General features: G+C 47.1%; 43 protein-coding genes across 43 annotated transcripts; 19 read left to right on the plus strand and 24 right to left on the minus strand.

Moving 5' to 3' along the window:
• Positions 1–65: 65 nt before the first annotated feature.
• On the plus strand, positions 66–4,719 carry HD556DRAFT_1471133 (uncharacterized protein; the record flags this gene model as incomplete). The annotated part of the gene is made up of 4 exons (XM_041308432.1): positions 66–336; positions 392–645; positions 704–3,313; positions 3,376–4,719. The coding sequence occupies 4 exons, from the start codon at positions 66–68 to the stop codon at positions 4,717–4,719; spliced, it is 4,479 nt and encodes a 1,492-aa protein (XP_041161573.1).
• Positions 4,720–9,107: 4,388 nt separating this feature from the next.
• HD556DRAFT_1441756 (uncharacterized protein) lies at positions 9,108–12,532 on the minus strand (the record flags this gene model as incomplete). The annotated part of the gene is made up of 9 exons (XM_041306345.1): positions 9,108–9,472; positions 9,521–9,809; positions 9,848–9,997; positions 10,063–10,791; positions 10,844–10,987; positions 11,042–11,581; positions 11,633–11,982; positions 12,194–12,431; positions 12,491–12,532. The coding sequence occupies 9 exons, from the start codon at positions 12,530–12,532 to the stop codon at positions 9,108–9,110; spliced, it is 2,847 nt and encodes a 948-aa protein (XP_041161574.1).
• A 196-nt stretch (positions 12,533–12,728) lies between these two features.
• On the minus strand, positions 12,729–15,909 carry HD556DRAFT_1431468 (uncharacterized protein; the record flags this gene model as incomplete). The annotated part of the gene is made up of 10 exons (XM_041305022.1): positions 12,729–12,994; positions 13,050–13,732; positions 13,784–13,922; positions 13,957–14,157; positions 14,209–14,609; positions 14,665–14,813; positions 14,862–15,027; positions 15,079–15,272; positions 15,324–15,689; positions 15,739–15,909. 10 exons carry the CDS (start codon positions 15,907–15,909, stop codon positions 12,729–12,731), a joined length of 2,736 nt encoding a protein of 911 aa, XP_041161575.1.
• A 569-nt stretch (positions 15,910–16,478) lies between these two features.
• HD556DRAFT_1441758 (uncharacterized protein) lies at positions 16,479–17,273 on the minus strand (the record flags this gene model as incomplete). Its single annotated transcript, XM_041306346.1, has 3 exons — positions 16,479–16,893; positions 16,948–17,127; positions 17,194–17,273. 3 exons carry the CDS (start codon positions 17,271–17,273, stop codon positions 16,479–16,481), a joined length of 675 nt encoding a protein of 224 aa, XP_041161576.1.
• Positions 17,274–17,818: 545 nt separating this feature from the next.
• On the minus strand, positions 17,819–18,345 carry HD556DRAFT_1441759 (uncharacterized protein; the record flags this gene model as incomplete). Its single annotated transcript, XM_041306347.1, has 3 exons — positions 17,819–18,033; positions 18,085–18,183; positions 18,234–18,345. The coding sequence occupies 3 exons, from the start codon at positions 18,343–18,345 to the stop codon at positions 17,819–17,821; spliced, it is 426 nt and encodes a 141-aa protein (XP_041161577.1).
• Positions 18,346–18,591: 246 nt separating this feature from the next.
• HD556DRAFT_1441760 (uncharacterized protein) lies at positions 18,592–20,772 on the plus strand (the record flags this gene model as incomplete). The annotated part of the gene is made up of 5 exons (XM_041306348.1): positions 18,592–18,822; positions 18,875–19,248; positions 19,305–19,433; positions 19,489–19,595; positions 19,658–20,772. The coding sequence occupies 5 exons, from the start codon at positions 18,592–18,594 to the stop codon at positions 20,770–20,772; spliced, it is 1,956 nt and encodes a 651-aa protein (XP_041161578.1).
• A 1,385-nt stretch (positions 20,773–22,157) lies between these two features.
• HD556DRAFT_1234941 (uncharacterized protein) lies at positions 22,158–22,397 on the minus strand (the record flags this gene model as incomplete). The annotated part of the gene is made up of 1 exon (XM_041297706.1): positions 22,158–22,397. A coding segment is annotated over one exon (240 nt), but the record flags the coding sequence as incomplete, so codon positions are not given.
• Positions 22,398–23,822, minus strand: HD556DRAFT_1441761 (RNA dependent RNA polymerase-domain-containing protein; the record flags this gene model as incomplete). Its single annotated transcript, XM_041306349.1, has 5 exons — positions 22,398–22,851; positions 22,901–23,213; positions 23,266–23,362; positions 23,514–23,620; positions 23,675–23,822. The coding sequence occupies 5 exons, from the start codon at positions 23,820–23,822 to the stop codon at positions 22,398–22,400; spliced, it is 1,119 nt and encodes a 372-aa protein (XP_041161580.1).
• A 1,163-nt stretch (positions 23,823–24,985) lies between these two features.
• HD556DRAFT_354164 (uncharacterized protein) lies at positions 24,986–25,834 on the minus strand (the record flags this gene model as incomplete). Its single annotated transcript, XM_041310359.1, has 3 exons — positions 25,600–25,834; positions 25,383–25,548; positions 24,986–25,333 (listed from the first exon to the last, which is right to left on the minus strand). Coding segments are annotated over exons 2-3 (471 nt in total), but the record flags the coding sequence as incomplete, so codon positions are not given.
• HD556DRAFT_354163 (uncharacterized protein) lies at positions 25,835–26,481 on the minus strand. Its single transcript, XM_041310358.1, has 3 exons — positions 26,371–26,481; positions 26,191–26,317; positions 25,835–26,132 (listed from the first exon to the last, which is right to left on the minus strand). Exons 2-3 carry the CDS (start codon positions 26,236–26,238, stop codon positions 25,872–25,874), a joined length of 309 nt encoding a protein of 102 aa, XP_041161582.1. The 5' UTR covers positions 26,239–26,317; positions 26,371–26,481; the 3' UTR covers positions 25,835–25,871.
• Positions 26,482–27,516: 1,035 nt separating this feature from the next.
• On the minus strand, positions 27,517–28,136 carry HD556DRAFT_1361760 (uncharacterized protein; the record flags this gene model as incomplete). Its single annotated transcript, XM_041302648.1, has 2 exons — positions 27,517–27,793; positions 27,854–28,136. Coding segments are annotated over 2 exons (282 nt in total), but the record flags the coding sequence as incomplete, so codon positions are not given.
• Positions 28,137–28,948: 812 nt separating this feature from the next.
• Positions 28,949–30,594, minus strand: HD556DRAFT_1361764 (uncharacterized protein). Its single transcript, XM_041302649.1, has 4 exons — positions 30,178–30,594; positions 30,052–30,127; positions 29,845–29,999; positions 28,949–29,789 (listed from the first exon to the last, which is right to left on the minus strand). The coding sequence occupies exons 1-4, from the start codon at positions 30,523–30,525 to the stop codon at positions 29,103–29,105; spliced, it is 1,266 nt and encodes a 421-aa protein (XP_041161584.1). The 5' UTR covers positions 30,526–30,594; the 3' UTR covers positions 28,949–29,102.
• Positions 30,595–31,305: 711 nt separating this feature from the next.
• Positions 31,306–32,331, plus strand: HD556DRAFT_354480 (uncharacterized protein). Its single transcript, XM_041310361.1, has 3 exons — positions 31,306–31,649; positions 31,696–31,961; positions 32,016–32,331. The coding sequence occupies exons 1-3, from the start codon at positions 31,533–31,535 to the stop codon at positions 32,095–32,097; spliced, it is 465 nt and encodes a 154-aa protein (XP_041161585.1). The 5' UTR covers positions 31,306–31,532; the 3' UTR covers positions 32,098–32,331.
• Positions 32,332–34,514: 2,183 nt separating this feature from the next.
• HD556DRAFT_354424 (uncharacterized protein) lies at positions 34,515–35,664 on the plus strand. The gene is made up of 4 exons (XM_041310360.1): positions 34,515–34,675; positions 34,731–34,898; positions 34,949–35,191; positions 35,249–35,664. Exons 2-4 carry the CDS (start codon positions 34,824–34,826, stop codon positions 35,423–35,425), a joined length of 495 nt encoding a protein of 164 aa, XP_041161586.1. The 5' UTR covers positions 34,515–34,675; positions 34,731–34,823; the 3' UTR covers positions 35,426–35,664.
• A 72-nt stretch (positions 35,665–35,736) lies between these two features.
• HD556DRAFT_1234947 (uncharacterized protein) lies at positions 35,737–36,119 on the plus strand (the record flags this gene model as incomplete). The annotated part of the gene is made up of 2 exons (XM_041297707.1): positions 35,737–35,787; positions 35,844–36,119. Coding segments are annotated over 2 exons (327 nt in total), but the record flags the coding sequence as incomplete, so codon positions are not given.
• Positions 36,120–36,606: 487 nt separating this feature from the next.
• On the plus strand, positions 36,607–36,932 carry HD556DRAFT_1361804 (uncharacterized protein). The gene has a single exon (XM_041302650.1). The coding sequence runs from the start codon at positions 36,628–36,630 to the stop codon at positions 36,883–36,885; it is 258 nt and encodes an 85-aa protein (XP_041161588.1). The 5' UTR covers positions 36,607–36,627; the 3' UTR covers positions 36,886–36,932.
• Positions 36,933–36,981: 49 nt separating this feature from the next.
• Positions 36,982–40,628, plus strand: HD556DRAFT_1441766 (uncharacterized protein; the record flags this gene model as incomplete). Its single annotated transcript, XM_041306350.1, has 16 exons — positions 36,982–37,065; positions 37,115–37,298; positions 37,445–37,602; positions 37,652–37,777; positions 37,822–37,927; positions 38,226–38,303; positions 38,362–38,572; positions 38,626–38,805; positions 38,852–38,924; positions 39,017–39,049; positions 39,097–39,311; positions 39,363–39,601; positions 39,648–39,670; positions 39,722–40,012; positions 40,121–40,558; positions 40,608–40,628. The coding sequence occupies 16 exons, from the start codon at positions 36,982–36,984 to the stop codon at positions 40,626–40,628; spliced, it is 2,460 nt and encodes an 819-aa protein (XP_041161589.1).
• Positions 40,474–42,354, plus strand: HD556DRAFT_354588 (uncharacterized protein). The gene is made up of 4 exons (XM_041310362.1): positions 40,474–40,716; positions 40,767–41,711; positions 41,771–42,082; positions 42,141–42,354. The coding sequence occupies exons 2-3, from the start codon at positions 40,868–40,870 to the stop codon at positions 42,010–42,012; spliced, it is 1,086 nt and encodes a 361-aa protein (XP_041161590.1). The 5' UTR covers positions 40,474–40,716; positions 40,767–40,867; the 3' UTR covers positions 42,013–42,082; positions 42,141–42,354.
• Positions 42,355–42,851: 497 nt separating this feature from the next.
• HD556DRAFT_354599 (uncharacterized protein) lies at positions 42,852–44,267 on the plus strand (the record flags this gene model as incomplete). The annotated part of the gene is made up of 5 exons (XM_041310363.1): positions 42,852–42,962; positions 43,010–43,071; positions 43,127–43,582; positions 43,634–44,158; positions 44,210–44,267. Coding segments are annotated over exons 1-5 (1,150 nt in total), but the record flags the coding sequence as incomplete, so codon positions are not given.
• A 1,292-nt stretch (positions 44,268–45,559) lies between these two features.
• On the plus strand, positions 45,560–47,667 carry HD556DRAFT_1361807 (uncharacterized protein; the record flags this gene model as incomplete). Its single annotated transcript, XM_041302651.1, has 3 exons — positions 45,560–46,194; positions 46,350–47,270; positions 47,302–47,667. Coding segments are annotated over 3 exons (1,659 nt in total), but the record flags the coding sequence as incomplete, so codon positions are not given.
• Positions 47,668–48,682: 1,015 nt separating this feature from the next.
• Positions 48,683–48,864, plus strand: HD556DRAFT_1471156 (uncharacterized protein; the record flags this gene model as incomplete). The annotated part of the gene is made up of 1 exon (XM_041308433.1): positions 48,683–48,864. A coding segment is annotated over exon 1 (171 nt), but the record flags the coding sequence as incomplete, so codon positions are not given.
• Positions 48,865–49,635: 771 nt separating this feature from the next.
• HD556DRAFT_1441770 (uncharacterized protein) lies at positions 49,636–51,267 on the plus strand (the record flags this gene model as incomplete). Its single annotated transcript, XM_041306351.1, has 4 exons — positions 49,636–49,971; positions 50,022–50,405; positions 50,463–50,852; positions 50,899–51,267. The coding sequence occupies 4 exons, from the start codon at positions 49,636–49,638 to the stop codon at positions 51,265–51,267; spliced, it is 1,479 nt and encodes a 492-aa protein (XP_041161594.1).
• A 593-nt stretch (positions 51,268–51,860) lies between these two features.
• On the plus strand, positions 51,861–56,567 carry HD556DRAFT_1441771 (uncharacterized protein; the record flags this gene model as incomplete). The annotated part of the gene is made up of 11 exons (XM_041306352.1): positions 51,861–52,059; positions 52,117–52,522; positions 52,568–52,681; positions 52,738–52,829; positions 52,882–53,043; positions 53,098–53,145; positions 53,204–53,570; positions 53,629–54,591; positions 54,641–55,288; positions 55,338–56,154; positions 56,211–56,567. 11 exons carry the CDS (start codon positions 51,861–51,863, stop codon positions 56,565–56,567), a joined length of 4,173 nt encoding a protein of 1,390 aa, XP_041161595.1.
• A 199-nt stretch (positions 56,568–56,766) lies between these two features.
• On the minus strand, positions 56,767–59,402 carry HD556DRAFT_1471161 (P-loop containing nucleoside triphosphate hydrolase protein; the record flags this gene model as incomplete). Its single annotated transcript, XM_041308434.1, has 11 exons — positions 59,147–59,402; positions 58,797–59,093; positions 58,500–58,733; positions 58,399–58,428; positions 58,132–58,326; positions 58,022–58,074; positions 57,759–57,959; positions 57,413–57,651; positions 57,242–57,361; positions 57,124–57,186; positions 56,767–57,074 (listed from the first exon to the last, which is right to left on the minus strand). The coding sequence occupies exons 1-11, from the start codon at positions 59,207–59,209 to the stop codon at positions 56,767–56,769; spliced, it is 1,803 nt and encodes a 600-aa protein (XP_041161596.1). The 5' UTR covers positions 59,210–59,402.
• A 397-nt stretch (positions 59,403–59,799) lies between these two features.
• HD556DRAFT_1471167 (glycoside hydrolase family 16 protein) lies at positions 59,800–61,585 on the plus strand (the record flags this gene model as incomplete). Its single annotated transcript, XM_041308435.1, has 7 exons — positions 59,800–60,152; positions 60,194–60,270; positions 60,319–60,671; positions 60,753–60,813; positions 61,029–61,262; positions 61,322–61,471; positions 61,524–61,585. 7 exons carry the CDS (start codon positions 59,800–59,802, stop codon positions 61,583–61,585), a joined length of 1,290 nt encoding a protein of 429 aa, XP_041161597.1.
• Positions 61,586–62,385: 800 nt separating this feature from the next.
• HD556DRAFT_1234849 (uncharacterized protein) lies at positions 62,386–63,704 on the minus strand (the record flags this gene model as incomplete). Its single annotated transcript, XM_041297694.1, has 2 exons — positions 62,386–62,962; positions 63,031–63,704. Coding segments are annotated over 2 exons (1,251 nt in total), but the record flags the coding sequence as incomplete, so codon positions are not given.
• Positions 63,705–65,849: 2,145 nt separating this feature from the next.
• Positions 65,850–66,602, plus strand: HD556DRAFT_1234879 (uncharacterized protein; the record flags this gene model as incomplete). Its single annotated transcript, XM_041297698.1, has 2 exons — positions 65,850–65,999; positions 66,054–66,602. The coding sequence occupies 2 exons, from the start codon at positions 65,850–65,852 to the stop codon at positions 66,600–66,602; spliced, it is 699 nt and encodes a 232-aa protein (XP_041161599.1).
• Positions 66,603–66,855: 253 nt separating this feature from the next.
• Positions 66,856–68,167, minus strand: HD556DRAFT_1441777 (ribosomal protein S5 domain 2-type protein; the record flags this gene model as incomplete). Its single annotated transcript, XM_041306353.1, has 7 exons — positions 66,856–67,070; positions 67,121–67,235; positions 67,290–67,361; positions 67,410–67,556; positions 67,735–67,799; positions 67,855–67,998; positions 68,056–68,167. 7 exons carry the CDS (start codon positions 68,165–68,167, stop codon positions 66,856–66,858), a joined length of 870 nt encoding a protein of 289 aa, XP_041161600.1.
• A 54-nt stretch (positions 68,168–68,221) lies between these two features.
• On the minus strand, positions 68,222–69,026 carry HD556DRAFT_1441778 (uncharacterized protein; the record flags this gene model as incomplete). Its single annotated transcript, XM_041306354.1, has 7 exons — positions 68,222–68,374; positions 68,424–68,512; positions 68,568–68,590; positions 68,646–68,656; positions 68,728–68,823; positions 68,891–68,926; positions 68,979–69,026. 7 exons carry the CDS (start codon positions 69,024–69,026, stop codon positions 68,222–68,224), a joined length of 456 nt encoding a protein of 151 aa, XP_041161601.1.
• Positions 69,027–69,237: 211 nt separating this feature from the next.
• HD556DRAFT_1361808 (uncharacterized protein) lies at positions 69,238–70,377 on the minus strand. The gene is made up of 5 exons (XM_041302652.1): positions 70,157–70,377; positions 70,007–70,094; positions 69,825–69,984; positions 69,441–69,690; positions 69,238–69,298 (listed from the first exon to the last, which is right to left on the minus strand). The coding sequence occupies exons 1-4, from the start codon at positions 70,334–70,336 to the stop codon at positions 69,489–69,491; spliced, it is 630 nt and encodes a 209-aa protein (XP_041161602.1). The 5' UTR covers positions 70,337–70,377; the 3' UTR covers positions 69,238–69,298; positions 69,441–69,488.
• Positions 70,378–70,551: 174 nt separating this feature from the next.
• On the plus strand, positions 70,552–71,747 carry HD556DRAFT_1441780 (uncharacterized protein; the record flags this gene model as incomplete). Its single annotated transcript, XM_041306355.1, has 7 exons — positions 70,552–70,614; positions 70,672–70,743; positions 70,799–71,003; positions 71,053–71,220; positions 71,274–71,344; positions 71,397–71,449; positions 71,504–71,747. 7 exons carry the CDS (start codon positions 70,552–70,554, stop codon positions 71,745–71,747), a joined length of 876 nt encoding a protein of 291 aa, XP_041161603.1.
• A 579-nt stretch (positions 71,748–72,326) lies between these two features.
• On the plus strand, positions 72,327–73,980 carry HD556DRAFT_1234822 (uncharacterized protein; the record flags this gene model as incomplete). Its single annotated transcript, XM_041297691.1, has 3 exons — positions 72,327–72,529; positions 72,588–72,687; positions 72,742–73,980. 3 exons carry the CDS (start codon positions 72,327–72,329, stop codon positions 73,978–73,980), a joined length of 1,542 nt encoding a protein of 513 aa, XP_041161604.1.
• Positions 73,981–74,770: 790 nt separating this feature from the next.
• HD556DRAFT_1361813 (cytochrome P450) lies at positions 74,771–76,349 on the minus strand. The gene is made up of 9 exons (XM_041302653.1): positions 76,236–76,349; positions 76,206–76,208; positions 76,071–76,184; positions 75,880–76,009; positions 75,808–75,812; positions 75,561–75,756; positions 75,447–75,503; positions 74,978–75,338; positions 74,771–74,927 (listed from the first exon to the last, which is right to left on the minus strand). Exons 3-9 carry the CDS (start codon positions 76,110–76,112, stop codon positions 74,849–74,851), a joined length of 870 nt encoding a protein of 289 aa, XP_041161605.1. The 5' UTR covers positions 76,113–76,184; positions 76,206–76,208; positions 76,236–76,349; the 3' UTR covers positions 74,771–74,848.
• Positions 76,350–76,727: 378 nt separating this feature from the next.
• Positions 76,728–78,226, minus strand: HD556DRAFT_1441783 (uncharacterized protein; the record flags this gene model as incomplete). The annotated part of the gene is made up of 6 exons (XM_041306356.1): positions 76,728–76,867; positions 76,919–77,009; positions 77,073–77,298; positions 77,347–77,416; positions 77,467–77,634; positions 78,187–78,226. 6 exons carry the CDS (start codon positions 78,224–78,226, stop codon positions 76,728–76,730), a joined length of 735 nt encoding a protein of 244 aa, XP_041161606.1.
• Positions 78,227–78,751: 525 nt separating this feature from the next.
• Positions 78,752–79,935, minus strand: HD556DRAFT_1441784 (uncharacterized protein; the record flags this gene model as incomplete). Its single annotated transcript, XM_041306357.1, has 6 exons — positions 78,752–79,135; positions 79,189–79,323; positions 79,400–79,505; positions 79,565–79,676; positions 79,724–79,769; positions 79,828–79,935. 6 exons carry the CDS (start codon positions 79,933–79,935, stop codon positions 78,752–78,754), a joined length of 891 nt encoding a protein of 296 aa, XP_041161607.1.
• Positions 79,936–80,210: 275 nt separating this feature from the next.
• HD556DRAFT_1471182 (uncharacterized protein) lies at positions 80,211–81,395 on the minus strand (the record flags this gene model as incomplete). Its single annotated transcript, XM_041308436.1, has 3 exons — positions 80,211–80,375; positions 80,404–80,562; positions 81,198–81,395. The coding sequence occupies 3 exons, from the start codon at positions 81,393–81,395 to the stop codon at positions 80,211–80,213; spliced, it is 522 nt and encodes a 173-aa protein (XP_041161608.1).
• Positions 81,396–83,291: 1,896 nt separating this feature from the next.
• HD556DRAFT_1213429 (glycosyl transferase) lies at positions 83,292–83,643 on the minus strand (the record flags this gene model as incomplete). Its single annotated transcript, XM_041296616.1, has 4 exons — positions 83,292–83,353; positions 83,403–83,476; positions 83,529–83,581; positions 83,617–83,643. Coding segments are annotated over 4 exons (216 nt in total), but the record flags the coding sequence as incomplete, so codon positions are not given.
• Positions 83,644–87,369: 3,726 nt separating this feature from the next.
• On the minus strand, positions 87,370–88,859 carry HD556DRAFT_1234771 (uncharacterized protein; the record flags this gene model as incomplete). Its single annotated transcript, XM_041297686.1, has 3 exons — positions 87,370–87,727; positions 87,775–88,154; positions 88,203–88,859. The coding sequence occupies 3 exons, from the start codon at positions 88,857–88,859 to the stop codon at positions 87,370–87,372; spliced, it is 1,395 nt and encodes a 464-aa protein (XP_041161610.1).
• Positions 88,860–92,906: 4,047 nt separating this feature from the next.
• On the minus strand, positions 92,907–95,715 carry HD556DRAFT_1307185 (uncharacterized protein; the record flags this gene model as incomplete). Its single annotated transcript, XM_041300002.1, has 9 exons — positions 92,907–93,204; positions 93,255–93,460; positions 93,545–93,880; positions 93,987–94,252; positions 94,382–94,864; positions 94,918–95,006; positions 95,040–95,203; positions 95,266–95,594; positions 95,646–95,715. 9 exons carry the CDS (start codon positions 95,713–95,715, stop codon positions 92,907–92,909), a joined length of 2,241 nt encoding a protein of 746 aa, XP_041161611.1.
• Positions 95,716–98,108: 2,393 nt separating this feature from the next.
• HD556DRAFT_1307186 (uncharacterized protein) lies at positions 98,109–99,564 on the plus strand (the record flags this gene model as incomplete). The annotated part of the gene is made up of 5 exons (XM_041300003.1): positions 98,109–98,201; positions 98,299–98,439; positions 98,798–98,842; positions 98,893–99,123; positions 99,169–99,564. 5 exons carry the CDS (start codon positions 98,109–98,111, stop codon positions 99,562–99,564), a joined length of 906 nt encoding a protein of 301 aa, XP_041161612.1.
• A 4,053-nt stretch (positions 99,565–103,617) lies between these two features.
• On the minus strand, positions 103,618–104,481 carry HD556DRAFT_1361847 (uncharacterized protein; the record flags this gene model as incomplete). Its single annotated transcript, XM_041302654.1, has 2 exons — positions 103,618–103,982; positions 104,032–104,481. Coding segments are annotated over 2 exons (624 nt in total), but the record flags the coding sequence as incomplete, so codon positions are not given.
• A 21-nt stretch (positions 104,482–104,502) lies between these two features.
• Positions 104,503–106,135, minus strand: HD556DRAFT_1307187 (uncharacterized protein; the record flags this gene model as incomplete). The annotated part of the gene is made up of 8 exons (XM_041300004.1): positions 104,503–104,759; positions 104,809–104,933; positions 104,977–105,053; positions 105,173–105,313; positions 105,365–105,497; positions 105,628–105,767; positions 105,839–105,959; positions 106,005–106,135. The coding sequence occupies 8 exons, from the start codon at positions 106,133–106,135 to the stop codon at positions 104,503–104,505; spliced, it is 1,125 nt and encodes a 374-aa protein (XP_041161614.1).
• Positions 106,136–107,539: 1,404 nt separating this feature from the next.
• On the plus strand, positions 107,540–107,958 carry HD556DRAFT_1471185 (uncharacterized protein; the record flags this gene model as incomplete). Its single annotated transcript, XM_041308437.1, has 2 exons — positions 107,540–107,746; positions 107,814–107,958. 2 exons carry the CDS (start codon positions 107,540–107,542, stop codon positions 107,955–107,957), a joined length of 351 nt encoding a protein of 116 aa, XP_041161615.1.
• Between the last annotated feature and the right edge of the window lie 8,572 nt (positions 107,959–116,530).

Consider the following 116,530-nt stretch of genomic DNA (forward strand, 5'->3'; position numbering starts at 1 on the left):
TATTCACTTTGTAGCATCGCAGAAAGATGTAACTCAAGAATTTATTCACAGTGTTGTTGAAATGCATGACGATGAAGAAGAAGAAGAAGAAGAAGAAGAAGAAGAAGAAGATCTCATTGAAAAATCTCAACGTAAGGATCTTCATTATGGTCTTCAGGATGCTTCAGGATATTAAACACATTTTTGTGCCAACAGGCAGTTCAGCACCCCTTGATGGAAACAAACTGGATCTTGACTATAGACCTACGCCACCACCACAAACTGACTTTCGGTCACCCTCACTTGAAGTACCGGCACTCGCTATGTTAGCTGAACCTACAGAGGAGGAAACATCTTGTGAGTTCACTGTGATACATAAATAAAGAGAGATGTTAATTCCATCAAATAACAGCTCGTGCAATGGCCCGACCAGTTGTGTGGACATCTGCTTGGCACAACTGGAGAACTCTTGAATCGAATGAGTGGCTTGATGCGACAGTGGCAAACTATTATTTGTGTCACATTTGGTATGAGGTCGTGGACAGGTCACAAATGAGATACGTGGACCTGTATGCAGCAATGGCGAATGACATGGTGGATGATGAAGTGAAGCTATTCAGGAAGAACCATTTCTTACCTCAAGAAGGAACATGCCCAGCGATCCCTGTTGGATTCATCGTCCATCATTCCGATCATTTTTTTTGCTGCTATTTTCGACTATCAGAGACACATAGCCCATGTTCTAGGTCGCCACATTTCAGACACCATAATGGAAGTGGATGATGTCGATCCACACGACTGGAGGGATTGGGGCGGACCTCAATACTGGAGGAGAATCGCATTCCTGCATGGCTGGAACCCAGGGGATGTCACCGATGTGTCTGTGATACCAAATGATTGGGAGCAAAACGGAGTCGACTGTGGTCCCATAGCTTGCTCTGTGCTGGAGCAATGTCTGCGCACAGGTTTAGACGAGTATGGAAACCTCCCAGCACTTAAATTTCAATGTGGCCACAGACTGCGCATCCACATGTTGCGAGTAATTGCTGGGCGTATCAAGCTGAGCTGTAGCGACTACCTGATGCTCCTCGACAGACCAATGGACGATCGGACAGAGGATGACATACCGGACGAGGATGTAATAAACGCGATTCAGAATGGGCAGCACCAGGCCGAATGCGTCAAGCTCTTGAAGAAATTGACTGTTGTCAGCGCCACCTGCTCAACGTGTCATCAATCCATATTCAACCAGAATGGCGAACACCCCTCACCTAATGATGACGATGGAGATCAAACCACAGTAGACCAGGATGGCTTAGAAGCAGAATGGAGTGAAGATGAGAATGCCATCGACATCCATCTGCCTAAAGAAAGGAGGGACAATCTCGCAAAGCTGATCAAAGAAAACCGACAATTGGCTGGTTCTCGGAATCGTAATGCTATAGTTCCTCGCGCTATTGGAACACACCTTGAATTGGAGCAAGAAACACCACCTGATTCCATAAATACAGGGGACTCACAGCGCTCTGCGGCTGCCTCAGTGTCTCGTAGGCGAGTGAAGAACTTGAATCTTGGAAGCAGTAAACGATTTCCACGTCCAACTGCACCACCACCACTAGCTGCATATCGGGGATCAACATGGCTCCAGGATAACCATCAATTCGATGATTATGAGGGCGGACCTACGATAGAGATGTTGATGACTCCCAGGGACATTAATCCAACCATGACATTCCAGGTTGGGGGAATCCAGCTGTCGACTGCATGGGTGGACTGGATCGATCATGGATACCGCATCACTCCTAGCTCATTCCATATATTCTATCAATGCGAGCCCATAGCTACCATGGACCACATCATGTGTGTTGGCACTACCAATTTCCATGACCCCTCGAATCAAGTTCCAGATCGAGTCACAGGTGCATACAGCCTGAATCGTCTGGGGTTGGCTAAGGAAGGTCAGAACACGCACATCTCTGACGTCGAGATTCTCTCTGCTTCAGAACTCATCGATGCCGCCCAATATGATCCCCCACTGCATGAGGAGTGTAGGTTCGGACACAATGCCTTTGTTCGTGGCCGGACCAGCCATCGCTTCGGAGACGGACCTGCATTATATGTTGACCTTGAACGGGATGCGGTTAAATTTTCAGAAGATGAGCTAGAGACATCAGTGGACATAGACAGTATAATTTGGACGACAAAGGTGTTCCGATGCAGGGGGTCAGTGGGCATATACATCACTCCACCATTCCAAACAAAACCTGGTATATTCAAGCACAATCACACGTATGTCAACATCACCATTCCACAGTCAGAAGAAGATGCGAATGCGCCTGGTGGAAGAAAGGAATGGCTGTCTAAAAGGTTTCCTATGGCTGCCATCCCTCATGCCTGTATGGGCCGCATATCATCCGCATCCTCGACACTCAATCTCTATATTGCATTTCCGAGGATGATCCACCAACACCCAGTGAATGGACGAAGAATCACACTGATGCCAAAGGAGGTCTTGGATATTTTCTGGGATAGGGTACTGCTTCCATCTATAGGAGATTGCACCGATGTCAGCTGGGCGCCTTATATGAAGCACACGTTAGAGGAGGCACGATACAAGGCAAGAGGTGTGGAAGGACGCAAAGGAGGATGGGGACCTCCAAAAACAATTCCCCTGTCAGATGATGACTTTAGGGATGTTCAGGAACGCATGGAAGCCTGCATACGCAATGGAGAGGGGGAGCTCAGCATGTATGGGTCGTTCTTCTTCATTTTGGAGGGGAAGGGAATCAAGCTCCTCACAAAGGATGGACAGCGAGGACGTTTCTCAGGACCGGAGGAAGCCTTGCGTCGCAACCTGTCAGACCTGGACTGGCCATATATGATGAACCACAGGCATGGCGAGCTTCTGGTGGATGTGGGTATCTCATTCACTCCACGCTCTCCAGAAGTTCCGGTTGTTGGTGTATGGAGATTAGATGCATTGGAGGCATCGTATGGCGCAGGAGGTTACAAGCGAGGCGAGATTCATCACCAGAACACACTCTCCAGATATGGTGCCCTCCAGGCAGAGATGCAGCAGCAGAGATCCCAGCAGACCCACATAGCATTCCGGAGCAGCTACAACCTATACTACGAATCCATCCGAACAAACAACAACCAGGTAAACTTTGCTTCGGACAGTGATGCCTACAAGCTTTCTCCATCGTACATGGCCGAATGCTTCGAAATAATGAAGGTTGTCGAAGGGTGCAAGGGGAAAACATATGGTGTCAGAGATGAGTATAGGGTGAGCGGACAAGCGGCTAGAACAATGTTGGATAACATAGAAAACAAGGTAAGTAATATACACTGCGTCGATCGTTGTAATGTAAGCTGAATGTCTCCATGTCAATGCAGGCTATAGACTATCTGCGCTCAGATCCTATACTGTGGATTCCATCCAATGTCTGGTTTGAGTTGATCAGGCGACGTGTGCGGGAGATTCAAAGGACCCAAATCTTCATTGTCAAAAAGAACCCTCCCAATCTTGGCACCCTAACTGGCTTGCTGAACCACATGCTTCGTTCAACCATATCAACGCCTATCGTCTACGACCGTCATGTCCGTGAATCACTCGCCCTCCTTGAATACAGAAATGTACTCGAAACAGCAGGGATGTTCTTCTTGCAGGAATTTGATCTATGCAGCGAAACCTGCCTGGAGGAAGTGCAGCAAATCGATGATGTGAATGTGTTGGCACTCATGGGTGTAAATGCGAAGGCTCAAAGAGACAAAGCAGTGGGAAAAGTGGAAGGATGGAAGATAACAGAGTCAGGAATGGAAGGCTATCCTCTTGGTCGGACACCAACATGGACTCAGCTAAAGACAGCAATTTCAAGCTCTCCTGCGACGATCATGAGACCATGGGTATGGTTATCCAGCTTTTCTAACATCGAACTCTCTGTTGAACGACTTGTGGTTGCATTCACGAGGCACATGTGGCTGATGCTGACGGATGAAGTCCTTAAGGGCATCAGACCCTACCCCAAATCGCTTAAGGAGTCCATGAAGTGCTGGACGATGACGAGCATCGACGATACCCTCGCTTTAGTTGCTTTTGAAGCATGCAATTCTGGGTTGCATGATCATACAGGCGTAACTCCAGGTCGCATGGGTCCCAAGTCGAGAGCGTTTGTGGACAGATGCTCCCTATTTTTTCCCGATCCTGATGCATCACATAAAAACAACGCTCAATGGTCCACACTATGGGAGGGAGATGGATACATCGCACAGTTTCACAGGATGATGAAGATGATGGAAGAAGAACAACGGGTATTGCTGAAGCAAGGTCTACGCGAGGTATTTTCAAACCTTCATTGTCTTCCTGCAAGTGGTGCACGAGTGTGGGTGCAGAAGAATGATGCCATAGTCTTCATAACAAATCCTGCATATTATAGGATAGACTGCATCGGAAGGGGGGGCGAGAGCCAGAGGAGAGCCCCAAGAGCACGTCGCACTATGAAGTTAATCAAGGGCAAGCGCATCTTTGCGGCTGACCTGATGGACTCACAACCATTTGATGCTGATGGAAATCTGAGAAGAAAGACAGAGAGGCAAAAGCGTCGAGAGATCCACAAAAAAATAACCATGGCCAAGAAAAACAAGAGGGTGCCTCCTCCTCCACATCCTCGTAAATCCAGATCATTTCCCATGGACACAGGAGAGACTATAGAAGAGGGTGATGCAATGGATGTTGATTAGTATATATACATGACATCGATGTATTAGTAAACACTATGAGGAGATCCATAGTGGATCTGGGTGCATCTGGTAGCATGACACTTGACATGGATAGATAAGCCTGCTAAAAACATATTCAAAATACTGCTACAAGGCTGCAAACAATGATTTCTGTGCTCATCAGCACATCTCATACAGTTTCACCACTCTGTGCTGTGGAAGGGTTTGGCGGAAGGGTTCAGTGTAACAAGCTTAAGGCTGAAGGTAGTGATCTAAAACGTAGTACTTACCTTCATGGTGGTTTTGATATCTGTCTATCTTCAAATATGTTTCAAAGGTGGCAAGACAGGCCAACAATTTGCTATTGAGTCGGCTGTGTCTGGCATGGAGGGTGGTAGGAGACGAAGCCAGCTCACAGCTGCGTCATGACTCGCATTAATCAAGTATTCCACATCGATGACACTCTTGCATCAGTGGCCTTTGAAGCAATCAATGCTGGACTGCAGGACCATACAGGTGTAACTCCAGGTCGCATGGGTCCTAGGTCAAGAGCATTTGCAAACCGGTCCTTGATGTTCTTTCCTGACCCTGAAGCCTCCTATAAGCTGACAGCCTTTTATTGTTGAAGTGAGAGCTCCAGCACTGACATGCCAAAAAAGCGACCAGGCTCATTATTTGCTGGACAATTTGGTCGCACAGATGGTCATATTAAAGAGATAGATAAGTTATGCCACACTGATGTTGGTTTTCATGAAGTCAGCAGTGAAGTCATGACGCACAATGGTGGTAGAAACAAGCCAGGAAATCACCAACCATAACAGCAATGATAGATGGGGAGTGGTCACTGCAAGGCAGAGTGGGGCAAGTTCCTCTCAATACCATGTATGTTGATCATTGTCTGCAGCGGACATGATTGGCAAGAGTGGCATGAGCGGTAAAGTTGATTCTTTCACTACATAAGATTTCGATTGCTGAGGAGATTTGCAGCCTGTACCTCTGTAGTCACCGAAATTTCATATCACACTGCACCCACAATCAATGCAGATGTGTTGTTCAACTGGAAACCAGCCGAACTCATCCTGGTGATTCAAGATGAAGCAGAGTCTGTGTTACCTGTTCTGACATATATTCTAGACATGCACCAGTCGTGAAATCACTACCTTCACCTTCTTCACCTCTCATCCAAACATGCAGCGAGTTCCTTGCTGTCTTATTTATCATGGAAGACAAAAAACTTGAGAGCTTGTCATATGCAAATTGAAACAGGTGAACCAATACTGGCGAGTCAAGATGAACCAGTTTGAACACTGAAATCATGGCAGGACAAGGATTCGAACCTGGTCCTTCCCAATGACCAGTGCTTGAGTGCCGGGTGCAATGCACCTGCCTACAACATGATATTTCATCCGCATGAAAAGCAATATTATGGGAAGCAGTGGTTGCAGACAAAGATGAAATATGAATGTCTGCAATGCGGCGTCATTCATAAAGCCATCCAATTTCGCCTGTTTTCCATTTCCACATAGTAAGCTCTTAAGTGTTGTCCTGCCATGATTTCAGCTACCAATATGTGAACCCTATTTCTGTTTTTCCCATATCAATGTAGATGTGTTGTTCCTTTCCGAGGCTGCATGGAGAGAGGAAATTGTCATTCTACTTGATGACATCAAGGCTGAAGGTAGTGATCTAAAACGTAGAACTTACCTTCATGGTGGTTTTGATATCTGTCTATCGCCAAATATGTGTCAAATGCGGCAAGACAGGCCAAACAATTTGCCATTGAGTCGGCTGTGTCTGGCATAGAGGGTGGTAGGAGACGAAGCCAGCTCACAGCTGCATCACGACTCACATAATCAAGTATTCCACCACCTGCTGGAGCTGATGTTATCTCCTACCATCCTCAATGACAGCCAAATCAGTGGCAAATTGGGCAAGAGAACTTTGCCTAGAGTCCAGAGCTTCCTGCCTCTCTGATCAGATGGAGGGAGATATGAGGTTGGGATGGGTGGACCATTATATAGCAACATTTATGGACACAATGTGCAGTGAAGACTCTATTTTGCTTGCAAACATCGGTCTGTTAAACTTTATTTGTTGGTTGGTTCAGTTCAGTTGACTGGCTTGCCTCTGTTTAAGTTTTATTTTTTGTGCGTTCATGTGATTGGTCAGACTTGAAGCAGAATTTGTTTTGAATATGATAGAACCTGCTTAATGCACTGGAAACATGAGTTTGTCCATGAAAAATAACCACCTCATTGTGCTGCCTCCGCATTTTTTCTGCTTATGTAAGCAGACCCACCTCGAGCAATGATTGATTTTTTCAACCTTCATATGACTTGCTTGGCTTCAAATAGACGTTTCACTTGGGGGTATTGAGCCCTCTGAACACGATTGTAATGCCCTTTTCATTCAAAAAAATCACATTTAAAAGTTATGAATGTCTGTAATGCTGTGTTGCTAACAGTACCAACTATTTTCGCTTTTTGACTTGGTGATTCTTGGGGCATTTGAGGTTGGTTGCCACCCCTCCATGAGGGTCAAACTGTTGTTAACAGTACCAACTATTTTCGCTTCTGGGGGTATTTTTGGTTGGTTGCCACCCCTTCATGAGGGTCAAACTGTTGCTAATAGTACCAACTATTTTCGCTTCTGAGGGCTTTTTGACTTGGTGATTCTGGAGGCATGTTTGGTTGGTTGCCACTCCTCCATGGGGGTCAAACTGTTGCTAACAGTACCAACTATTTTCGCTTCTGGGGGCTTTTTGACTTGGTGATTCTGGGGGCATTTGAGGTTGGTTGCCACCCCTTCATGGGGGTCAAACTATTGTCAACAGTACCAATATATCACTCGCATGGCTCGATCTCAGGCTCATTATGAAGGTAATTGATCCATATATATTGAGCAGCAATAGAAATACTTGATCTTGCAAAGTCTTGGTATAAGTGAGTCCAAGTCCACCGCTTTTGCTTATGTAAGCTGTGTCACCCCTGTCATGCTGCCTCACTCAATGATTGATTTTTTCAGCCTTCATGTGACTTGTCTGGCTTCGTGTTGAACTTGATCTAGAGGTTATTGACCAATCTGAATGAGATGGCAATGCTGATTTCATCTGAAAAAATCAGGTTTGAGAGTCATGCTACCCCCTCCCCCCACCTACTTCACCAAGAGGCATGACTTTATGTCAATAATGATGTGAAAAGGATGTTCCCAGTGTTTAAGGATCATATTAATAGATTGGAGATGGTTTCATAGTGTTCTGAACCAATATGGAATGTGATGTGCAAGTTTGCCTGATACCCCCCTCAAAGATCGATTTTTCTAGGCTTCCCATGTCTTGCCAGGACTCCACAAGTATGTTTCCTGGGGGTTCTTGATGCCTCTGAACACGATGGTAAAGCTATTTGTGTCAGGAAAAATCAAGCTGTTGAGATATGCAGGGTCCCCCTCCTCCCCTCAAACTCATATATCTTGATATTATGTAAATACCGGTATATAGAAGGATGTTCCTACTGTTTTATGATCATATAAATCGATTGAAGATGGTTCAAGAGTGTTTTGAATCCATCCTGAGACAAATATGGAAGTTTTCCTGGTACCCCCCCCAAAGATCGATTTTTACAGGCTTCCCATGTCTTGCCAGGACTACAAAAGTATTTTTCCTGAGAGTTCTTGATGCCTCTGAACACGATGGTAAAGCTAGTTTTGTCAGGAAAAATCAGGTTGTTGAGATATGCAGGGTCCCCCTCCCCCCCCAAACTCATATATCTTGATATTATGTAAATACCGGTATATAAAGAGATGTTCCTACTGTTTTATTATCATATAAATCGATTGGAAATGGTCCCAGAGTGATTTGAGTCCATCCTAATTAACATATGGGAGTTTTCCTGATACCCCCCTCAAAGGTCGATTTTTCTAGGCTTCCCATGACTTGCTTGTCCTCTAAAAGTATTTTTCCGGAGTGCTCCTGATGTCCCTAAACACGATGGTCAAGCCCGTTTTGTCAGGAAAAATCAGGTTGTTGAGATATAGAAGGTCCTCCTCCCCCCTCCTACCTCATATATCTTACTATGGTCACTTTTAGCTCAAAACCGATACTGTAAATAATGGTCCTGGTGCTTTTAAGACGTAGAAATCGATTGGTGATGGTCCCAGGGTCTCTGGAGGTCGAAAATATTGAGTTTGGTCACAGGTATGAAAAAGTCAGTATTTGGACTTTATCTCCACATCCCAACCGCCGTTTTCTTTCATTCCGGGCTCATATTGATCCTTGGGAATCCCTCTAACATATGTACCAGCCCAAGAAGAGAAAAAAGTTTTGAACTTTGTAACCTATTTCTGTTTTGACCATATAAGTCACTGTATCTTGTTCTTGAGAGGCAGTTTGTGTTCGAGCTGCTGAATGATGGTTAGCCTGAGTGAAATCTTCTAACAATCATTGGCGCACTACTTTGCTCAGTCTGATCGATAGTTGCCATACCCATGAAAGGAATAATGACGTCGGTATTAGTATTTTGACAAGGTTCTTTCCGCGGTGCTGCGACCGAGAACATCCCATTCGTGACATCTCCACTTGCGGCGTTGCCCCCATCCTCACCTGTCTCACCTTGTGTAGCCACGCCTGCTGCAGTTTCACTGGCGTCACAACTATCACCTGGATTGTCGTCAAACGCATGTTCGCCAATTTGAAGCTCGTGCTCTGCAGGTGCGCCTGCTGCCGTTTGACCAGCAGATACATTGCTCTCCCCAAACGCTTGAAAGCGATCACCATTAGCTGGAGATGCGTGAGCTACAGACCGAATGGTGTCTGGCGGATACTCACAAAATATTATCGCTCTTTCTTTTCCCTTGCTCTGTGGGCGCGGGGATGATCCAGTCAATTGGAAGGCATCAGTTATCATATCGTGTGAGTCAGTACGAGTGGTCGTGTTATTATTATTCTTGCAATGCGCTATGGGACGAGGTTTCGGCTGCCCAGATCCCGAAGACGTGTGGCTCCCGGGGTGTCCATCATTATTTTCGACCATGGTTACTGTCGTGTTCGAGGGTTGTTCATTGTGCTTCGGTTCGACCACAGGTGATTCATCTTCCTGTTCACCAGTGTGATCCCCCTTCAGTACGCATATTAGTAGTCACCTGGTGATGAAACAATTATATATGTACTTGCATTGGTATTCTCGTCTTCCAAACCTTGCATCAGAGCTATTTTGAGATCAACAGTATCCGTGATGTCATAAGTGAAACTATCGTCTTTCTCTAGTGCTCGCGTGCGGAGACGTGTACTATTGGTCTCCAATTCCTATAACAGATAGATAGTTAGTCATTCGACTCTTCTATGCTAAGCCAAAAAATATTAGCACGTACGCGTATAAGCTTCGCGAGCCCTCGAACGACATTCGCTGCTACCAGACTGTGGGTCGATGTCGCCTTTGCAATTGACATGCGTTCGACATAATCGACTAGCTTCATGATAGCAGCGCGATCATTCCCCTCCATGTCCTGGCAACTCTGCATGCGTGCGTGTATCGCGTGACAGTCCGCAGTGAGTACAGTCTCCACTGTAGGAGTGACGTTCGGCGGAATCTTGGCTCCATCGTACCATAACCACCTCTTACGCTTGACGATCTGGCCGCTCTCCTCATATGTATTAACTGCTCTCGTATGCTTGGCAATCACCCCCTCCAGGATTGTGCGAAGACCTGCAACCATCGGATCTTTGAATAGACCCTCGCGTCTTTTGCGAATTTTGACAAGATCAAGCAATAATACCTTGATCAGTGGCTCTGTGTCCCGCTTGCCATTTTTTGTTATGCGAGTATGCCAGTCCCAGCTCGTGACGTGCATGGCAAGGATTCCAGGGACATCCTGCAGCTCAGAAGTTAGATCCCGTCCTCGTCCCTTCCTTGCCAACATCAACGTATGCAACTTCTGCAGATTGTCCTGCGCATCGGACCCTAGCTGTGCGAACGCTTTGTCGACCTCCTTTCGGTCTTTAAACGGCTTGCTCTTCCTCTTGCGAGCTGACACTGTCGTCAAATTGTTCTGCAGCCGCAGGACCAGCGTCCCGCGGAGTGCCCACAAGCAAGTAAACACCTGTTCCGTCAATATGGGCGCGATCTACAGCATGATGCTCCATCACACATACCGCCTCTTCTATTATCTCGCGCTCGCTTATCCTGGATTCGTTGCGAAGGTTCGTGAACATTACTTGGGACTTGTCATCCATCGCATGGCCGTTGCGATGGAGTATTCGATAGTGCAGCAGCAGAGGCTCGAACCATCCGCTGATCTAACACAACATGTAAGTAAAACATCAGGTATCGTATGTGATTCGAATTCTCACCTCCTCAAATGCAGCGATGTTCGATATTAGACTACTCCATGCGATATCGAGGAGGTGACCACACAACAGCGGTAACGGGGCCTCTTGCACGAAATCTTCAGGGGTCAACCACACGGCAATCCTTGCCACAACCCTATCGTGAAACCGGGTAATGTCATTCCATTGTGAGGGCTTTGTTGTCGCAAGGCGCCACTTTGAGCGCAACTTGCTGACAAGGTAGTGCGAGTAATTGTCCAGGCTGTTAATGTACTGGGGGTCCTTGGTCCCGACATTCGTTAAAGGAATATTACGAAACTCCTCTTGAACGAAATCGGACACATCCTCGAACACATCGTTGAAAATGGTAACTTCAGTATTGGCCCTGCTGTCGTATATCTGCGTGCGCCACACTGCAAGTTGCTCGACCGAAGCGTTGCGGTCTGTCCCATCACTGGATGCTACCGAGATTATGTTGGTCACTGTTGCATAGTCCGGGAAGTCATCGCTCGATGCAAGCAAATTCAGAATGTGACTGTGGAACATAATAAATTGAATGAACATCTGTAATAATGCATAAGGACTGTGTGTGCAAATATAAATGTCGCTGCTTACCCCCATGACTACATCAATTGAGTTGGCGAGCCAGGTGATTTGGAACTCCTTGCGACGGCGAAAGTGTGGTCCCAACGGCAGGAGATGCAGCGCGAGCACTAAAACGAGCAGGTCGTAGCTCGTGACTTTCGTCAACCGTGCATTCTTGTGCCGCTCGGTATTATCGCGCTGAATCCACAGCTCACGCAGTGCTGCCGCGACTCGCTCATGCTCAGAAGCATCGTTGTGAGCTTTTCTCACCGATCGCAAGATCTTGCTCAACACTTCTTCTGCGGTCTCATTGTAGTCGTGCAAGAATTTGTTTCGACACAAGTGGTCTGCCAACATGTCGCCATCCGCCAACACGCTGTCTGTAGGTGTATACCGATCAGCGCTGGATGCCTATACCTCCACTAGGGACCCGTTGCAGCGAGAACCGATCCCAACAACAACTAGAATAGTTTCATCCAATGCCTGCGAACCCAAACATGCAGTCCCTTGAATGGCACATCAAATGCACGACTTGTTACCCAGCTGCTGCAACCGTTCCACTAGCATAATAAAGACAGCGATAGAGCTCACCTTCATCATATGCGATGATGCCCCATTTTCCCATTAGACTTATTATCTCCTGCAGCTCATCCAGTTGGTCGCGAAGCCTGTTGAACTCGGTGAGGTGGTCTGGGCTCAAATTATCCAGCGCAGCTATATCGTCGCAGCGTTGCTCGATACGCATCATCTCTCCAGTAACGATTTCAAAATATCTCTTCAACGCAGCAACGCGATGTTGTCCCGATGCTACGACAATGTCATTGACGTCCTTCAATTCACCTGTTCATGGCAGGGTGATACTTAACCATATCTAATTACACACAGTACCTTTTGTAAGTTCGTCTCTGAGCTACCAACGTGAAGCTTCATGAAGCTTCACGTCCTCAACAGCACATCCCCCATGTCACTCGAATGATACCAGGCACGATGCCTCAGTGGTTCCAAAGATCGGGATCTCTCTTGTGATCTCGATGCTACTGGAAATGTTGGTATTTTTAGGACCGGAGTGCGTCACCAATGAATTTGATTGCTTCGTCAGAACATTGTAAATAGATCACTGTGTAAATTAAAAAATGCCATTCACGGCACCCCACTTTGAGAGGAATGTATCATGGAGATCCCGCCGCACGGCTGCCTGACGCTTTGCATATCCTCTGATACCTTCAACCTCTGCAAGCGCGAGCCCTGTGCGACGATCTGCTTGCGCATCCCACCACGCAGCATGCCACAAGAGGTATGCCGCGACACGCCTCATCTCCTCTCGAAGAAGTTGCACCTCCTCGACCCAACGCGTAGCTCGTGCGCGAGACTTGCACCATTCAATTCTTAATGCTAGTAATAATTCGGTATCAGCAATTGTAAAATAATAAAAGAAAACATAACCTACATTCGTTGAGGACCGTCTCCCCTTCAGGAGCGTCACTAGCGATGCCACGTGCCTTCCATATCCAGGACAATGTACGGTTGCCAGACGATTGGCCTGGCTTGCCTTGAGACATGCCGCGGATGTCGTCATTCTCCAGTTTCGGGAACTCCTCCTTCCATGTAGTGCGAGACAGAGCAAAGGAGAGATGTTCGAGTGCAGACCATGCTCTGCGATATCTTGCAGCAGCGACGGACACATTCGACTCGACTTTGTCAATGATAGCTGACGCGCGTGTGTTAGCCCGCTGGCCACGAATATGGGCGTCTTTGAATTTGTAAAGATGGGCGCGTAGTCGCAGGTGACGTCGGAGCTCATCCAGCGCATCATATGCCTGGGCCCTGCGAAGCTCCCATTCATACTGACACAGCGTGGCATCACATTGATGCACTGGGTCTGCTGCATCTCCGTAGATCTTGGAGGGAAGCCACAGTTCGATCTCGTGAACCTTCTCCTCAGTCGAATGGGTCCTGCTGGTTGGAATATCTGATGCGCGAAGGCGAGCAACGACCGGCATGTACAAAAGTTGGACCTTGCTCCATTGTTCTATTTTGCGTCGTAAAATGTTGCTCCGTTCTTGAAGCTTCGTGCGCTGTAAGTCCGTTGGGTGCCCTCCCAGAAGCTCGATATCTCTCGCAAGCCGACACCTGCAAAATAGCCTCAGCATGTATATGAAACTTCGACAATTGAAGACTTACTGCTGATCCTCGATCTCCATTCCTGAGGAGATTAACACACTGCGCGAGACTTCCTCGTGCAGTGAGTCATCCATACCATGCTCGAGGTTGTCAGCTTCTTGCTGAGAGAGACTGAGTCGTACAGCTGCTTGCGTTAGTGCTAGACGATAGTGAGTATTTCGAATTCCTCGGACAATCTAGTGACATATGTTTGCCTGTAAGTGCGAACGGATTCTCTTGCGACGAATCTGATTCCCATTTTTCCACTGCCAGCCTCCATTCCGCCACCTGTTCGGGTCTCTCGTGTTGAAGTGCGTTGTCGAAGTCTTCAAAATCGCGTACATGCTGGTCGCGTTCAGGAACAGCGGCTTTGAGCTTTCGTGATAGACTGACACCTAAATAACGAGTCAGATGTAGTTAACTAAGACATATTGAATGATACTTACCCATATTCGTGACCTTCTTCCAATTAAAATCACCGAAGTGGTCGTCCAGAGTATCGCGGCGTGATCCTGGACCCATCTCGCGAGTGCTCGTAGCAACCGGATTGATGTTGGCCCATCCACGCTCAGGTGCCTCTCCATCTGTCCGGCCCATGCCTTTGAGGAGGTTGTGAGAGTAAGTTATCTGGCAAATATCGATGTGCGCAGGAAGATGGAATTTTGGCACAAGAAACGTGATGGTCTTGTTGTCGTGGTGGCGGAGATGAATCGTCGATGGGTATCGATGCATGCGCTGCCAAAGATTCGTGCTCCATTGACAAGCGATGTCATAAGATATGTTGAGGACCGCAATATCCCCCGTGTATTGCATGGTCGAAAAGAAGAGATAATCCATGTTCACGTACCTATAAAAAAGCAAGCATCAGTAACAGAGTTAAATCAGGCATGTCATTGACGTACTTTTCTCCTTTTTGCAAGTCACCGACACCACAGGGTCGTTTGAAATTGTGTCGCGAGCAGTCAACGGTTCCTGCTCCAGTGGCTGCCAGGCCCCGAGAGTTTTTCGTTTCTGCTAAATTGACTGCGTTATGGCTTGCGCATGTGCTTTTCTAAGTTGCTGTCAGACATGATTCGAGTTTGAAATTGAATGACCTTACCTCCTGCGGACATCTCCCGACATCAGTAAGAAATGTCTTGTATTGTCGTTCCTCCACGAAGTACGCCCAGCCACGGTTGAGCCCAGGGTCCATTTGATCTGATGAAACATTCTTGCGTGCCAGACGGAAGTTCGCGTCAATCGCGAGAAACAAGGCATATAACCAGCTGGATAAAGTTGATCAGCGCAATTCTAATGATACAGGTTGAAGCACATACCGAGTTTCGGGAGGGGCACTCTCCCAGTTCTCAGGAAGATTCTTACCTGGCTGAGGACAAGCCGGACACAAGACGGCGCATGAACCTTGCTCTGTTGCTCCAGTACCCGCGGGATCGTGTCCCCGTCCAAAGCGTTTGAGTAAAGTAATGTTTCGCCATTCCCTTATCATTCGAAGTAGAGCATCATAACGATCCTATCATTGAGTGTCAGATAATTACAAAACCGCTAATAAGAGTTAACTTACTTTCACAACGACCACCCCTCTATTGTGAGTAAGACGCGTTAAGGTCTGCCAATATTCGAACGTTGAGACCTTAGATTCGAACGAGAGAATGTGAAAATGCCGAAGAAGCTTGAATGTTGCTGCGGTTTTCGGCTCTAGGACTGTTGCAGGGAACCATCGAATGCGAAGCAGCTGGGTGGTGGGACTTTGAGCGGTCTCGCACCCGCAGAAGTCTAAAGCGACTTCATGAACACCATTCACATGGAGTACAATGAAATCTTGGCAAGCAGCGGGGTTGTAGCAGCGCTCTTGGGTGGGGTGTCCCAGTTGAATTCGCAGTCCGAGAGATTTGAGTGTGACAGCGTGAAAAAACTCGTCCTTCCAATGCTAAGAGATGTTCAATGATAGTTCTTTTGAAAATGTTCAAGCGGCTTACCTTAATCCTGTGCAATGGATGCTCACGGTGCTTCTCCAAGGTGCATGGCTGACAGTATAGCTCGGTGCCAAAACAATCCTCGCAACGAAATTCAGCAGGCAAAGAGCAGCCATACGATCCATGGCAAATGGCTTGAGTTATGAAGTCTCCGCGTCCTTCCAATCTTAACATCTCCAGGATAAATGTGTCTCGTTCGGGAAGCCATGATGCGAGTGGATAATCCTGCACAAAATTAATTTACAAATACAAATATTCAGAGCGCTTGTGCTTACCCCTGCAGTGCGTTTTCGCTTTCTAACTTGCTCGGTGTTGGTATCTTCTAAGTAGGTGTCATGCGCACCATCCACGATGTTGAAATCAAAGTCATCGAAAGATTGAGGATCATACACGGGTAAAACTTGAGCTTGATGTTCCGTGCTTACGGATGCTAAGCCTTCAAAATATTCGACTCGTGCAGATAGTCTACTGCAAGTCGTATCCTGGGTCTGAGTGAATGAAGTGTGTTTGTGCCGGTGGGTTGACGTCTGAGAAGCTTCCTCTCTCTGTGTCGCGGGTGCCAAGGCAAGTTGACGAGCCTCTTCAAGTTCTTGATTGTAAACATAAAATTTATCCCGCACTTCTTTGTTGTATTGTCGTCGACGTTTGCTAACCATGGTCGTTGGAATGTGGTGGGTAGATGTATTGCTGGTAAACACGAGGCAAATGCAAGCCGTACACTAGTACATCCGTGTGAACGTGACTCAAACGCGGAGGTTTTTCTGATACATTAACTCCCCTAACGAGTGAGCAACGCAAAGTTCAGAAACTCCCTCCCAGTGAATCAAATAATCAATTTCTTCAAGATATGCAGCCGTGGTGCTGAGAAATCGAGACATTGAGTTAGCTGTACGAAACTCGTCTGAGATTGGGCCACAAAAATTAAGGAGTTGATCTTGCACGCGAATTGAGCGATTTAGAATATCTTGAACCTTGAGCATTGTGTTTGAGATAATGGTGATGTCACCATTATCACCACGGTCGTCCGTGTATTTGATGCTTTTGACGTAGTGAAGGAGGTTGTCCTCGACAAATTTCTGGGGTTCACGATCATCGGTCAATGACAACATCTCGTCCTTGATCTCTTTGAGAGCAAGGAGGCACCCTGGGAGATCTGATCTGTTGAATGTTAATTTTATGTTCGCCATATCAGTTTCTATTTATAAAACATACGGTGTGTCATTCTCATCATCGCTAGATTCATCAGTCTCCAGCTCAGTGTCACTCTCATCTTCATCCGAGTCGTCATGGCTTTTCAAGGCTCTCGCAACTGCCTTCTCAAACTGTCGGGTCTCCCGCGTTGGTTTATTTTTTTCAACACGAAGTTCTCGTCGTCTTTTGAGGATACTCTCTCTGTTTCTTCAATTGGTTGCCTAGTCAGGAACATTGCACCGCAGACAATTAATTAAACAAACGTACTTCGCATAGTGGCGCTGGGACTTTTCACGAGCGGCTTGTAGTTTAGCCTGATTTGTTTTATGTATAGGAGGACGTGGCATGGCGTAGTAGTTGGTTGAAAAAGAAGTGCAAAGGTTCTGGTCAGACCATAACTCAATTGAACCAAAGCTAAAGCTACTTGCGCAATGGTCAGACCAAAACTACTTGCAACTTAACACAATTCTCGCAATACATCTAAGCTTTAATGAGGGTCTTATTCTCTACAAACATTATGAGTATACACAGTCAAAGCTACCATGCACCTGGATCAATTGATACTATCATCATTAATATGGTACCGCACCAATGCTTTTTGGTCTGACCAAAACCCGTGCTTAATTGATAAGGTACTACACCAATGCTTTGTGACCAGACCGAAAACCCGCGTGCTCAAGATATGATGTGTTTTAATGAATTTATGTTCATTGCTCAAGCGCTCAAGTTCAAGCTTAACACGGTGTACATAAGTGAACATGTATGTACGAGATACTCCATTAAACTCTCCCTACGTGAATTTTCGTTGCTGCAATGTTAAAACCTGATGTGATCAAGATCTCCGCGTCAGTTTCAATTATGTCATACTGAATAAACACGTACAGTGTCCATTTCACTGTTGTCGTTTATCGTTTGCCGTAGTGTTTGTTGTGAGTGACATAGACTCAGTGGCCCGGGAGGATGATGCGTGACATGCGGAAATATGTGCGCGGCAGACGTAACAAGTTTGACGGTGAGTACGGAAAATGCAAGCAGGGCAGCCCTGCAAACTAGGCGATGGTAAAGGTGCATCGGCAAGCGAGTAGCCATCGTGAGCTTTTGTCATTACTTGGTGTCATGGGTCAATACATAATGCAGGTCTAGTAGGTAATTACATACCATCTTGGTCGTGAATCAGTTTAAGCGCGGACGCAAGCTCGCTCATAGCGAATACTGGCCCATAATATTCAGTCTCAGATGAGCCGGCGGATTCTTGGACTGTGAATTTCGAGTACGTGAGCTGGCAGGTTTCTGTGTGCGTAACATACCTTGGTCGCGAATTAATTGTAATGCTGCTGTGAGCTCGTTCGTGGTAAATACTGGCCCAAAGTACCCATTTTCAGGTACGTTGTATGAGGCGGCAGTGTCAGGGTTTGTCATTTGGAGCACGCGGGAGTGAAAATGTCAACCGAGGATGATTATAGAATGATTATATGAGCATAATTTTAGCTCCGATGCATTGTGATTGGACAACGGACTGACCTCGTGTGATTTTGAACTTTAATTTCGGGTTGGCGGGCGCAAACTCGACAACTTGGGACACCCGCGACTGTCAAAAAGGCCGAGGTAAGCCATGACATACATTTCATAAATTAAATTAAGATCATACTGATCCGGCAGGGGCAGATGCCGCCTGCAGAATGGACAACACCAGAACAGAAAGCTTTCCTTGAGTCGAAGTACAACGATTTTTTGAAGGCACAAGTCGGGGCGTCTGTCACGCAATTCTGGGGCCCTGTGTTCTCAGAGTGGTTCAGAAGGTTTCCGGAGGAACTTGCGATTTTTGGCGAAGCGCCGGGAGTCTTGTCAGAAGAGCAAAAGGAGGCGAAAGGTACAGCTGTTGATCTCAGGCAAAAGGTGAGTTTATCATTTCATGAGAACCAATTAGACCCGCTTACCATTTCATAAGAAAATCAAGAATTGGTTTAATTACCGTTCTCAGAAAAGCGGCCGCACTGCTGTAAACGCAATGGGTAAAACAATCCGACAGATACTTACCAGCAAAGCCAAGGGCACCCGCGTCCACACCGAGGCTGAAGTTTTCTCGAAAATGAGGTATGCAGATGATATTCAGCAGCAAGTGAAGGAGAGCATCGCTTCAAACGGCCTTACCAAGAGGGAAAAGTTGGGAGCTGTGAAATTGATGACACGCACAGCTTATGAGGACGCGAGTGAGGATGTGAAGGCCTTGTGTAGGGCAAAGGTTCAGGCGGAACGGGATGCCAAGGCATCGGAAGTCCTCAAGAAGCCAGATGGGGCCCCTACCAATGCTCAATATGCTATGTATGAACCATTCTACAACACTCACGCTTTAAGTTGCTCAATGGGTGATTTTACAGGGCACTTACTGAGTGTATGGGTCCGATTTCACAATTCATGCAAGTCATCAAAGACATGACGGGTTGGGAATGGAGTCTGATCGGCGCTGGACCAGACCCGCGTTTGGACGGCAATATTAATGCTATGAGGTAGATAAGATGTTGTTGTTGATTTATGAGCGCGGGAATCTCACAGGCACTGCAGTTACCATTCAGGTGTGAATGCAACTGGTCTCAATTGGAAACAAGCGACACCGCAATTCAACGAGACACACTTGAAGGTGTATGTCGACTTCATTGGCACAATTTTTCGTAAGTGCTTCCCATACTACTAGCAAAGACTCAATGTTCAATGTTTGCAACTTCAAATATAGCACCGCACATCAGGAAGACACGTGCAATCAACTATGATGCTTCAGCATCTAGTAGTACGCCATCCACGCCATCCGCTTCCCAGCCACTTGATTCTGGCTGCTCTCAGCCAGATGCACTTACCATAACACCTCCGGCTACAACATCTGTTCAATCACCGCCTCTGGTTTTATCTGCACCCCCTGCTTCCACTGAGCTCTACAACCTCCAACATGACCCATCCGTCTCCTTCCCCAATGTCGGTCTGCAGTCATCCAACGGATACGGCCTCCAAGACGTCTCATTCACAAAAGATCCCACAGAATCATTTGACGCGCCGAATTGGGAAAATCCGCCGCCTCTTCTCCGCCCCTTACTTGACGGATCTCCAAGCATGCCCAATGGATCTACAAGCACTTCCACCTGGGGGACGCCACCTGCACTGCGATCATTCCTGTCTTCAACAAACTCTTTCCCCCCTGCGCTACAGTTGTCCCCAATCACACCACGTTCGTTTACACAATCGGCAGCATCGCACTCGCTACCTTCTTTGCCACCTATAGCAACCCCACAATTCACGTTCCCGTCACTCCCTTCGCACTCGCTACCTTCCTTGCCACCTATAGCAATCCCACAATTCATGTTCCCGTCACTCCCTTCCCACTCCCTTCCACGTCACTCCCCAGTTCTCCCTTCACAGGTTCTCCCTTCACCGGTTGTCGCTGCCCCGGCTGTCGCTGCCCCAGTTCTCGCTTCTTCGGTTCTCCCTGCCCCGTCACTCCCTTCTTTGGTTCTCCCTGCCCCGTCACTCCCTTCTTTGGTTCTCCCTGCCCCGTCACTCCCTGCCCCGGTTCTCCATTCCCCGTCACTCCCTGCCCCAGTTCTCCCTTCCATACCTCCTGCGTCTCCTGCGGCGGAGACTCCACAAAACGGAGAAGTGCTACATAGCGCACCAGAGAAAACACTCAAGGTAAAACGAAAGCGTGCGTCAAAGGCTGTCGACACAGGCATGCAGGTTATCGAGTCTGCTGATCCGAATACACTGCGAAAGACTGGTCGTATTCGGCAGGAGTCCACCCGTATGGCGCAGGCGAACCAAATTGGCCAAATCAACAAGCGAGCGAGAACTCGGAGATAGGACTTTTAAAGTGAGTCCACGCTTGCTCAATGCATTGAATCGTTTACTGACATATCTCTCGCACCATTTTCAGTACCTTCTGTTTGATATCATAATGATATCATAATTGTGACTTATTGTGTTCTGGTCCCTCGTTTTTCGTATACATGTCGTCGTATAATAGTGGTAGTACATATGTTAAATTTTTCTTGCCCTTGATCATTAATGACATACGAAATTCAACGCCGTACTCGAAAATTCCAAACTGACCTAGGAGATATCTTTTTGAGGTTGAACATTGAGCATTGATCCAGACTTCAATGAATTATGCAAGTGTACATTCCCTCTCGCTACTACACAAATCAAAGGAGACGCAGGCTATACTGTTAATATTAAGCATAATACTATCTAGTGAGAATGGCCGACTCGCAAATGACTTAGTGAAATTTCGACCGCAAGATCCTGACCCGATTTTAGGAACCACCAGAACCACGATCTGAATGCATAGATCTGCTGGCTACAGGAACAAATCAAAGGAACCCCAGGAATTGGTATTTCGTCCTAGATTGGTCAAAAATCGCCAGAACGAGTGTCTGGAGCGTTAAGCATCGTGTGAATGCATTAAGCATCACCATTGGCACTGAAGCCCTAAGAGACAAACTTACAAAACCATACTGTTTCTAACTAGATAGTATTATGCTTAATATTAACAGTATAGCCTGCAACATGGACATCCCTTGAGTATCTTCGTAGGTCCATTAGTAGTGCATTCACCTAAACCTCAATCAACTCAACCTACCGACAACTCGGGTTGTTCATTACCTATCTCTTTCAAGTTCCTTGTCCAGAATACCTGTCATCCGTGCTCATCTAATTTTCAAGTCGAGTCTCATCAGTGCACACGGTGACGTGCGCCCTCGACATCATGGTGTTAACGGTGCCAGAGTGGCTCAGAGGTCGAAGGTTTACTTCCATGAGACGACGCTGTTCGCATCGTGCGTCACTACTTCTCAAGGCAAACTTGACAAACGTTGTCACTAGCCGTCGAGCGCTGCTCACACTCATTCCCGTGTGGCATGCGATGAGTATGTTCTGCGAGACATACTCCCGGAATTATACAAACTTTGTAGGAGCTTGATTAGCTTCGCACTTTCTAATGAAGATCCGACCTTGATGCCAATGGAATTGTGGGTACCTCAGAAATATTCAATATGAGCACCATCAAGTTGTCGCGTATGGTCGTCAACCCATAGAAAGTGAGCAGAAGTATTGTAGAAGCCCTTTCCCTTCGGAGACAGTCCTGACCCAACGATATCGCTTTTCCGTGTCATCGCTTGCTCCCAGTTCAGCATCAACCCCACTTGGCTGCAATTTCTGATGCCATTAGCTTGATGCGCCATACTATGCTATGTCATTACATAGAAACCGAGCGCGAATGTTTTCGACGGACCAAGGCTCCTTGCCTTGATCATCCCAAGCTCTCGCATGCCAACATCCCAGGGGAATTGACCAGTGAAGTTCGGGCATTCGTGAATATATGCGTAGGAAGCCTTGAGCCTTGTCACCTCCTCCGACGAGAAGAAAAGAAAAGATGAAACATCTGGGGCAGCAGAGAAATCACGAGCGAGGGAGCGAAGAATGTCCTGTCACCGTTCAATCTTAAGGCCAGAGAAACTGCGACGGATGCTCTTCCTGTACTCCTCACGCATCTTTTCGACGTGTTTGCGTATCTTGGATAGTTCCATTTCCATTGTCAAAGCAGCGTGCTCATTGTTGCACTTCACACGCTGCAGCCTTGACTCAGCATCCTGCCATGGCTTCTCGAGAGCGGAATCTCGGTGACCATGGTGTCTGGAAAAAGCGATGTCGACCTGTTGCAGTTGCAGGTCCCGGTGGTTCCAGGCATGGCTCATAATTGCATCCATAACAAATTCTGTCATGCCTTTGGGACGCTGGGCGTTCATTTCGTTGGTTTCCGGTTTCTCCTCCCCACACTCTTTCCACTCTGGAGAGCACTTGTGGTAGAGCTTTGTATCGCTCTTTATGACCTCCGGTAAAACGGTCAAACCACTCTTCGCACCGTCAAGAATATTGCAAAACCTGTGGTTATATCAATGTGTGTCCCACGACTACAACAACTATGACCTACATATAAGCCAAGCGAATGGTTTCATTATGCGCATATCCAAGGGTGTACACTGTCACGTCGTGTAAGTTCGAGTACTTTCCGACTGACGATATGTCGCGCAATCCTCCTAACAAAAATGACTGCAGGCGGGGTATCACATCATCAAATTTGCATCCTTGATGCTGTTCCAAAAAATCGTCGACTCGTAGGGTGTTTTTATGGAAATTCTCTGAGAGATTATCAGGCGGATGAGAGTATTTGAGATCGGCATTTTTGAAGTGCGACACTATGGATGGCTGCCAAATAGCAATTGCCTTGTCCTCATCGTAACCGCCTAATTGCCACTCGGTATCTTGATATGAATATAATTGTATGATTTGACGTACCTCCAGCAAGAAGATCCGCAAACCAGCGAGTTCCCTGCACAGAGCACACTATCATGTCTGTGTAACGCCTGAGCTCCGGTTTCTCAACAGCTTTGACCTGCCTCCAAATCATCAAGATGGGAAGAAACGGTAGATGACAGATCAACATGTCTTCTGAGTATCTGTCGGTAGTTTACAAGGATGTCGTGTGAGCTATTGTCGGCTCAGCGTCTGTGATGAGTCGAGGAGCGATATTGAACAACACTGACCAGGACATCACCCAACACAACATTTGACTCGGTTCCATCAGGACAGCGGAATTTCGAATCCTTTGAGAGAATTTGCACTTCATCAGGAGCCAATGTTTCGGAAGGGTCTAGGTGACACAACGATCAAATAAACGAAGCCTTGATGATTGATAACCTCGCACCTGGCACAATCCATCCTACACAAGACATGGGTACCTCGATTTTATGTCGTTGCACAAAGTCGTTGACCATCGTCTTGAGAACATTACGAAGCTTCTCAGCGAGAACTGGGCAATCGCGAGGAGTGAAACCAGAATCAAGCATGACCATTACCGTCTCTTCAAGAGAAGAAGGGCAACCTGAGACCTCGTCACCTCACCAAGCGATTGAGCGAGGAATTTCAATGACTGCATTCAGATCGTCTTTGTCATCATCTTCAATATCGTCGTCTTTGATATGAGCGCGCTTAGGTAAGCAGATTCTCGAGTGCCGAGTCCCTTCATAGCGCTCAGCACTAATAAAGCATCTCCCATTGCTGTGGGATCCTGGGAGATGGACGCGAGGTAGTCGACCAGCCAATCGAAATCAGCTGCCGTACGACGATCGTTGGTCCACGTGAATTGACCACGCCAAATGATGGAGTCGTGATTTGGATGGACGAATCCGTCCCCAGAAGCAGCAATCATCATGCGCAATGCAGTGCGTGCGTCTGCCTGACATTTTTCCCTCTCCCGGCCGGACAACTTGAACTTTGACAGTTGGCAGGCAAAGGCCTTGCACTGGTCAAAGCTTCGTGGAAGAATGACGCTGTGCCACGGATGCCAAATTCTTGACTGCTGGGAAGCAGTTCGGGTATTGGAATCATCTCCAATTGGCAGAACACTCAGACACAAATGGTTCAAAGCTCGCCCACAGGCGACCGCTCTATCTTCTGTTGAGGGCCGGAGTCGCCATTCAGCGTCAAAACAGGCTAAAAATGTATCTCGAAGCCGTTGACAGTAAGACACGACGTCTGAGTTCGGTGGCCATGTAATGGTGGGAATGAGTGATGCTGCGCTTGTAATGTCGTCTGGATCTGTGGATGTTGCAAGAACCCAGCATATGGCAGATTCTGTTCCGATGTCGCTGGAGGGCTTGACACTGAATAGTCGTTGTAGGAGTCTCGAGATGGATGCTCTGATGTCGCGGAGGCTTGCGCCCAGTGTGCGTAGGTCGTTGTCGTTCTTTTTAATGACCATGCTTGCTGCCTACATGAAGACACCAGTCATGCGAAATACGAAAGTAGCTGGCGTTTGGAAGGGACAATCTGGGGATAAAAGGGATGCAAAGAGGGTGCACCAATGGAACAGGCAACCGAGCACCGTGGTCGCAATGATGATGGATGTGATGGTCCGCTGTTGCGTCCACACGTACGCGGAGAGGGAAATGCCGAATAGCAATAATGAAATTCCCAAAAGGACCGGAAACGTTTGCAGCACAGCATCCAAATGCCACGCTTTGAGGCTGTCAAATTTTTGTTGTCTGTTCTTGCCCTGCTCCTCGAGGGATCCACACCCGAACCGTTTAAGCTTGTAGATGCGGAGCCATTGTTTACCCAAAACGGCGCCGAATGCTGCGAGAAGGCTGAATGAAAGGCTGGCATAAGCTAGTGTCTGAAACCATATTTGCCCGTTGGAATATGCAGGTGGTACGGGAAGCGGATAAGTATCTGTGATAGGGGTTCCATGGCTGTTCATTACCATCAGTGTGATGATTTGCGTCAATAAAGCATCTGTGGGAGTAGCGTCGCTAGGCCCCATAGTAGCGATGAACGCCGTATTCACTGCGGAAAATAGGCCAGACTGAAGACTAGTCATCACCATGTTGTTAACGCACGAGTTTACGACTTACAAAGATCAAGACAATATCCATGTCACCACCATATTGCTCCAAAAAATCGTCGTCGTGTTGTGATGCAACCTTTTGGTATACCGTCCAGAATCGCGATCGCTCATCCTTTGCTCCCTTTTCCATGATGTTGGAACTTCGAAGAGTGTTGAGGATTTGCTGCAATAATCTAAGCAATTTTTCAGCACGAGCACCAGAGAGTACCGGTCAAATTACTTACTGCTCAGATGACTTATCGCTAAGAGAGTCAGAGAGTCCAATTACATCACTATCGAGCGTGGACTGGGCACTTGGCGGAGTAAACTTTGCATGCCGTGCGGCAAGGGACTCAGACGATAGACTTCGAGCTCTATGTTCGATTTCAGATGTGTTGCAGGTATGTGGAACGTGGATGCGCCTACAGAAAGTTATCCGATGAGCAGAATGTTAAGAGGGTAAAGCATTGGAAAAGTACATCCAACGTCTTTGTTTTTGAGACACGCCTCGTGTTTACTATACCAGATGCCATATTGCATCTTCGCACCCGAGGAACTCCAACCACACTGCCGAGTGGTATTTTATCCTTCGATATGGCCATTGCTCCATCTCTATCGACCCATCACTGTCTAGGCGGATAACACTCCAGACATTGTCGTCGATACGCACAAGCCGCACGTTGGAAAAGCCCTGGTCGATCACGTTGATGACGGAGCGTATCGGAAAGTTTGTCATACCAATGAACGTGAGAAGGGGAGGGACTCCCGGACGCAATTGCTATAATAGAATACATCAGTTCTACTCTTCTTTTCAATGACGAGCGCCATCGACTCACGTTTATGAAAAGGAGAAGGTCCTCTGCAGGCGGTACCATAATATCCATGGTGAGCGCACGAACACTCCGCGGAATAAGCCACCCTGCTAGCGAAGGAGAAAGATCTCTAGGATACGTGATATAGAGACTGCGGAGGTTCGTTAGAGAAGGTAGTACACCCCAAGCAGACGCGTCAAAATCAATGCGACGATGGTCTCCGCTAGGCACGATGAGGTGGAAGGAATGAAGATGCTTGCGATCTGTCAAGAATTCCGAGATAGCAGGCACGAGGTCCCTGTCTGTGACATGTCGATGCAGACTGATAATCTTGAGAGCAAAATGCATCAGAAACGGAAGCGAGGACCTATGCAGGCGGAACGTTGTTGATGGAGTACATTCCAGAATACGCGACAATGTTAGTGACTGTAGTTGGTGGCCGGTAGACAAGATCTCTGAGAAGACCTGGCTATCTACGGAAAAACAGCCCTCAAACTCGATGATCGTTAAGTAACGGACAGAGATGGCATCTGTTGGGAATTTCCAGTTTGCATTCTTGATGGACAACGAGCGCAGGTTGTCACGACTCTGTGATATAAAGTCGTGGGTAGATGTGCTGTTCCCTCCTTCAGCTGTGATGGAGAAATGTGTAATGTGCTTGAATGGTGGGATATCAACATCCCCTAAACAATTAAAAAGACTGCGGAGCGTGAACATGCAGGCCGTTTTGGGGCGAAAAAGTATGAAACGACGTACTTGATGGACAGGCTGTAAAGACCATGGTTTGTGGCACAGTGTTTCAAGCATGCGATTGATTAATACACTGTTGCCTGAACAAATGCGCACTGCGAAGGTTGCAGAGCTTAGGCAAAGAGTTAATTAACATTCCTAGGGAGGATGGAGACATAGTAACGCTAAATAATGAGCACAAACCAGTCTGAAACGCCAATGTGTGTGATGTGTCTGAAACAGCATATACGCTTACGTTTCTGACCTGCGAGGCAAAGACGGGATCGACGAGAATGCGGGTAAGAATGTCTGCACTTCACTGGCAGTGCCAGGCGTCGAGTTCCTGTTCTTCCTGGCGGCCATTGACATCCCTGTATCTGTTCTCAGCTCTCAGGGGGTCCGGCGATGTTGTGGAATGAAGATCGATCTCGCGGAAGATAAGCTGACTTGCTATGCGAGAGAGTGCATGTGGGACCAGTAAAAGAGACTTGAGATCACGTTTGGGAAGACAGAGCAATTTCTCTCCAAACTTCGGCAGAAAAACGAGGCGGACCGTCAGGTGCCCTGATAAGCTTGATATTATTGGGTAAAGGGACGTCATAAAAGGGTTGCACAAGTTACCATTTCTTGTCGTAAATGCTCAGATTGTATTATGGCTTTGACATCTTGATTTGCGGGATCTGAACCTAACGCGGACATCAAATCTGAAAGATAGTGATATCAGCACACTGACGGGACCCAAGGACATGCATGAAGTTGACCTTGTTGTGCAGAGGTTCGGTACCCAGCTGCTAAACGGGTTTTGGCACGTAACAAAAGAGCTCTTGCAACATCTGCTGGTGGAACACCTGAGACTTGGAGAAAGGACTGAATAGCATTTTCCATGACAATTCGGAACCTTTGTGATACACAACGATTGAGATTTTATTTTATAAACAAAGTAATTGGACGAACGTACCCTTCGGACGGCAAATGCTGCAAAGCGTGGAGAAGAACATCAGCCTTTTGAACGTCAGACAGACACCCCGTCACATCGCGGATGCTGGCATCAAGAATGCGAGGATTGAAAACATTCACGAGGCAATTTCCTGGGACTAACTACTGGTTGGTCCGTTAGTGCGAGGTGAAAATGGGGGCTTGAACGTTTAAGTGCAGTCCAAAGGACTTTGTATGGTGAATATGTTATACGGTCATTTTCCTGATTCCAGAACCATGTATATCATCGCACGATGGCAGAGACCCGACTTGGTCGAGACCACACGTTTTAGGAAGTCGTCGTACAAATACTTTCCCAGGCTAGGTCGCACCGCCGCGGTCAGCCGAAGGGCCCAGCTTGACGGGTTAGCTTGGTACAAAGTTGTGGGTATACGCCTTGGCCCGCCCCAGAGTCCAGACCCACACCTCAGGCCTCAGGTCCCCGCCTTAGCATGCCCCATGATAGTCGCTGCCGTGGTCAACATTTCAACTTTCAAATCTCTCCCGGAATATGTTTGAAGGAAGACACAAATCATTTCTTCTTGATTCCAGGAACAATTTTGGTCCAATTACTGAGGTCAAATTTTCTTCCAACACATTCAAACTCATATATCAGCGCAGACGGCCAAGGATACGAGTCCTCAGTCAACCCCAATCTCTATATCGAGTTAGGGTTCCGGGATTCCAGCAAGCAGTACTAGTGTGGCTGCTAAGATTCTCGCATCCCACATATAACCTTTACACTCACTACGCGATATCGAAACTGCCTCCCACCTTCGTCCCTTACTACGTATATAACTTCAAATCTATCACTTAGACTTGACTGCTCTGACCTGTCAGCACGCTAATAGGAGAACATGGTCTTCGCACAGATCACGGATTCACTTCCCTAGATCGACGAACCTTTGTAGGCGAAGAAAGGTAGTCTTTTCTAATAGGAATGAAGTGGCCTTTCGATTGTCAGTCCGAGCCTGGACGTTCGACCTTAACGTGTGAAGATGTCGAAGGAAGCGTCATCTAACTCAAAATGCGCCTCCAGATTCGCATGAGGATGTGGGGATGTATGTCAAGACCATCCGTGGGGAATGGTACGTCCAATCGATTTTAATTTTCAGTCTCAAACGAATCTTGACATCTTTAGGGACTCGACGACTACTGTCGGAGGACTGAGTCAACATCAATATCACCGCAATCCAGTGTACCAAGTAACCATCTACCCTGACTATATAGGTCTATATAGTCAACATGTTTTTTCCTGATGAGGGCTCTGGGTCTAGTGATGAGGCTCGGGTTGACTCCGTGACCCAGCGCCGGACTCGTGTGCGCAAGTCGATCCTCTTCTGTCGTTTTTCAAGGTGAAAGACTGCGTCGTCGGTAAGAGCAGCTCCGCGTAAGCTGGAAGACAATTTGCGTTTGCGAGGGCCCGGTGGTGGAGGCTTATCTCTTGCTTGATTACTGTGTAGATCAGACTTCGGCGTGCCATCGTGCGCAGAGCGTGCTTGCGACCGTGTGATACGTTTGCTCCCTCGAGAAAGATTCTCTATGTCCTCGTCATCGCGGTCCCTCTTCCTCTTACCCATCTTTTCTACCTCCCAATCCTTCGCATCTTTCTTCGCATCCTCGAAAAGGGCCCACGTATTACACAAAAGTGTAAGTCGTTCTTCAAGTTCCTTCCGAAACTCACTCGTCTGTTGCGAACAATACTCGCGGGCGATCTGATTGATGTGATCCCTTGTGCACTTGGGGCCTGCGTTTATAACGGCAAAGGGAGGTGCAATATGACACTCAAGCAATGGGAGGCCTTGGTAAGGATAAGAGTGATCTTCCCAAACTCCACCACCAATTTCGCATGAGATGCGTGGGCATCCTGCGCCAGGCAATAGTATGAACGTGTATGGTGTTTTATTGTTGAGATTCCACTACGGAAAAGTGAATATTGTTGCAGGCATGCGATACCACAGAACAAGTGCCTACCTCTAACCAGAAATGTTTCGTGCCTTTACTAGATTGGGAGTTTGCCCTTGATGCAACAGCGTCTTTCACGTAGTCATAGACTTTCCTTAGTGTTCCTGTATCCGGCAGGAGAAACCAGCGACCAGCATCAAATATACCATGCAAGTGGGGTGACACTGCAGATTAACATCAGCGTCAACAGTGCCGCACGCAAGAAATGTGTCATACGATAGAACATATTTCGTCTGCTGTCCACATGGAATGATCTCAAATCTAAACCAAGACAATATTCATAGAGTGTCAACTGACGAAATTATTAACATTGAACATTTCATAGGTAATGAAATTACCCACAAGATCGGACTTGCTCGCACGTTGAACGGCATGGGCTACAGTCACCAGGTAGGCTGCTGAAGACGTTACGAGACAGTGACGGGCGCCATAGTTGCGGTCATATAACTTCTCGAGTGCCTTGCGAGTTTTTGAAGAGAGGCCTGCAGAAGCTGAGCGATGTGTGGGGGTGGTGAAGATGATAGACGCGGACTCCCGGGTAGACACACGAGTGGGGGTATATTCGTCGTGGCTACTTTCTTGGAGACCTGGGATTGGAGTTGAGCGATCATTAATCTCATATGTAGAGGAATTGGCATAGGATGATTCTGGGTCCCGACCACTGGCTAAAGAGTATGTGCCGATAGACATCAGGCTTAGTTTGATTGAGCATGTATGCACGTGGGAACTTTTACATTGGGGCTGAAGCTTGAAGCTTGAAGTCGTAATATGCAGTTACTGTTAATACCGAGTAGTGGCAGGTATTAGCATTACAGGAACGAACCTCTAAGCACCTGTCGACACCTAAAACCATCCCTAACACATAACCCATACCAACTTGCACATGCAGCCTTTTTTCCACCTCAGCTCCTCAGATCACCACCGTCCATCTATCCTTGCGTCAGTGCATCTAAGTCTCCAACGAACTGCCATCCACCGAGATTCTTTCAAAGCAAAGTCAAAAACGGAAGTCAGCCCTCTATCAACCCTTTGGATTTATGATTCCAACACTATCAACCGACATCAGCAACAAGAGAGTATGTGTTCTCGCTCCCGCTATTCGATGAAGTAGACACAGAAGTATGTTTATTTATCATGCTATCCAAATATGCGCCACTGATCGTATCTTAGGCATTGGAGCAGGGGACCCCTAGGGAGGAGGTTAGGTCATAGAGGCTGTTTGGCGGTGTTTGGAGCGCAGGCAGGGAGGTAGAGTTCGTAGTCAAGCCATGGGGATTCACTTGCTTCAATGGCACGAAGTCAAGGATCCAGAAAGTCAGGTTCTCGATGATGTTGGTTGTTGGACTGTCTGGGAAACCGTTCAACAGCATATCAAGATTCTTGAACTACGATGAAGTCCCTCCCTGAACCTGCTCAAGCTCGGTGAGACAACTTCGAACATCCCTCTTCAATAATTAAATCCATGGCTATCACAGACGTTTCGTGAACGCAAACTCCAGCTTGGGTCGAGCTGATATTCCTTAGCGTACACCACAATCATGCATCCTTTTGGTCTCTCGCATCACTTGGATTTCCAGAAACTCGCTCCAAAAGCCTGGAATTATCATTAACGAATCGTCCTTCTCCTCAGCACCAGGCTTCCCTTCCTCCGGACGACCACGTATTATGCTTTGTTACTACATAAGCGCTCATCATACATGGGACTGTATTCTCCTGCATGGAGATTTGTAGGCCAACACATGCGATGGACTGCAAGCATGGAAAAGATAGTCGATGCGCATGCCCGACGCGCCATGAATGAACCAATACCTCCCGTGAGTGAAAGTTTCGGGCATGTGTTGCTCTACTAACCTTTGATAGTATATATCGATCCACACACGGCACGGCGACTTCAGCCAGCAATGCGAGGAGTTTCCTGTGGAGCAGTGCTTCGCCCCGTTGTCTGTCATTGCGCACAGGGTGTCTGAGGTGCAAGATGAGCCTCGCACACGAAAAGGGATTGAGGCCACGCATTTTATCATGACGAGCGACGAAAGGGACCCGGAATGGTGGTCAGATGTTGGGGCATTGGGGTGGACGTGGGGAGATTATGCAGCGGAACGCGCAGAGGAGATCTATGGAAAATGGTGAGCAGGTTGGATGTCATGTTTCATTCTAACTTAAGTTGTGGCTGTTACCAGGCATCCGGTGTTCATCGATGCTATCATTCAGTCGAATGGAGCTGGCTTCGTTGGCACTCGTGGTTCCAGATGTCCACACTAGCTAGCCGTAGAGTACAGTTAGTGGCATGGCAGGGCGACTCAGCTCGTTAGACGGGGGTGGCCGTGCGCGGACGACCACTGATGCTGATTGGAATGATAGAATCGAGACTACTTTGCGCTTCACAAATCATTCGCTACAATTTTTATTTATTTATGATGCGCATGATGGTCGTTCTCCAGCTCGAATTCACTGCAGGCGAAAGCAAGCTTAATCTTCTTGATGCACAGTACTGGAAATGTTCCCTTCCTGTCAGGGATCAACAATCAAGACGCACCAAAACATGCAGATACTTTAGACTAGTCTACAGCGAGCCGTAAGGTGAGCGGTCATGAGACATAAGACTTGAACGTGAAAGTTTATTGGAGAGGTGTGCTACTTGCTTGATGTCTCGGTAGGAGTTGAGACACATGTCGGACGCATGTAACCAGTGCAGTCGGTTATGACTGGTTGGGACTCGGGAGCAGGCGGTGATGGCGAACCGTGCCGGCCTCGTGTCTGGGGGATCTATGAAAACGAGGATGGTTAGCGTGGTGAAGCAACATAAAAACGCACAATACACGCACTTCTGTAACTTAGAGAAAGACACCCACAATCCCTCGGCCGTGCTCAACATCATCAACGTCCAGGAAAATGTTACAGCTCATTCCAACCACCACACCCATTCGAACTTTTGAAGATCATGAGAGGTACATAAATGCAGTCGCAGTGTTCCCCGATAAACGACGAATGATTACGGGCTCGGCGGACTACACGCTTCGTCTTTGGGACTTGGAGATAGGTGTTGTGTTGAAGAAGATGGAAGGGCATAGCAGTTTTGTGTATGCATTGGCGGTGTCACGAAATGGTCAAATAATAGCAAGTGGTGATCACGATGGAGAGGTCATCGCCTGGCACGGTGAAACCGGCGAATCCATCACCCAACCCATTAAAGCCCACTCTGAAAAGATCATTTCTTTGGATTTTTCTCTGGATGGAACGGTGCTGGCCACTGGTTCATGGGACAAGACGGTCAAGTTTTGGAGTACCAAAACGTGGCAGATGCAAGGAGATCCAATCGAGTGTGGCATTCGTGTCAACTGCGTTCGATATTCGCCTTCTGGTGAACTTCTTGCCATCGCAACAAACGACAATATCCAAATTTATAATCCAGGCACAAGGGAACGTGTCGCATCTTTGACAGGTCACGAATCATGCACATGGAGCACGTCACTCGCGTGGACGCCCGATGGCACACACCTTCTTTCAGGAAACGATAATTACATATTGGAGTGGGACACATCAACCTGGCAGCAGGTCGGTCATGCCTACAAAGGCCACACTGACACTATCCACGCCATTGCCATTCATCCCGCTGGCACCCTCGTTGCTTCTGCATCTCATGACAACCATGTTCGTCTCTGGCGGCTCTCAGATCAACGAACCATCGCCGTATTCCAGCATTCAAATATTCATCCGCCACGAAATGTGTCACGTTCTCTGTGGACGGCAAGCACATCCTCAGCGGAGGTGGAGATAGCAAGATCTCGGAGTGGGCAATACCAAAGGACGCTCATTCAAAGGCGAGTTTCCATTTCTGACTCTCATTATACAATTCGAGCATCCTTCGTACAGATCCTTGACATCACAACAGCCTGCGATACATGTCTAACTGGGGATTTGTTTATCGCTGAAGAGCTCCTCACCCAAGAGATCCACACCAACGCCGACGACTTTACTTCATATGCCAATCATTCGTTCATAATGGCCCGGAAGCACAATTTGGACCACGCCCTTGAGGATGCAATCAAGGTGAGATGGACCTACCAATCATTGCCCTCTTAAGAGAGGCTAACTTTCATTCGTGACATAGTCAATCAACATTAGTCCGTCATTGATAGGCTTCATCTCCAAAGGCATCGCCCTCTGCGGGAAAGGTCGCGTCCGGAAAGCAAGGGTAGCATTCGACGTCGCATCCATGTTCACCAACCATGATTCAGAAATCAACCAATTTCTTCTCTTGATCAAGGTACATTTAATTCGTTTCCCATGTTATCTGCTTCATCTGGTATTCCAGGCCATCGCACTATTTAATGCATATCAACACGAGGAAGCGATGCTGCTCATCAAAGACCTGGCTGCCGCTTGTCCCAATGTCGACCCTCTTGCGCGTCGTGTCGTGGAAGTGAGTGTCATATGGCCACACTCGGTCATCAATCCTGATCTTTTAAACTCGCACAATAGACATATCTACGTGTTCAGCTCGGAATCAAAGTTTTCGATAGCGCACATCACGACGAAGCCGCTGATCACTTCACTGCCGCTGTTAACTCAGACGCTTTCTCGTTGAAATACATTCATTTCCTATGCCAGGACTTGATCGTGGTGCGTCGACATGATGCATACATAATGCTCATCCTAACCTAGCGCTTTGTCCAGCTCTTCGGCTGGGATCTCAAGTCCTTGTTGCTGACCACACACCAGAGACGGTGCCAGGCATTGCTTTCTGCAGGTAAACTCGACGAAGCCCTCGAAGCACACAAACACATGATGGACACCATCGACGACCTTGCGAAGGCCAGCTGTCTCGATTGGTCCAACGGCAAGTCTTCCGTCATGTCACCCACGACTATTATGCTCACCCGCATGTCACTCAGAGTTCAAGGAGAAATGCAGCACGCTCGCTGCGGACAACGACCGTTTTCTTGGTGTATATACCTCTTTCCTTACCTCCTTCGATACTGACTATTATGCAGGCAGAGATCCCCGGGCAAGATCATGATGGCTATGATGCAGATCCCAATTTCTTCTATGGAACGCATCAAGTGTGTGCACGAGCGTATCATTCTGTTCTCTCGCTCATAATTCATCACAGCATTCTCAGATTTCCAGGCCAAGAATTCAACAAAGCTCTGGGCGCCTCAAAAGATTCAGGCTCGCTATGACGAGGAGGCCTCAGGAAGCTCCTACTCCTGCTCCTGCTCCTGCACCACCCACCACCTCACCACCAGTCGCTGTCACCACCACCATCAAAACTCATTTACGGCACCTATTCTCCCGGTCACCCCATCATGCAACACCGCCCGTTGTCGATGTTCCATTCACGAAGGCTAAAGAGGTGGGTCCAGTCGATTCTTACCAGCGTATCCTGGTTGTCTGATGCGTATATCTACAGCGTAATGCTGCTACAGGTGCTCCTGGCCCAGACCCGGACATCATACCTGATGAATATCTCGATACTACCGAACCGGACCCTGATACGCAACAGCAACAGCAACCACACCAACAAGCAGTAGCAGTACATACAGACCCTGGGGAACATAGAGGCGGAAAGTCCTGTGTCTGCTGCTAGTGGGTTTTTGAATGTCTCGAGTACTTCGGTCATATCGTCGATCTTGTTATGATATCTGTATCGACTTGAAGCAGTATTTTATTGATAGGTGATTGATTGATCAGTACATCCTAGTTAGATGGGGTGACGCTTACAGGGGCGCGCCCATGACACCAATAAGATAGGGCACGATATGGCTCACTTATAAGCGATGTGCGTCTTGATAGATCGCTTTGTTATTTTGACTTAATACTTTTTGATTATATGTAGTAACTCATGATGGTGATGACACCGTAATGAAAGAAGAAGATGGGAGCGATGGGAGCAGATAATATCCTTGTATCGTTCGTGTCACTGATGGCAAGAAGGCGAAATTCTCCAAGGTACATAACAGATCTTTTGCACGGCTTCGCTATGCTCATGATATACCACCCTACAGATTTTATCAATAGACCTCGATAAATTCCACTCTGCTTACGGTGCCCTGCTCAAATCATCCATGACCACCCTTCGCAAGCGCGACAAAAAACATGAAAAGCAACGCGCCGAACAACTCGCAAAGAGGAAGCAGCGCATGGCAGATCCGGTTGTTATCGATAGACCTAAGCGAGGGAACGGTCGACGCAAGAGGCAACGACAAGTCAAGGCAGCCCTTAAGCATGCGGACATGAAGGAGCGCGCAGCCAAGAGAGAAGAGGCACGAACAAAGCAGTGAGAAATCGATCGTAAGCGTGTGTTGGAAAAAGTATGTTGTACGCTGCTGTAATTATTTGCTTACGTCGACCGTACCGATATTATGATGTCTATGTGGAATTTGCTCGAGATCTTGGAATTATAACTTAGCTTTTGTGCCCGTCCATAAACAAATACAAATATAGAAGGTCCGCTTCAGATCACCCAGCTCCATGGCGCTCGCACCTCACTGTGCATGCATCATGGTCCAGACATTGTCAGATGACGCAGCTGCTGCCTCTAGTGATAACCCCGCCCACAACGACATCCCTTATGACGACACCACTGGTACTGCTTCGCTTCACAATATATCCACCCGTACAGCGAGATTTCTGCACCTACTGTCAACCGCAAGAAACATCGCTCAGCTTATCAAAACCCTCGAAGATCTTAAAAATATAATTCAGACACAATGAAGTGAGCACCACCATTGACCCTACTGCCTTTTATAACCCTAACCTGAATTCAAGCAGCAATCTTCCCTACCATCCATGTGTTTCTACTGGCAAAGTGCCGCTCGAGCAGAGGATGGTTTTCGTTCATATCGGTGTGTAGTTCTACGGCGCATTACTGTCGTCTGGTATATATTCACAAGCTGTTTAACTGCGATTCTCTTTCATCCTGATGTACAAATGACCCTCATCACGATATTCTTGCACTCTAGCTATCTTGTTTTCGTATACGTTTTCGTGTTTTTGTCGACTAGAATGCTTTCATCAAGATTTTTGTATACTACTTCACTCGTTTGAAGCCTCGGTGTACTTCAACCACTGCAGACACGACGTGCATTTGCGTGAATCATTGCCACGACAGGATCCAGCGTTACCCACTTGATCTTGCCTTTGATGGCGAACCTTCTTGCACAGTTCGAATCCTCTGAGCTCGTTGACTTCATGAACTTCATTGGATTGCTGATTCACAAGCTTCAGGTGAGGATTGCGCTAACTTATGCGTTCATAACTGACTTAATGCTAACAGAGCGAGCTTTTCAATGTTCTGGACGAGCTCATTGGACCTCTAAGCGCTCACATCACCCACCTTCTCAACCAGCCCGTTACAGATACTGACGACAGTGTCGAACATGCAGAAACCAAGCGTACCTATCTGACGTTGTTGACCAACGTCATGTCCTCCGATCTTCACGACATCTTTATCTCTGATTGTAAGTTTTCGTGTGACTGTTGTGGGCTGGTCTCAAATTTTTGTAGGCAATAAAGCCACTTTCGAACCCCTGTTGATCAGCATGAATCGATCGGCAGAAGATATTTTGGACTCGAGTAGCCAGAAATCTGCTTTCGCATTTCTTAGTCGCTGTGTTCAGGTCTGGCGCCGACCAGCTACAGCGGTTGACGGCCAAGTCCAAGGTGTACCCGGCTTTGAGCGATTCGTCTACGAGCGTCTTGTTCCCGCAGCCTTTGTGGTGCTTTCATCACCTCAGTTTAATAGACGCCATGCCGATCGACAAGGTAAGTCGTAGTCTAGTAGCTGCATCCGCATTGTTAACAGTTGCTGTAGATCAACAAACTATCCCGCGAGGATGTTAAGAGCCGTCTGACGTTTGCAGGATTTTTAGTCTTCCATCGTCCTCTCAAGCTAGATGCTGTTGAAACGCTCAAGATGCTTACCGGCTCGTCGCATAGGGTAAGTCGTTCATCCGCTATGGAACTTTACTCATCATAGAACAGTGCATTATGATTACTGGCGACCACCCATTGACGGTGGTCCACGGTGACACCGAGGTCGTTGAAGCGCTAACTCTAGATTTGCGAGAGAACCCTATCTATCTGAGTGGTTAGCTATGGTCCCTCACACTTGGACCGTAGTAAGTGAGTGATTCAGCAGAGTGAGTGGAAGCTGAGCCCTGAAGGGTGGTTTTGCTGGTTACAGGCTGACCTGCAGCAATTATATATACGGTAGTTGCCAGTATCATCCATGAAGGTAACTGTTAAGTGTGGAGTGGCAGCCGTGAGCGTATGGAACCCTCCGAGTTGCGGAGAAGTAAGGTAATTTTGCCCCTTGCTTTTTCTCGTTTCCACGGCTGTCACCGGAAAGACCTGAGGCCTGAAGCTTGAAGGCTCAGCTCGTGCAGGAGCGCGCCTCAGTCCGCCCCGTCACGCTTCGGAAGGATATCAACTTGAAGGACCTGCAAACCCACCTGAACAAAACGGTATGCTTCACCTTCTCTGGGGAGATACACCGGTCCTTATCCTTTGGAGACTGAATAGCTATCTCAATTCGGGTGTCTCTCGTAGGCGCAGAAACCAGCGAAGTCCATCTCCAAGAGCGCATTAACCAGCTTACACGCCAGCTACGAGGTAACGAAGAGAAGCTTGCCATGTACGAACGTCGCACCTCGGCTGCTAATGGCGCTACTCCCGCTACTGAGCAAGACCTTCCACGTGAACAGCAACTCGAGCAGGAAGTCGCGGAATTATGGTTGGTATCCAAGTACTATGTTTGTGGCAACATGCTGAACATATCCATGCTAGGTCTGCCGTGAAGGTCGCTCAAGTCAATCTCACAGCTGCCCGTAGTCACATGCAGCAGTTCCAAGAGATCTCTCAAGCCAACGAAGCTGCCCTGTCAGCTCTGAATGCTACGCATGATCAATACAAGGCTGAGACCGAGGCGCAGATTTCACAGAACGAGGTGGAGTCCACTCCACTTTGGTTTGTTACAGCTGGAGTACAAGGTCCTGCAAGATAAAATACGCAGCGTGGAGGATGATGTACGGCAGTCTGCCGACAAGTTCTCTGAGTTTCAACACGCGTTCGAGTCGGCGTGGCTGGTTTGAACTAATGACCAGACGACCTTGGAGGATACCTTCGTCGACTTGAGCACCTCTGAGAAGACTTCTGAGGCTGACCGCCCACTCGTGAGAGTGAAGTTCGTCAGCAGGAGGAAAGGGCACTTGTAAGTGGCCGTTACTATGCTGTTATCTGCGTTCTTAGTCTTTCTAGGCTGCAGAAGCTAGATACTCGCTTGAAGTGATTCTCCTTGCAGAGTCGATCAAGACCATCGAGGCCCTCAAGCAACCACTATCCGTCGCTCAAACTACCTCTAGGAAAAACCTTTCAGTAGCTGCTAATGCCCTAGCTAAGCTGGCAGCATCTGAGGGCAGCTGGAGGCCGCCAAAAGAGGTTTTGGACCAGGAAATTGCAGATCTCAATGCACGGTGAGTCCCTGATTGGACGTCAATCGGTTCTTTAACCTCATTCAAATGTAGGTCCAGGGATCTGTCCGCACAGAATGCTCTTCTTCATCAGCATCTCGAGACTGTCAGCGCTCAAGCTACGCGTATGTGTCAGGCTGCAGACTCCTCCGCTACAGATGGCACTTCTGGTGACGCAGATATCGGCGGCGATGTGGATACTCAAGTTTCGGAACTCAGATCTGTTGTGGCTTACTGGCGCAAGGAGAAAGAGATGGTCGATCTCCAGCTTGAGCTCAGTAAACAGGAGAAACGTCCGCTTGAAGGCTCAGATCGAGCATCTGACTCAGAGTTTGCAAGAGACCAGGGAAACCCTTGCTGAGGTACGTTTGTGAGGATCCATTTATGTTGATCATCAGTGACGCTGGCATCAGACACTGGAACGGGCGATGGAAGCGGTGACTTTGGATGCTCAGCACGCTGAGATGTTGGAAAGGATCAACCAGTTCAACATTCTTCGGGAAAGCAATGCCACCCTCCGCGTTGGCTGCGAGGCTTATGCTAAACGTTCTCACGAGCTCGACGCGAAACTGCAGGCATTGTCTGCAGAGCTCAAACCTGTCAAGGATCAGGCTCGTGAGCTAGGAGCTAGGGATGCACAGATCACACGTCTTGAGGGAGAGAGCCGCTGTTGGCAAGAACGCAATGCGCAGTTGCTGAGCAAAGTAAGTGTTCGGAACCGCTCGTCTTTTTTCAGGCTGACGGGGCTTGGCAGTACGATCATACTGACTCCGCTGAGATTCAAGCGCTGAAAGATGAAATTGAAAACTCAGAAGGCTGAGGTGGAGAAATTGGCTACAGAGAGCGTGAAGAACGAGCCAGCACTATCCAGGCCCGGATACATTTTTTTTTCAAACGCTAACGCTGTTCTGACCAGTCTCAAGCTCTCGCGTCTCGAAGCTAACTTCAGAACCCACGAGGATAGCAACACGAAAAATGCCAAAAATTTCAAATCTAGCCTTGGGTTACTTAACCGCGAGAAGTCTCAGCTCAATGCCACCATCAATGAGCTCGAGGGCAAGATCAAAATTCTTACTGCCGAACGAGACGCATTGCGCACCACCTCGGCATCTGATGCATCGCAGCAGTTGAACTCTCAGGTAGAGACGCTACGGCGAGAGAAAATCGCTTTGGAGCAAGCATTGGCCAATGAGAGAGCTGTGAAAGCCCAGGCGTCTGCTGAAGGTCCATCAGATCACCCTACGCTCATTGTGGGCTTTTCTCCCAAGTCAAAGCTTTGTACTTACCCCGTTCATCTAGGTTTCCCTCAGGGAGGATTGAGATAGGCTCTGAGCAAAGCTGAATCCTCTACTAGTCGGAAAAGCTTGAACTCATAAAGGCGCGAGATGAGGCATTATCGCGTGCTAGTGTTGGTCGCTCAGTTTCACTGTGCGAAGCTACACTAACGGCTTTTTTCAGAGCCTAACTTAAGTGTCACTATACCTGCTGGCATGGAGTCCGATGACGACTTGCTGGGGCTACCGTGATCGTCGCGCTGACCGTCGTGTAGTATTGGTACTATGCCTCGTTCTGTAAGCTCTAGCGCGGTCCTGACGTCACATTCACGTTCCTCCACCGATTCATCGGTGTCATCCAGCCCCGAAACAAATCGACGTCGAGGATCTTCTCCCCTTGTCTCACCCATATCTCCTAGTCGTTTATCTACCACCCGTCAAACTGTGCAGCCAAATCTTTCGGATTCCTATCACGACTCACCAACCCCTCGGTACCGTGCACCTCCAGTTCCAGTTCCAGTCCCAGCTCGTCAGTCAACTGTAATGCCCGATATTAACGATGACCAGACGCTCTTACTGGCAACCATTATACCCATACCTGATGACTGTGATTCTGAGATGGACGATGAGTCTGTCAATCTCATGTCTTTCTCGACTGCCTACAAGGTGTATCCTCCGGCACCCAGTCAACAACGCTCATTCTCTCCCCGCTCCGATCGTTCAACGCCTTATACTAGTTCTGATGTATTGTCAAATGGAAAACCTTCAGAGACAGTACTTGTTGAAGACGCTCTTATAGCTCGAGCAGAGCAAGCACAGAGTGCTGCGGAACGATTGCTCAAGCTGAACGACCCGGATGGTGAGGATAACCAGCACTCCACAATTCCTCCGTCGCTACTCCTTGGACGTAGCGGATCTGCGACGCCAAAATCCAAGGCGCAAAATGCACCAGCGATAATACGAAGCCTGGCTCCTCCTCCTGTGACTCCGGACAACCGAACCGCAGCTATCTTCCGCCGGGCAGCGTTATTCAAGAATAGTCCTGCAAACATCAAAGCTGTAGACAACCTCGTGAAGCCAGTTCAAGACCAGGTACATGAGACTGGTTGGTGGTTGAAACGCATGTTCAGTGAGTTGTCATTAGTTACAAATCCTTGCTGTTTTCTGATTTTGGTTTTATCCACGTAGCCCTCGGACATGCCACACCCCTCAAAGCAACTGCATTTGAAGATCGAGTACTAGAACCCAACGACTATATTACCCCGCTGGAAAGCGATCAAACTGACATTCGGGTTCTCCAAAAGTTGGTGTTGTTGTGCAGCAGCAATCCTATACCTTCCGCAACGACGTCTCCTTCGAGTCCAGGACTGGGGCTTCCTTCCACTGTTTCGCCTTTCCTTGGCATCAGTCGCTCTCTTCCTGATCCCTGACATGTGGACCAAGGAAAAGAGCTTTGAACGGCTATTCAATGCTCTGATTAAGTTTCTTGATCCTTTAAGGGTGCGCTAGTTTACTTTTTGTTGGTGCCATTGATTACTCATTTGACGTATTTGAATAGGATGCAGAGCAACTTGAATACGGCCTCATAGTGCTCTACCCAGCATTATCATAGAATTCTGCGACCGAGTACGCGGCAGTGCTTGTTGTAACAGCTTACTGTGATTGATGTATCATCTGCTATCCAGTGTCGATGGTAAGGGGGATGAGTACTGCTAACTTTCAATTTCATTCATTGTTTGTAGGCTCCATCGAGCGACCTGGATTTCCACAGAGCTATTCCTTACATTTCCGCCTCCAGTCTTAAAGGCGATATCAATCATTCCTCTGAACTCTGAGGAAACTGGAGGTCGTTTTAGGGTCTGGCTTAACCTCGAAGGCAGTCCCCCTCAATTGATGTGGGACAGGAAGATCGAGGGTGGTTTTCCTGAACTGAAAGGTTTGGTTAGTTCGACTTGTTCCAGTCGATGCGATGAGATCTAATTGATGCCCTATCAGAAGCAGCGTATACGCGACTACGAACAACCTGGAAAATCTTTAGGTCATTCTGATAAAAAGAGCGAATGACGTGTCCAAGTGCCCTGGTCAAGCCCTGTTAGAAATTATTCGAAGCAGATTATGAATAAAAAACGTTGCCTACTACGTCACGATAAGAGCATGTATGGTACTTATCGTGAGAATCGGTTTTGTTGCATAAGTGTCCGTCGCGAGAAGTGCTTCACTTTGTTCTCCGCCACACCCGCGAACTCGGACGGCAGTAAACCTTTGGCCCTTGGGACTTGCTAAGCTCGATTAAATTCGCGTCCATCGCGTTTTCTTTTCTCTCAAACAATCATGAGCACCGAGAGGCTCGAAAAACTCATTAATCAATGCAAAAGCATCGGTCGGTAGTTTGCCCTGGGAGCAACCATCAGAACTCAGTGTCCACAGACGTTGACCAAAAGATTGATGCCGTTACAAAACTGCAGGCAGAGTTCGAGTCGGGCATAGAAGTACGTATCGGTTACCTGGTCAATGAACTGAGCCGCCTTAACTGGTTGTATTTAGATCACAGAACTAGAATCAGTCATCTCTACCCTCAAAGCATGTCTTCGTATCTCAAATCAACATCTAACGACCGCCACGCTCTCTGCCCTTCCTCCTCTATTCCCCTTGATAATTTCGCGCAACAATGTCGTCCCAAACGCAAACGCGCGCCCATTATCAGCATCATCCTCCACGTCGTCCACTCCCGGAACGTCTCATGACTTAATGGTCCTCCGCCAGATTATGAATGCGTTTCTTCTCGCTCCTGGCGTCATCGAGCGTCTCGGTGATACCCGCGAAAGGGCTCGTGATAAGGCGCGTGAAACACTGGTCATCCTCGGCGGACTGGCATTCAGGGCTCCATCTGGTTCAAAGATGAAGGATAGCAACGGGGGTCCGGAAACGCCACTTACAATATTCGAACGTTTCCTCAGAGATAGCGGCTTCAGAAGCAAGGTTGCCAGAGTCCGAGAACAAGTAAGTGGGACCTTCCGAGCTGGTGTGACGACTTCTCACTCTCTACCGTAGTCATTACTAGTCCTCGTGCACATCCGCCGAACCCACCATCTTTTTCCTGTTCGACCATACGTTTCATCACTAGTAGACACGTTGGAAGACACGGATGGTAATGTTCGCGCATGCGCATCGCCTTCCGTTATTGAGCTCTTCACTGGGCCGGGCATGACGGACGCTGCTCGCTCAGACCTCAAGACAGAGCTGACAAAGAAGGGGGTACGCAAAGCGATGGTTGAGAATATTCAGTCACAGCTCATGTATTCCAGTCGTGCTGCTGGGACAAGCACGCCCCAGAGCGAGGGTTCCGCGGGCAGTGGAGAGCCAAAGGAGGAGTACATTCCTCCAAGCGTGATGCTGCAACAGAGTCGCCGTCCAACGGTTGGCGCGGCATCAGGAGCTACGCCCGGTATCACGAGGGCAGTAAGTCAAGGAAATGTGAGAGAGATTCCGAGGCCACCAAGTCGAGCTGCAGTTGTCTCTCCGCCTTTGTCATCACAACCGTCAAGCGAAGCAGCTAGTACGGTTGAACCTGCTTTTGTATGTTCTGCCACCTCGCCTCGCAGAGATTTATCTAAGCAACAATTATAGGTTGCATCTAGCCGAGATCTGGAAAATGAATTTCTAGCATTTACAAAATCATTCGAGGTAGTGTCAACACCCTTGAAGTGACCAGTACGATGTCAGTTACTATCAAGTGGAGCGTAATTAAAAGGCAAGTCGTTAGAATATCTTCTCCCCACTTATTTTTAATATTTGTGCTGCTACAGACACTCTTCTCCTGGATCGGCTATCATTATTCGAGGAGATGTCTACTGTGGCCGACAACGCTTTCGTCGCTGAAGCGCTGACGACCCGATATCTAATGGCCACCAGCTGCACGACGGTGCAAATTCTTTCGAGCATAGCCAATTAGTGACTGACGGGGAGGTCGTCGAGGCTGCTTTCTGTTGTGTGCAAGAGCCTACACTAGGTGCCGAAGATGTTTCCGGAGCCGGTGACAAGACCGACGATAGCTTGGTGACTGCCTCCTCTGACGACACCCTCGCGGCGGAAACGTCTGTCGAGGTTCTCACGTGTGTGCCACTCTTTGCCGTGTTGTAGTTCCTGTGTGACTGAATTGTATCCAGGGCAAGTTGGTTGATGATATGAGGCCAGAGGCACCTGACCTGCATGCCAGTGACTTTGATAAGGAGAACACCATCCTTATCCATGACTCCGAGCCTCTCGCCAACGGCCACCACAAGTCTTTTTTTGTAGAAGAGTCCGAGCAGCTTACAACTCTCACAATCGTCCCATGCGACAAGTCTGCAAGTCTTGCAGAGCTCGTCCAAGAGGACGCGATTGAGATTTCCGGTACGGTTATTTCAGAGATACCCAAGGTGTGCACATGCGCAGACATGTTTTTGACGCGTCCACTCTCTAACTGTCAGCCTTCAGGATGAATTAGAATTATCAATCACTGACGGCGCAGGCACGGAAATACCCTTCGTCGACGTTGCCACAATCGTTGCGGAGGCTTCTAAGGCCTCTTTAGATTATGGAGAGCCTCCTATCGCTGCTAGTACCGGACCTGACACGTCCCTATCAGACTTTGTTACAACTTCCATAAACGGCGTCGGGAGCACTACTAATGCAGAGCCTTTCTGTCAGGACGAGACGCCCATTTCCCATCCAAATACCGAAATAAGCCCAACTGCTGATATGTTGGAAGAGGTTGTCCTCCCTGCTGTTGAAGCAGAGGTGAGTTGTGGTGCTTTCAATGACGTTTCTCCCTCATCTTGACGACATTGCAGGAAATATCTACCATGGCCGCAGAACCTGAACAAGCTATCGTAGCAGATGCATAGTAACACGCCTCCTCAACGAAGGGAGATAACACCACTCGACTACATCGACCGATATGTTGACCGATTCGATAACACCACATTCTCAACAGTAGACGACTTTTTCAACCTCGACGTACTAAACTCAGCTCCTTCAGCTTTTACAGCTTCGTCTTCATCTTCATCACCACGAAGCCCTTTCACTTTCTCAACTACAAATGGCGCAGACGACGATTTCTTCGCCCAATTCTTAGACACTGATGAGTTAACAAAGGGTCCATCCCTATCATCACTCTCAGTCCCTTCATATGACTTTTTTGGTGCAACTGAAGCTACCGCCAGTACAAGTGGCTCAAGTCCTGAGAGCATCGACGCAAACACTCCCATGTTCGCAATAGATCCACAACTAGCCGGAACTCCTGCTACTTCAAACGACCACTCAGATCAAGACTCTAACTCTGACCAGGAACTAGAGCTAGAGCTAGAGCCAGAGTTCGCTCCGCCTAAATGTTCTCGCCGCGGTGCTGTCACTTCTGGTGGCATAAAGAAGTCATATTCTCCTTCTGAGAAGGACTTGAACTCGGGTGCGGGAAAATCAAAGTCCTCGAAGGACCCTGCCCCCCTCAAGATCCTAGAACCCGAAGACTGGCGCCCAAGTCCTGAAGAATACAAGAAGATGAGCAGCAGAGAGAAACGCCAGCTCCGAAACAAGATCAGCGCACGAAACTTCCGAGTCAGGCGAAAGGGTCAGTATCCCTTCTATATCCCTTCCCTTTCTTACTTACACCTCAAAATAGAATACATCACAACTCTTGAAGGTGACATCGCAGAACGGGACCGCTTAATCGACGCAATCCGCTCAGAACTCGGCAGCTCCCGCTCGGAAAACACTGCTCTCCGCCAAGAAATATTCTCAAGCGCTGCCTCCTCGAATCTCGTCATGCTCCCGACCTCCCACCCCCAGCAGAACTCCAAACAGGCGCACCCCTCTCCCCACCCGGCACACCTGTATCCGTCCCATCAACAACTCCGCTCATCACCCCAAACACCCAAAAGGACCTCCCTACGTCTCCACGTCTGGGCGCAAGGCCGTTTTGGGGCGGATTTGGTGGTATGGGCGTTACACCTGTACATACCACCCTCATCCCACCCGTCGGGGTCAAAGCCGTCCTTCAAGAGAACATCAATCCTGCATTACACCGCCCAAGCTCAATCGTCGAGAAGACGAACAGCAAACTCAATGGCCTTGGTATGGGCATGGGAATGGGCATAGGCACATTCGATGCCTTTGCGGATACGAATCCATATCCATTCACACTCAAGACCCTCGATGCATATCGGATGCAATTATGGGGGAAGATGGCTGCGCAGCATGCTCATGCCAATGGGAACACAAATGGGATGGGGTATACACCGCATGGATTGGTATCGGGCCTCAAACCTGCGTATTTCGCATCACCGAAATCGCAACCACAAGCACTCGCTGGGAAGAACGCGTATCCTTCGCCGCCTCCGTCCCTTGGATTCAGATCAGCGCAGGTACCTACGAGGGAACAGGCTGCGCTTGCTGCTATTGCGTCGCAGACCCTACTTGGGAAGCTTGGAAGCGCGTTTTGGGATGCATTTTCTGGTTCTGGGTCTGCTGCAGGTTCCGGTATAAGTGGGAGTGGAAGTGTGATGAGAAAGGAGTGGGATGCAGAAAAAGTACGCAAGGTCCTCGAAGGTCGGGCAGTCGTCCGAGTCGTTGATCTCGATGAGCCCGTTCCCAACAAACCCTCTCCCTCTTCCTTAATGGTGCCTTTGAGTACGGTGGAAAGGAAGCCGTCGTTACCTCTGGGTATGGCGGAGAAGACACAGCCGAGTGGGAGGGACTGGACCGTGTGCGTGTGCGGCGTACAAGACGAATGTGTGCGATATTTTGGAGGAGAGTATGAGGAGCTTGACGATTTCGAAGAAGTAGAAGCAGGCAGGTCTGGCTTCTGTCCTCGCCCTCCTCTATGTCCTCTTTTGGTTCCTTCATCGTCCGCCGTGCTTTACTCCCAGCCAACGGTTTGCTTCCCTTTTCTTTTGTGTCGACTTGCATTAACAGCATCATATCCAAATACTTTCCTCGTCCTTCATAATCTAATCCAAACCCCGCTCCGCCTCCGCTCATTCGTCCTGCGCCTTCTGTGGCTTGATCATTTGATGATCATTTTCCTGCCGCTGTTATCGAATTTTGCTCTGATAGTACGTTTTGTGAACGCGAAGCCTTCGGTACCCGACTGACACACTCCCAGAATGCTCTTGATATTGTTGGCTTCACGGTTGCCGAACAGTTCGACCTTTTCCGCATCGTCGCGGCAATTCTTCATATTGGCAACATCGATGTCCGTTCTACGAAGTCGGACGATGCATTCATGTCAGATCCATCGCAAGCTGAGCGTGTCTGCCATTTGCTCAGTATTCCAGTTCACGAGAGCTATCTTACGTCCCAGGGTACAATGCATCACATCACCGCACTCCCTACTCGCTCTTTCCTCTTTCCGCTTGATGATATGAGACCTTCCAGATCGTACGGCCCTTCTAGATGCACTTTCAGAATTGAAGAAACACATCTTGCGTAGTTGGGGGACACCAGAGTTGACTCTCCGGATGTTCGCAATGAGCATAGTGTCAAAAGGAAGGCTACTGATGAGCTCGGAGGTCAGTCACCTGCTAAGAGCTCGAAGATGTCGATTGAGAGCCATGACATCATCTTTGACATGGAGCTGGAAGTTGATGATGATTAGCCTGACTCGAATACTGTTGTGAAATTTGTAGCACTATGCTGCGTGTGATTTGCGAAGTGTGTGATTGCTGTACATACTCGATTGTTATATCGATGCTACCAATCCATCGTCATTTCTTGAACTCCGAAGTTGAAGTCGGGGGCTAGTGCTTCCCAGCGCCGCTATAACTGATATAAACGAGCGTGTTTCGCATAGCGGCCGCCTACTACTACCAGCAATGCAATTGGACCATAACTCAGACTGCGAGTCCTCGGGTGAACCGATGATAAATTATTTGATTAAGGATTCCCATTTATGTTACGTTAGTAAGTACTATCACCGTGACAGACTTGGAATCCCACTAAACTTTCTATTCTCTCCCTGCCTAGTTAGATGGGGTGACGCTTACAGGGGCGTGCCCATGATACCAATAAGATAGGTGTGTCCCTAAAAATCACAATGTTTACTCTCCAGTTTACATCACGTCTAGGAACGCGAGATGCTCGCTTATTGCAGATACAACGGTATCGGTGTCATCCCCTATGCTCCTCTATATTCTGGTCTCCTCGCACGTCCCGTTGGCACAGAGTCGATGCGTCTTAATTCTACCAAGGGAACTATTTTGGAGAGAAAGGTGACCAGTGCGGACGCGACTATCATCAACCGCGTGCCAATAGAGAATTCTGCTCCCAGTACCGAACCATTCAAAGGGGGAAAACGTAAGCAACAAGACAAAAGGTTCAAAGCGTCCACGATCGTAAGTCGTTGTGTTGTATAGCATATGTATGGACTTGATCTCGCGTTTTTAGGCAAAAAAAGGATGAGTATGTATATGAAGCACTGGTTATCTAAAGGCATGACAATGAGCGTATTGTTTAGTGAAGAACCAAGCTGCCCAGAACACACCCAGAACCCAGAAAAGATACACCTCAGCGGAGTGCAACAAGTCGTCATTACTTGTATGTGTCATTTGTCTCCACTCAGCTCGTATTGATGATTTCTCTTAAGCCATTCGCGCAACCGATCTCGTTCTTTACCGATGGCCGCCCGCCCGCCCATAGTCTGAATGCTGCCATACGACATCTCAAGGCAGCAGCAAATGTTGTCTCTGCACGCTTGCTATCCTATCCCGCCTGTGAGCAAGTCTATTTTGGGTTCGCCATGCTGACCACAGCCATGATACCCAACTGGAGGCTTGTGCGACTTCCATGCAACTTCTGGATGCTTACATGTCTCAGACGCCTTCAGTATCGTCTCGTCACGATATCATCAAGGACTTCCCGAGTACACTTGCCGTTGATTGGTCCTTAATAGCACCTGCCATTATACGTATGTACCGCATCAAGAGGTGTGCGAAATTGCGCGGAAGGTTTCCAATTGGTCAGCTTCGATGCTGGCTATAAAATTCTAAAAATTCAGCAAAACCTTACCCAAAACCACGATGCCAGAGTGGACGTGTACAGCATGTGCTACTGTGTTGTGCTTTGAAGAGGTCAATCACAAGAAGGTCGTCGGCAAGCACTGCAAGACATGCATGCATCGGCAGAAGACTGCTGGTACCTGGCCGGTTCCTGCCGTCGCAGGTACATTCTGCTGCCCTTTCCGATACCGTGGTTGTAGATTTTCAAACGTAATTGACCGAGTGCGCAAGCACTACGCCAAGTCTGTCGAATGTCCAGGGCCTGGAACAGGAGACACACCCATGTCCATCTACGGTCCTGCTACTTCATTGTCGTCGCAGGAACTAGGGAAATTTGTAGAGGCTTCATATCCAATGGTATGTACAACCATTACTTCGTCGGAGTCTGATACTAATTTACTTAGCAGGGTCTGACTCCAATTGCATTGCCCAACAGTAGTTCTGTCGTAGACAATGGCCCGCTAATCAAAGATCATCCACGCCTCCTCGAGACAATGGACTACCATCCTCCAGGTGATGCACCCATTGCAACGCCATTGTCATCGGCCTTGCTACCCACCAAACCCAACACACCTAACGTTCTTGTGGTTGAAAGGGTTTTTACTGATCAGGCTGCCCCGTCCATCAGCTCCCCTGCCCCACTCAAGCCCTTGGATAGTTCGGCATTCTTAGACAGCAATCAGGGGGATCATGTCCCAGTGCGGGGCATAGCGCCCCTGGATGATCCTATCCCTGTAGCCATCCAGAAGGTGGATAATAAACGCAAGGAGACTGCGTCTAGCAGTCAGACGGTAAGTCATTACATGTATTACACTGATATCGTCAGAGTCTGATACTAATTTACTTAGCAGGGTCTGACTCCAATTGCATTGCCCAACAGTAGTTCTGTCGTAGACAATGGCCCGCCAATCAAAGATCATCTACACTTCCTCGAGACTATGGACTGCCGTCCTCCAGCAGGTGATGCACCCATTGCAACGCCATTATCATCGGCCTTGCCACCCACCAAACCCAACACACCTAACGTTCTTGTGGTTGAAAGGGTTTTTACTGATCAGGCTGCCCCGTCCATCAGCTCCCCTGCCCCACTCATGCCCTTGGACGGTTCGGCATTCTTAGACAGTAGTCAGGGGGATCATGTCCCAGTGTGGGACATAGCGCCCCTGGATGATCCTATCCCCGTAGTCATCCAGAAGGTGGATAATAAACGCAAGGAGACTGCGTCTAGCAGTCAGACGGTAAGTCATTACTATTTACATGTATTACGCTGATATCTGAAATTAGGATGGGAAGGGAGTGCAAAAGCGCATCAAACTCAACGCAACACCTATGCACAGAGTACACTGTCCTAGGTGCAATGTATATGTTGATGGCAATAGCACATCGCTCAGAGCTCATTTTAAGGAGAAGAAGGAGAAGGGCGGCCCAAACCAATGGCATATCTACAGTTTCAGCTTTACCCCAGCATGGGGAAACCGCAATATTCGTATCTATCGGGAAGAAGACTTAAGGTTTGTATGCGCATGTGGCAAGTTTTCAGATTACAATCAGGATGCAATAGAGGAACACCTCAGCTCATTGGATCACGCTAATACAACAGTGGTGGACGGGCATGGCAAAGATAGATCCAAGCCTTGTTGGACCAGGGCGTAGTTATTAGTGACAGACTTATTTGTGCGTGTGCGGCTGGGGTTACAGATATTGGACATTTGATGGTCGACGTCAAACATTCCCCTAACAATTTGTCAAAAAATAGTACATGCAGACAACATATTGAGAATAGGTGATACATTGGACACTGGTAGCAATGCGCATCTGCGAGTCAGTTCTAGCTAGACTTCAGCTCCGCCACATAAAAAGCCAAACATTTGCTCTAAGTACCACCGGTCCTGGGATGCTAAAGGCTGGGATGCGACTGCAACCAGTATTTCCTCCCGCCCTGCCCTATGAGCAGCAACATTTCCAGCACGCCTGAAGAGATTATGCTTGTGACTGCCACGCGAAATGGGTTCAGTTCGGGGTGTCGGCGACGCTGCGACGAACCTAAGGTTGAATGTATACAGTATATAAGAGGAGGAGAAAGCTATGCTGAGCTGCAAGTAGTAAGTAGTAAGTAGTAAGTAGTGGTAGCGGGGTTTTGGGCATGACAGAGCCGAGGTCTTAATCAGGCGGAGGCTCGCAATTGCGTAACGTTTGATGCCGGCGACCGTTTATGAAATTTCTGCATACTTCCCTTTCTGTTGAGCATGTCTACATACCAGGAATTGCCGAAAAGTCTTTGGACAGCGGTTAAAATCTTGGCTGAGAATGAGAAGAAGTACCAAGTCTTGTGGGCAGGTTGCGATCTTGCTGGGAAGCCATGGCCACCAAGCTGGGTACCCAAGGATGGCTGTGCTCAGCACCTCGTAAATGAATGGAAGAAGGCTAGACCGCAGCCTGCAACTGGTAAGTGTAATAGTTGCAATCATATGCAGATACTCATGTACAACTTCTTCAACGCAGAGAATCTGGCTGCGGCAGCTTTGACTGCAACCTCAAAAGCCCAGCCCTCCAAGCGCAAACACACGCATAGCACCCAGGACGGTGCTGAAATATCAGCAGAGTTGGACCGGGCAAAGAAGAGGCGGAGCAGCTTCATCCCTTGGGCAGAACGCAGGTTAATGCGGTCACAGCCTGATGCTGCAGTTCGCCTGCCTGCCATCCACAATACAGACTTTGCTGCAGACAAGGCTGTCAATACTTTTGAACACCATTCGAACGCATCATCCCTGGCAGCTACTGTGGAGGCAGAGCCTTCGCAGTCAAAGTCTTTGCCTCTCAAACCTGTGGTAGATGAAATCCAGGCTGCACCTACCGTTATGCACGCATCTTGGACACTTGCATCGCCTTCCCTTGCCAGTCTCCCAGCGTATGTCCATTTTTTTTATGTTATGGTAACGCTAACAATAATTAGTTTTGACCTTGCGGAGAACTTAAGGGCCGTACACAAACTGGCGGCAGGAAGCTCGAAAATTTTCTCCTTTGGAATCAGCGCTGAAGCCAGTCCGAACAATAATGATATTTTTGTGTGCGTACATAACTTTACTTTCTCAACAGCTGTCTTAGTTATTCTTTGACATATAGCATTAATGAAGGGGAGACTGGTTTCGATGATGCCACCAGGTCAGCCTTGGAAAGTGCCATCAGAAGGGTATTGTATCCCGCCAACCATGAAAGTGAGTGGAAGCCACTATGATAGCCTGGCTTTTCGATATTTAACATAGGCAGATCCTGAAAAGCCTAGTCTAAGTGCCAACGATTCTATAGAACTCTGCTCTGGAGATGAATCGGACGAGACTGAGAATGAAGAAGAAGGCTTGCGAGCCCTTGTGGCTGAGCAAATAGAGATTGGAGCAGAAAGGGATGAAGATGTGCAAATTGCACTTGATGGTGGGCTACTATATTCATTCTTTGGACCGTACTGGAGCTGACCCATCAAAACAGAGCTTTTGGAAGGTACTGCCAATGCTTCGTCTGATTTGGGTCACAACGGTATGACTCTTACCATTCAGCCTCTCGCGCTCATAATTTACGACTGATGGTTCTTCAGATCATCGGAAAGCATCTAGTAAGAGTTCCAATTGCACTCTGCTTCTGTCTAAGAAAGCAGGATCGCATGGAAACCAAGATGGCTGTAAGGACCTTTCAGGAGCAGCGGCTGATGTTCCTCTGTTGAACTGTGATTCAGCGTTGGGTGGATCTGAATGTAGTATACCTTTTCAAACCAATCTCCCCGCTCAGGTTGACCCAAGTAATTGGAATATTGACAGACCGTCGCTGTCTTACTCCCACACTGCATTCCAATTTCCCGAAGTGGCTACTATAGCCCCCCAATCAGACGTATGCCTCAAGAACTTTGGTATCAATCTGCTATCTAACCCCAGGAGAAAGCGGGTATGGTCTGGCTTGCAGGGGTTGTGAGTTGCTTGGCTTGGGGCCTTTGGCTGCGGCGCTGTACTGATCGGCTCCATACAGCCGTTCACATCGCACAACATCGCTCACCTTGGATGATGATAACGAAGCTCCGCCTGCAATTAATGAACTGGAATTCAATAATTTGCTTGAATCGGTGAACTGCGGTTACCTCCCAGACTATGGGGTAATTCTGTGCAAATCACTGCACAATGGCACGTCGTGCGGCTATGGTGTTCCGCTTGAGAAATTGATGACACACTGTTACTCTTCTACAAGACTAGCAGATTCCAGCCCTCGCGGACTACATCAGATCCCATTTTGTAAAACATCGAAAACACCGAGCGCTCTTCAAATCCAGTTCATGAAAGATATCCTCTTGAACTACCCAGATATTGTGGCTACTTGTGGAGAGCTACGCGACCTTCGCCCGTTGCCAAACCAATACGGTCCAATCCTACACATTCGCCCTCCCATCCCAGGATTTGTGTGCCCAAAATGTGATTATGCTCTTCCTGAAGCCTGCGGCACTCATTTGCTGGCGGAACACTGGAACCAGCATGTTGAAAAGAAGACGTTGGGGGTCAGACGCCCAATTCCTATCCGAGATTGTTTCTTGAAATGCCCGATCCAGTCATTTGACCAAGATGCTAACGCGCGGACCTGGTTCGCAGTCCGACGACATCAGCAGTGGTCTAGTAGCAACCTACTACCCTCCACACGTGGTGAAGAGACAAGCCCAGCCAGCAGCATGCTGGCTTCGTTACTTTCCAGGCATCAAGCAGATATTGCCGACTCACAAGTTAATGAAGCAGCAGTTGTACCTTTTTTTCTGCAGGTGGGTGCGATGAAACATATCCAGCCCTATCAGTCGAAAGAGTTGCACGAGCTTGTGGATTTGCCCAGGCAATCCGATACTTCACTCTGGAAACTCAAGCGCGCGGTGACAAAGCGCTTCCTGGAGCTATGCGAGACTGTACCTAACACTAACTCTGTGGTGCGCCAGTTATTGGTGGCCCCTCGATCGTAAGTATTTCAAGCCTTCCCCACCTTATGCAGCTAATGGGTTTGATAGAGGTGAAAAAGGAACCTCAGAAAGATTCAATGTGCCCGCTAGAATAAAGACCCGCGTTTCATACGCTTTGGAGGAAGTTCGACTAATATCAATCATTCTCAGATGTATATCAGATCGTGCATATGCAATAGCTGGTTCCGTCCCGCCTCTGCAGCCATCATCCTCTAAGTATCGGCTTACCTTAAATGAAGAACAGCTGAAGGCTGGCCTCTCGCTCACGTATCTCCTGCAGAATGCGCTGGTGGATGATGCAAGCCTACAGGAAGGCATTTCATCCCTGCTCAATGCTGTTTACATGCCCAGGAACACCCTTCAAATGTTTGCCAACAGCTATGTCAATCCGACCATAGCCTATATATGCTTGCGGTCGGTCCACGCAGACGGAGGCTTTGAGTCTCCTACCTTGCTTACACCGTACCATGTCAAGACCCAATTTGGGATCCGCCTGCATGTGCTGGGGTTCATTAACCAGGAGTACCAAGCCTTCGTGGCAAAAAACAATTCCATCCGGAAGAATGGCGCTATCAAAAATGGGAGTAAGGTGCAGCACAAAGGAAGAAGAATGGTGGTGTGCTCTGGCGATGAACTGGACGACGCTGATGAGACTCTAGATGCAGTGGCGGCAGATGATGCTGCAGAGTGGATGAAGTGAGTCTTTACAATCACTCACGTGGATCTTCCTTATGATTTCATCTAGGTTCGTTACAGACACCATCGGACGGTGGGTGGCAGACCAGAAAATTTCTCCCTTTGCGATCGTGCGGGAGTGGATTCGAGCCCTTAGCAGAATTGCTCGCAACACCCCTTCTCCTGCCATGGTTGTGTGGGACCAGGCTGGCGAGCAGGTTCGGGTCCACGGTCATGTTATTATTGTCGAGCAATACAAGGCAGCGCTTCATAGCACCCTCCAGGACACCATCGCATTCTTCCACGAAAAAGTGCTGAAAGGAATTCAAGTTTCTCCTGCAGCTTTCACGCTCCCCACTTACGACAGCTATGATCAGAAAACTCGTAGCCACGGCCTCTTTCCGCTATCTTTAAGTGACTTCCAAAATCCAGGCAATCCCGCATCACTTTTCTTAGACGCTCTGGCTTCGCAAGGCATCCTCTGCAAAGTTTCAGTCGATGGGAATATTCAGTGGGATCCCAACCAAGTCCGCAAATGGCTGGCCGATATCTCTGGGGTATTAAGTCAAATATATATACTACTCCATATGCTATCGCCTCCGGGTCGCGGAACAGAGGAGGTACTTTGGCAGCACGGCAATTCTAAGGAATCTCGTCGCCACCTGTTCTTATCTAGGACCATTGACACCCTCGTTATGATAGGAAATTATGATAAAGGAACGTACACTTCTGGGGTTTACAAGTGTATTGTTCGGGTCATTCAGTATCAAGTTGCAGAGTTACTTGCAGCCTTCCTTCGGGTGGTCCGGCCTGTTGAATTACTTTTGACTCTGACATCTGAAGCTCGGACAAAGGAAAGTAAAGCAGAGGCAGCATCCTTGTACCAGGTGCGTTACCGCTTCCTCTGGCAATCCGCTGTGCTCATAGATGTTGTTTGTACTAGACGCGGCTGTTCGTGACCTCGGGGAAGGGCTGGGAGCCCAGTCAGCTCTCAGCTACAATTCAGGAATGGTATATGAAACATCTGCAATTGCCCATTGGCATGCGCGTGCATCGACATTTCGCCCAAGCTCTCCAGCGAGTGCTTTATCCTCGCTCTGGACCCTTGGATGAGAACGTTAGGCGACTCAATGACGTGGCCAACTTAGCCATGGGACATGGCAGGGAAGCTGGGGAGATGCATTATGCTAGGGAGGAGAGGGACATTCTTGCTGTGTCCCAGCATGAGGCATTTGAGTACGTAGGCCAGGATTGGTTGAGGTTCCTCAATTTTGAGGTTACCAAGCCGAGCAGCCCTTGAGGTCACCTGTTCCAGCACATAATGTCATATTACTATAGACCTGAATTAATAGGGATGTATCTACTGCCCGGCACCTTTGTCATGGCAAGGGGTCCCTTGCCATGACCAATTTTCCAACTGCACTACTCGAAGCGCACATGGACTCGGTGCGGGCCATTGCAATATCACCAAATGATGCATCCTAACTAAATATTCGGTCCTACCACAACTGACACCTGCATTGTCCAGGGGAATTGTCCTCCTCTATAACATTATTACCTCTAATAGCGCCGCCTTTTCTCCTGGAAATCGCCCTGGGGCGAGAGAATATGAACAATTGCGCCAGGGTGAACCCGCTGCCTTCTGGTATAGGAACTTCAAAGCGTGCAGCAACATCGTCAGCTAGACGGGAGTATAGAATCCGACTCATGAGGACCTGAGCTCTAATCACGTCCTCTCGTGTCGGACAAGAGAAATGCACTTGGTACGTGGCATAACGCGAGACCAGGTTGTCGATTGTACCAACAGCTGCAAGGCGATAAGATATTGCAGATATCATAACGAACGATGTGCCTACCCAGTAATTGTTTAAAAATGATGCCAACCTTATCGGCCAGAGCTGAAGTTTCTTCCATGGAATCTAGATGGTCATCCCAGTTAGGCGCAAGGTTAGGATGATTTCAAAGAAAACACACACGTTGCGATAACAATTGCTTTTCCGGCAGCGACATTCCGGAGAGTGCCCCTCATATATCTTTTCATCTTCGCATATACTCCCGTAGAAAACTCATCAATGAGAACATCGGAGGGGTTACCTGTACGTATCCATGTCAGCCATCACATGCACCTGAAGTTTAAGAACTCACCAATGAGGGCGATAGCAAGAGAGAGCTTGCGCTGATTCCCGCAGGATAGTTGACTCGCTAGTCTGCCAGCGTACGCATGCAATGATGTTGCAATGATGAGTGCCTCGACATTTGACTTCAGTTCAAAGCCTCTGCTCGGGCCTTTGAGGCGTCCACAGATCATGAGGTGTTCCCGAACAGTCAGCTGAGAGTCGATCGCAGTAAACTGCAGGCAGACTCCCAAAAATAGACGCGCGGTTCTCAGAGAAGTTAACATTGATGCCCCCTTGATCAATACATCTCCTAAGTCCGGAACAATGTCGCCAAATAAGTCTCAGAGCATAATTGTCGTATCAGATATACATACGAATCAGGTTGAGGCACCCCGCAGGACACGTCATCAACGACTTTATTGCCCCCAAAAGTCTTTGCCAGACGAAGAAGACGCAACACATCGCTGAAGTTGGCCACCGCGTACGCTTCAGCGGCAGCGGCAGGTCGGTTAGCCTCGAAGCTGGCCGGCAACTTATCCATTCGTACCCGCCGCCCCTGGGTGTTGAGGAATCGACTAGGGATAATTGACCCAGAATCAACCCATAAGAGAATACCGAACAACACAAAGCCATAAACCAAGAGGTAGAGGATGGGATCTCCAAATCGCATGATGGCGCGGGAAAGCCAAACTAAACAAGATATTAGCGCGTGATCCTATAGATGCGGAATTTTTGCACAACGCGTACCATAGCGGCCCCAAAGAACACCACCCACTTGAGATCAACCAGGGTCCCCGAAGCAAGATCAAGGAAAGCAGCATAGCTCGCGTAAATGAGGTTCGGCGGGTGTTCAATGTCCCCAGAAGCGTTCAATGCCCGATTATAAAGTATATTTGTTGCCAGGTTCATCGCAGTCGGACCAGTTAAGCCGGGCGGGGCCGCCTGCCGTGCAAACAACGAATCACCCGTCAGCATGTCTATTGATATCCCACCGAACGCCAAGTTAAGGCTCACCTGAACTTGAAATGGACCTCTCGGTGCTATCTAGGGAGACACTACCAGTTTGGCGGGCCATGAGATTCAGGAAGATATCTTCAATGGATGTCCCCAAGTACATCGCAGGGCGCGACGCAAAGAGCGTCGCGCTTCTGATCCAACAGCTGGAGGACCTTCTCCACAACAGCAGGATCCCTTGACGCGAGGTGGTATGATGCCTGGCTCGGCGAGGAGAGTGGCATATAACGCTGGGGACCAACTTCATGAATACCATCCAAAGTTTCGGAGAATACTTTTGGAAGGTCCTTCTCAGCCAAATCAAGCAGGTTGAACATGACTTGGACGCTGTATCCCTGCCCAAGGTTTGACTTGAGAGCAACGGGATTGCCCTCAGCTACCAGCTAGCCGAGCGCAACCAAAATGGCTATGTTATCGGCCAACAAATCAGCTTCGTCCAAGAAATGAGTAGTGAACACGATGGTCCGGTCAAGGCGAACGGATGTCAAAGTCCTCCGCAACGCCCGGCGGGATACCAGATCAGGGCTGCGATGCATAGCGGATCCTTTTAAGCAGTGGCGCGCACTATTCTGGCAGTATCTAGCACGTTCCGCAGAGGGTGTTCCAGTACCATTGGTTCCATCAGCCCAGACTAAGGTTAGAGAGCCGTCAAATTGATCCGGTAAATTGTAGACCGAGATCGGAGAACCGCGTCCCTGCTGCAAAGATGTGAGGCGGTGGACCCAAATAATTTGGAAATACTCCTCACATTATTTGGCTGTAAAAGAAATGTCTGCGCGATAGCGAGGAAGACTTTGTAACCGCTGCGCATGCTGCACTCGGCGCAGAGACCTGAAAAGTCGTTTGAGGGGGTAGGTTCGAATACAGCGCGTATGAGGGCAGTATTTGGCGCCTGAGATGGTTATCTCTGCCAGAGAAAAATGATTAGTTTGAAGGCGGAAATAAGGTAGACTTTATTATGCCAAGCAAGGTCAGCTTGACTACCTGCGCAAAAACCAGTACAATCGGGGCCTGGGTAGAGAATACGAAGCGCGATTTTTGCAGTGCGAGCTCCACCTATTTACACCGTTCGCCACCCGGCTACACCAAAGGCAGTTACTAAGTGAGGAGGGTAGAGCTGCGAGCACCATTCGCACCCTTGTACTATGTCCTGCCCTGGTTTGGCCCTGCCGCCACCAGTCTGCAAAGGATAGTCGGAATTTGCCATGCGTATATGGCAGAGCTTCCCACGGTCTTTCAGACTGAGTTTCTTGGTATCCAGTAACCTAAGTACAGGCAACGTAATCCTCAATGGAACCGGCCAGATTTCGTTTCTGTGCGTCCCACCACTTCGCTATTTTTCTGCTGTTCTATTTTCTTTCGCATGATACCTGACTGACAGTATTTCTGCCCAGATTCCAAATGGCGCAGCTCATCGATCCCGATATGCCCAGTAGTGCTGCAGCACGAACAGGATTTGATGGCCTCCCTTACGAACTGGTCTTTTCGGACGAGTTCAATACAGCCAACCGCACTTTCTGGCCTGGGGATGATCCCTTCTGGGAAGCCGTAAACATCAGGCATGGGAGTACTGGCGATCAGGGGTGGTATGGCCCCGCCCAGATAACAACAAGGGGTGGGTACCTCAGCATCGTCATAGACCAGATGCCTAAGAATGACTTGCCTTATCGGAGTGGTATGCTACAAAGTTGGAACAAGTTTTGCTTTACGGGCGGCTATATTGACTGCGGCGTTGAGCATGCCTCTCAGCAGGAGTAGTCCGGGATGTGTAGTACTAATTAATGGATTGATTTAGTGGTCGGATGCATGGGCGATGGGTAATCTTACACGCCCGGGATGCGGCGCGACTACAGGCGGCGTATGGCCTTACTCGTGAGTTCAATTGTTTGAACACCGACCCAGGTACTTACTCTACTTCAGCTATGACTTGTGATGTTGGGACTTTCCCCAACCAGGCAGAGCGGGATGGTTCTGGGCCAGCTGCCGCTCTCCAGTCAAATGCCTTGAAGACCAAGTACAATTATGAACTATCATGGTTGCCGGGACAACGCCTCTCGGAAGTCATACCTGACTTCTTCTCCAGCATTTGTTTTTGTATCTGCCCCTCCTTACGGGCGCATATACCCACTATTCACGCCCAACATTGGACACGCACACCACTAGCGCTCTATCCAGGTCATGCACCTGCCCCAGGAGAAGATCATCCCGGGCCATCCGTAAATGTTGGCCGCGGCGCTCCTGAAATCGATATTCTCGAGGTCGAGCATAATAAGGTGGGCTCGGGATAGGTCGTCTCGCAGTCCGGCCAGTTTGCACCCTTCTCGCACGATTACACCTATCTCAATGACACCCAGGATGCGTGGTTTATCAACACACCTAGTATCACAGATGTGAATCCTTTCTTGGGAGTGCCGTGTGAGCGGTATTTTCATTGCGATTTGTGGTCTCCACATCGCATGGCTGGCTGTTGTTTCCTTTGGGACTAACATCTCTTCTGCCACCAGTCAACAAGCAGTATCTGCCTTAACGCTTCTTCCCGACGATATTTTCCAAGAATCTGGCGCGCAGTTCACGACTTTTGGCAAGCAGTATTGCGAAATAAACCTCCTGGTTATCTGACATTTTTTCAGGCTTCGAGTGTCGGTCGGATTCCTCAAATCCTGCAGATGGATATATCACATGGCAGACCGCCGGCGTTGAGTCCGCACGTGTTGGCGCCGCAGCACTTAGTCCAGATCCGTTACCAGATGGCACAGACGTGTCGCAGCGACTGATCTCCGTAGAGCCAATGGTCTGTCTTCGTCTTTCCCCGCGTCATTCTGCCTGGCGCATCCATTCTACTAGTCCATTATCCTCAACTTGGGGTATGTCACGTGTGTTCAGTTTTCTTCCTCGCAGAAATACTTACTGACGTTCCTTCCAGCGGGTTGGCAGACAGTACACCTAAGCGCGATGATCTTCCCTGCTGGGATGCTTGTTGACTACGTTCGTGCGTATGGCGAGGGCAGACGAATGTTGGGTGCAGCCCGGCAAACTACCCTACAGATGGCTATATCAACCGACATATGGATTCGTATGAGTTCGTAAAATTTTTCGAAGATGGTACTGACGGATACCGCCACCAGATCCCAACCTCACGTCATGGAATTATTTAATACCGCAAAACAGCTTGGTGCGTCGTCCTTGAGTTTTGACTGATGTGGTAGTTTGCATTCCTTATAGTATTCTGGCGGGTGCTAAGCTAGCTCGAGCTGTTTTCCGATTCATCCCCCTGATCCAGCAGGAGTTATATTGAGCCAACGTTATCTCGTCATGTATTACTCATACTGACCGGGAACGATTTCACAGCTCATATATCTTAGCTTTTCATCTCGCATATGATCTCGTTGATGAGACAGCGCAACAGCTGTCGGCAGCTCTGATCACGGAGCCTGACCAAATGCTGACGCGTGCAGAATTAGGCCCCTTCTCATCAAACTAGTAATCTTGTCGTGGAGAAATTTGTAGATGATTATACTATAGGCTATGTGCGTCGTGTTGTCTTCATATGTGTGTATGTGAACGTATGACTGCGTGTGTGTCGTCTGTGTGTGTGGAATAGTTGAACGAATCCAGCGCGATACAGTGACACTTTTGTTGATGACACATAGTGCAAGGGAGAGCAAATACAACTTTGCCGTGCTCGCAGGCGCTGCACTGAATACGACCATAGTAACACGGTGGTGGAGCAGGGACTCACTGCACCATCTAGCCTGGGTTCCTCAAACTCGGAGCTCCCTGATCGTTGTTGAACAAGGTCAACTTTCAACCGCTCATAGGATATGGGAACGTCAAATTTAGAATACTTTGTACCATCGCCACATCTCTTCCTGTCTTGGTCTACGAGTGATGTTGTTGGACACCAATTAGTGATTGAGGTCCAGCTTGTAACGATGGCATTGATGCTGAATATTTAATGTTACATATGTAATTGGAGCGAGGAGAATATCACTGTATGCTGTTGCTGAGCTGAACCCAGGCGTCTGTACGCGTAAATAAGTCGAGAAATTCGAGGTCATCTAATTCAAATTTCTCCGCCATGATCAGCCCACCGACTCCTGCCTGCCGTCGCATCTTGTATCCAAGGGTTTCTCGACGATAGGCGTCTGCTTTAAGCAACTGTAAACAATCCATCACCAACTCCCACATACGTTGGTCCGCGGTGAAGGATTCGTACTGCAAAAAGTTTGTCTGAAAGAATGACTTCTTCTCACCACATGTCTCGGCATCTACGGTTGCCCATTCCTCGAAAGGGCGAGATTTCCTTAATAATAGTTGCCCATCCTTGTAACGCAAGGAGACCCAGACGAGAACCCACATGAATGACTCGAGATCATGGCGGTACAAATGTTTGACTTCGCCTCGTTGACCCTTTTTGCTGAGAAGATCAAGTGCCATGAACGGTATTGTCCCCGTGCGCTCGTTGCCCTGAGGACCTAGCGCAGTCGCCAACGAGGATAGATCGTAATCGTTTAAGACGCCCATCAAGACAGTTCCGTTCCGGTACCACATCATGTTGCCAGGGCTGACATCTCAGTGGTAGACTCCTGCTTGCCAGAGAGCATAATGACCTACAAAGCACATCATTTCAACCAATGGAGAGAGGCAGATACAATGAGCCACATACACATGATGCATTGCCGCCACGCGTCGAAGAACTCTGTGCCTTTGAGCTCCGTAATGGGCTTGAGCTTGCGGAATACAAGGATGTAGAGCACACGACTACCCTTCGCCGGTTCTGAAACACCGAGCGCTTCTCTGATTTTGAACGTAGGATCCTTGAATTTGTGGTGCCATAGTAGGTGAGGAACATGGCCCTTCACGGCATCTTGCTCTTCCGCAATCTCGTAGACCTTCTTTAAAATGTCTGGCTCGCTAGTGCGTTGCTCCTCCGCCCAAAAGACTTTGGCCACCATGCCATATTTCGCGATCTCTGGGTTGTCCTTGGAGAGTTTTGCGCTAGTGACAGGAAACACATTAGTGGCGCGTCCCTTGAGTCCGTAGTGCGCCACCCTGTCTTTGTGACTCGTATGAAGCTCGAGATCTACGCCATCAATTATGAGTTTGTGAGAATCATTCTTCTCATCGTGCTTGAAGTCCATGTTTCGACCCCAATGGACAAGGCTGAATCGTTGGAACGCATATAACAACACCATGAATCGTGGGAGGTCTTGGATGAAGTTGATACCGGAGCACTGAATAGTCCCCTGTCGATCATAATGCCAGACCCAGACCATCTCATCTATAAAGACGATGATAAGAGCATAACCAATATGAAGAGACCAAATAACACACCGACGACGACGAGATTGACAAGATGTTTGACAGCAACATTGGCAGCAAACATTTCGGCAGCGTATAGCCCTGTTTGGACAGTCACATCTAGTTTGGGTTCCGGGTCGGGTTCCGTGTCGTCGCCAGTCTTGGCGCGCTTGCTGGCGGATTCCAAAGTTTCGGCGGCCTTGCGCTTGCTGGAGTCGTTGGATGCATTTTGAGAGCTTACAGCAAGACGAGGCGAACGTCGTTTAGCTGAGCTGGTTTAGTTTGACATCTGGGCTGTAAATGCACCACTTACGTCGTTCAGCGTCGGGTACTGGCAGGGTTGCTGGGGTCTGGGCAGAGTCTGCCGCTGCAGTCGCAGGCGCGTCGGGCTCAGGAGGTTCCACGCGCCGATATTCTGGATGGGTAGGCTTATACGGTGCCACTTCATAAGAAAGGGGACACTGCGAAAGCTTTTTCGTCAGTCTCTTGAACTCGATACAAGCTAGCACATCTTTCCAAAAGAGTTGCTTTTTCGGTTTTGTGGCTGCACTGATGAGCTTGTAATCATCAGCACCCATATCGCGATTCTCTTCAGGCAAGCCAGCGAACGCGCATTTGTAAGGAAGAATGACAACGTCGGGCTTCCGTTTCGATGTGCGGTCCTGGTGATCTTGGTGAATAGGATAATCGTTCACTTGAAAAATGATGTCAAGGTTGCAGGGTGTATCAAGCATTCCCTTGACTTTGAGTCCTGCAAGGCATGTAAATGCGATGTTTGAAGCTTGAACAAAAGGCCCGTAGGATGTAGTTTCAATTCGCTCCGATGCGCTGGCAATTTATATGAGCATGATAGCACCTCAATCAGCAAAAGAGCACTCACAAGCTGTCAAGGGCTTCCTTGATGCGAGAAGGATGAAACCTATCTGAAGCTGGCGTCTTGTTGAGAACGCGTGCAACCTCCTTGAGACACTTCTGCAGGAGATCGGGTTGTTTAGCCTCGGGCTTGCGAGATACGCGCTGCAGGAATAACTGTAGCATGTCATCTACAGGGCACGTCTGAGCCTGCTCAATATCGCGCTCTATCCATGGGCGGATATTGTTGACACTTGAGTGAATGTTAGCGCCACTCAGATGGAACTTGAAAGGTGCTCTTACTTGACACCGAGCAAACCAATGTGATTACTGATAGCAGACCCCCCACGGCTGTTTGGGGTAGATTGCTGCCCTGTAGGCGCGTGAGCAGATACATTGGCGCGTGGCGGTGTCAACGATGGGGGCATGGAACGGGTGTTACGAATCGCGATATGGGATAAGGAAGTGAGTGGGTGAGCTCGTGAAGTTGGGAGGACGGGGTGGAGAAAAAATAACGATACTGAGTCACGGTGGAGACATTGACGCGGTTTGTACGCAGAAACAACAGAGTTGACTTAAAATGACACTATATTTGGAAATTCGTGCCTGATTATAGCCGCGTTTAGGTCTCGAGATTCTGCATTTACAGTAATCAATATTCGACTGAGTGAACACATGAGGTAGGTAGCGATTATCGGGCTTATCATCCAGCATTCACAAATACCGATTTGTGACTGGCACGCTACCGCCCGGCCTACGGCTGCTGTGGAACAGTAGGTGGGGAGTTCAGGAGGGACGAAAGAGCACTACTAGTACAAAATCGCGGCAACCTAACTCACTTGTTACTGCGACACCCAAGCACATCTTCTCGCGAAACACAAGACGCCTGAGATGTTATCCGAGTCAATATACTGGTAGATGACGAGGAGAATAGAAGTACTCACCGCCGACCCCTTCGCGAGATCTCCGAGTGCCGACAGAGCGACCCCGTCACCCCTTCGCACAACCTTCGCATGACCATATTTTCGACGTACATACACATCATGTAATATACCAGCATAGCGGACCTAGAGTCAATACAACGTCTCGACCGACGTGCTTGTGATGCCGCAAAGATTACCCAAAAAGGTTGTCCATGGATGGCAGGGACTGTTGAGTCCTTATATTTTGGCGAGGTTACCTCCAGCCCTTGCCCAAACAGGTTGTCCATGGATGACAGGGACTGTTGAGTCCTTATATACTACGACAAGCACTATTTAGAGGTGGGAGCACGACCAGTGACGATAGTTACTGCCATAATGACACTCATCAAATTACTTTTTCTAGTGCCATCTGTACTTTTGTTCAACAATGCATACATACCTCCAACAATACCTCGTGATGAAGTCATACGCGGCGGCCCACTCTACGAGCGCATCTGTCCAGCCGTTTTCCCGGTGCTACACCGGGTAAGCACTAAATGTCCAACTTTTGTATACCTATTAATGAACATCCGGTTACAGCTGCTGGGATCGATTCCCTGCGTCGCAGAGATAGCTGCCATACTCGCAGCTTATTTTCCGCCACCTATCTCCTCAATAGTCCTCTCTAATCTGGTTCGCAGTGGACAGCTTCCGGATATGATGCTAAACAGATACTTCGTACTTGGAACAACTCTGGTCATTATCGGCGGCCTGGGGCGCATATGGTGTTTCCGGGTGATGGGGCGCCACTTCACTTTTTGGCTCAGCATATGCAAGGACCACACTCTTGTCACTATGGGTCCATACGACGTTGTGCGCCACCCTAGCTATGCAGCTAGTTGCATCATCTTATGCGGCATGTCACTCATCTATGCAAGCCCCGGTTCATTTGTGCTCTCATCTGGGTGGCTCTCCACTTACTTCGGACGTGTCATGTTCACATTGTGGGTGCTCCAACTCATATTGTCTGCAATGGTCTGCTGGAAAAGGTGTATCAAAGAAGATTCAATGCTTCGGGAGCATTTTAGAGACGAATGGGAGAGGTGGTCAAAGAGAGTACGATACAGACTTATTCCAGGTGTATTCTAGTGATTTTTCACCTCTTCATTACGTCTATCAGCGCAACTGAGTTTCACTTTTCCAACTTGAAGCTTTGCAGCTATCAACCTTTCACTCGAAACCGAGCTGGGACACAAACATCCAGTGGTATAGATCAATTTGTTCATAGCTCAACTACATGATTCTTTCTCGCCCTACATCATTTCTATCGGTTTATATTTGTTCCCCATTCCCTTTGACATAACCCCATTATCTTATATCCCGCACATGATAGTTCTGTGATTCAGTATAGATGCGGGAGCCATCCATAGAGTAAGTTCAATAGGCTTGACTGGCTGTTTGCGAGCGGAGATCTGTGTTGAAGTTGAAGGACTCCTTGACGGGGAGGTAAGCGTTGACGACGTGGGCGTTCCTGGCCTTCGCTGAAGACTTGACCACGACGCCTGTTCAACATGTTGTCGATACCACCAATGTCATTCAAATGACATTGGATCTTGACTGTGAGTGACATCAGTACCCGTTAAAAATGCGAAATGAGCGGGACGTACCGAGGTACGCCGGCTCTTGGAGACCAGGGGTAGCAAGCAAACATACAGTGTGGCAGACACCGCGGCACGTAGGAATGAGTTGTCCACCGCCACAGTAGATAGCATCAGCGTGCAACTGTGTCATCGTGTAAGAAAATGCTAATGCAAGGTGTTGTGAAGTTGTACTTACCGTGACATCAAGAATGTTGAAACGGATACCACGCATGTTTTCCTCAGCGCAGACACCCTCTTTTGTTGCCGACTAGAATGCAGCCACGCAAGAGTCTGTGATTTCGTTGAGGTACTGCACGCCCTTGGTGACATCAACGAGCAAGTTCGGGCCAGCGGTATCGGGACCGAAACACCAGATCTTCCTTGCGTCGGTGACATCCCAAGAGAAGTCATAAGCGAGGATACGAGCACGGGCTTTGTAATCGTCGTGGGAGTTAATGGATTTCTTTGGTGAGTATCTATGGTAGCACCTCATCAATCACTAGCTGCTTCAGTGTACGAGTGTCCGCCCCGCAATCGTCCATAATGATGACGTGGGCATCTTTGTCGAAGAGGTATATATGCACCTCGGGTATTAATCAATGCATCCACGAGTTACATCAAGCAAGTTCTGCAAATCCTACCGTGCTTGCATAATCAAACACCGAATAAATGCCCTGAAGAAAAACATCGCCGATGATCGTGAAATCTACAGTGAGTATGAGCAACATTGTCTTGTCCAAGATACCACAGGTTGTACGCACCCATTTCTGAGGACGCAGTAATCCTTGCTAAGCAGTCACCGGAAAGAATGTCTGGCCCGAGGTTGTATGTCTGCGCAGAGAGTTTGAAGGCACGTCTGCCGAACGTCAATGTAGGCACAGTGGAATTGATGGTATCACACGGAACTGTGCAGATGCAGGTATCGATCAAATGATAAATCAAGGAAAGAATGAGAAGCTTACTTGTCCAGTATGTATCCACGCCCTCCGTGTAGGCCGAGGCTCCAGATATGTTTGCATAGTAGGTGAGTGTGCCGGAGTGGTGGAGATCAGTATTTGTGCCTTCGATGACCATTCGCTATCTCCTGTAGTACTAGTTAGTTTGAACTCAAAGAAACTTTGTGGCAGTTTACCACTTTCGTCCAGCATTTGGAATAGTGGAGATCCCTCGAACTCTAATATTTCGCGGAATGCCAGACCAGAGAGACTGCCAGGGGAAAGACCCGTCCTCGCTGAACTCTGGCGAATATATCCATGTGGCGCCAACAGTCTGATCCTTGGCCTGACAAACCAGATTAGAAGAAAGGAAATGAACACCTGTGATAACCAACTTCGTAGCCCCCAACAAAAACGTCATCGATGTACTCCTCGCCCGCTGTCTCCCCAGCGCCGTACATCAACACGAACGGTTGGCCAGAATCTTTGGCAAACGAAGATGCAGCAGGGTCGTGCTATGTATGGCCAGCACAACTAACACTGCATTCGGTAGATGGAAGGACTGCGCGAATATTGCTGTCAGCACGGAGATGAAGGAATATATTTCTGAGACTTACATAGGTCTGAGCTGCCAGTATTGAACACCACCTCAGAATGTCAGTGTTATACGTATCGCATTGCAGAGTAAATCAAACGAACCTGTAAATGTTTTGGGGGGCGTGCCCACGTCGATCTCGCCGTACTAGAGGTCCGCATTGTAGTTGACAAGGGGTACATTTCCATTCTGATTTGCAACTGAGTGAAAGGCGACAGAGCGATTACAAAATGCGGAATGTCCAACAGTGGGAAGACAGACGCTTACCTCACGTATGTAGTCTGGTGTCTTCTTATACACATCCTGAACGATTTCTAATTCATGATGTGGAAGAGAATCGGTGTTCCAGACGCACCTTCAAAGTTCCAGTGCCTGACGTCTGCAACCCAAGGTTTACCGCCATGTAGGTACTCTATCTCTATCTTGTTCTCGCTGTTAAACTTCGCAAACTCGGCTTCGAGGTGCATAGACAAGGGGTATGATCTTCTCCGGAGTTTGCGGAGGAACGAGGCTGGTAAGATCGATAACACGTAGATGTTATACCGAAAGTGATGAAGCGAAGAGAAGAGCCACAATCAGCGTGTGGAGTTAAATGAAGTGGGGAATGAAGTCACCGAATACTGAACTTCCCGCCCACTTTGGGAGGAATGACAGTTTTAGCTCCGACTGTTGAGACTCAATGCCGTGCAGGGAAAGGGATGGCTGACGCATTCGGCCCATTAGCACTGCAGTCTTTTCTGATGAGTGCCATCTTTACGATTCAGTCAGATGCGAGCAATCACCAAAAGAATGACCACTTGCCTTTCCACCAGCAGCCTCTGTCGTATAGTCCATCTTCTGGTAAAGCTTCCTACGTAGAATAAATCTAGATCTCAATGAAAAGTCTGAGCACGCACAATTCCTCCTCATCATGGGGTGGGACCATGTCGTCGATGCCAGGAATCAAAATGTCTCCGTTATGATCCACAAGCTTGCTCACGAGCTTGATCAAATCTGTCATGGGTTCGTGCACCGTCCTCCCAAATAACCCTGAATGCAGATCTTGACCGGGCCCAGTAATTTTGATGCTGAAATATGCAATACCACGTAACCCATACGTTAGTGCAAGGGTTCAGGTGTTCAGCCAGTAATTGTCACTCTATTTCGTGCATCAGCGCACATTTCCACACTGGCAGGCAACGATCGATCACGCACGATGCACATACAATCAACCCCATCAAACCACCTGTCCTTACCGTTCTTCACCTCCTCCTCATCCAACCTCTCACTCCCATTCTCCTCCATACCCTCAAAACAAAATCGTAAATTCGCAGGCATCGCAATTCCCAGGTTCTTATGTGCCTCTAGGACATTCAAACCAGCTCAAAATTGGGCCCTTGTCACCTGTCGAGCCACAACCGATCAAGCGACCTGAATCTTCGTCCACCACAAGCGTGAACGGATCCATCTTCCAGTCGTCCGTCTTCAGTGCCTGGTTTCTGCGGTTCAGTACTGTGCTCTTTAACACAACACATACCGCTACAAAGGACTCACAGGCTGTACGTCGTAGTGTCCATACATCAACACTGTCTTCTTCGCAGGGTCGCTCCCCAGGCGTCCGATAATGGCTGCAGCAAGCTGCAGCGTCTGCCCCTGCATCTCATGCGTGCCGAGATCTACGAGCATAGTTTCGATGCCAAGCTCATTCAACTCGCCATTCAGCCAGTTTCCCATCACAATGGCGTCCTGGCGTCGATGAGCATCGCTGCTGATACCGTACACATGGGAGTCTAAGTCTTGGATTAAGTCGGAAAGTTGATTGCTCAGATCATGGTTGCCGAATAGGCTCTACATAAGTTAGTAAGTTACGTATGTGTGCTTTGAGCGGAGCTGCAAGCTTTTCTGAAAATACTATTATTCTTCTACAGTTTTCACGATATCAAGAACCGATGATTTCTTTGATTCAGCCCAAGCACGAGTCAAGTGACACTGCTAGGCCCTCCAAGCGGCAGGTAAAATCTCATTGCTCAAGCTGTTTTACGGTTACCACTGTTAACTTTGCTTGGTAGAAGACTGAGGTTTTGACACATGTGCTGCCCTTAGGAAAGCAAAAAAACCCAGCATTTGTCCCATTGCTCGTTGTGTGTTGTAGTCACCATTCGTAACTTGGAATTGCTTGACTTACTTTGTTTTCAGTCTCCCAGCTGCAGCACTACAGAACCAGAAGCCACGTCCTCCTCGACACCTTCAGATATTGAGATAGAATGTGATAAATCTCAAGCAGACAATACTGATGTTGTCTATGACATGAACGAGGATCTCCTCAGGGTTCTTCGTCTTTTTGACTGCTGCTCTACTGAAATTTCGGAAAGACCCGCAAACAATTGTTTATCATTAGAAGGTGTGTGAATCTACACCATTCTCGACTATCTTCTCATATGTACATGAAGATATTGTCCGCCAGTGGAATCTTGTATCTGGCCCAGAAGGCATGGTGGACGACTATATCAATATCGATGAAGATTCCGCATGTGGAAGCTCCGACACAAAGGATACTAGTCACCAATATGATACGCTATGTGAAGGCAAAAAACCTAATAAGAAAAGAAGGCGATCAGGTTAGTAACGGATCTGTATATGCAGACAACGCTGACAGCCTATTATTCGCCAGTTTCGTATATTGCCGATGATCGTAAGCGAACCAAAGCTCATAGCGATCGATGCAAGAGAATCATGGATACTGTATGTTCCTGAAGTTACATTTTTTGTTCCAAGTTGACAACAGCCTTACCAGGTTATGGATCTGGACGCGGTGTCGCGACCTTTCATTTTTCTGTACATTGCAAGGTACAAATTCTGTCATACTACCAGTTGGGTCACTTGCTCATCACAGTTTTGTAGGCCGGAGTCGGTTTTGTCTAAGAGAGGAAAATCCGTAGTCCACATGTCTCCTGCATTACAGGAGGCTTTTGATTTCATGGGTAATAGCTGCCCCGTTGCTAACATTGAAGAGACCATCAAGTCATACATTGTTAAACAGACGCCTTTGAGTGTCAAGGTTCAACGGGTACAGGCAGAACTTTTGACAGAGCAGCGACGTCGCCAAGCAGCTGAAGCTCAGCTTGCATCACTTACTCAGCAGTAATAGTACTATGTTGCCTGTTTCTTCTTTCTGCGTAATAATATTCCTACTTCGTAGTACTACCGAGTCAGCTTCTATGTCCCGCTGCCACTACATACGAATCACTTTATAACTCTTGACCCATTAATATTGTGTCTAAATATCGAACATTCTTCGTCTAGGGCAGACACCGTGGCAAAGTACGTAGGTTTCTAGGGAAGGTTAAGAATTTGTCTAACAAGATCTAGATCTGCGAGTTGTCTGACAAGGATCCTCACTTTCCTGAATAAGACTCATGTGATCGTACCTATGGAAGCACTATAATTATTGGAAGGACAAATTCATTCAAAGTCCGAGTCCAAGTCATGGGCCCGCCGTATGCAGCTGGTAATAAGGCTGCCGCAGTGCGTGTCTGTTCGCAGCAACTTTGTTAAGCATTTAGGTAAAACGGTATGTTTCTCTCGGATATGCCAATATTACGAACACTTGCCCTGACCTATACTATATTCGAACAACTTTTCAACTCGCTTCGAGTAGATGAGTCCGATCTTTCAGATGGCTATACTCGAATTTATCCTCTGTCTTACTCCAGCTTCTGTAACTATGACCACTACATCCCAACCCATCGTGTTCCAGTCTCCTAATCACCCTAATTTCCACATGGTATCTAGTTCATTCACTGGTGACAACAGTGCGATGCCTTACTTTCTAGGCTTTCCAATATCATGGATAGTTGGCTCATTTGGAAGCCGCTTCTACTCTACTAGTAATTGTTCCCCTGGTCAACTTCTCGGACCACTGCTGGAGTCAGTTCGTGCTTCACTTACACGTGTCAATGTGCTGATATAGTAGTCTATGTACCAGTCCTAACGAATTCAAGTGTGCCACGTTGTCGTCATCTATTGGCAGTGACCGCGGTTCAATTCCGAACACTCTCGGTGCCTTCAGCAAGGACGACGAATTGGTGGGTTGTGACCTTCATATTTTGTGCTAATCTCTCATAATTGCACTATTGCAGTATCGCAACTACACATGTTGTGGTATGCAGTCAGATGACCTATATGCTTTGCTACAGCATTTCAAAGAGGTCCACCGTGACGTTGTCATCCTGGACCCGTTCGGTCACCCTCAGTTCCCAGTTGTCCCTCCTTTGCCTCGGTCTATTTGTAACACAACTGCGTCTTACTTCTCAGACCATCATCAACACCCTTCGTCTTACAATCAAGGTGGCTTCGCCCCGGATGGCATGGGACTTGATGTCGATCAGGGTAGTACACCTTTGTCAAATGTACCAACACCCCCTGACACCCCCCTCGCTGCCCCACTGTCGTCACATCCTAGTCATTCGTTTAACCACTTTGATCAGTCGAATCCTGCCTCTCCGCATATTCCTATGTCGGGATTTGATATGACAACTGTGCTCCCTTCCCGCTCTGCTCACGGTTCAGCAAAGTTCCCACCGTCTCGAAACGGTCTCCCAAGTATGGTAAAAGCCCCTGATGTGTTTGATGGTTATGCGGGCTCCAACTGCTCATCCTTAATGCTTGGCGCTGTTCCTTCCCCACCTGCCAGCGATAATCTTCATGCACCTGTCACACCTGTCAGTGAACTGGGTAGTCCCTACAGCTGCCTTCCCCCTGCGGCAGTATTCTCCACAAGAAACACTCCTGCCAACACCCCTTCAGCCTCTCATGTTCCGTCTTCGGCAAGCACCTTGCGCCACTCTGCACCCTCCACGGCTACGCCATGTTCATCAGGTTCCCCTGTTTCTTTCGAAGCTTTCTCATCACAGCCACCCAATCAGCATGCCAGTACCATGCTCTCTCGCCCTGCATCGTCATTGCTATTATCGAAACCCTTCCGCTGCCCTAAGCCTCATTGCAACAAAATGTACAAACAAGCCAATGGGCTCAAATATCACATGACTCGCGGCAGCTGTAACTTTGGGCCGCCTAAGGATCTCGAGCAAGTACAGGCACTACTGGCTAGCAAGCAGTCTGCCCGTGAGGCTGCTGGGCAGGAAGATCAGGGTATCACCGAGGATGAGATGCGAGAAGTAGAATGGGAAGTAGAATGCAGGCTTAGGCCCTTTGCTTGTGGTGTCAGTGATTGTCCGCGCCGATACAAGAACGTGAGTGGTTTGCGGTATCACTACCAGCACTCAGGTGACCACAGTGCAATTGACTTAGCCCTCCTGGCCAGTGGGCAAGATTTAAAGGGCATTTTTGTAAATAGATTAGAGTCTTTTAGTGCTTAGGTTGATCTGTTGCACTTTTATTTCTGCCTGGTCTGAAGGCGAAACATTTGTATATTTCATATATATATGCGGAGAGAATGTCAGTGTTCAACGCTGTGATCAGCTCCAGTGGAGTTCAGGTGGAGCGCACACATGCGAATTGGTTCTGCGGGATCAGACGTTTCGTACTTACATATGTTAGATATATACTATTTGCACCTGGCAGAAGTCTAAGTAAGTAATACAACAAATTCCTCTGCCCTCAGAACGTGTTTGTGCCTGGGCTGTCATCAGTTCTGGTAAGAAAACGTCATGTCTGGTTGGAGAGACATTAACATCTGCGTAGGAATGACGATTACTTGCATAAAGCCAATATCCCGGTCGACCGCAGCATAATTGATGATCTAATCACCCAACCTGGTTCTAGAGTTTAAAATCTCAATATATAATGAATCCATAAGTTGCACGTGTCAAATAATGTATGCAAGTACTATGGTACAAATGCTGCTCGATGAAACAAACGACGGGGTAAGAATAGTAGAGACGTCAAATTGAAGGCCAGAGTAGGGCCGATATGCTAGGTGGTGTGTGGTTGGGCATTGGCCTGCGACCAAATCCTGTCAACTAGTTCTTCGCGCGAAAGTCAGATCCGCGCAGGGGTGACGCTTGCAGGGGCGTGCCCGAAGAGGAAAGGCCCATAGATCCTTGTGTGCACAAGATGCAACAGACTCGCCTTACATTTAACCTCTATTTGGCAGGCGGCGGGCTTCTTCCCATGTTGCATAATAAATCTGGAGCAAACTTGAATATGCTGACGGATAACGAAAGCCAACGACACAAAAAAAAGGTAATACATGATTTCACCCCCAGAACCATATCCGCGCAGCTCTTAGCATTGCATTTTTATCAACTGCGATACCCTTTCCTTCGTGTGGCGAGGGGTGAATATGCACGGGAATACAGGGTGCCTGCATCGGGTGGCTCAGATAAAATACAGGGATTCTCGAAGATGACTCACGTCGTTAAGCCTGCCGTCCATTTCACTCCTTCAGCATCAGGCCCGACATTCCATCCTGGCGCACGTTCCAACCGGAAAACAGTTAGAATATTCACAACTGCGACGAATAAAGAAGCATCGGCGACCGTCCAACGCTGTTGAAAGGTGAGGCAAACCCGTCTATCCGCAAAACTCCAAACTTCGTACCAAATACGCCTTCCAAATCCAAAAACAAAGGAAATATCATCACTGGCAGGGCCATGTGTTGACGGCTCTTCGACAGCAACTTTTGACATGTGACGCTCGGGTATGAACCTCGTTGGGTTAGGATATTTATCTGGATTGCGTGCCATAAACCTTGCATAAGAAGAAATGATTATGTCTGATCTTTGTTCACTTGATATGATGAATCACCATGCATTGGGTACTACAGTAGCCCCTTAAGAAACAGTTTTAGAAGAGGGATAGGTCTCTCAGTCCATAGACTGACCTTTTGGAATATAGTAGCCTTCGTAGATGTCGTCATTTACCGTGGCATGTGCAACGCCTAAATCCACAATCAGTGACCATGCTAACCGGAATTCGACGAGTCAAGAGTGCTGACCCAGGGGGGCGACAGGGAACCACCTTAGCGTCTCCAGTATGACGGCATTGATGAAGGGCATGGAAGCGCGATCATTCCAGTCGGGCAATCTTTCGAGAGTTTCCTCAAGGACGGAATCAATCTCTGCTTGCGCACGCGTTTGCACCTCGGGATATAGAACCATCGCGAGCAGGAAGATGTATGAAGTGGACGTCGTCTGGGCCTTTGGTCAGCATACAAATAAAATAGAAATCGCGTCAAAGTATACAGTTCCTGAGGCAGCTAAGAGCACGGAGAAAATGAGTAGAGATATAATGACCATTACAGATTTGTCACGAACCAGCATAACCAGTTGCACTGGATTCCTTAATCCCTTTCTCAAGAACAGCGGCCTTCCCTTCATCTTGTGTTTTAACTGGTATACGTTTCAATGCATCCGACGCCACGGATGGTGCAGCCGTCCCCGCGGCCTGAGAATCATCATGAGTCTCATCTAAATAATACTCCGATCAAAAGGCACTTGAAACTTGCCATGTTGTTCTTCACATGTTCAAAGGGCATGTCCACAATCATGGGAGTGAGGGTTCTCTGAACTATAGCATCCCTTACCAAGCTCGCTCCAGGGAGCCAAGGAGGACGTTTTTCCACTGTGAGTGCATTAGAATATAACTGCAGCTGATCGAAGTTATACGCACTTATGGGGAACTGTGTTACAACAGCTGCGACCTCGGGCCTGAATACTTTTACATCTATCTCAAGTGAGCGTTCAACGAGCGCAAGGAAGGGATCATCAACGGGCGCTATAGCATAATCATACATGATTGACATGATGATAGATGTGCTGAAGCTGCATAGAAAGTATGGTTCAGCCACGCAATACATGAAAGGAGAGATTACTAACGTGTGAAGATGGGTTCCATACACCTCCGGAGAGGTTAGTAGGTTTACAATATTAAACTGCGAGTATTGCGCATTTGAATCGGACGGAAGGATGACATTGCTCTTAAATGTAATGCTTCATGGAGGATTCGCCTGTCTGTAAAGAAATGATAAGTGCGATGAGAGAGCTCGAAGGGACAATATACTAACGAAGTTTCGACTTGTCTGAGTAGGGTAGAAAAGTAGAGGAGTAGTCATGACCAAAACTAGGACTCGTTTGCCAATAGGAACATCAACGATAGAAGGGCCTCACAAGACAAGAAGGTGCACAAGCCCTGGGGGTCTCGTGGAATAGTTATATGAACGACGGTCGAGCAAGTCATGCGCAACTCTTTCGGAGTTGATGATCACGATATCCTGACTAAAGAGTCGGGAGTAAACGATTTCCCCTGCGTCACGATTCAGCACATACAGATCCACATGCCGGAGGTTCCACGCACCATACTCGGTTCCCCATCTTGCGTATGCTAACCATGGATGATCTATGGGCCTTTCCTTCGGGCGCGCCCATGCAAGCGTCACCCCGTCACCCTAGTACTATGTCAGTCCTGCGGATGCACCATGCGTGCAAAAGTCCGGTAGACAGGATCATACTTGAGGGGATATCTCATCGAGGTTCGAAATTGCATCTCTAAGCGCCATCAGGGCCTTGTGAAGGACGGCTTTGGCGCGCTCAGGTATTTCGAGCCGGGTAAGAGAAAACCAGAGCTCGGCGGAAAGAAGCATCACCTCCGTGGTGCGGGAGAGTAATATACGTGCGGCTGTCGCTGATTCTTCAAGATTGACAGTTTCGTTTCGTAGCCGAACGGAGTTGGGGATGCTGGAAAGAATATCAGCAAAAATGCAGAGGGTACCACGAAGGGCTTACGTACATATAATCTTGCTGCCTCCGGCCATACATCCTGGACACTGCTTGCAACCCGCTTGTATGAGTTCACCTGCAGCATACAGCCAGCGTGTTCTTCCAGACATGCAGCTGCAATCTAACCAGGGGCGTGTTTAGGATTTGACTTGACGAGAAAGTCAAAAAGAATGCGGGCGCGCTTGATATCGCCGATTTCGGCTTCAGTCTTGAGAACGACGCTATTGAGTGACGTGAGGTGCCCTTGGGATTGACGTAGGTAGCAAAGCCAGAACCAGTCGATGTCTCGGAAGTCTATGAGATAATGAATATGGCATTAAGAACATTATGTCAAGTAGAGACATACTTGATCGTATTTACACTAAAGGACGAAATGACAAGAAAAGACCCACCCTACTTGGCAAAACACTTTCGGACCCATGCAGAAGCAGTCCCCAATGTGACAGACGTGGATGTATTGACGTGAACGACGGCCGAAAACAATTGGGAGTGAGACTAACACCAGGATCCGCATGAGTGCACGAGAGTCAAGATGCGGAGGGGGCAAAGAAAGTGCCGTGAGGCTGTGGGCCATTGAAGGAGACGTGTGGGGACCGAAATTCTTCGTGTAGGTAGTCCCTAGGCATGAAAAGGGTCAGTTTGCAGCAGCTAGACGCCAGGGAAAAAGGTCACCTAAGTCACCTTCTCCCTGTAACTGACCCAGGATGAAGATCAGGCCATAACAGACGGATGAGTGGTGCGGTCAGAGAGATGAGTGGTGCGGGGAGTGTATTAGAGTGCCTAGTGTGAGATTTGAACATATTGGTACGAGAAACGAACGTGAAAAAAGGATACGAGCTCACCTACCCTCCTCCTGGAAAGCCAACAAGAACAAAGGTCGGGCCATAAGTTGAGAATCAAAGATGCGGGCGGCAAGATTTTTTGCGCGGGGACATCACATGGCACTGTAGATTAGGATGATAGATAGTTGAGGTCAGAGAGTGCGTTGAAAAAAAGTTATGAGCTTACCTGTGCCTCCTCCCAGTAAGGCCACCAAGAACAAAGTTCGGGCCATAACTTGGGAAGAAAACATGCGGGCGGCGCGATTTTTCGCGCGGGATCATCGTTGTGTGCGACTTGACAAGTCCAGAACATGTTGAGGTGCCTGGAGGTCGTGGCGAATGGAGAGCAGGCCAGTAAGAAGTCGAGAAGGAGTGGGAAAAGGAAACTTTTGGCGCATGGTACTACACAAGACAACCTTGATTATTTTGATCCGGGTTTTCGTGCGGGGAGTGCAGAATTTCGAGGACTACAAGATGAGATAGATGTGTCTGTACAAATTGTGGAAGGAAGGGGGCGAAAAAAATCGATTTTGTGTCCGTGGAGCAATGGACCAGTGATAGTATCGTCTCCAGGACAGCCGTCTGGTTGGCTAGATCGAGTGCTGAGGTACACTCGTCAAAAATGAGGATCTTGGCAGGTCGTCCAAGCGTGCGTGCGACTTGCAAACGCTGAGCTTCAAGTTGGCCACCAGAGATGAGAGACACGTTCTCGCTGATGAGCGTGTAGGATCATCCTGCAGGAGTGTGGAGAGGTCAAGAACGGCAGGTGCACGAATGAGGCTCGCCAGCTGCACGAGGACGTTGAACCAGGGTGTATGGATAGTATAGTAGGCCAGTGAATGACGCGAAACCTTCGTCCAGTCCTCACGACCTGCCCTCTTCAACCGGAGATATCGAGTGAGGGTGGTTGAATACTGCAGCCGCAAGGCGGAAATGCATATCGAAGCCAAACCGTGCGCAGAGCTTAAGTGAGACTGATTGGATGGAAATCTCAGGGTAGTGTGAGATGGGGAGAGCGAGTGTGAACGCGAAGATGGATGATGACAAGATTGTGACGCTGAGCTTCGAGTTGGAACCAAGTGTACGAGGTGAGAAGAACAGATGAATAGTATAGGTCGAGTAGTATGGAGCCGGGAGATGAACGAAGTAGTGTGGGAGCGAGCTGTAGGTGCGTAGAGTAAGGTGACAAACGTTTGAAGTCAGCCGGTGCAATGGAAAAAAAGGTATGGATGACTTACCTCCTCCTCCCCCTCTATATCCGGATGGTGAACAAATTTAGCGAGGTCGAGCGTTTGTTGCGGGTGGTATGTGATTCTAATTTTGCCGAAATTAACCGGGTAATCACTTTTTTGATTACGTTTATACCTTAGTACTGCCGCCTACATCTTTGGCTAAATATTTACAGCCGTGCAATATATGTCAGCCTTCCTGGCCAAGTGCGCAGACTCGACAGAAGTGACGTCTGCAGACAAATTGGCAACAGCGATGCGAAAGATGGTGCGTATTCACGGAAGTCTGGTAGGGGATCGTCAGGTATAAAGAATGGAATGTTTGCCATTCACTCGTGTCAGTGCGCTTATCCTCTTCATCGGCCTTGCGTGTCGATGCCTGGACCGCTCGATTGCCTACAAATCTGCGCACCACACCCTCCACAGCTCGCTCTCACCTCTCCTGGCATGCTACCTGCATTAGCACGTTCCGCGGCGTGAAGTGGTAGCTCGTCTCCCTTGAAAGGCGCGTTGAGTAGCACTATTAACCGGACTTTTTCACGCATGGTGCATCCGCAGGACTGACATGGTACTAGGTGTGCACCTGATAGCGCGCCGCCCTAGGGTGACCCGCCCTCCCTGACTCACAATATTAGGATAATAGCGTGGGCCAGCGGGGAAGAATGAAAACGAGAATGAAAGGAAAGGTGATGTAAATGTATGTGTGCCTTAATACCCATCCCCTCTGCACTCCCGTTGTCGCTCCTGTTACCACTCCCTCCCCTCACAAACGCCTCCGCATCTAACTCACCCTCGTCCGAATCTACGTCTATCAGATCCATCAACTCTTCGGCGAGATCTGCATCATCACGGGGTGGATGAGTTTGGGCGGTTGGGTACGGGTGTGATTGACATTGTGGATTTGATTGTGTTTGGGATTGGGATTGAGCATGGATGACATGTCACGCAGTCCGTATCCTAGCGTGCGGACCCCTCGCATCGCCCTCTACCTCCGTCTCAGCTCCATCTCTTACCATGTGAGGCACCAGCTTATCCTTCTCCCCACCACCTCTATCGAGCTCGTCATCGTCATCTTCTTCAGGTGACGAAACAGCCTCGGCTTCGAGCTCAAGTTCAGGTTCGATCTCAACTTCGACGTCTTGAGATCTGCGAATGTGCGACAGAGGGGACAGCTGAGTGCGAAAGTGTGAGCTTCGAGGAGAAGGCGAATGCATTTATAGTGGAATACGTGACTGCAGGGGGCTATGAATGAGGCTTGGCGGATTGTTACTGCGAAGAGGCCTGTGCGTTATATTAGCGTGTGAGATAGCGTGCGGTGGTACGGGGAGATAAGGAAGGAGGGAAGGAAGGAAGGAAGGAAGGAAGGAAGGAAGGAAGGAAGGAAGGAAGGAAGGAAGGAAGGAAGGAAGGGAGAGAATAGACGCACAGATACAACGATCGGGGACGTTAGTCTTTGGCATTCATTTTTTGCCATGAGCGATTGCGCTTTGTGGTTGGCTGTGGGGGTCTGCGGAGAGGGAGCGGAGTTGTGAGAGGGCGTTTGTGCTAGAACACAGATCAACATCAACTGAGATACATGAATCGATAGGGGAAAACTCACTTGAAAGCATTAGGAGCGGCCTGCCACTCCCTCCCTACCTCGACCCTAATCTTTACAGACTTATAAATATCTTCGGTTCCTAGGAACGTGCCTGAAGAAAATTTCGTATCTTTGATATAGAATTTGCCATTGTCAGCCCAGATCTCAGCGTGGGCACGAGACGACTTTGCTCTTGAAGGCGAGTTTGTTCGTGTTTAGAGCATTTACTGCTGCGAGACCTATTCCTGAGCGATCTGTGAAGTGGCCGATGTGGAGGGGGATGTCATTGTCCTTGAGGTCGCGGGTTATGGGTTCGAAGCGGAGTGTGCGGCGAGAGTCGAGGTGGGGAACTAAGCGGATACGGTGGGTTTGGTTATTGTTATTGGAGAACATTGTTGCTCGGTGGAGGGTCTGTGGAGCGGGCATTGTTGGTTGGTTGTTGACGGTGTCGGCTGACCGTCTGCAACGTAGAACGTTTGAGATTGGACCAAGGCTTGCGGTGTTACTATTTGAAGATGAGTTTATTTGAGGTACAAAACTTCGTCGTCTTATTGTTGACGGGATTGTTGGAGAGGGCGGGGAATCTGCTGGTGATGGTTGTTGTTGCGAAGTAGAAGTTCCTCTTGGGCGTCGAAGAAAGGATCCTAAAACGGTCGCTGTGGTCCCCACTGCGGTGCAACAATAACTGGAGAATCAGGGCAGCTAATCGCATCCCAAAGTGAGAGCAATAAACAGACCTTGCATAGTCATTCACCTCCTCATAGGCAAGTGCTAACTGCGTGCAGGCGTATGAGTGAAGTGCATGAAGAGATGGTAGATGAATATCTGCGGAGAGACGAGATTAGGAGTGGAATGCTTGGAAGATGCGAGCTCGTATTTTTGAGTACGGAAAATTTGCGAATATAGTCAACAACACCAAAATCTTTGCAAGAAAGGAAAAAAAATCTCGTTGAACAAATGACGACTCACATAGACATCCCACATGCTGGCCGGGCATCTTGCTATTATATCTCCAGGGACGAGATCAGGATCAACGTCGATCTCCATAGTGCGTGCGCCATCGGCGAGTCTACCAATCTGCAAGGGGAGGAGTGAGTTAGAGTTATATTTATGCGTCAGTTTTGGAAACTGAAGTGGAAAAATTGGGAAGGGGAGTTGTGAGGTCATACTGCGATGAGAAGCGGCGATGTCGCCTCCATGTGGTAATACACATGTTATATGTAGCTAGCATCGAGGCGGCAATGCCATCTTCATTCTCTTCAGAGTGCGAGGCTGTCTAGCAACTGACACGGTCCTTGGTGCCTACGATACTTGATGCCAGATATTGAAATACGACGATAATCTGTGCAAGCGACCAGACAGCTGATTCTACTGGTTTTCGAAGTTTTGCACTGAAATGATGAAGAAGTGAATACGAAGTGTGTGAAGCCCGGAGAAGAAAAATGAATGAATTTCACGGACTCAAGTACTCATCGATGCATCGCTCGACTGTAGCGAATGAGCATGGCAAGCTCGAGATTAGGTCTGCTGAAGCCATGCTAAGCGCAACCATCAGTGTGAAGCGCTAACAAGATAAAAACATGCATGCGTACATACATACACCGATTGGCATCGATAAATCAACCACAGTTGCTCCTAGGGCAGGCAAACGGTCGCTTGAACGACACGAGGTGTATTGATGCTGAGAAGTTGAGGGAAACGTGTATTTGGACAATCCATGTGACGGACAAAGTAGTTCGGAGAAGGAAGAATTGCCTAGAATAGATGTAAGGCGTCAGAAATGATGATACGAATACTGGAAGACGCATGTACAAGGGACCGTCGGACGACAACACAAACTGTGTTGGGAAGATCTATTGGAAATCAGATCGCCGATTCTGTTAGCATTCCAAGTTTTATTATTTATCTATATTGAGCGAATTGACAGAAGAACATACATGTTTGGTTCAAGGCGTGCCTGGGAGACCAATAGTTTTCTCGCCGATGGCCCTTGTCCACAAGGTCTACTTATGAATCCGAGTCGAGCCCTTTCCGTCGAATGGCTAAGGATCGTACATAAGAACGGAGCAGAACGGGCCAGACGCATGATTCAACCATATTGAGTATAAAGAGACTTACGGGGTGAGTATGTGCATAGCAGGGAGATAACAAGTGCTGAGGGTATCAAGCGCACCTGGGAAGTATCAGTGAGACGCCAACCACAATATTCTGACATACGTACTTTGACCAAATCGCACTAGCTGTCATGCAGTGCCCGAGCAAAGAAAAAGAAAAGTGACCTGGGCGAGTCCAACATCACAGATGGCTGATAATACGCTTACACTTTACAACGTTCCATAGCGTTGGGATGGTAGCTGGGATTTTGGATATTGCTATGGTAAAGCCTGCCGATGTTTGAGACTGGTGTATAAGTGAAAGCATCATTTGATTTACCACACACCTTGTTTTGGTCTTGCATCATGAGAAAGGGATCGTAGTCCACGTCGCAGAAAAGCTGGATGTCTGGCCTGATTGGGGAAAGTAAGCTACATCGCATCTCCTTCGGCTGCGTCTACTCACTCGACTCTCCAATAGTACCAGTACTCCTGCAAGAGCTCATGTCGATAGAAGAGCTATGAACTCGCCAAGAGGTATTACGATCACATACGCCAGAGTTAAAGTGACACATATTCCGGCATCTAGGAGCAGTTAGTCAGAAGTAGCAATGATAACTTAGCATACGCACGGAACGCTACCTGGAAATCGTCACGCTACATGTACGCTACTGTGACATTGGTTAGGGCCCGTATGTGGCTTTATAGCCTGTTAGTGGCTTCAAGAATCCAAGCATAAAGGGCTTGCCATTGAGGAAGATGTAAGGATACTAGAACTTCCCGTTGAACCTATCCTCGACTTGCTTCATACTGCTCATGATTCCCTAAAGCTCAGAGTTCCATACAAGTACGATGATTGAGGTGTTCGCTTTGCGATCTTGTAAGTGCATGGACGAATCGGGCTACCATGAATGGAACATACTTGGACACAAACACCCCGAGACCATTCCGGAATGTCCTAATGACAAAGGCATCCTCGGTCACCTCCCTTTCTCTCATTACGACCTTTGAGGGCCAGCCCAATGTATAATTCGACACTGGCACGACCCGCCATTTGTGCCATCCGGTGGCGCCTGTTAACAACTTCCATGATGCGCTCAACGTGCATTTTGGAGTGAAGAGATGGATGTAGTGGTGTATAACCAATAGCGGCAGCAAGCTGGCGGTGCACGAGGATATCTGAGAAATGTAGATGTAAATAAAAGGAAAGTGACGAGCGTTGCACGGGCTACATACCCGGGAAGCGACGGATAGGACTGGTAAAATGTGTATAGATTGGGCTTGCAAGACCGTAGTGCCCGAAGGTATCTCGGGAAACACTGCCGGAGTTGAAATTGGTCAATAACCTCGTCAGTCGGTGTTTTCCATTCTCTTTCATTGAACACTTAGACCGCCACGACATCACCCTGAACCGCTCGGTTCATATGTTCCCTGCCCACTAGAAGGACAGGTTTCGTGAACGCAGGGACAGGAACGGTACCCTGGAAGAAATCAGCACTGGCACGAGCGGATGCATTCATCACAAACCTCGAGGTAGTTATATTGATTTGCGTTGAAGTGACCTTGATGAAGTTGACCAGCTTTGACTCCCGCTACGAGGGTAGACATAGGAAGATGCTGTAAAACGCGATATAAGTGTCAAGAAATTGCAAAGCCATACCCACCGCACATCAACATAGAGCACAGTATGCCCTGCAACAGCTCTGGTAGGTTCCACTTCGTCTGAGCCAGTCGCCGAAAGTAGATCGAGAAGTTGATCCGAGTTTTTCATCCCGTCCACATAATTGTGCACTTCAGGACTTCTTTGAGAAAGCGACGCAAAGTATATATCAGACGATACATACCTGAAATGCATGGAATTTTCTCCTTGTCTGCTTTTTGGCGATTTGCAAAGTCGTCTGTGATCGACACAACCTTTGGCAGCGCTACATTTGGTTGACCTCGGATCAGAGGGTGTGCTAGTGTGAGATGCGCGTTGTACCACTCTGCGGCTTTCCTGATGCCTGTGTGGTTTTTATTCGTATATCCAAAGATACAAATCTGAGCATCACCAACCTCGATCATTCCGGTCGTTCGGCGTCTCGTGGTCTTCTCGCACGATAGCAGTCTCTCTATGACGCATATGTCAGTAATGGGGGACATTTGCGACACTTCATGAGAACACCAAGATTTGAAGGATAGTATGGAACATGACTTCAAGACCAAGGACTGGGTTCGGTGCAGAACAGGAGGCGAAGTAACATATTGTTAACCGCAACAGGGCAAAACTTGACAATATAGGTGCATTCGTGAAGATGACTCACGACCTGAACTCATTGTAAAACACCCATACTTTCCGCTCGTCAGTTGTCGTGAGGGCCTTGAGGCGACTATACAAGGGTAATGACCAGTGACGGACTTCCTCCATAGCGGTTTGTAGGATGATGATGGGGGGCGTGGTAATTGGATTCGATCAAGTCCATCTGTAAAGTATCAGCGCCGTGCACGACCTCGTACTCGTATGCATACCTGTGCAAGAAACACATTAATATCAGACAAAATATAATGCCCTGTGGGGAAATCTTTGTGGGTGGTGTCCCCGGAACGCGAAAGGACAGTCTGCGCTGTCGTGTTACATGCCCTACAGCCGTTGACGCCGCAAGATATATCATCTCGAAGGTACCGTTCACGTAGAACTAAGGAGAAACGGCCTTCAACCTGCCTGCACATGCCTGTCAATATTGCGTGTCACTCACACACAATATGCGCACCTTGATACTCAAAATCGCTTCGAATGCTCTGTAAAACTGCATTTCGAATTTATGTTGGCTTGTGGATGACATGGAAGTTCTTCTCTCCTGTCTTGCTGACGATTCTTGGATACCCTTTGTACTTGTCCAGGTTTGCTGTAATGTCTTGCTATATCTTCTTGAATATAAAGGTGCTGTGAAGTGGAGTGCTGCAAAGTTGGGGTGCGATATCGCCTGTGCGACGACTCCTGGAAGTCGCCTGGGAATGAACTGGATGACGCCGGGTGGAACACTGGCCTCCGCGAGGATCTGGTAGACCAAGTAGTTGGAATACGTGACTGCTGGTGAAAGCTTCCATACAACTGTGTTGCAGATGAGCGCCGGAGCTAAGAGATGATTCGTTGAGAATGCAGCAGTCATGTTAGAACAGTCGCTCATACCACCTGGAAGGTTGTTACCGATTGCTGCGAAATTGAATAGCGAAATGCTCGTCATGCACTGCAGCCACGTCAACAACACGAGGACAACTTGGGCATTGGAGGAATTCGATTTCCTTGTTGATGTGGGGTTGACAGTGCAAGAGTGAAGATGGCTGGCATCTGGATGCGAACGCAGGGGCGCTGTGGGATGAGATTTGGCTTCTTCGTCAGTGCTAAATCGAGGTTGAGGAAAGGCGAGCTAGGATCATATGTTGATCTAACTGCAAAGGCGTGGAAGATTGCTAAAGTTCGTCCGGCGCTTCATTTTCAGGCGAAGAGCGGTGAATGACTAACGACAGGCGAGCGAGGAGTCCATGTGGATGGAACACCGAAGGCATTGAAGGCTGCGAAAGTTTGGTCGTTTCACCATTTCTGGGTGGAGAGCGGTGGAGGAGCGAGGAGTGCATTTGCAGAGGAATCTGAGTGTGTACCACCCATTGGGGAGGACTGAGAGCAGAGGTCTAGATAGTAACTACACAATAGAAATGGTGATCACTCACGTCAACATGAGCTTCCCATGCCGGCAAAAATATTGGTGAGAGCTGGTCAACACCACCAAACTAGTCAGGACAACGTGCAGCATCAGCCTGGAATGTGACTGCTGTAACTTATAATGAATGAGAAGGACTGCAAACACGGCACGTACTTCCAAAAATGACTTGTCACTGAGCAAATAGCGGGGTGTGCACTGTTTCCTGAACCATCTTGAGATGCCTTGTGTGTTCAAGTCTGTTTTTTCGTCTCTAGACAGCAGACATTGTCAGTGTCAGTGAGAGAGCGAGAGAGCAAGTGATATGTTGATACTTGCAACATTAACGGTACCAATGAGAAGTTGGCTCGGCTTCAAGCCGTGGGCCGAGCTAAGCTGGGCTAAACTGATGGCTTGACCAAGGGCTTTGGCCTGGGCTGGAATTCTCAAAAGCCAAAGCCAATGGCCTGAGCCACTAACCTCTACTGTTATCGACAACAACAACAAACTTCGACTAAATTTTTACATTGCCAGAATGATATTTCTCAATGCCACAACACGAAGGCTTGGATAGTGACCATTTGGTCATGTATGTGCAGTGCAAACTTCTAGGTGGGAGTACAAATACCACTAAGTAGTAGGGTAAGTGTCTGGGGTGTCATCTACTTCCTCCCCTTGTAGCTCCAACTGCAATTGAGTGATTCCGGAATTAGTGTCCCTGTACTTTTTCCATGCATTAGGAAGTCTATTTGAAGTTACTATAGCCATTCCAGTCTGGATGAAGGCTGGATTGGGATCATCAGGGTTCCGAACTTGAAGACTGGTGCCATGAACATCCTTTGGCTGCCAGACCACAAGAGTATTGGAAGCACTTTTAATCTGAATACCATGAGAGCTGGTATAAAAGTGTCCACCAATACTTTGAGGTGATCGGTTGGTTGTCCATGAAAGAGCAAATTTATGAGGCTGGATCTCTGAATGAGTTGCCCTAATGTAATAATTAATGGATTTATCAACCATTAAAATCAAACATACCTAGAATAATTTAAGGCAAAGACACCAGCTGGAGGTGCCATTTCCACCCCATTAAACTCATAGTAGACACCATTCTCTCCTGTTCCAACCACATATCGGCCCAGTGGATTCAAGTTGTTGGTAGAATTTCCTACTCTGTCCATGCGGCAGATATTGTTGGCCTCCAGAAAGTTGCAGAAATCACCAATGATTTCCTGGGGCAGTGAAGCCTTGCACATATTCCAAAACAGTGCAAAAACTGAACTTGAACTAAAGTCCAGTGCATCCACCTCATCAGAAGAGAGTCTGGTTGTCAGCAGGTTTTTCACCCAGTCAAATTTGGATGCAGAGCGGGATCCTGCAGAATATCCTATCTGAGCAAGAATGCCTGGATCTTCAAGCTAAAGTGTGTATATTAGTTATGCTCTAATTAAAAAAAACCAACATACCCTGATGCTTTTTTTTTCCTGCACTACATCACAGATGACTTCATCAACCCAAGATAATACCCCAGGATGGCCACAGAAATTTCGCATTACTACCGCAATGATGCTGGAATCTGCTGCATCCCTAATAATGCAGCTTTCTGCTTCATGCACCACTAGTTGGAGGTTAGAGGGATTAATGTGAAGAAGAGGTTTGCGAGGTATGCGAGAATCTGGTTGGTGACCAGAGACAATCCAGTCTTTCCAGCAGTTGTAGGCAGCAGCTTCTTCATAGATCCAATGGCCCTTGGGAGGATAGGGTGTTTGTAGACAGGATAGTGTGATTTTCTGAATGCTGTCCAAAAAGTTGTTTCTGGCAGAAGTAGAAAGATCCAGCCTAAGCTGCCTGATTAATAGATTTTTGCCCAACTTTTGGGCATGTTTTTCCTTGATAAAAATGTCTAGAGCTTTAGCAAGATCATCAGATAATCTCCTATTGCCACAAGACACAATAAAATCTGAAAAATAATCCCTGCTAGAAGACTCTGACTGGCCAGAATGTTTCTTCCATATTCTTATCAGAGCTATCTCAAAGACTGCTCTAGAATAAGGATGTGCTGCTTTGGAAAACAACTCAAGAAATTTTGAATTTTCTGAAACCTCTTTGATGACTAGAGCCATCATATCAAGGCCAAGAGCTGTTGTTTTTCTTTTTTTCCTACTATATAACATCAGACATATAAGCTTTACAGTAATAAAAATGCTTACCTTGTTGAGGAAGTCATGAAATGTGCTTTTTGCTGAAGTAGAGTCTGCAGGAAGAAGTCTAGTGGTGTGAAATAAAATATTTAGCTATAAGTCACTATGACAATATAAATGCCTACTTGGACAATGAAGTCTATGAAGAGCAATATAGTGAGAAGATCAAAGTGATGCTGATGAGTAAAGATAATGATTTTTTGGAATAACTACACTAGCTTAAATATATAAATTGAGCAGTGCACAGACCAACTACCAAATATGACCAAATAGAAGTAGTTTTGTGCCCTAAATGGTAAGCATATATCTTATCACAAATGATCCTCAGTTAAATTTATATGGTCAAAACAGAAATAGGTTTCAAACTTCAAAAACATTTCTTTTGGTGGGCTAATACATATCCTATGAATAGAGGGTACTTCCAGGATTAATATGATCAAAATACTGAGATTCTGCATCAATTCATATATCTCAAAAGCCTGGGAATCATAGTTGGTAGTATTAGTTTCAAGTGCTTCTTAGAAATGAAGGTATAACAACAATGATAGCATTGGAAAGCAGTGTCATATCCCATATATCCACACTTCTCATCCAGACCTTGGACCTTAGATCCGATCCGATGTAACGAGACAACAATTGCTGGACACTACACGAAGTAAGTAACCAGCAATATAAAAATGTTGTGGTCTTGCATGGCCTAGTCTGCTATACTTGCTAGACAAGTGCGTTCGACCCGAGGGGTTAGCTATCTGGAATAAGTCTGAAGGTAGCGAAATGATAAGTGATCAAAAGTCTGAGTGCAGGAAACAAAGTCCAAAGGTATAATCACAAGTCCGACGTTTTTAGGTTAGTGGGCTAGTGGGTTTTGGGTGCGGATTACGGAGGATAATGATAATGATAGCGAATGTCGGGAAAGCGAGCGGTATGCAGAGAATATTAATAATGATGGGTATTTTGGATAGAAAGAGCAGTAATATTCACAATGTCAACTAAGAACTACGAAATATTGGGTTTGACCACAAAGCGTCAGGAAATGGCTCCCTACCACCTCGATCCTGAATAATGCTTGATCTCAGTCCCATATATATGTAAGTACATAGAAATGCGGAACCCATAGGCGAAAGTAGCAGCCAAATATTTTGGGTCTGAAATACATATAAATAAACACGAGGCACTGTGGACTATGAGAAAACATGTAATAGTGCTTGCTACGATGTGAATAATGTGCGAAATAATCAACTACGCACCTAGTGGGGCTAGCAAGACAGGACGGGACACGGATAGGACAAGTGCACGGGAAAATGTCGGGTCCACTAGTCAAAGTGTTGGGTCTGATGTCAAAGTGTTGGATTGAACGGGAAGTGATTATTGTGCAGTGGGCATTTGACGTGGATCATGGAATAACTGAATATGAGCCTAGCGCGAGCTCGAGTGCTACACCACATCATGCTCTGGCTCTCTGAAGCCATTGACAACCTTGCATGCAACAATCATCATACCACCTCATCTGCAGACTCCAAAGTCAAGATCTGTGAATCCGACACTTTCGATGGTACTGAACCTCGGAAGCTTCATGCATTCTTCATCCAATGCGAGCTCCATTTCCAAAGCAAACCTAAGTCTTTCCATACCAGACGGGCAAAAGTCAATTTCACCCAATCCTACCTTAAGGGTATGGCACTCGAGTGGTTTAAACCAGACCTCCTATCTGATGACTCTGATGATTGTCCGGATTGGATGGATGATTACTCTGTGTTCATGTTAGAACTACAAACCAATTTTGGACCTCACGATCTATCCGGTGACATGGAAATGCAGCTTGAGCAGCTCCACATGCGCGACGGACAGTGTATTAATAAATATGTTGTAGGGTTTTAATGTCTTGCTTCACAAGTCCGTGGCTGGGGTGACAGTGCCCTGAGATGCCAATTCTATAATGGACTTCCAGCTCACATCAAAGATGAAATCAGTTGCATGGGTAAACCTTCCACCCTTTCTGAATACAAGATCCTTGCCCAGACCATTGACACCTGATACTGGGAATGGAAGGGAGAAGTTGCCCGAGAAACCAAACCCACCACCTCTAATCCACCTAAGCAACCCATGTCTGACTGGATGAATTCCAACCCATCCAGATCCTTGAGATACAAATCTGACAAACCTGCTACTCCCGCATCCTCCTCCACTTCTAAAGCTCCGTATCTTACCTCCAAGCTAGGTAAAGATGGAAAGCTAACTTCTGAAGAGCTTAAGAGGCAGATGGATAATAAACTCTGCCTATTCTGTGGCGGACCTGGCCATTCAGCTCAAGAATGCACCAAGTCAACTTCACACACTGCAGTAGTCACTCTGATGGAAGATTTATCTCCTCCGACTACAACCAGAATCTCCACTGATAAAACCATCCCTAGTATTTCCTTGATAAATGCAGTTGCCTTTTGCTGGTGTAATGAGACAACAATTGCTGGACACTACATGAAGTAACACACCAGTGGTTTGGGAGTTTTTCACCATGCAAGATTTGTTTCAAAATGTTAGTGATAAAGTTGGCATTTTTACTATACATTTTGACATAGGAAAAAATTTAAATCCTGATGAGTGCCAAAATCCTGGGCAAAATTCTACATTTTGCACACCATTTTGAGCCATGTAAATTATAAAGTTTTGAATGTGGGAAAATGTGCCTCAAAATATCAAGTAACAATGAACATTTTCCAATTGCAGGCACAATGAAATTTTTTGCAAGATAAAATGAATAGGTAAAATGTGAACTTTTAGCATGGGAAAAATGATGTGGGCACTCATTGGGCACTCATAGGGCACTTGTTGGGTGTTCATTGGGCAATCAGGGAAATTGTTGGTATTCATATTGGGTATGTAGCATACAAGGGACTACAGGGAGTCTGAGAGCAGTGAGAGATATAGATGTCTATCGAGATCTATCGAGATTTATTGGAATCTGCATTCCTCTACAAGGCATACCTGATCAAATTGCAAAGTAAAGCTAGTCCTAGCAGTAATTGCAATATCAATGGTATTCTTCTCACTGCAGGCATTTTCCCATTTTCCTCCACCAAACATCCAAAAAACATTGATTGAGAAGATAGAAATTTCCCCTTATTTTTTGTGTCAAAACATTGAAAAAAAGTAATTCATGTTTCAATGATGTTCTGTGTGTGGGACATGACACAAAAATTAATCATGTTCCTTCAAGGATCATGCTATATTTTCCATCTATTGTCTTTAAAATAACAGCTTAAAATAATGTTAATTTTCTTCTCTGTGTTCTTTAAATATACTATGTTTTTCAAATGTTCTGTGTATATTTGAAACACACAGAGAAGAAAATTAACATTATTTTAAGCTGTTATTTTAAAGACAATAGATGGAAAATATAGCATGATCCTTGAAGGAACATGATTAATTTTTGTGTCATGTCCCACACACAGAACATCATTGAAACATGAATTACTTTTTTTCAATGTTTTGACACAAAAAATAAGGGGAAATTTCTATCTTCTCAATCAATGTTTTTTGGATGTTTGGTGGAGGAACATAGGAAAATGCCTGCAGTGTCTTCATGTTGCACTTTGCGATAGTTAGGATCTCACCGCAAGAATCACTGTCCAGAATGAGACACTTTTGGTTTTTTTTGCATGGCGGAGCTGGACTTAAATCACTAATGTTAATATGATAGTGTTGAAGCACGGCTCCAGCACTGTTGGATGTGCAAAACACTGCAATGCAGCCATCAGGTGCGGGTCCATTGTCACTGCAGAATGGGTCAGGACAAGCTGTGGATACAAAACGATTATGCAGCCTGCCTCCCATGAAACTTGGTGATACTTTAAGCACCACATGATATTGAGTCAACTTCAATGCAAACTCCTTGTTGATCAACCAAGGTAAGGGGCCTGTAATGAAATAAGCCAAATGTTAAGGAGTTTACATTGGAGACTTACTGTCATTTCACTGCTTCTCCTTTCTGTCTGCAATGGCGTCCTCGATATCCTCTGCATTGTTAGCAACCCAGGGGTTGTATGCCTTGACGTCAGAAAGGTTATCTGTCGGATCACAATTGTTGTAACTAGACCAGGTGGACCACTTGCTGGAGCTGGGATCCATACTGAAACTGGATGGGACTACGGGGTCAGGTGGTGGGGTCTTGCTTTGACATTGGGGTGTTAGGTGCGATTTCCTCTGCATGTCGCAGAAGGAGATCATGTCTAGTCCTTCGAGTATTGACCCGTTTAACCTCATGCCATACCTTAAACAGTCATGAATAAAAATGGAAAAGACAGTATGCTCTGTGCTCACCTAGTAGCAATGTCCTCATGTTTGACTGTGGTGCATGCTTGCCCATGCACAGCAATGGAGCAAGTCTCCTGACCGAGTTGGTATAGCGTGGCTTGATAACCCTTCCATGCACCTCCGATAATGAAAACTTCTTTCCCGATGACATCGCGAAACAAATCCATGTTCAAATTGGATACTTTCATGACGAATCCAATAGGAACGTCCACCTGTCATAACTCAGACATGGTCAATTCAAGGAAAATAGTACTTATGAGTGCACAATCACCCTCAGATATCAGGGTCAGACGCACATTTGGAAAGTCCATGGTTTGCATGACCCCTTTTGTCTGGAACTCTGGCCCACAGGCGACAATCACAACATCTCCTGGCCTAACATCGTAACCCCTTTCCTTGGTAAACTGGAGAGTCTTGAAGGGGTGGATGTGCTGTACGAATGCCGTGGGGATGTTGATGAGCTGGTCCTGGATGACGCCCCTAGCCCAAAACCACAGCGTAGTTTCTCCCATACTAAACCACATCACGATCCCGCATTGTCCCATGTACTCTCCCGCACACACTTCTATGTCATTGCTGATTTGAAGAGATTTGAGCTTGGGGAGAGGGTCGAAATCTGGCTGCGTTGGCAGCTGGGATTGAAGCACATGAGTTAGAGGGTGACAATCTAAGTAGTATTTAGATACTTCCACCTATGTAATGTCAGACAGGGTTATAGGACGTTATATTCACCCATACCTCTTCATTGGTGGCCTCTTGACACACATGAAACAAGTCCTCAGACTTTTTAATGATGTACCCTTCTAAACCTGTGTAAGCGCCTGCTACCACTTGAACCATGTCGCCGACCCAAAAGACAGGTTTGATGTCCTGGAGTTGGAATTCCAGTTCTTGTTGATGTCCATCAAGGGTGAACTCTAAGCATGCAGAGCCAGATGCATGGTCTGTCGAGATGACCATACCCATTTCTAAATGGATTTCTCCTGTGATAGGCCTGGCTGAATCTCCGACACACAAGAATTGCAGTGAAAAGGCCACCAGAGTTTTCTTGAAGAAAGGTACATCCCACCCGGATTGAAGATGTAGTCAAATATCAGTAGCATGAGGGGAGGCGACTAGCTCCAGGCTGTCACGGCGAAAGTTTTTCGATAAAAGCCCCATGTAGTACCGCTCTCTTTTGTAGGACCATCCTACAACTCTATCGTCCTGAAGGATGTCGAACACTGTCTCGTTATTCAGCAAGCGAGCTCGGTCGAGAAGCGCCACAAATCTCTTAGGCATGTCATAGGGAAAGTCGCATGGGGGAATTAATACTGTAACAAATTCATTCGACTGTTTAGAATCGAAGACATAACCAATGTCGCCCTTATACTTCCCCTGAGTAATTTTCACCCACCCTGGGTTGGGGAGTGTGAAGTGTGAACGCCCGATCGCTGCTTGTTCTTCTTCCAAAATGCAAATATAATCTTTCACAGAGGAAGAGAATAGATCAAGCGATATCGCAATTGTTCTAGGGCTATCTGAGATAGCATAAATCTGGCTTGGTATCCAAGAAGATATGGTAACCACAAATCCCTTGCTCCTGAGATGTTCAGCAACACATTGCGTGGCAGATCCTGCGATGCATTCAGTGTCATCCCAGGTCATTAAAATTGAAATATACACTCACTGTGAAAATGGAGAAGGTACATCCTGCATTTGATCGTGCAAGAGGATGAGGCTGCTCTAGGATACGTGTTTGGCACATCCCCTTTGTACCTGTCAAAGATGTGATCAATCACTACAGATAACTTATCCTTGGCCAATAAAGTTGCTGGCAAGCATGCAACATTTAACAACCCCATAGAAGAGCCATCGTCGCCCTCCAACTGGAAGTTTTCCTCTTCTTCTTCTTCTTCCTCCTCATCCTCTTCCTCATTATCAGATGCTTCATCGTCGATAAAGGGATTTTTTGGCTACATTCATTATTTAATATAAATGTTGTGGACAAAATGAATGCATTTCTTACTCTTCAAACATGTGCATTTTTCAAGCGACTGGCTGCCTTTGGGGCAGACATGGATGTGGCAAAATTTTTGCACTGAGTCACGATTGTCGATGGACCGGAGGCACACTGGGGCACATGTCTGGCCTTCAAGGCAAGAAGATTTGCTAAGGTGAGGTTGTCATTACCGTCGCTGGAGAACAACACATCACAAGCGTCTTTCCAATCATCAGCATTGTATCGATCACCCAAGTGCAAAGTAATGGCCACCTCCATCTGAGGGTAGGTCATGTCTGTGGTGAGATATTGTTCCAGGATGCGCCATGTGCCATGATCTGCCAGCGGTGATGGTGCTCTCATCCCTGTGTCATCCGCATGAGAGAAAATGTAGATAGCATGATACAACAACTCACCTTCATGGTTCCTGACATGTTTCGGGATAGGTTCATCACCATGAGACTCGGATGCTGTGCACTTGGACATCCTGCAGTTGACATCGATTAATTAAACATACATAGTTTTGTTGTAACAAAATGCTCACAGTGCATTATTCTTTCTATATATTCAATATTCCAAAGACTATGATTATCTATCTATCAACATATTGTAGTGGTGATGACAGAAAGGAGAGATATTAACATGCAGGAACCATATTTATAGTGAATGACTAATTTGGAGGCGCTTAGCAAATACAAGACAGACAAGAATGTATTGTGGACCTTCAATGTTTTGTACAAAGCTAAGACCTATGACCTAGAACAAAAGTCCTGCCTGCCCACTTAAGTATGCCTGTCAGATACACAATAATTTAAAAGTTATGAATTCCACCATTCTATACATGTACTACTACATCGGGTTCGAAAAGGGAATTTCTGTCAAAAGGACGCACTGATATACAGAACAACTATGGGTTCAAACCCAGCTGGCCACAGCCGGCGGTGGGAATTCAGGCTGAGATTGAATCTCATGGTCATTCTGTATATCAACCCGTGTGTTTTGAAGATGTTTCCTTTTTCCGACTTCTATCTTGCTGTGCTTTATCAGATTGACTGGGTACTTGACTTGGACTTAAATACTTTGTGCTTGCTTAGGTGTTCTATTATTTAGAATAGAACAAGGTTGACTTAGGATTTGGGACCTTAAGAGGCGAGTTCAGCTCCCAATTCCACCTCAAACCCCAGCCATTTGAAATCCAGGCGATCCAGTGACTTGTGCATGCTGGATTACCCGCCATGAAGCGATGCGTGAAATGTTATGTTACAGCACAGGGCTTGGTTTCATAGGGATTTGGCAACAGCAGGGAGAAGGTTTGCAGGACTTTGATGCAAAAGTGTCAAAGGCTACCCTCATAGTCAGGGGTAGTGACACAGGAGTTATTTATGTTTTTGACAAAAATGAAGGAACACTAAAACAAGTCTTGCAACATGCCGACAAGGGACAAGTATAAACAGTGACCATGCACTATTTACATGAAATAATACAAGATTGATCTGACAGGAAAATAACTTCAGACATACGACGGTACACACAAGAGCCTAATCTTTGGGGCAACATCTATGAATGACACAGAGCTGACCATCTCCATCTGGTGTCATAAACATGACAGTACTACAAAGTCAGCAGACCGTCCTCTATCAGCGCTGAAAAACATTGTGCAGGGAATAGCCCAGCTAGCTATCGCAATGGCGCTTATAGCATATGTTAGTATGCATTGTTATACCACACACAACAAGCTGACCCACTACGCTGCAGCTCCTCGAGCTGCACAATACATCCTCATTGGCATTGCTGGGAAATGCCTGGCAAAAATATTCAAAGTTCGGGGATTGAACTCAGGACCTGACAGATGCTCATTTCTTACTAGAGAAATACATTGAGGATTAGAGAAAGGGCGAGATTCTTGAGAGGGTGCAAAGCTCGGCGGAGAATAGAAAACATGACGGACGAGTGAAGTTCATCATATTAGGCAGTGAGAAGCATGATGAGGATATGCACGCTGTGATTATTCTCAGAAATTAGTTCTAGTCTAGATATGGTGATGAAATAATGTACGTGCAAGTGATTCATGGCACGACGATTCAGCATCGGTAATGTTACCTGCAACACAATGCAGATCTACAATCATAGGTCTTGTAGCACCTGCCAGCCCTTGTTATTGACATTACTACTATTACATGTGATTGCTTGAAGTCAAGCTTATTCACTACTATTACATGCAAAGTCATTACATGCAAAGTCAACCTTGTTCTATTCTAAATAATAGAACACCTAAGCAAGCACAAAGTATTTAAGTCCAAGTCAAGTACCCAGTCAATCTGATAAAGCACAGCAAGATAGAAGTCGGAAAAAGGAAACATCTTCAAAACACACGGGTTGATATACAGAATGACCATGAGATTCAATCTCAGCCTGAATTCCCACCGCCGGCTGTGGCCAGCTGGGTTTGAACCCATAGTTGTTCTGTATATCAGTGCGTCCTTTTGACAGAAATTCCCTTTTCGAACCCGATGTAGTAGTACATGTATAGAATGGTGGAATTCATAACTTTTAAATTATTGTGTATCTGACAGGCATACTTAAGTGGGCAGGCAGGACTTTTGTTCTAGGTCATAGGTCTTAGCTTTGTACAAAACATTGAAGGTCCACAATACATTCTTGTCTGTCTTGTATTTGCTAAGCGCCTCCAAATTAGTCATTCACTATAAATATGGTTCCTGCATGTTAATATCTCTCCTTTCTGTCATCACCACTACAATATGTTGATAGATAGATAATCATAGTCTTTGGAATATTGAATATATAGAAAGAATAATGCACTGTGAGCATTTTGTTACAACAAAACTATGTATGTTTAATTAATCGATGTCAACTGCAGGATGTCCAAGTGCACAGCATCCGAGTCTCATGGTGATGAACCTATCCCGAAACGTGTCAGGTTGATCAGTCATTCAGACTGCAGGATGATGTTCGTGAGTTACAGTTCTCCATGCACAATCTTTTGCTCCGAAAGTGGCAAATTCAGGTACCCCCTAAACATCTCCTGTGTTCTTACTGACTAGCTTTTAGATCAATGCCAACTCACAAGAATCAGATTTGCAATCCGTCATCTCGCAAGATCGAGAACACCAAGAAATCCTTGAGCATAGCCAGGCCAATGCTTTCACAATACTAAATGAGAATCATCAGAAAGAACTTGCCGAGTCCCAGGTAGGGTTCTGTCCCCATGATATCTACGATGTTGACATCCTGACTTTCTGTGGCAGAATCAGATGGCGTTGGGTCTACATAAAGCACAACTTGCGCACATAGAACAAGATATGCTATTAGCGGAAAAGATACTTTATTTCAGTCCAAGGCCAGAGTAGCTAAATAGAAGTTGTTGGCCAAGAAAGAAACCAAGTTAGCCTGCCTCTCTGCTGAGTATAGCAGCAAGATAGTTTCATTGAATGTGTGTATCGACATATTTGTGTAGGGAGCTTTTGTGATATGTTTATAGAGCCAAATGCGACAAGCAAACATCGCAAAGTCCCCCCCCCCTCCCCCACTTCATGGCGCCATCTTGTAGGCAAAAAACCTGTCACCACACACAAATATTGTCGGGTTTTTGATAGTGAGTTCATGTCTGTAATTCTGTTTAATGTCTAACTACTTATACCTCAGATTCCTGATGTGAATTCAGATTCTGATGGAGACAAGGGATCTGAGCCCCCCCTGACCTCGCTATTAGCCAATATTCCAATTCAGAATGCCACCGTCAGCATGCTCATTGAGGCGCTCACAAAGGTTCTGATTCTATTGCAGACAACATCTCCAAGAGCAGCTCAATTGAAACACAAATCCCATGAGCCTCCTACCGAGAACTTCACTGATGTCCAGCGCCAAAATAATAAAGTATGTCATTTCCTGACACAAGTGACATGGCTAATAAAATGCTAGGCCAATGTTTGGGAGCTATTTTACATGGTATTCAATTTTGTGAAAGATGATAAGTATATGCTTCATGTCACTGCATTGTGCAAAGCCATATTGTCTTTTATGCGCGGACTAGGCACGGGCCCTGACCATCTCAAATTGCACTGGGATATGATGACCACACACAAATCTCAATGGAACCAAAAAGTAATCGATATTCTCTGTACCCAGTACACTTACATGTTTGAGAAGAGCCAATTGGTCTCAAGATCTTGTCAACCCATCATAGACGATATCACAAAGAAGTTTCATCAATGTCGCAGTTCCTGGAGAAAAGCCCAGCCTTGTATGCTCAGCGATGGCGCTCGTGAAACTATGCAAGAAGTAGGAGATCAACTCGTGAATCAGACCAACAAGTGATCGTGGGTCACTAGGGTCCTCACTCGCAGGGCAACAGTTAGTCATATTTCTGTTACATGTCTTGAAGAATGCTAAGTTGCTTTCCGGAAGTTTGAAACTCATAAGAAAGTCACGTCAGTTCTCCTAAGTGACAGGATAGCCACTGGAAAGGACGACCAGGCGGTATGAGCATATCTACAATCTCTTGTGGAGATGCTCGGCAAAGATGGCATGAGCTCTGATGAGAGTGAGCATGAAGATGGTGAAATTCAGGTATTTTGGCTGAAGAAGATGTCGTGGAGGGTGGACGTCAACCACAAGATGCATATCATTGATTAACAATGGTTGGCGGGTGCCGCAAACTTCACTCCCTGCAGAAGCAAAGCTGCAAAGCATTTTCGCAATGTGATCCGGGAGTCTTCTCTCTCAGCAGTTGAAGGCTTACCAAGGGCATTATACAATTCATCATGGCTGAATGACCAACCTCCCTTTGTTTACAGTATCTGACAAGAAACTCCAGAGGATGGAAATCATTGTTTTCCCCCAGTGATATGAAATACGTGATGTGCCTTAGCCTGGATTTGTTTGATTTGTTTGACGTGTTGGGCTGATAGGTTGTATCGTGTTGTAATACCTGCTCTTGTATGTGCCTTCTTTTATTCCCTGTATTCTCCCGCACTGTCCTGCTATGTAACAACATTACCTGCTGAGTCTCATTCCATGGGCAGCTCAGTCCATGATTACCACAAGCGGGTGCTGATGCGATCAGCGGAGTTTGTTTTGTAGTCATTCACTATATCAGGCACGTCCTTTCATCTTCTTTCTGATTTGAATGTTAAGAAGGATACATGTTGAGTATTGAATATGGAGGTGATGATATGTAACTAATGAGGGGTAGCCTGATTGTGAACCCTTGCTCGGCATCATAATCTGCAAGGCACCGTCACTACTCATTTCTCATTTCTGGATGATAGGTATCCTCAGCTATACATTTGTGTGAAATCTAGTACGTCCTTATCCTCAGATGTCAATTTGTCAATGTCTCACTCTGTTGGATATCCTCCTGGCATTCCAGCAAGGGTGCTTACTGTATGATGCATGCATTAGATCGTCACATGTGTCAGGTTCATGAACTCACCTCTCCCACAAATTAACAGAGGTTCTAGTTTCATGCTTGGAACTGTTTCGAGGGCAAATAATCCATGTTTCATGGTGTTCCAAATGTGTTGTGCTACAGGTGAGATGACATTGTTGTCGGTGCAGTGCTTAATGAACATGATCAATATAGACTGTGAAATGAATTCACTGCCGTACGTCTTGTGTGTCATTTGTTTTTGGGTTCTCTACACCCTGTGAGTGATGCTTCAACATCATGTCATCAACTTCAATGCACAACAATGCACCCTTGGCCTGCAAGTTGGAAGGATCAGTCCAGTTCAGCATCTACCTTTGTTCGACTGGTGTAGACCTCCGGTCCGTTACCCTTTCATCCGATCTGCTGGACCTCTTCAAAATTCCTCCGGAATATCATGAATTTGCAGATGTGTTCAACAAGGGCAAAGCTAGCCAACTTTCTCCTCATTGTCCCTATGATCTCAAAATTGAGTTAGAGGAAGGTACTAGTCTGCCCCTCAGAACCATCTATTCCCTCTCCACGGTTGAGCTTGCAGCCCTCTGAAAGTTTCTTGATGAAAACATTTCCTCCGGCCTCCTCCATTCCTCATCCTCTCCTCATGAAGCCCCTGTCCTGTTTGTCAAGAAAAAGGATGGCTCCCTCTGCTGTGAAGAAGTAATAGTGACTTGCCAGCAAGAAAGCTAGAGCACTAATAAATCCAACTGAGTGCGGGTGTGCTGTCTCAACCCAAGAGGATTGGTATGAAGCACTTCCTTCAAGTATAATGCGAAGGGAGCAAACATGGAACGGAAAATAACTAAGTCGACCTTGGAAAAGTGAGTCCGCTGGTAAGAGTGAAAGCGAGACCACAGGTCCGGTGAGTGTGCGATGTGAAATGAATGAAAGTGAGAGGATCCTAGGTAAAGAGCAGCAGGTTTCTAGGTAAAGCACAGTTTTGCAAGTAGTGGCTAGGTATAGATGAGGTTTGAGGCTGAGGTATAACTAGGTATGAAAATGCTAAGTTGGAAACCGAGAGCGGTTCGGATCCACGCAGAGCCTAGGTAAGGAAACTTAGAGGCACGTTCTTGGAGCGGTCAAGAACACACAGGTTTGAAGTGAGAAGTGAACAAAGCTTGTCAATTGATCAATAATACTAGGAACGTCTAAGTGACTCCACAAAACAAAGGTAGCATCCGAGGGAAGAGAAGTCCCGTACTGTATGTAGCGCGCAAGATTTTATCCTACTGCATGAGCGTCCAGAACCTGTAGGCGAGAACTATAGTGATTAAACGATGCAGATAAGTAATGTGTAATGGGAGTGCGCACAGAACGAAATATGCAGTTATATGTAATAAGCCTTGATATTGTTTAGTCAAACCAAGAGAAAATGAATATGCACCAATGGAGATAGGTGGACATGGAAAGGAAATGGATGGACAGTGCGGAACGGAAGTGCGGAGCAGATATGCCTGCAGGAGTATGTCGGATAGCATCGACCGAGGTATCCCTGCCATCAGAACACCAGAAGATGAAGTGGAACATATATCTCTCCATACTCCTTGACACCTATATCAAAAGACACACTTTGCAGCCCAGGGAGGATGCAAGTGTCACAACGCTGTAGCACTTGGCCTCCGGCTGAATTCATGTTGGCCTATTTTGTTACACCTTTATTTACAGTCATTTTCCTCACAATAGGTTCGCACTTTTGCTGCTTACCTAATCATGTTTCACTTCACCTAGTACCCTGACACCTGCACTCCAAACCCCACACAGTTTCTACCGAATACTCACAGTTTTGCTATCCCAGAATGCTTGGTGCCTCCGATAGTTAGTTACAGGCTGCAGTTTTATCGTAAACTCCTGGTGTTAGATTCCCTACTTCCTACCTGCTGTCCAGGAATTACTATCTGTTACTGTTTGCATCACTTTCACTTTCCTCCTGAGCTCTGGCCTCATCAGAAGCCCTTGGGCTGAACATACTGCTCCCCTATACTTGCCCAGCCCATATCTTTCTTTTACACTGCCTCTGTGTGGATTTCCATGGACTTAACCAGATCACAAAGAAAGTCCGATATCCATTACCCCTCATTGCTGACCTTCTAGACTCTCCGAGCCATGCTAAAGTCTATACTAAAATCAACCTCTGATCCACCTATCATCTTGTCTGGATAGCAGAAGGAGATGAATGGAAGACTGCATTCCGAATGTGCTATGGCTCCTATGAATGGTTGGTGATACCGGAAGGTCTCACTAATGCTCCAGCCACATTCCAATGCTTTGTCAATAGTGTGTTTGCTCATATGCTGGATGTATGCGTTATCGTATATCTGGACGACATCCTCATCTATTCCCAAGACCTTGCATCCCATAAGGAACATGTCCAAGATGTTCTCCTCCATCTCTGAAAACATCGACTCTATGCTAAACCCGAAAAAATGTGCATTCCACACCACATCCATTGAATACCTTGGTTACCTCCTATCTCCAGACGGCTTGACCATGCCATACGAGAAGATCTAGGCCATTGTTGATTGGCCAGAACCTCGGAAAGTTAAGAATATTCAGAAGTGATAGAAGGTGATGGAAAGCTAGTAGAAAGTGACAGTGATATGGTAGCAAGTGATTGCGGGTGATAGAAAGCTGGTGGCAAGTGATAGTAATATGATAGCTGATGATAACAAGTGTTATGTGTGCATCCACAAATGCAAAGCAGGTAAAAGCAACATCAGCAAAAGTGCCCAAACCTAACGAGGCCTTGGAAGGCCTAATAAGACCATACACGACCTTGCGAATATTGGAAGGCCTGTGATGCCTTGCGAGGAAATAGCCCTGTCTTGGATGGCCTTCTGAGAGCACGTCTAGGATGGCTTTTCAAGGGTGTGCTAGGTAGGTTGACCTTGCAAGGCTGCTGAGGCTTGCAAGGAAATACTAGGTCTTACTAGATCACTTGAGATTTGTGTACATTAGAAGGCCCCAAGAGGCATTACATTAGCATAACACTGGTAGCTAAAATACATCAGTTGCACGAAGTCCATATAGCAAATTCCAAAGCGGGCATTAAGTCTATGTCAGCAAAAGCAGTAATGCGAGAAACAGAGAATGAAAGTGCAATGAGAGAGACACAGTCCTAATAGCCATTAGCCCTCTTTCATACGGAGGTTCTTCGAGGAGCATCAGGATCGGTGATTTTCTTCCTCCCTCTCTTCTTTGAGGGAACGGGCCCAGGAGCCATTGGAGCTTGCGGGGAGAAGTTGATGTCATTGTCAGTCAGATCTGACAGTGGGGGTGAGGGGCGTTGAGGCGGAGATGCTGGCTGAGACTGCTAATCATAATATCACTATAACGACAAAAAATTGGTCTTAGCTGTATACCTGAACCACATTCAATGACTGCTTGGTCACATGCGCACTTAGTGAATCCCCGTGCTCATCACAAGCAGCAGGGCGTCGAGGTTTTGGCTTGGGTTTTGGCTTGGGACATGGAGGCTGATCCTCATCATTATAGTGGACGGAGGCACTTGCAGGATGCTGAGGCTTGCTTAGCCGAGGTCGGTGTTCCTCTCCATCGGAATCTGTAGCTCTACGGGCAGGTTGTGTCGAAGTTGGAGCCTCACCATGATCAGAGGTGGAGTACCGAGGTTTATTGAACTTTGGAGGCAATGGCACGTGGGGGTCAGATCGAGGCTGTTTGGGTTGTGCTGCTATTTCCAGCTCGTCGGCATCATCGTCGAGAGAGATAGGGTGCTTGGATTTGAGCTTGCGAGGGGGTGGGGTATCTTTGTCGTCATCTGAAGTAACCTGAGCGTGGTGCTGGTGCAGGGGCTGTGGCTTTGCAGGCTGCTCTCACCTCTCCAACCGAGGGTGGGTTGACTGTGTTCGTGGTGCCGCAACCTCATCATCATCATAAACTGAGGTGTGGTGCTGCTTAGCATTGGAATTTGGGTGAGATGGTGAGTCACTGGCAAGGTTGTCACCTGCTCGCCGAAGCCGTTTGGGTGCATGTGCTACTATATCGTCTTCGTCATCGTACTCCACAGGGCGTGCTTGCTTACTGGTTGAGGGCTCTCGATACCCATTAGGGTTGACCGGACGTGACAGCACTGGGAAATAAATATCAGTACCAGCATTGTATATACATCTATCACATACCATCTGATGTACCTAATGCAGAATGGCGTGCAGCTCGCTGAGCACAAATTTGTGCAATGTTGTCCTCACTTTCCTTTCGCATGAGCTTGGCCGAGTGCGAGTTGTCCTTAGTTGGTTTGACATGCCTGCAAACAATTAGCACTGAACTGACCATGCAGCAAAATGTACCTGTTCCACCACGTGAGGGTGTCTTTGACCCATGGATCGTCATCGTCGTCTAGCATTTCAATGATGGCCCAGAGGAGCTCATCCAAGTCCATGTCGCCAATACACCATGTTCATTGCTGAGCGCTGCTGATCGTAAAGTATGTCTATGGGTTCATGAGAGGGGTATTGATACCAATAGCAAAAGAGCTAAACTTACGATAATGTGAACATATGCAATGATGTATTTGTTAACGGCTGTCAGTCCCCATGCACAATTTTTGGATGGCTTTGCAGAGTTGCGAACATTTGATGAGTCGTTCATGATGGATGATGGTCCAATAAAAAAATGTTTATAAAACTATAGTAACTTCATTATGAATAAATGACAGTGTAGAAGATGAAGACGCACCCTCAGAACAATGTGGTTTCGAAACAGGCCATGTGTCTTCTCAGCAGCGTCGTAAACGTCATGTTCATAAAAGAATGTTGGCCAGTTGTGTGCCGTCATGGTGATTTCGCCAGCTTGCAAGGCAGCCATAGCACTGAACATAGTGACATCAGTACAAATAATGAAAAGTAAAACATACATATGAATCAGGGTCCTCATCAATCCAATCCAATTTCTTCCGAGGGCAAAGCAAACGGGCCAACTGCGGGTGATTGAGCCCACACATCAACTTATTCTCGATTTCTGGAACTGGTGGGTCAAGAACATCGGCCTTACTATACATATTTAGCCCAATGTATTGCAGGCCCTTGTGCTTGACAGAGCTCAGATCTGCGGATCTGCCATCGCTCATACCCTTTGATACCTGTAATGCAAAGATCAGTTGTCAAGGTCAGATTTGAGTGGAAACAAGTGCATATATGCACATATAGTCACCATTGCAATGATCATGTTGAGTTTTTTGCTTGATATGTGGTCGAGCTCGCTCTTGAGCCCAGGAACATAGTCGATGATGCCATTGTAAAGTAACAAATGCTGATTGGTGACATCTTCAGGTCTGTAGCGAGTTAGCTGTCATGTCAGATAGATATAAGGTACATACTGTTTCAGGTCACGCTTACCCCCTCGGTCAAATTGAAGACCGGTCTTGAAGGCTGTGGAAGGTATGCCAAACGTATCCAGAAGGCTCGAAGCCTTCCTCCCTGCGTTTCGGTATAGTTCTGTGTCGTCCATTTTTGAATCCTCATGTTTCCTGCTTCTGAAGGTCAAAATTGGTATGGTACAGATCAAATTACATTACCTCGTTACGTTCTTGCAAGAGCTTGACGAAATGGAATTGATAAGGTCATCGGTGCTGGTGTCACTGGAGGAATGCCTGTGCTTGCATTTGCTGGGCCTTGATGGTTCTGGCGACTCCGACCGTTTATGTTTATTCTTGTGTTTTGCAAGTTTTGCAGGCTCCGGAGAGCATCCGATGGAAGAAATGGTAGTGCTACGTACATATATTGAATGTGAATTAGGGGGATCAGAGGAGCTTGACGATGCGCCAGGATGACGACGCAAAGACATGATGTGTGGAGGGTCAAGGATTAAGGGGTAAATATGTCTTATTGATGTGTTGTTTGTTGACTGTCATATCCCGCATTCCGGACCCGGACCTATCACACACATCATTTCCGGAAGTCTGGATCTGGCCGACGTCTATCTATGTCTGGATCCGACCTGCGTCTAACTTCCGTGCCTTATCCCTTTGTATGTTCCTACTCCAGTTAGACTATATCATTTTCCGTACCTCATTTCATTTCCGCCTTTATTTTCATCTGTTCTACTCTCCGGGTTCATTTACTATTTTCCAATAGACTAGCGTTTGACTTTTCTATACGCTCCGTCCACAGCTTTGTATAGCTTTGGACTGCGCGTCTCTGTTCTCCAATAAGTCCATAGTAGTATATAAACCCTGTAGAATCTATGTACATCCTTAGTTCGAATATCATCTTAGACTCTGCTCATTCCCTCCTCCATCCGACTTGAGTTTCTCTCTCGTCGACCTCCGCTCGTCTTAGGATTGATTCCTATAGACTTGTCACCTCCGCCTCTACCTCTGGTAGTCCTCCGCTGTTTCCTTTCTAGTTCAGACTTCGTCTGGATTAGTCTAATCTCTTGTTCCCGAACATCCGCCGGAAATCCCACGCATCGGACATCAGACTTTGGACATCGCCCGACGCCCTCCGGACATTGTCTGGTAACCTTCGGACATCGTTCGACAGCCCTCGGAAGTTAGGGGCACGTACTCGGGTAAGGGGCACAGCGCACGAGCTGAAGCCAAGCCCTTTGGATCCAACCTTTGAGCACATTCTTAACATTGACCAGCATTTGCCAGCTGACTTTGAAAAATCGTACGCACAATTCGCACTTTGTCATGATGTTGGCGATCAAACTGTGAATGGTGCTTGCAGCTCTACCCTCCTCACCTAGTAACTGCCTTTGGTGTAGCCGGGTGGCAAACAGTGTAAATAGGTGGAGCTCGCACCTTAATTTTTCATACAGCAACTTAGTAAGTGTTCATTTCTTCAATTTTTGATTGCTGAACAACTGCAAAATGACTATGGCTTATCTGCCAAACATTACCACGCTGGTATGGACTCACAGGAGCGCAGCACCACTCAAGAAGAGCGTCTCATCTTCACCTGCCCTCACATCTTCACCCGCCCTCGCACATACCCTACCTTTGCCAGCAATGCATTGATGCTTTCAAGTTCTGAGCAGACACCTATGAAGTCTCTGGTTGTTCCTCTTACAGCAGGTCCTGATTTGGGGTGGCACAACAACGCACACCTAGATATCGTAGGATACAGCCAGATGAGTATGTCGTGGCTGCGTAGAATCTATTTTGATCCAAGAATACTTTTAGCGATGTCTTAACAGAACGAGCGCTATGGTGCCCAATGCCAGACACCCTTTCAATGGAATGGATGTAGATCTAGATTTCTCCTCGCCGTCCACACCTTCTGCTGCAACCCCCACAGTGTCTTTTGCACTCTCGCAAGCTGCTTAGGCGCCCTCATGTGCAAATCCCTAACTAGGCATCCACATGAGGGAGGTGGTGCCTTGAAGGTGCGTATCCCTAACCCTACCCTAGTCACAATGCGCTCACTACATTTACAGTTCTCCTTACAGCCATTTTGAGCGCCTTCACCAATGCTGCTCCCATCACCCTCCCGGCACAACGTCCTCATGGATTGTTTCACGCCTCACCTATTGCGTCTCTCCATGCACATTCAAAACATTTTCTTTCCCTTCACAGTACAATGACCTCATGCCTGGGGTGTTGCTCTCAAGCTCGTACACTACAAGAAAGAAGATCCTACTGACATTGTAGCCATGTTACGCCATGGCACGAAACTCGCACAGTTGCCTCTCTCTGTCCGACTACTTCGTCAAGCGCTACATCTTCTCAGAATGCAGCTAAATGCCGACAAGTGAGTTGTTCCATAATTGCCCTCCACTCATCTCATGATCCTCCTTCAGCTCATGTTTACAAATCACCAGGTCTCGTTGTCATTAGTGTCACCATATTTTGGGGTGCTTCTCTCAAGCTCGTATGCTACAAGCAAGAAGACCCTCTGCACGAATCGTGCTTGCTATTGGACCTGCTTTTGATCCTTATTTGAATATGAGTAGGCTGACTGCTGATGGTCATTAACTCTCGCGCATTTCAACGAGCATTTTGATTCCCCCCTTTGCCTGATTGTACAGCCACATGTAAATTACTTTAAAAATAACAGAGCTAATTTTTTGAGCCATCTTGTCATGTGCTGTCGTCAATTACAAGTCTGCAAAGCTATCCTCCTCAAACTCATTCATCCCATCCTCCCCATCTTCCAGACCGAAGTCATCAATCTCATTAGTTTCTTCATCTGCACCATCCTCGTCAAGGACTTGATCAAGGCTGGAGTATCCATATTCATCCATCTCATCAGCAACAGTGTCGTCTACCATCACTTCAAAGGGAGCTGGAACTTCATCCCCGTCCTCGTCGTTCGTGCTGTCTGTCTCCTCCTTGCTATCATCTGTTTCCTCCTCGTTATCATCTCCACTCCCATTGTCTCCCTCCTCATCCATATTCTCATCCTCTTCAGAGCCCTCATTGAATTCTGATCCATGGCACTCTTTCTCTCTTTGGAAGGGGATCCTATCTAACTCATCACGATCATCAAGCAGGCATGATGTCTCTCTTCACATGGACTTGTGGCCCACACCTCCTCCACGGAAGCGCATGAACATGTCTCGGTCGATAAACCTGGTAATTTATCAGATTCGATTCATTTCGTCAGTGGAAAATAACTGACATGTTGACGCAGTACCAGTCCCAATCCTCGTCATTGTCAGCTGCTTGATGGGCAATGGATGGTCCCAACAGTGCAGTCGTACGTAGATGTTGAAAGGCTGGGATAAGTTGCACACCACGAACAACGAGGTCAGGATCAAGGAACCCGAAGGCTGATTCATTGTTTCCATCGTAAAACCCAACTCGTGGCAGCCATTTTTCTGCCCAACCTGTTGGGGCAGTGATGTCATGAGCGAACCAGTGGACCCACAAAAAGTTGACACACTTTATAGTGGGACGTCCACCTTGTCTCATGCAGCAGATATTGGCATGAAAGATGTCGATAACCTGGGTGTACCAGTATGGATGAGAGTCTTCCTGGTCACAAGCAAGAACCATGATGTCTGCATGTGTGCGGGGGTTGAGGGAGTCCTGAGCATGCTGTAAGTCATAGGTGGTATAGTTGACACGAAGCACTTTGTGATGATAGATCCGGTTGTTGATGATTATGACAGAGTTCTGTTCTGCAGCAGTAAATGAAGTTTCATCTCCATCATAGGCCAACCCTGATAAGCGACCCAGAAGGTGGTCTTTGAGGTGCGGAAGAAAATTCTAGTTCCATCTGGTGAGCAAATACATTTGTCGTTATATGAGTATCAGAGACCTACATTTGTGGCCTGGTCATGTCTATTCTTTCTGAGCCAGGAAGAAACATCCCAGTAGTGTTTCTGTGATGAGGACATTTGATAATGGATCTCTGGTGAGCAATGTGGCAGTGGATCCTGGTCAACAAAATGAAGACATGGACAAAGATACTCTGTCTTGGGCTGTAAGTGATCCTCTCTTTCAGCTTCCCTTTCATGGTTAACCTCTCTCATCCTTTGAAAAATGCGCTCACAGCACTGAAGTCTTGTGATTCCATGGGCAAACTTATTCTTGTTGGTCTGCGCATAAAAGTGCTTGACTCGGCGATGTTCGAGTTCACCCTAACACTACCATTAGTGGATCATTTCAAGTTATTCATGGATTCCGATACTCACCACTTGCATAGAGTAGTTGTCTGTAGTCCCATACTGCCAAATTGACTTGACATAGTACCCAAGAGCATGGAGTTTGTAAGTCGAGAGGTTGAGGAGCCATCACCTTCAGCATCAGTATTTGTCCCTTCTGACCTTTTGTTCTTTCCTTTAGATGCTTTAAGACACTGACACTGTGCACGAGCAGCTGTTTCATGTGGTAGATCTTGAGTAGCAAACTTTTTACATGTATTGTTGCGAAATTGCCGGAGAGCCTTTCCTAGCCGTGTTGTACAGTTATCAAAATGATAGAGTGTTGTCTCCGTGTGCATACAAAGCTTCCCAAATGCATGCCAGGTGGCCAACTCAAAAAGAAGGTTGAGGATCGAGTTGTTGAACAGTTCTGATAGAAGACCATCAAATACTGGCATTGCACACTGCCAGCATTGATCAGCATGACAGCAGCTGTATTACTTATATTCCTACCTGTAGCAGGTCTTCGAAATCACGCGCTGCGAGCTTCATGAGACCTGACACATTGTCACTAAACTTGGGAATGGTGTCGCGTCCAAATGTTGGTATGAGACGATACCTAAATTATGATGGACACACAAATATATATGAGAAAAAACGACTTACTGCACATTGAGATCTTGCACAGCAGTACCTCCATATGAATACAAAATTCGGAGAAGATGAGTAAGGGTTGCCTTCCATACTCCCAACTCAAACTCGTGCATAAAGTCAGGCACGAACATCGAGTGGAAATCAAAACCAAACTTGGCAAGCTTCTCCGAAAAGGCATTCTAATACTCACAGTTAGTAAACTTTGAAAGCTTGATTCAAATCATACATACATGAACAGGTCCAACAGAGGTGGTACCGATGATTCTCTCAATTGCAGAGCTTATTACACTATAGCCTTGAACAAATATTAGTTCGTGGGCTCATTCAATGAGGCTACGCCATGGGTGATTGTCGACTCGAGAGTTTCTGATGCGCTGTCATTGATTGAACCTTGTCCCTAATTTGAAAATGTTGTCTTTGCTAACAAGACACCATGGGCATGGACACCTCCCGAGGAATTTCATGCATGCAAGCAAAACCCTGGCATTCTGGAGATTAGTATGGTGCGATCAAGTAAGATGTGAAACAGACTTCTCCGGATAATCAGCAGAATAAGTAAAAAAACAAGGAAACACACGACGAGAGACTCCATCAGGGAACTTGACAATGAAGCCATGTTCATATGCATCTATGAATTCAGCATTGAGTAGGAAACACCAAACAGCCTGCATTAATTCACATTTGCAGTGCGTGAGCACTGCTCCTGTGGCACTATGACCAAAAGTCTTCTTGTAGAAGTCTTGAATAGTATCTGATAGCTATACGCATAATTAGTTCGTGTCTTGAGTTCAAATAGTAAAAATGGACCTTTGGAATATATGTGAGATGATGTGTTGCAAACGATGTTGGCTTGCCACGAATGTACTTTGACTGATTGCCAATAAACAAGTATATCGGCCACAGAGAAGCATTTCCGAAACTCGCTAGATGAGTAGAGTCGGACCAGAGCATGATCGCACCAATGACAGTTTCCAAGTTACAGCCTGGTTCATTTGGCTGCGAGTTGAGCTTCTCATGCTCTTGAAGCATGACATCAGACATATACAACTCAGTAATGATCCTCTCTGGAGGTTTGTCATCATCAGGTTGCCAGAATAGTTTGTATGGCTTTGTGTGAAACGTCTTCGCTGCAACCTCCTGGTATGCAGATTTGAGGACTTCCAATGGTTTGCGGTAATAAAGCCCATTAACTTCAAATTCAGGTGCACAATCTTCAGAAGAGAACTTCTCTTTTTTGCATGGAAGTTGTATTTTCACTGAGGTCTCATGCCATCCATCAGAAGAAAATATGGACGAGGCAGGGTCATGTTGAGCCTTCGAGACGCGATGCCTCCCTAGATGCATTGAAATCTAGCAAATCTTCTCCTCAATAATCCTCCGTTAACATGACATCATTGACCAAGTGATTGAGATCTTGCAGCAATTTTGAGACTGACATATTGTAAAACCACATCATAAGGCGAAAGACTGTCGCATTAAGGAATGGTGCGAAGTAGTCATGGTGGCCTGTTTCGAGTGACTGTCCGAAGCCAGCATACCATGGTCATTCGTAATCAGCATCTCCATCAACATGCTGGAACGTTGAGGAGTCACAGAGCGCATCAAAGTAGGCTGAATGTTCGGGGTCGTATGTTGGAAATGAATGAGGGTATTCACGAAAGAGGAAGAATGTATCAGTGTCTGTACAATGTTGCTCTGTAGGGGGGCATGCTCTGATGATGGTCTGTCATCAAAGTCCATGGCAATGTTATTGGGGTCGTCAGGCACTGGTGCTGGCTCATCTGGCTCAACAGGAGGTGGGGCAGGAATTGGCAGGACTGGAACTTCATCACGGTAACATTTGGGGAGATGTATCTGGCGATTGGGACGCCCGGATGGTCGCAAGTCCATTTCAATATCTGGTACCTGTTCATATATGAATATCAAGTCTACATTTTAAAAATAATACTCACTTCCTCAACACGAGGCTGCTGCTGTTGTCATTGACGATGCTGTGCCTCACGTTCTTCTTCCTGTTGCCGTTCTTCCTCTGCACGGACAGCTTTGGCAATTGCTTGTTGGCGCTCCAGCCATTCAGTAAGCGCTGATGTTGTGGCTACATCACGCATGCGGCAGTACCTGCTGAGGTGCATGGAAAGTCCACGGTCGCAAACTTCAACATTGCAGTTTGGACAGTTGACCATGGTGAGAACAGCAAGCAAAAATAATGAGACTGAGTAGAGCAGCATCAAGAGAGGCTGCTGGAGGGCTGTTGCATCAACAATTAGTATAATTGATAAGGCTTAAATACGCATATGAGAACGGTCTGAAGGAATGTGTTTCAAAGGCATGAACCGAACCTGAAATAGGACTCGGACCGTACCTTTGAAACACAAACTGTTGTCTTCTTAGATAGATGATCTATAGATAAACACCTATAAAACCAAATATCTCCACGGTCAGTGATTCAGACAAATACCAATGACTGATAATGTGGTCGTTCGTGGGCGGCTTGCCTTGCTCCTAAGATACAGTCAGTAGAATATGGCTCGCACAAAAAGTCAGTAGTCAGCGATCAGCAGTCAACAGTCAATCCAACAATATGGATATGAAACACAGCAATGAGAGAGAGAAAAAACACAGAACTTGGTCAGTCAGCGATCGACAACAACAACAACAATCACAACAACACAGACAACAACAAAACAAATCAGGAAACACAGTCACTCTAACAATATAGAGATGACACAAAACAAACAGACACTCTTCCTAACACTTCACACAGCAACAAAAATTCATACACAAACTTAGTGCAGCAAGTTGTGCGGAGCTACAATGAGAGTCCCCCTCAATACAAAAACAGGTGAAACTACCGTCAGGCCTAGTCAAGCCTTTGTAGCACTCTTAGCCTAATATTGAACCTGCTGCCAAGGAACTCACAATGAGTATTAAACAGACTCAGGAACGGGCGACCTTGGACTTCAATACCAAGTTCCCTTTTCAATAGCTAAAGTCTAACTCGCAAATGACTACCCTCGATCAGTATAACACACAGATGTAAGAGGTCAGGTATCACTGTCAACACCTAAAGTCTCCCCACTAGACTATCAGAGTCTTCCGTGGACAAAAGAGACAACACCAAACTTCTGGGTAAGAATGAGACTGAAACTTTGGTACTTGAGAGAAAGTTGATAGGTTGAGTCAATCAACAAAACGAGACCGCTACAACAAAAAAAACACAAACACAATCACAATCACAATCACGGAGACTGTTAGCAACAATGATCACAAAGCAAACAGACAGCGATCAGAGAGATGGTCAGTATAGACAGTCACCAACACACCACACACTTGAGACAGAGAGAGAGAAACAGAGAAACAAAGAAACAGAGAGAGAAACAGAGAACACGAGCTTCAGTCACGAATCTCAGACACGATCTCAGAGAGAGAAAAAAGAAAAAAAAAGACTAGTCTTGCTAGTCGTCAGACACAGCGAGCTCAAGGTATGTGCTAGATGTTCAACACAATGAGCTCAGAAGTATTGTGCTGGTTGTTGAGCACAGTGAGCTCCAACCTTGAACTGCACTTGCTGGTTGCCGATTCACACTTCACTCACAATTTTATTCTGAGAGGTAAAAACAGTGGGGAACTGCTTGTTTTATTGGGCAAAAAGCTGGTCCTTATATAGACAAATTTGGTGGCTATACTACTAGTTTCTCGTACTTAAAGTTGTAACTTTAGTTCAATAGCACCAAGTCACACGGTATCTTTGAGTCAAAAGTAAATATTCATAACTCTAGTTGGTATAATGATGAGTCAGCAAGAGCTGCATATGGCTCATGGGTCAGGTGACCCTTGATGACTCAGCTAGACAAGAGTGAGAAATGATTACATATTGTGTACATATGTTTATAAAATCTGTGGCTGATGAATTGACTGGTAGCATAATGACATAGGACGCGTGTTTAGCGATTTGTAAGCTTTTCCACAGGGTAACCTTATGCAAACATATTTTTCACAGTCACCTGATATGTGTGAGAATCTGTCTGAGTCACCCTCATGGCTGACTAAGCAAAACTCATCGCAGGAATAAATGTACAAAAATATTCAATCCGCTTGCGTACAAACTTGTAAAAGTGAAAAAAAGCGAAAAATATTCCCTTAGCCTCAGTCTGACTTCAGGTCACAGGGAAAATGATTTCATAGTGATTTCTAGGGCATAGGGGCTCATAGGAGAGTATTGGTCATCCATGCACCGAACCAGTTTGGTGCAGGTCACCGTTATTAGAGATGAGGTTTCCCTTGCAATCTTGTGTGAGACAGCACCGATCTTGAAATGCCTCGCAAGGCTGCCGCGAGGTTAAAACAGTCTAGTAAGGCCTTGTGAGACGAGTATGCGTACCTTGCCGTGATGACGAACAAATACAATCAAGCCTCGGAGCGCATCATGTGACCGTGGGAGACTCTCCGGACCTTGCCGGACCTCGTTAGATTTGGGCACTTTTGCTGATGAAGTTGTTGATAGCTGATAGCAGATAATAGCAAGTGATAGCAATATGTAGTAGGTCATAGCAAGTTGGTGATAAGTAATAGCAAGTAGCAGTAATATAATAGCAGATGATAGCAATATGATAGCAGGTGATAGCAAGTTAGTAACAACTGATAGCAAGTGATAGCAATATGATTGCAGATAAGGTGATAGCAAGTTAGTAACTACTGATAGCAGATGATGGCAAGTTGGCAACAAGTGATAGCAAGATGATAGCAAGGGTCAGTGGCAACTGATAGTGAGTGATAGCGAGTTGGTGACAAGTGATGGTAATATGATAGTAGTGATAGCAGGTAGTAGGTAATAGCAAATTGGTGACAGCTGATAGCAGGTGATAGCAGATGATAGCAGGTTATAGCAAGTAAACAACAAATGATATCAATACAATCGCAGATGATAGCAAGTGGATAACAAGTGATAGCAATATAATGGTAAATAACAGCAGATAATAGCAAGTGACAGCAATATGATAGTAGGTAATAGGAAGTGATATTAATAGCAAGTTGGCAGCAAGTGATGGTAATATGATGGCAGATGATAGCAGGTGATAGCAAGTTGCAGTAAGTGATAGCAATGTGATAGCAGATGATAGCAGATGATAGCAGGTAATAGCAAGGTGGTAACAAGTGATAGCAGTTGATAGGAAGTTGGTAATAAGTGATAGCAGGTGATAGTAATCTGGTAGCAAGTGATAGCAATATGATAGCAGATGATAGCAGGGGATAGCAAGTTGGTAATGAGCGATAGCAGATGATAGCAAGTTGGTAGCAAGTTGTGGCAAGTGATAGCAATGTGATAGCAGATGATAGCAAGTTAGTAACAAGTGATAGCAGTTGATAGCAGTTGATAGCAAGTTGGTAGCAGGTGATAGCAAGTTGGTAACAAGCGATAGCAGATAATAGCAAGTTGGTAGCAATGTGATAGCAGATGATAGCAAGGTGATAACAAGCGATAGCAGTTGATAGCAAGTTGGTAATAAGTAATAGCAGGTGATAGCAATATGATAGCAGATGATAGCAGGGAATAGCAAGTTGGTAACAAGCGATAGCAGATGATAGCAAGTTGTGGCAAGTGATAGCAATGTGATAGCAGATGATAGCAAGTTGGTAACAAGTGATAGCAGTTGATAG

Source organism: Suillus plorans (assembly GCF_016647745.1).
Source record: "Suillus plorans strain S12 chromosome Unknown HD556scaffold_20, whole genome shotgun sequence".
Lineage (NCBI taxonomy): Eukaryota > Fungi > Basidiomycota > Agaricomycetes > Boletales > Suillaceae > Suillus > Suillus plorans.

What these genes read in the sequence shown, in the direction of transcription:
- HD556DRAFT_354424 (XM_041310360.1), top strand. Translation starts at nt 34,824, where the DNA reads ATGCAGGCAGAGATCCCCGGGCAAGATCATGATGGCTATGATGCAGAT. An exon ending in TCTTCTATGGAACGCATCAA is followed by an intron (nt 34,899 to 34,948) that starts GTGTGTGCACGA and finishes AATTCATCACAG; the next exon opens with CATTCTCAGATTTCCAGGCC. An exon ending in CATTCACGAAGGCTAAAGAG is followed by an intron (nt 35,192 to 35,248) that starts GTGGGTCCAGTC and finishes GTATATCTACAG; the next exon opens with CGTAATGCTGCTACAGGTGC.
- HD556DRAFT_1361764 (XM_041302649.1), bottom strand. Translation starts at nt 30,525, where the DNA reads ATGTCTATCGGCACATACTCTTTAGCCAGTGGTCGGGACCCAGAATCA. An exon ending in GTGCGAGCAAGTCCGATCTT is followed by an intron (nt 30,128 to 30,177) that starts GTGGGTAATTTC and finishes TAATTTCGTCAG; the next exon opens with TTGACACTCTATGAATATTG. An exon ending in CAGACGAAATATGTTCTATC is followed by an intron (nt 30,000 to 30,051) that starts GTATGACACATT and finishes GTTAATCTGCAG; the next exon opens with TGTCACCCCACTTGCATGGT.
- HD556DRAFT_1361813 (XM_041302653.1), bottom strand. Translation starts at nt 76,112, where the DNA reads ATGATTGTGGACATGCCCTTTGAACATGTGAAGAACAACATG. An exon ending in AACATGTGAAGAACAACATG is followed by an intron (nt 76,010 to 76,070) that starts GCAAGTTTCAAG and finishes GATGATTCTCAG; the next exon opens with GCCGCGGGGACGGCTGCACC. An exon ending in GTTCCCTGTCGCCCCCCTGG is followed by an intron (nt 75,504 to 75,560) that starts GTCAGCACTCTT and finishes TTGTGGATTTAG; the next exon opens with GCGTTGCACATGCCACGGTA.
- HD556DRAFT_354480 (XM_041310361.1), top strand. Translation starts at nt 31,533, where the DNA reads ATGGGACTGTATTCTCCTGCATGGAGATTTGTAGGCCAACACATGCGA. An exon ending in TGAATGAACCAATACCTCCC is followed by an intron (nt 31,650 to 31,695) that starts GTGAGTGAAAGT and finishes AACCTTTGATAG; the next exon opens with TATATATCGATCCACACACG. An exon ending in GAGGAGATCTATGGAAAATG is followed by an intron (nt 31,962 to 32,015) that starts GTGAGCAGGTTG and finishes GGCTGTTACCAG; the next exon opens with GCATCCGGTGTTCATCGATG.
- HD556DRAFT_354163 (XM_041310358.1), bottom strand. Translation starts at nt 26,238, where the DNA reads ATGGATATTATGGTACCGCCTGCAGAGGACCTTCTCCTTTTCATAAAC. An exon ending in ACCTTCTCCTTTTCATAAAC is followed by an intron (nt 26,133 to 26,190) that starts GTGAGTCGATGG and finishes ATTCTATTATAG; the next exon opens with CAATTGCGTCCGGGAGTCCC.
- HD556DRAFT_1361808 (XM_041302652.1), bottom strand. Translation starts at nt 70,336, where the DNA reads ATGGGAAACTGGCTGAATGGCGAGTTGAATGAGCTTGGCATCGAAACT. An exon ending in GACACTACGACGTACAGCCT is followed by an intron (nt 70,095 to 70,156) that starts GTGAGTCCTTTG and finishes CGCAGAAACCAG; the next exon opens with GCACTGAAGACGGACGACTG. An exon ending in TTTGATGGGGTTGATTGTAT is followed by an intron (nt 69,691 to 69,824) that starts GTGCATCGTGCG and finishes TGCATATTTCAG; the next exon opens with CATCAAAATTACTGGGCCCG.
- HD556DRAFT_1361804 (XM_041302650.1), top strand. Translation starts at nt 36,628, where the DNA reads ATGTGTTTCTACTGGCAAAGTGCCGCTCGAGCAGAGGATGGTTTTCGT.
- HD556DRAFT_354588 (XM_041310362.1), top strand. Translation starts at nt 40,868, where the DNA reads ATGCCTCGTTCTGTAAGCTCTAGCGCGGTCCTGACGTCACATTCACGT. An exon ending in GTGGTTGAAACGCATGTTCA is followed by an intron (nt 41,712 to 41,770) that starts GTGAGTTGTCAT and finishes TTATCCACGTAG; the next exon opens with CCCTCGGACATGCCACACCC.